This window comes from Cupressus sempervirens, chromosome 2, assembly GCF_028749045.1.
Source record: "Cupressus sempervirens isolate cs-2001-9-10 chromosome 2, ASM2874904v1, whole genome shotgun sequence".
NCBI lineage: Eukaryota > Viridiplantae > Streptophyta > Pinopsida > Cupressales > Cupressaceae > Cupressus > Cupressus sempervirens.
Window position 1 is genome coordinate 431,387,328 of NC_143119.1, and position 144,179 is coordinate 431,531,506.

The following is a 144,179-nucleotide window of genomic DNA, read 5'->3' on the forward strand; positions in this document are numbered from 1 at the left end:
AGAGTTCTCCTCTTGCAATACTATGAACTTGGAAGGATGAGGCCCTCATGAAGCACATGTTTCTTAGGTTTTTTCCTATGCTCAAACATATTATTCTTGAGGAACTTTAAATTTTTAAAAAGAAATAAGGAAAAGACATTGTATCTTTTACCAAAAATGATTAAGCAGAGCAAAATGGCAGTTGTACACCCTAGAGTATCTCATGGCAAGAATAAAATAAGCCATAATGTAGGAAATAACTTTCCTCCAAATGGGTTCAATTTGGTGAACATTATAATAATCATCCACATTACTAAGGAGATCCTCCCCCTCCTTAGTTTTAGGAAGCTTGCACACTGCAACATCCAAAAAAAAAAAATCTTTGAAAAAAGGCATACTAGTATCCAACAAGTTAGAGATCTCAAAAATAAACTCAACTCTACTTTGACCCCACACAAAGTAACAAAATCTCCATCCCATCCCTTTAAAAAATATGCACAACATCCTTTGCAAGACCATGGAGATGCTCAAGGTAAGATCCTAGATTAGTTGGCAATAATGCAGACAATTCAAAAAGATAAAGAAGGTTAGGGTTTACCAATGAATGCTCAAAACAAAACAATAATGGAAAAGAAAAGATAATTGAAGATGATACAAAAGATAAAGTGATAATAATGTCAAAAAATAGAGTACATCTACCCAAAAGCCTCTAGTAAGAAAAATGAATCCTTAAAGGTATTTATCTTCTAGTGATTGTTGTTATATATGTGAAAATTATGGTCATAATGAATTTGATTGCAAAAAGAGAAAGGAACAAAAGTTTCAATGATTTATCTATCATAAGATTACTCACAAAGAAAGTCAATGCAAGAATTAAGTTTCAAATTGGGAAAGGATGAATGCAAAAAAAATTGGACATGTCAAATAACTGAAGGGGGGGGGGGGGGGGGGGGGGTGTATCAATTATACCACACACTCTTAAACCTTTTCTAACTATTATTTTTATAAAAACATATACATCCACTAGTAAGATATTTTTGTTAATGTACACAATAACAAACCATCAAATGATAAGCATTAAGAACACATATATATTGACCACAATGAGAACCGAGTGTGCAATGGAAACCTAAACTACGAAAAAACATACAAAAACTAATTCTCATGAAATTAATAGAAAAAATTATTAGGGATTTGCTACAACAATGCTAAGTTCTATAAAGAACAAGGGGTACTTCTGGTAGGTGAACTACCTTAGTAGATACACCCCAAAATATAGAAAGGCTCATTACCAAAATAAAAGTTGACTACCATAATGAAAAGTGTAACTAAAATAGAATATAATGTCAAACCTCTGCAACTATTACTTTCAAACTATTTTGTAACTCCCCAATTAACTTGTTTGAGTGGTTTGTAGTTCCATTACAAAGAAATATGAACTGCCAACTTCACATGCTTGACAAATTTTGCATATGTGACACACACACATAATGGAATAGTATATAGCAAACTCTTAGCATAAATTTGTCAACCAAAATAGGTATAGAAAAAAAAAGATAGAAAAATCCCTTTTCAAGTTTTAGCACCTCTCATCACCTTGGGGTCCATTACCTTTCATACTTTAATGCTTGGATAGAAAAATGCCAATGCAGGTTTTAGCACTAGTAGGTTGAAGGTAAGAATTTTTGCAGGTATTTAGGGTTTATAAATGTGCAATTTTTTTGAAGTGGATAAATTTTTTAGGATTAACCATGGAAAAAAATAACAATTACATGCAAATATAACCAATATTAGAAAATAATAAATCACGCAGAAGAGGTCATAAGGCACAAGGATTTAATGTGGTTCACCCAATGCCTGGGCTACATCCACCAACATCAAGTCCAATATTATTATTATCCAATGATTATAATCTGTAATCCCTTACAACTCAATACTACAACAAGAAGCTACAATCTCATCATACATTATAAAATCCCTAACCCTAAGCCATTTTATACAAGCTTTTGCCACATACAAAATTAGGGCTAGAAGAAATCATCCACTAGAAAAATAACAATGGACGCCTTTTACAATAGTGAGTCATTTTTGGCTTTGGGGCACTACCCCCCAAAACCCCCACAAGGGTGTTGCCCCTCGATCCTACCCTATACTATGATGAGGAGCACATCTGGGGTGCTACCCCAAGATCTCGCAAGGGATGTTGCCCCCAAACTCCTGCAGAAATAATCTAGGAGGAAATCACACCAACTAAACCTTCAAGTCTAATTAGGCTCCACATCACAAAAAAAGGTCCATCACAACTAAACGAAATCACACATTTATTTTTCAAAACTAGATATAGATCACAAACAAAGTTCTTCGTCAAGCTTTGATTTTAGAATTCTAGATCCTATTATTAAAAACTCATTCACAACCAATATTGATACACAATGTAAACAAAGATAAAGTCACTTCTTTTAGGGTTTGTTTCATTTGTGGAATTGTAGAAATCAAGATTTCTACTAATCTCAATTTAGCCAAATCAATATTTTGCAAATCTTCATTCCTATTTTTGGGATTTTACTTGAACCATTTGTTTCACTTGTAAGATGAGTGTGAAGACAAATTTTTATGTGTAAGCTTGGAGTTGAAGGTAGACTCCAAAAAAAGTCCAATCTGTTATTTTTACACTCCTCATAAAACATAACTAGGTTTTGATTTTCAATTCCTACTTGCTAGTAAGAATTTAGAAAGCCTGGTTTTGAGACAAAATTGAAAGTTTGATATTCTAATTCCACTTTACCATTTTTGAAACAAACACAAAAAATTTCAAATCTAGATTTTGAAAAAGCCAATTCCTATCATCTTCCACGAACAAAACAAACCCTAAACTCTCATTTAGTTTTCATCAATCTCAAGTTGAGTTGAATACTATCAAATTAATTATTTGTATTGTTTGTTTGTTTTTTGTATGCATATATAAAGATACTTCTACGAGGGAGAAATATGAACTCATTTAAATTAAACAAAAATAATAATATTTCTTAAGATGAAAATTTCTTAAATGATATATAGGATTGAAGGGAAACAAAATGGGCTTTCAAGTATATCAAGGAGTTTTTTTGGATTTAACTAGAACTAGGATAGTAATATTAGATAAATAATGGTCATGAATTGGTAATATTAGAAATAAGATAAGAATTTGGTCAATGTGATCATAATATGTGAACAAACTAGAAATAAGAAGCTTTGAGATGTAAATGTGATAGGTTTGAATTGTGCATCTTAACATTAATACAATTTAAACTTTGTTAGATGCAATGCTATCATGGAAGACCAATACTTATGATTTGAATTTGGATTCAAAATCAAAGAGCAAAGACAACCAAATTGTTGGAATTCTTTTAGAATAACTAAGGGGGGGGGGGGGGGGGGGGGGCGTGAATCAGTTATTCAAGGTCTACATGTACAAATTAGACTTTTCACAATTCAGTGAACCCATAAAACAGTCTTAACCATGCATGCATTCATTGTGTGTTAACCAAAATTGATATGTTACTGTCAAATCAACATGCAAAAATGTAAATCATAAAACACAAAATATCCATCAGCACATTTGACACAATGATTTAATGTGGAAACCCAATTTGGGAAAAACCACCAATAACATGCTACTCCTTTTTCACTCTTCTGAAGTGATGCCCTATTAAAAGTGAGCCTTGTTAGAGGAATTTAGGCCATTCACTTGGAATGCCACCCTATTAAAGGATTTTCCAATGATTGTTAAGTCAACCTTACTCCAAAGGATTTACCCTAGGTTGATACAATTGTTAGAAAGTAACACTAGAGCTTTTATTTGATGCAACTTACAACGTTACTTGTAGATTATAGATCATTATTCAGTCCTCAACTCTACTTGGATTCCAATCTTTGCAGCTCTGACAGCTTGTTCACCTTTCAAGCATTCATCCTCTTTAAGCCTTCTTGCTTAGCACACCACTACAGACTTCTTCTCTTGGGTGACTTGATGAAGAAAACCCCCTTCCTTCTCCTTGCCAGATTTTCGCATCCAAACTCTCTAACCTCTCTGCTTAATGACCAAACATCCTTACGTATAGGAAATTAGAACACTTTTCCCGCTCATTATCCATCACAAAAATTAGGGTTTTTGATGGATTAGGTAGGATACAATGTATCTACCCCATATCTTGTCTTTTCTAGAAACTTCACTTAGAATCCATTTGAATTTGCCTCCAAAATGGTTTACATAAGAAATTGTGCCACCAACTTAACAATATTATCTTCCTCCTGATTCACAAGTTCCAAGAAAACAAACTTGTCAACTTTTATTTGGTAAATCTTCAATCTTTTCATAATGCAACAACTTGGCATTATCAATTTACTGATGCTTGACACATACTGTGTTACTCAGTATCTACTGTAAAGTCATTCAACATCAACTAGATTTTCCTGGTGCTCGGCATCAACTAAAAATCACTTGGCACTAACTAACTTGCTTGGCATCTACTAACTTACTCAGCATCCACTAGAAATTGCTTTCACTCAGCTCCAACTAACTTTTTGCTCGGCTTGCACTAACTTTACTTAGCACCTTCTATCAACTTGGTCAAGCTTGGAAAATTAACTTTGTTCAACCTTATTCTTCTAAACTTTCTAACTGTAGCTAGTCTTTTTGTAACCTAAAGTAGATCATCAATACATTATGTTATTGCTCTCTTAATTGATTCTTGCACTCCAATACATAATCATAACTCAACCTTTCCTCTAGGTACTTTTGTTACATCTTGTTGATTAAATTGTCCTCATTAGTCAACTAAGTGATAGTGCTTGAAACATATAAGCAGTTATCTTACTAGCATGTGGCAGGTTTGACATCAGTGACAAAACAATGATTGAAACACACAGCCTTCTTCAATAGTCTTCTTACTCAAATGATCTTTTCAATCATATATCAACAATCTCCCTCTTTGGCGTTGATGGCAAACCAAACTGATCAACCAGTCAAACAAATGATAAACATCTTGTTCCATCAAACTAACTAGGTTAAAACAGTAAAGTAATACCAAAAATAAATTTTTTGATTGAAACTTCTCCCTCTATCAGCAGCTCTCTCTTAGGTTAGAAAATAAAACTCCCTCTAAGTTCCTTCTTTTCTGATTCTCTTCTTACATGGATTAGAAAAATATCAAAATATCTTCCTCTTTTTGTTATGATCCTTCCTCTGATTGTTTTCTGCTTTCTCCCTCTTTCTTTCTTACCAAACTAATCAGTAATGTACTTTCTCCCTTGATCATCTCCCTTGATCAATTTAATGTACTTTCTCCCTCTTTGACAACAATGCCAAAGACATATACTCAACACTTAGCATCTTTGATATATGCAAACATAGGCTTTTGCAAGCTCTTCAATTTCCTCCCTCTGTCACCTTGCTTGTAACTGATTTTTAATTCCAGCTCTGTAATTACTTTAGGCAATTCCTAAAGTAAGATCCATTGCATCAATTTGTATGAAATGAATGTCAGCTTGCTTGATGCAAGGTACTCTGTCTTTTACATAGCCTTTGATAGGGGTATCACCCCTAGTTTACCTCTCAAATAATCATAAGCATCCTTAGGTAATGCTTTGGTGAAGATATCAACAATTTGCTCATTTATGTTGATATATTCCATATTCACCTCTTTGTCTTGAACCAATTCCCTTACATAATGATACTTTATTGCAATGTGCTTTGTATTTGTATGCATTACAAGATTCTTTGATATATTTATAGCACTTGTATTATCACAATAAAGTGTCACTAATTTTATGATTTCGTCATTTATTCTCTTAAGTAGTTATTTGATCCATACAATGTTTGTGCAGTTAATAACAACAACAGTATACTTTGCTTCAGTAGTAGATTGGGAAGTACAACTCTGCTTCTTGCTAGTCCATGTAACAAGTTTTCTGCCTAAGAAGAATGCTCCTCCATTGGAGCTCTTTCTGTCATCAATATTTCCAACCCAATCAACATCAGTGTAGGCTTTTAGTTCAAACTTTTGATTCTTCTTATAGTATAAACCATACTCTTCTATTTCGTTCAAGTATCTCATTATTATTTTCACAGCCATCAAGTGATTCTCTCTAGGGTTAGAAGAGAATCTTGCAACTGTCCCCATAGCTAATGCAATATCAGGTCTATTGTGTACTACATATTGCAATTTTCCAATCATGGATCTATATCATTTTTTATTGACCTCAGCTGAATCATCATTCTTTGATAACTTGAGTGTTGTCACCATAAGTGTACTTATTGGTTTTGAATCCTCTAGTCCAAATGTCTTCAATATCTTCTTGACATATTTTGACTGAGTGATAGATACACCATATTTTATTTGATAGACTTGTAATCCCACAAAGAATTTGATCTCACCAAACATTGACATTTCAAACTCTTGTTTCATCTGATTTGCAAAATCTTTACACATAGCATCTTGTCCTCCAAATATTATGTCATCAACAAATATTTCAGATAATAGTATACTTTTTTCTTTATTTGTTTTCATGTACAGATTATTGTTATCATTTGTCCTTTCAAATCCAATCTTAACAAGATAAGTATGAAGTCTCTCATACCATGCTCTTAGTGCTTGGTCTCAATCCATATAGGGAACTTGTGCAGTCTACATACCATGTTCTTATTATTTTTATCAACAAAGCCTTTTGGTTGTTCTATGTAGAACTCTTCTTCTAATATGTCATTTAGAAATGCAGACTTAACATCTATCTGATAAACTTTGAAACCTTTGTATGCAGCATAAGCAAGCAGAATTTTTAATCCTTCCATTCTTTCAATAGGGGCAAAATTTTCACCATAGTCTATTCCTTCTTCTTGTGCATACCTTTTGCAAAATAGTCTTGCTTTGTTTCTTGTCACTTCACCATTCTCATCTAACTTGTTTCTGAATACCCATTTTGTGCCAATCACATTTTTGTCTTCTGGTCTAGGAACTAGACTCCAAGTCTTGTTCTTTTCTATCTACTGAATTTCTTCTTCAATAGCCTTGTACCAGTCATCATCTTCCAATGCATCTCTCACTGTCTTGGGTTCCTTCATGCTTAACAAACATGATTCACTTCTCAACCTATTTCTTTTCATTGGCCTTGCATCTTTGTCTTCAATGATTTGATCTGCAGGATGGTGTCTTTTGACATATTTGGACAATTTAGGCTTAGTTCTTGTGGTTGCATTCTGTCTCTCAGCTTTAGTATCACTGTGTACATCTCTGTCAGGTGTTTCAGCATCTCTTTCATGTGTGCTAATCTCAGAGTCAGATTGTGTATTTTCCTCATTCTGCAACATGACATATGAATGCAACTTGGTATTCACAGAATGTGACTCGACACTTGTTGTTAGTTTGTTGCATGATTTGTAGCATTTTCTTCAATAGGCATTCCTTCATAGTAGTATACAAATGACTTGCATTCTTCTGGTTCTTTTGTAGGTTCAGCCTCATGTCCTTCTGTAAACTCATCAAAATTCACATTTGCACTTTCCATAATTTTGTTAGTGTTATTAATTAAACAATTGTAAGCTTTACTTCTTGTGGAGTGACCAAGGAATATACCATATTTGCTCTTTGCATCAAACTTTCCACTCCTAACAACTTTAAGAATATAGCATTTGCTTCCAAATACCTTAAAAAATTTCACATTAGGTGGATGACCATACCATAGTTCAAAAGGTGGTGAATGAGTATCTTTCTTTACTTGCACATGGTTCAAGGTGTATATAGAAATACTTACAGCTTCTCTCCAGTATTCTAGAGCAAAATTTTTCTCCATCATGACTGTTCTAACACAGTCCATTATTGACTTGTTTCTTCTTTCATCAATTCCATTCTGTGGAGGGGTCCTAGGTGTAGATGTCTATCTCTTGATTCCTTTTTCATTACAGAACATCTCAAACTCATGTGAAGTGAATTCACCTCCTCTATCTGATCTCAAGCATTTCAAACTCTTACCTATTTCTTTTTCAACTCTTGCCAAGTACCATTTAAACATTTGAAAAGAATCTAATTTTTGTTTTAGAAACATGACTATCATCATGTTGACTAAGAATCATTCAGAGTTCTGGTATAAGTTAGTCATTTTAGCCACCATAAGTGTTTACTTTCATTTATAACAAGACTAGAAAATAGGGATTTTTTCCAAAGTATTAGAGTTCCTCCTGAAGCCCCTTCCAAACTACTTACCTTTACACAATATTCCTTGAAAGAATTGATCTTTTCAGCTCTTTCCTTTGCCATCTTTGTTTCTTGAAGCAGAAAGATATCTAGTTTATGCTCCCTAACAAAGTTACGAACAATATCCAATTTATGATTATCGTTCATCCCCCTAATATTCCACATAATGATTTTCATGGTTATTTTTTAGGGGTAAAATCTAGAATAGTTGCCTATCTTCCATCAGCAATATTCTATAAGCTTTCAATTTCTCTTGTTTTCCTTGAAGATTGTCTTCCCGATTTTTCCGATGTCCCCACATTTGGTTTAACCTTAATTTGTTTTTCCACCTTAGAGTTTTGCTCCATTTTAATGCTTTGGGTCTTAATTCTCTTAGGAATTGAGGAGTTTTTCTTCTCAGTCTTTTTCTTTTGGCTTTGTTTCTGTTTTAGGTCCAGATTTTCTAGGCTTTTCTACTCTGGTTCCAATTCATTCCAAAGAGGAATTGAGTCATTACACAGAGATGTTTCAAGAGACTAGGATTTGATATTCTAAATCTCAGCAGCATGGACTTCCCCATCTTGTTGAATCTCATAAGTATGAACTTCCCCATTTTGCACTTCCTCCAACAACAAATCTTCCCCATTTTGCATTTTCTCCAAAATCAAATGTCTACTTCTCACTTCCATAATTTCTCCTTCCTCTATTTCCTCCTATTTAGCAAAATCCTCCCATTTAATAGCATTATTTTGGTATATAATAATTTGTTTTATCGAATCAGGCAAGTGGGTTTCTTGCCTAAACAAAACAAGACCAACACCTGCTTATCAGAATTCAAAGAGTTATTTTTTTCATTCTCAAAACTAGTTCCAGGATTAAGACTATTTGCTTTTTCATTCTAACCATTAGATTTTGGTCTCCATACTTTCTTCTAAGTCTTTTCCTCCTTCTTCTTGTCCTCTTTAACAACCTTAGTTTTATTTTTGCTTTTGGTAGGACAGTTCTTAACCCAATGACCCTATTTTTTTACAAGCAAAACAAGTATTTTGGAGACACTCATAGGTTACTTCTTAATTCCTTTTCCCAAGTTTTGAAAATAGTTCCACCTTATTAGGGAGGTTATTTAGGTTAGCCACTTTCACATATAACCTAGCACTATTCAATTTTGATTTTGCTATCGTAGCCTAATCAACAACAATAAGTTCCCCAAAGGATCTCACTATTCCCTTGAAAATGTCTTCATGCTAGTATTCTAGAGGAAGGCCCGACAATCTCACCCAAATTAGAGTAGTTAAGAAAAAAACATCAAATAAAAAGTTTGGAAAACTCTATCTAATATTAAGAGCAAAGAACAAAATGATAGATGGATCTTTATGGGCGATTTTAATGTTCCCCTTTATGATCAAGAGAAAAAAGGAGGAAATGTTAGTTAGCTTGATGGGAGGTTGAATTTAATGGAATTTATTAATAATGACGAGCTTATGGATATGGATCTCCATGGTATAGAGTTCACTTGGACTAATAAAAGGATCAACAATGAATGTATTCAAGCTCATCTAAATAGGGCCTTGATATTGCCAGAGTGGACCAATGATTTTGTTTGTAAACTGGAAGCTTTTCAGAAAGTGGGATCAGATCATTTTCCTTTGATTTTTACTGCTGTGAAGGCATATTCTAAGAAAAACTATTCATTCAGATTTAGAAAAATGTGGATGCAACACCCACATTTTAAAAGTAAATTGGAGGAATGGTGGAACATAGAAGTTGAAGGGACTGCTCTTTATAAAGTGGCTACTAAACTCAGAAATGTTTAAAAAGAGGCTAAAATATGGAATAAAAGATGTTTTGGGAACATCTTTGAGATCAAACCTAAAATAAAGGAAGAGTTAAAAATTATCGAGGATAAGACACAAAAGGAAGGGTATACTTCTGATCTAGTTAGAGAAGAAAATGGTAAATTGACTGAGTATAATGATATTGTCACTAAGGAAGAAATCTATTGGAAGCAAAGGTCAAGACATGTTTGGTTGAAGGAAGTGGATAAAAACACTAGGTTTTTTCACCTTTCTACAATGAAGCATAGGGCTGAAACTCGGATCTCTAATCTTATGATAGGTGATAGGAATATTACTAAGGAAAAGGATATTTTGAAAGAATTGGTTTCTTTCTTTGCTTCCCTTATGACAGCTGATCCTAATATTGATCTTCTTAACCAAGAGGAAATCCTTGGTGTCATTCCCCCCTTTGGTTACTAGAGATCAAAACAAGATGTTGGGATCCATTCCTAATGATAAGGAAATTTATTAGGTTGTTTGCTCCTTAGGTGGGGATAAATCTCCTAGCCCGGATGGATTTCCTATGTTCTTTTTTTCAAAAAAAGTGAAATCTGGTTGGGAAAGATGTTTGTTGTGCTGTCAAAGAATTCTTTAGGGCTAAAAGAATGTTGAAAGAGATTAATTCTACCTTTCTCTGCCTAATTCCTAAAAAGGTGGGTGCTGATTCCTCGGACCAATTCAGGCCTATAAGTGTATGCAATTCTTTTTATAAGATCATTTCTAAGGTCCTCACTTCTATGCTGCTCTTGGTGCTTCCAGAAATAATTGCTGAACAACATAATGGCTTCATTCTAGGTAGACAAATTTTTATCATAGCTATGCATGAGAATATCCACTCTTTATTTTTTTCTAACAATCAAGGATTCATTATGAAAGTTGATATTGCTAAAGCCTATGATAGAGCGGAGTGGGCTTTCCTTGAAAAGGTGTTATTGGCTTTTGGTTTTAATAATAATGTTGTGTGGATTTTTCTTCAACTCATCTCTACCTCTTTGATTGTTGTTTTGGTTAATGGGTGTTCATCTGCTTTCTTTAATCCCTCCAGAGGTCTGAGGTAGGGAGACCCTTTATCTGCTATTCTTTTCACCATTATGGTTGATTGCTTGGGTAGGTATATTGGGAAATTGGTTCAGGATGGTGATATTAAAGGCTTGCAACCCTCTTCTCAACTCCTTATCTGCTCCCATGGTCAGTTTGTTGATGACACTATTTTTATGGGCAAAGCTAATGTTAGGGAAGCTAGAAACCTGAAAAAAGCTCTAAGCCTCTACTCCTCGGCCTCGGGACAGTTGATTAACTGGGATAAAAGTTCTTTGTTCTTTGTAAACACCCCAGTGTCTAGACAAACCAAAATTGCTAAAATTCTAGGATGCTCCATAGGATCCTTTCATTGTACTTACCTAGGCCTCCCCTCGGGGCTTAATGCCCCTAATTCCTTTTGGGAAGATATTATCAAAAAATTTTCTAAGAAACTTGTTGGATGGAAGGGAAACCTATTGAGAAAGCTGGTAAAGTCACTCTTCTGAAAGCTTGTCTTCAAAGTATACCTACTTATGCTTTGAGCCTTTTGAAAATTCCCTCTAAATATGTTAATTCCCTTGACAAAATCCAAATGAACTTTCTTTGGTCTAGTATTGAGGAGAAGAAGAGAATGGCTCTGATTTCTTGGGACCAAATTTGTAAATCGATCAGAGATGGAGGCTTGGGATTGAGGACTACCCAAAGTATGAACAAGGCTTTACTTGCTAAGCAAGGATGGAGAGTGTACCATGATGACAAGGAGTGGAGCTCTATATGGAAACATAAATATTTGTATAATGCCTCTTCTCTTTCTAATTTCTTCTAGTATCCCAATGTTATTTCCCCTTCTACTATTTGGGGGGTTGTGCAAGGTGCAAAGAATATCTTAAGTGAAGGGTGCTCATGGAAAGCTGGAAATGGGTAGAAGATCTAGTTTTGGGAAGATTCCTGGATTTTGGACCATCTACTGATAGAAGATTTTGAGGACAGGACCTACATTGATCAATGCAAGCAGCTATATGGTATTCATGTGGAAAAATATTGGGTCAATAATTGTTGGGTTAGTCTTACTAACATTAGCCAAGACTTCAATAATATCCAGATAATGTTGAATGCTTACTGCTTATATCCCTATAAGGAGGATAGAATGTTATGGAGGAATGATGCTGATGGGAGTTTCAAAGTCTCCTCTATATTTAGATCTAAAGAAAAAGGACCTGGTCTATTATGGTCTAAAGCTTGGATTAAAAGTCTAATTCCCAAAATCAATATTTTTTATTGGATTTTACTGTAGAATAAAATTCTAACCCAGAACAACTTGCAAAAAAGAGGGATAAATGTGGTCAACTGTTATTGTCTATCAAGAAAGACTTGGACAACAGAGAATCACTTGTTTTTAAACTGCAATTATAGCCAAAATATGTGGAGCTACATCTTCATCTTCTGGAATATTGCTTGGATTCATCAGAATAAAATTGAGTACTATTTTCAAAGCTGGACTTGCTCAACTAAGGACAGTAATGTGGATTATCTATGGAAAATTACCCTTCCTCACTTATAGTGGGGAATTTGGAAAGAAAGAAATAATAGAATTTTCAGAGAGAAAGAAATGCTTGAATGGGTTCTAGATCATAACATCATCAAAGCAATAAAGGAAAAATTCAAATCTCAAAAAATTGTTCCTGATGGTTTCTTGATTGACAATCCTATGCATAATACAGGACCCAAAAAGAAGGTGGAGGATCAAAGATCAAGTTTTAAATGGAAGGCTCCTTTGAGAGGATGAATTAAGGGGAATTTTGATGGGGTTGCTGAGGGCAACTCTAGAAAAGCAAGGTGTGAAGGAATTATAAGGGATCATACAGGTAACACTATTGATGCTATTGAAATTCCTATTGGCATATCAACCAGCCATAGAGCTAAAGCCACTACAGCCCTTTATACCATGAGATTGGTTGTGGAAACTAGAAGTAGGTACCTTTGGATGGAAGGTGATTCCCTAAACATCATAAATATGCTCAATGACAAAACCTTAAGTACATGGACTATAGAGGATAGTATAATGGAAATTAAAGCCCTAATGGCTAATTTTTAAAAAGTCATCTTTTCCCATTCTTATTGGGAAGGTAACATTGTTGCCAATTGGCTTGCCAATAGGGCTGTACAAGGGGATAGAATGCTGAGGTGGCACAATGACCTCAAGAATAATGTGGATTTAAAATTGCTCATTATGTATGATAGTACATATGCGACGGAGGAAAAGATCCACCAAGATCAATAATTTAATGATAATTGAAAGAGGTCTATGGAGGGGTGTGTTGCAATCCATAAGATGTACTTCATTGCTATTATTATCTGGGCATGGCATGAAGGAAGATTAATGAAATCCTTGTTAACTTTTGAGAGTATTTTGGCTCGCTTGATTTTGTCTCTTTTTCTGGGTTTAGCTACTCTGTTCATTCTCAGAGACACACATTTTTTGAAAATGGGGGGACAATCAAGGAAACAAGAGCCCAAAAATTGCAAAAATTGGAAGGAAAAAGTCATTGTCTGGCAAATTCTTGAGAAAGGAAATGTGACTCCTTACCTGGAGCGATTGCATGGTTTCAAATTGCATGTTACTGAAGCTTTCTTTAAGAACTGGTTTGAGGATAGGGTAACTTGGCATGGTGTCATAGTTCATCTCATAGAGGACTTCATTGCTGAAGCAACTGGTCTCTTGAAGGATGGACTAAAATAAAGCAAGGAAATGACTATCTCTAACGCTGCCTTCAAGAAGTTTTCAAAAACTGAGGAGGAAGAGCAAAAGTTAGAAAAGAATGGGGACTTTTACAAGCTTAACCAAATAAAGGTAATATAGAGGGATGTGTTATCTTGTTTTCGTGAATATTTTATTTTAAATGGAAGATCCAAAAGAGTCCACAAGTTCCATTTTGTTTTTCTGAACCATTTCCAATATAAAGATAGGATTTATTTTCCTTTCTACTTGACGTTTTCGTTATTTCAAAGCCTCCAGGCCCATAGGAAGAAAGACTCTCAGCCTGTCCTTCATGAAGGCCTCATTATCTTAATTGAGAATTACTACAAGACAAAGGTGATTGTTGTTTCCCTTATTTCATAGAAGAAAAGGGGGTTGGCAAGTGAATCCTAGTATAGAAAGAGCAAAGGGGATGAAGGACAAAGCGAGAAGAAGAAATTAGTGATTAAGGATACTCCCCCAAAAAATGTTGAGGATATTACTGATTCCTTGGATAAAGATGAAAATAAAAATTTAGAGACAAAAGAAGACATGGAGATGGGGGATATTAGTTCTAATTTAGAGGATTATCTTGGTAGTAAAAATGAGACCATGAAGAATGATGTGGAGGAAAGTTTGGAAAAAAATGAAGGGTCAAATAATATTGGTAATGAAGATAACCAGGGTGGAGAAACCCAGAGATTTGGAGAGGAGAATGTAGAGGAGGAGATGGGAAGGGAGAAAGGTTTAGGTAAAGAGGATGAGAAGGGCGCGAAGATCCCTAGGGAGGAGGAGGATGACCCAAGTTTGGGGATTTCACTCTCCTTCCTTGATACTACAAATATTAAATCCAACTCCTCTCTACGTGGAGATTCCTAGACTTACAATGAGATTATGAAACTTAAGAAAAAACTAGGCAAAGTGCAGAAGGATCAGGAGAATGACCAAGCCAAACTTGTGCTACTGGAAACTCAGGTGGGAAATATACCTGAAAAAATGAAGGAATATGAACAAGGTCTTTGGCATCTGATGAAGGAAAGTGGCAATAATGTGGAATAAATGACTTCTAGTATGTGTGCAGTTGCGGCAAGTTTGGGGAAGAAGACTAATGAGGATATTATGTCTCTTGGAGGACCAAGTAAAAAGACCAAGTTGAGCTTGCGGAAAAAGGTTGTTGAAGTTACTGCTGGTACTAGGTTTTCCCCTACTGATACTACTCTTAGTACAGCTGAAGTTCAGAAGGAGGTTGCTAAGATGATCAAGGAGCTACATTAGTGGTCTGGTTTTTTCTATTTTTGGTTTTAGTTTTCTATTTGATATGCTTTGTAAAACTTATAGTTTCTAGGTCCTTGTAAAACTTGGTCACATTTTTTGGATACATTATGTGGTTTTAGGTCCCTATAAAACTTGATTTTGTGTTTGTTTTTTGGTCTTAGGACCTTATTTCCTAGTTATGTTATGTTTGAACATCTTTTTACTGTTGTTAGGGGTTTCAGGTCCATTCAAAACCTGTTTTTACCTTAATCTAAAACATGATTGTCATCATCCTAAAGTAATAATCAACAAACAACATTATATACTTATCTCCTTTGTAGCTTTGCACTTCAATAGGTCCACACAAGTCAATATGAACAATTTCAAGTATTTCCTTAGAGGTATAAGCTTTACTTTTGAAGCTTGACTTTGTCATCTTGCCTAGCTGACATTGTTTACACATTATATTTTCTGATTTCTTCAACTTAGGCAAACCTCTAACTCTTTTCATGTTACTAATACTAATTAGATTATCAAAGTTTACATGATATAATCTCTTGTGCCAAAGCCATACATCCATCAAATTTTGCAATAAGACAAGTAGCATCTTTTATATCCAAATAGAATAGATTACTCCTGGTTTGATCACCTTTTCCAATCAAGTTTCCATTTGTATCATATATCTTGCCTGATTTGTTTTCAAACTCAACTTTACACCCCAAATTATTCAATTGTGACACACTTAACAAGTTATAATTCAATCCTTCAACATAATAAGCATGGTCACATGAAATCTTCTCTATGAGCTTGATAGAGCCTTTTCCTTTTATTAAACATGGTGCATCATTACCAAATCTTACACTATTTCCATCATAGCAGGTTAAGGTAATGAACTTACTTTTGTATCCAGTCATGTGATGTGAGCATCCACTATCAATGATCCAATTGTCATTCTTGTTCACACAAGTCATAAGTGCAGTTGCCTCATCCTCATCAGATTCATCCTTCATTGCAACATATACCACTTCATCATCATTTTCATCAAAGTCATGTTCATCAACAATGTAGCATGACTTCTTGCCTTTATCTCTATAGTTTCTTCCATCATCTTCTCTTCTATTTTTGTGCTTGTTCCCTTCTTTGAAGTTCTTCTTCTAGGTACATCTTGCTACAATATGACCAACTTCATTGCAATTGAAACAAATGATAAGCAACTTACCTTTGAATTTACCTTTTCCTCTATGAAATCTTCTTGTCAGCAATGCTTCCAATTGTTCAATGTCTTCCTCATCTATACTATTGTCACTCGATGCATACTTTATTTTTCTTTTCTTCTTCTTTAGCTTTACCTCCTCAAAATCCTTTAGTAATAATTTAGCTTTGAAAGCTGATTCAATATTCTCTGGTCTATAGTTGTCAAAATTAGATAGCTCAAAAGCAATGAGTCTACCCACCAGACCTTCAAGGGTTAGATCATTTCGTGGTATACATCTTAGCTCTTGGATTTCAGACACTCTAATGGAATCACAGGTAATAATGTTCTCAAGACTTTACTTAGCACAATATCATCATCTATTTTACCAGCAACACCTTTTATTGCTTTGACAACTTCTTTTATTCTAGAAACATATTGAGCAATATTTTCACCTTCTTCCATTCTCATGTCATCAAACTTAACTTTGAGGTTCTTTGACTTGGCTCTTTGAACATTTTTGTCTCCTCCATAGATGGTGTCTAGGGAATCCTACATCTACTTTTCATTCTTAAGGCCTTTGATATCATCAAATTCATCATAGCTTAGGGCAGAGGCAATCTCCAACATCGCTTGATTGTGTTCTTTCTTTTTCTTCAAATCTTTAGCAGTTAGGGCTCCTTTTGGATCAACGTGTTCTATTGAAATGTAGGATTGTGAATAATCTCCAAGTCCTCCAAGGTGTAACTTAATCAAACTTTTCCATGTAGGAAAGTTATCTCTATTGAGCTTGGATACCTCTCTTTTTGACATCTTGATCTTTGTGCTTTTAATACCTTAAAACTATTGTCTTAAGCAACTGTACTCTAATACCAATTATTGGAATTCTTTTAGAATAATTGAGAGGGGGTGGGGTGAATCAGTTATTCAAGATCCAGATGTACAAATAAAACTTTTCACAATTCAGTGAACCCATAAAACATTCTTAACCATACATGCATTCATTGTGTGTTAATCAAAACTGATATATTACTATCAAATCAACATGCAAAAATGTAAAGCATAAAACACATTTGACACAATGATTTAACGTGGAAACCCAATTTGGGAAAAACCACCAGTAACATGCCACTCCTTTTTCACTCTTCTGAAGTGATGCCCTGTTAAAAGTGAGCCTTGTTAGAGGACTTTAGGCCATTCACTTGGAATGCCACCCTATTAAAGGATTTTCCAATGAATGTTAAGTCAAACTTACTCCAAATGATTTACCCTAGGCTGATACAATTGTTAGAAAGAAATAGTAGAGATTTGATCTAATACAACTTACAACCTTACTTGCAGATTATAGATCGCTATTAAGTCCTCAACTCTGCTTGGCTTTCAATCTTTGCAGCTCTGACAACTTGTTCACCCTTCAAGCATTCATCCTCTTTAGGCCTTCTTACTTAGTACGTCATTGCAAACTTCTCTTGGGTCACTTGATGAACCAAACCCCCTTCCTTCTCCTTGCCAGATTTTCGCATCCAAACTCTCTAACCTTTCTACTTCATGACCGGACATCCCTACTTATAGGAAATTAGAACACTTTTCCCGCTCATTATCCATCACCAAAATTAGGGTTTTCAATGGATTAGGTAGGATACAATGTATCTACCCCATAACTTGTCTTTTCTATAAACTTCACAGAATCCATTTGAATTCACCTCCAAAACAATTTACATAAGATTTTGTGCCACTAACTCATCAATCTTATCTTCCTCCCAATTCACAAGTTCCTAGAAAACAAACTTGTCAACTTTTATTTGGCGAATCTTTGATCTTTTCACAATGCAACAACTTGGAATTATCAATTTACTGATGCTCAACACATATTGTATTACTCAACATCTACTGTAAAATCACTTGGCATCAACTAGATTTTACTGGTGCTCAACATCAACTGAAAATCACTCGACACCAAGTAACTTGCTCGACATCTACTAACTTACTCACCATCCACTAGAAATTGCTTTCACTTGGCTCCAACTAACTTTTTTCTCGGCTTGGACTAACTTTGCTCGGAACCTTCTATCAACTTGGTCAAGCTTAGCAAATGAACTTTGTTCAACCTTATTCTTCTAAACTTTCTAAGTGTAGCTAGTCTTTTGGTAACCTCAAGTAGATCATCAATACATTATGTTATCACTGTCTTAACTGATTCTTGCACTTCAATACATAATCATAACTCAACCTTTCCTCTAGGTACTTTTGCTACATCTTATTGATCAAATCCTCCTCATCAATCAACTAAGTGATAGTACTTGAAACATATAAGCAATTGTCTTACCAGCATGTGGCAGGTTTGACATCTGTGACAAAACAATGATTGAAACACACAATCTTCTTCACTGGTCTTCTTACTCAAATGATCTTTTCAACCATATATCAACACAAATGCCAAGACCATAATAATAAAAATAACATATTTCAAATTTCATAATTCTATATTGAGTAATATTTGGTATTCAATGTTTGTATCACATACTCCCTATGATGCTTAAGATAAGGGAAAGTCTACAACACTAATGAATACTATGTGGCTTGTTATATACAAAATTAAGTTTAGGACTCGGTGTGTTAAATTTAAGCAATAAGATTGAGTTAGTTCAATAATATGCAGGAGGGGTAAGAGTGAAAATGAATGCTAAAATGTGGTTGAAATGGATGAAGCTAAGTTGATTGTAGGTTCTTATTGAAGCTTGATACAAACTAATTAATAACTATGTCAAAGATGTACTTGGAAAATGCTTTTGATAATTACTATATTAGTTGCTTAAAGATAGTTATTAGCACCTAATACTAATGCATGATGATCAATAATTAATCATTAAGAAGATGACAAATTCTCTATAATATTTTTGTGAGCATTAATTCATGATTATTTGATGATGTCCAAATGTTTTTATATATTTATAATTTAAAGTTTTGAACTAGTGCCAATAAACAATAGTTAAATCTCAAAATTATAAGTTTTGAGAAATTAAATATCAAAATTAAGAAATATTTATATACAACTATCCCAAAATATGACTTTAAAATTATATATTTACAATTTAATTCAAGATGAAAAATAACTAAAAACTATGTTAAAATCATTTGTACTGTTGTATGATACAAATGTTGAACTGAAACTTTGGAAACACTTCAATAATTGATGTATATGTGATTAAGTTATAGTTTTGAAGTCCAAATTGAATATTAATCTAATATTGAAGGATAATGAACACTATTTAATATGGTTATTTATTAGTTTATAGGTGGTTGAAGTTTTTGTTATGTCTTGGGATCTATATATGCAATTTTTTTTCATGAGAATGTACTTAAGAATGGATACAATGTAATGCTTTTTGTTTGATATATTGACTACATTGTATATTATATGGTTTGTTACAATTCTACTTTTTCTTTGATATCCCTTTATTTGGTATCACAACTTGATGGAGGTTAACATATACATTTAAAAAATGGAAGAAGAATTAACAAAGTACAATCCAAAAATAATATAAGCTAATAAATAGAGAAGAAAATATTGAAATATAATTAAAGAGACTCAAATTATTTGATTAAGTCAGGATAAAAAAAGATGAATTGAAAAAAATGTTAGAGACATCAAAAGAAGAAACTAATTTACACTCCAGGGAAATCATGAAATTGAAAGAAGCAAATGAAAAATTGATAACATGCAAATATAGTATGTAGTCAAAACCATTGGAATCTAATGTTTCATGTGGAACAAAAGACTGATGTTCTTCATTGGTGGATTTGATTTTGCTGAAACTTATTTTGAACAAAACGATGATTATGTATTTGCCTGCGCAAATTGTTTTGAAGATAATGTTGGTTTAAAAATCATGAAAAGAATGTGATATAAAGATTAGGGATCAAGTAGTCATGATAGAGAGAATTGAGTCAACAATAAAGCCAAATTATGTGGGCCTAAGGTATGTCTCAATTCATAAAAATAATGTTATAGATATTACTAATTCCAACAAGCTTTCAAGAAATTCAACACTCTTATTGTAAGAAGAAAAGGCATACACCAAGCAAGTATTTTGAATTAAATCACTATAACTTATGTGGATTTAAAAACCATTGTGAAAAATATGTTTGAGTAAAGCACTGTAGAATGATCTTATTTAAGATGTATTTAAATGGAGTTTTGGATCGAATTGGTACAAGATGATATGTATGATAAAACATTTATTCAAGTATAAATGATTTGTAGTGAAAAATAAACTATCATTTTGTAAGAGTGAAGTGTTGGAATTACAATAGGAAAGGTAATCTTCTGAGAGGGTGGGGTTGGTGGGGGGGTGGGGGTGCGGTGGCGGGGTGCGTGAAATCAGTGCTTTAAACTTTGACCCGTAAAATAACCACCACACATCCATCTCATACATTCAATAAGTCAACTAAAAATACCGTGTAAAGCATATACATCTAAAACATGTAAACAAGTAGGCATTCACACATATATGACACAAGATATGATTACCCAGAAACCCTCCTATGAGAGGGTAAAACTGGGGTGGGGATGAGACCCACAAATCTTCGCTACTGATGTAATAAAGTGTATTCAGTGAAGGTTACATGTTTGATCATGAACCGTGATCTACCTTGTGAAAGGTCTGCCTTGTTAAAGGCTTACAAAGACTATTAGGTCTTACCCTGTTAAAGGATTTCAACACCCTGTTAGAAGTGTGCTTGGTTAAAGGAATTTAACTCACAATTAAGTAAGCACCTTGTTAGAGGATTTCAATACAGTCTATTAGGACTATTCTATTAAGAGATTTAACTCATTCACTTATGAGAATGTCTCAACAATAATCTTATGGTTACCACTCTTATGCTTGATGATAGATCACCTCTATCCTATTATGTACTTGATCCTTCTTGATCAGATGACTCTCTGTTGTTCATTTTTTCCTTCCTTTGTTCTCCTTTAACTGATTTTGCAATATAATTTAGATCATAATACCTTCATCACCATGAATGTCCTTGTTTATGCATGCAAAGCTCTCCTTAATCATTCATTCATTCCCTCTCTCACACATATGAAGTTTAGGTTTTGTCCTCCTTAAGAAGACCTAGGTGACTTAGGGTTAGGTATGAATCAACGGTTGTGATTCACCCATATTGCTGCTTAAACCTTCCCTTTACCTGATTGGGTGCATGTAATACATTGGGATTCCAACTTAAGATTTGTCCTTATCACCAAAATGTTGTAATTCAATCTTTAAGTTAGCTCAAAAATGGTTGACATAGTATTTTGTGCCAATACAAACAACTATGTCAAAACTATGTTACTCAACATTTGAAGTCCTTGGTGCTCGACATCAACTGACTTCAATACTATCACTCAACATCTGAATAACTCAACATGCATTGCTTGCTCAACTCCTAAATCACTCAACACGTATTGTTTGCTTGGCACTTGAGTGACTCGACATATGAGTGACTCAACACTCACTGTTTACTCGACATGCCTTATCTTGTATGTTGTGCTTGACATATGTTACTTGTTCGACATGAATTAAGTAAATGACTTAAGTGTACAGACACTCACTTGTCAAAACCATTTTGAGATAAAAAATCTCCCCCTTTGACATGAGTGTCAAAAATACTTGGTCATATATTAATACTCTTATTCTTACGAGCGTAACATAAAATTCTTATTCGAATTCTATGCAAAATTTCAAAATATTAAAATTTTGCAACATGACTTATACCTCAAAATCTTATAACTCCTTGAGTTGTTTGATTTGTTTTATATTGTATTCTGTATCAAAATCTTACTCCTGCTAAGTAGGTTTGCTTCTACTGATACTCTTTCTCTATTTTTTGCTTTAGTTTTTCTTGCTTGCTCTTACTCCCCATTGTTTCTTATTTTCTCTTACTCCCAATAGCTCTTACTCCCCCTTTTTGACACTGATGTCAATAGGTTATACAAAAATAATGTATTTTTCCAAAAAGGATTTATGGACCTCAAGAATAATCTTGAGAGCTGCATCCCAATTATCACATGCTACCTCCAAAGACTTAATTTGGATGGCCAGCTCGGCAGAAGGTGTACTAGGCCATCTAATGTAGAAAGATTAGTGTCTTTCTTCATAAGAGTTTTTGCATAGCCTAACTCCTTGTGTAGAATCTCCATATGAGGAATCAATGTAGTCTAGGTGCTGATCAGTTTAGCCCTTATGTTGGCTTCATATGCTTGTAGTGTTGCTAACTAACTTTGGGTTTGCAAAAGAGTCCTGAAGTGTTTCTCACTTTGAGCTAGAGTCATGGGCAACTTAGCTCCCGATGACTACATTTGACTTTCCAAGCTCGAGATGTGATTCCTTATCTCCTAAGTGAAGAGTGTAGGATTACACAGTTTGGTGTATAGAGAGAAAATGTTCTCTAGTACCTTCTTTACACTTTCTATCTTAGTTGCCAATGCAACTTGTGCTAGTGCTACATCACTGGATATCTTCTCATTTATTTTATGTTGAAACTTCTTCTCAGACCACTCTAATAATTTAGCATTAGTATCCAGGCTTGTATCACTTACTCTTTCCACTATGTTGGTCAATTGTTCAATGATTGGCTTTGGTTCATCTAGAGTAGGCAGACTGAATGCATCTAAGAAAATGTCTTTGATATCAATGAAATCTTGCTTCACCCTATGCTCCCTTCTGAGTAGTTCTTGATGTTTCTTCCTTGCTAGGGCCTCTTGAAGTATGCTCATCTGCTCAATTGTTATTGCTACAAGATTAAACTTGGGCAATACAATTTTTTAATCTAGGCGAACATCTCCATAAGTTATTACCTCTTCTACCTTGGATGAACTAGGACTCGGCACTGGGAATTGCAAAGGTGTTGCATCTATGCTCGACCTTTGAAGAGCTTGATTGGAAGGAATTCCTGATTTTGGTAATGTTACCAGTGCTTGTATTGCTTCTAGCTCCTTCAATTTGGATGTCAAATTTCTCTCTTTTGGCTTGTCCTTTTCTACCTCATTGAGTTCAATTGCACCTTGAACTTGTGCTAGAGGTGCAAGTACATCTACTTGACCTATTTGACTTACAGTCCCATCATTGACTAGTGTTTCCACCTTATCTTCTCCATCTGTCTCATCCTTGTCTTTTTCAATTTCTTGAACATTTACTAAGACTGAAATACTGTCCATGGGTGTACTGACAATGCCACTTGTTGTCTTCTTCCTTTGATATAAAACTAATGGTTGTGATAGTTTTACACTTGTGACTTGAGGAGTGATTGTAATTATTTCTCGTGTTTTCACTTCCTCCCCATAGTCATAGATTTTGACTTCTTAATTTCATCAACAATTACCAATACAGGGTTGTCACATAATTTAGCTTGTAGTGTGGATTGGTCAAGTATATTATTCAGATCTTCCTCTCTTAGGGGATTGATGTTTTGAGTAGTAAGATCAGAAACATCCTTTAATGTAGTAGTTTTAATACTTGCACTTATTATCTATGGAGGGGTGACACTCGAAATTTGTGTATCTTGCACACTCTGGTCTAGTTGTTGCTCTTCCTCAACTGTTGTCTACTTATTAACATCCATATCAATTCCTCCCTCAATTGTGCCTTCTTCATTGTTATCCTCTTCATCATCTTTGACCTCAATAGGTTCTTGCTCATCATCTTTGGCTATCACTAGTCCATATGTGATCTTCCACATTTGTTTGGACTTGTGAACAACATCCTCTATGTTGTTCTGTAATATGCTAAATGCCCTACACTTAGGTACAAATCTGACAACATATTCCTTTATGGCTTTTGATATTTGTGCCTTGCTAAGTTTTGGCATAACTCGAGCGAGGTTTGTTTCCCTAATCTGATTTTTTGTATCTAGACAATAGTGTCATTTTTGCTGAACTCTTTCATATAAACTCTTGGGTATGGAGTTGACAATTTCTAGAGGGGCCTTCTTAAAAGTAGCCATCATGGCATATTTTTCCTCCTCTACTTAATTTTTCTCAATCTTTCCAAGGTTATCAAATTCTATGTGAGAGAAACTTGACAAATCAACATTTTTTCTTACATTCTCACATAAATTATCTAGGTCTGAGAAAGGACTATGACTCACCACTTGGAATTGGTTGTTTTCATCATATTCAATCTTCTCCTCATCAGACTCAGTTTGAGCAACATACTTTCTTCTTGGTCTTTTTTGTTGTCCACCTTCTTACTCTTTAGGTTTGGCTACCTCTTTAGCCTTTTGTGCAATGACTCATGTACTAGCCCTTGTGGTAGGTACTATTGGTTTGGGCTGACTTGGTTTTGCAACCTTCTTTGATTTTGTCATTGCAGGTGTCTTTGCCTTTCTTTTCTTCTTGTCAGTAAGAGTAGGTGCTTCCTTGACTTCTTTTTCCTTAGCACCTTTAGTAGTTTCAGTTTCTTCTTCTTGTTGATCCCCCCTTGAAATTGTGTTAGAGCTAGTGGTGCTTGAACCTATGTGTCTTCTTCTTCTTCTTCTTCCTCTTCCTCGACTCCTTCACCAATTTTTTCTTTTAGTTTCTTTACCAATTTTTTCTTTTTCTTGATTATAGAGGCAGCCTTCAACTCCATAGTAATTTTTGATTTGGCGAATTCATAGTTACCAAATGCTATGGCTTCTTTGTCCACTTCTTCTGCAAGTAATGTTGTGATTATTGCAGAGGATTCATCAACATTTATCTCATAACCTAATGGCCTTAGCCATCTCACCCTAGGAATTGTTGCTTGAACATATGTGTGATTAGTGTCAACTAGGAAGCAAACATCATCATAATGTTTTTCCATTAGTGAGATTGGTATTCTTAATCTCTTTTTCATAGATTGTTTAAAATCTTCAAAATAACTACTCATTAGTGACTCAAAGTTATTGCCTAGCTATTCAATGAATTCTCCTATTTGTATTGCAACTGATCTATTTATCTTCCATGCAACCTTGCCAAAAGTAGAGAATGTATTTTGTACATAGAAGAAAATACATACCAAAATAGATCTAAATTTGCATTGAGCACTCTTTGTTTTCCTTATTGCTCCTAAGTTTTCAATCAATTGCTACATCTGCAACTTGGCAAGATCATAAGTACGATCTTTCTTCACAATTTTGTAGCCCATGTCCACTGCAATGCAAGGTACACTATTTAATCTACTTGATTGATACAATTTATGTGCAATTACCCTCGTTGAAAAACCTATTAGGGGATCTGTGATTGTATTAATGGTCATACCCCTTTTGTTCCATAGGCACCTATGTTCTTTTCAATGACTTCCTTTAACTCACTTCTCATAGTCTTTGGTCGATCTAGGGTTGGATACCCTGATACCCTATGAAAAATTTTCTTTGTAATTCTAACTGGCCCATTATCTAACCATACTGAGCTGTCATGAATTCTGCTTAAGACAATCTTTGATCCACTCAATTTTGAAAACATTAAAAAAATCTAAGGCACGAGTTAACCCTTTCTTCTAAACAATGTTGTATTTGGCCTTCAATGCTCCATTCTCACATAGTCTTCCATATGCTTCTCTAATTTCCATGTCACCTATACTCCCAATCATGCAATTATACAATTCTTGACATCTTGTATCATTAAGACTTGTGGTGGTCTCATAGACAATGCAGCAAAGGGGTCATGTTTATATGCTATGTCTGGAATAACCTTGGAAATAAGTTGTTTAATCTCATTACTAATCAACTGAACATTGAAGACCTATTTTCCCTCTGCACCTTTCACTTTCGAAGAACTAGACACCATCACATAAATCTAGGGTTTACAAAATTTGAAACTGCATAACTTGGTACATGATAAATACCATACAAATCCTGATGAAATGGTGTCAAATAGCTGTTCAAATCTCCTACAAATGCTTAGATGAAATTCTTTAGTTTGCCTTTAAATCTTCATCTTCTTTCTCGATTTTGAATGATGTTAAATGAGCAAAAAATGATCAAATAGCTTTTAAAATACTGCAATTAGTGCTAAGTGCTTACACAACTATAAGCTTGACATTAATTGATTTCTGGTTCATTTGGCATCCACATGTCTTTCCATTCCCTTAGCAATCATCATGAGCTCGGCCTTAACCAACCAATTCCATCAGCTCAGCATCCACTAACATTTCACTCGGCAACCATAAGAAACTTTTTATACTCGGCAGCAACATGAAAAAGTTGACAAAACTTTAAAGATTTTCTTTGATTTATAATAACACTTTGCATCTTTATTTATGCATATGTAATCTTTTCAGAACTAAATCATTGGAACTGATGTATGGTATAAATTTTTAAGTATCAATCCCACATACCTCTTGATTGCTTAGTTTAATGAGGTGTGATCACCTAACCCATTAGGTGAAGCGATCCCATCTGCACTTGATGTGCTACATTTCTCCTTTCTCTTCCCTATCTTGTTCATCTCATTTTTGACATTTTCAATATCTACATTGCCTTGCCTTTATTGAACCCACAACTTGGTGCTTTTGACCTTGTTGGACAATATCGACTGATGTGAGCAGTCTTCAAACAACTAAAACATGTGATTTGACTTAACCACCTTTTGTTGTCACTTCTGAAATGTGTTCTAATACAATTCTCAAGAACATGTCCATATTCTTGACAGTAGTGACAACTATACCTTGTATTATAATCCCAATTATAAGAATTGCCATTGTTCTTTACCTTTGTTTGCTTGTTTGATGACCACATGGGTTTGGATCTATACTCGAGCTCTAGGACCATACTTTTGATAGTTATAACAATATCCTTCAAATCTTTGAGTGTGCATGATCTTGGTTCTGCATTCATTTGCCTGATGACCTTGTTTGTTGCACTTATGATAGTTACCCATGCTCTTCTGCTTAACATTCTGATTTACAGCATTGCTCCTGGACACATTGGCAGTGTGTCCTTTCTTACTACAATTATGACAACCAGATTTTGAGTTCTTACCTTTGTTACATCTTTCTTCAACACTTCTGGATGATTCTCCTTCTTTAGTACTTGTGTATCCTAGTCTAGATGTATCATTGTTAGATCTAGGAGACCTCATCAATTGTTCAAAGTACCTAATAGCTTCACTTGGTTTATTGAGACTTTTAGCAAACTCCTTTTCCCTTTCAGGTCATTGCTCAACTATTTATTTTGCAACTTCAGTGTTGTTATCTCAATGTCCTTGGCATTTAGTTCATGATTTGCAATCATCATTTGTCCCAAAGTTTCCAATTGCATGTTGGCAATCCTAGTTACCTTTGATGATTTCTCCTCCAGTCTATTGGTCAAAACTCTTTTGTCGTCTTCAAGCATGGCTTTTTCTTCCATAGCTTTCTTTTTCTGTTCAGTCACTTCACGAAGTAATATGGCTTGTAATTCTTGCTCTATCTTAAGATTTTTGATCTCTTTAGCTAGGGTTATGTTCTTTTCCATTAGATTTGCAATTTTTGCATCAAATTCATTGGAGTCTCCATTTGCAAATAGCTTAGTAGTGTCCATCTCTTGGTATTGTGTGTCATTCTCCTCAATAGCAATTTCCTTCCTTCTCTTCAATGATTTCTTTAGCTCTTCTCTTGCTTCATTCAACTAATGCAGAATGAGATGTATTTCAATCTCCTAGTTCTTAATAATCTTTTCCAACTTGTAGACTTCCATTTCCAAGATCTTTTCTCAAAGCAATTATGCTTCACTTTTAGAGAACAAAGCTCTGATGCTAATTATTGGAATTACAATAGGAAAGGTAAGCTTCTGAGAGGGGGGGGGGGGGGGGTGGTTGTGGGGTGGCGGTGAATCAGTGCTTTAAACTTTGACCCATAAAATAATCACCAAACATCCATCTCATACATTCAATAAGTAAACTGAAAATACCATGTAAAGCATATACATCTAAAACATGTAAACAAGTAGGCATTCACACATATATGACACAAGATATGATTACCCATAAACCCTCCAAGGAGAAGGTAAAACTAGGGTGGGGATGACACCCACAAATCTTCACTACTGTAGTAATAAAGTGTATCCAATAAAGGTTACAATGTTTGATCATGAACCATGATCTACCCTGTGAAAGGTCTGCCCTGTTAAAGACTCACAAAGACTGTCAGGTCTTACCCTGTTAGAAGTGTGCCTAGTTAAAGGACTTCAACTCACAATTAAGTAAGCACCTTGTTAGAGGATTTCAATACAGCATGTTAGGACTACTCTGTTAAGAGATTTAACTGATTCACTTGTTAGAATGTCTCAACAATGATCTTGCGGTTAACACTCTTATGCTTGATGACATATCCCCTCTATCATATTGTGTACTTGATCCTTCTTGATTAGATGACTCTCTGCTATTTGCCGTTTCCTTCCTCTATTCTCCTTTAACTTATTCTGCAATACAATTATGATCATAATACCTTCGTCACCATGAATGTCCTGGTTTGCGCATGCAAAGCTCTTCTTAATCATTCATTCTCTCTCTCTCTCTCTCTCTCTCTCTCTCTCTCTCTCGCACATATGAAGTTTAGGGTTTGTCCTCCTTAAGAAGACCCAAGCGACTTAGGGTTAGGTATGAATCAACGACTTGATTCACCCATATTGTTGCTTAAACCTTCCCTTTACCTAATTGGGTGCATGTAATACATAGGGATTCCAACTTAAGGTTTGTCCTTATAACCAAAAAGTCGTAATTAAATCTTTAAGTCGGCTCAAAAATGGTTTACATAGTAGTTTGTGCCAATACGAATAGCTATGTCAAAATTGTGTTACTTGGCATCTGAAGTCCCTGGTGCTCGGCATCAACTGACTTCAATACTGTCACTTGACATCTGAATGACTTGGCATGCACTGCTTGCTCGGCTCCTGAATCACTTGGCACATACTGTTTGCTCTTCACTTGAGTGACTCAGCATATGAATTACTCGACACTCATTGTTTACTTGGTATGCCCTATCTTATATGTTGTGCTCGACATATGTTACTTGTTCGACATGAACTAAGTAAATGACTCAAGTGTATAGACACTCACTTGTCAAAACCATTATGAGATCAACATGAAGTTGGAGGAAGTAGTTTCTATGATCATATTATGAGATTACTAGTTCTAGAGCATGGAGAATCACATATGGATGAAAGATAACCATGTATGGTCTTTGATTGGAGTGAATACTAGTAGAGTGACTCACGATGGTTAATCATAGATTGATCATCTTTGATTTCAGAGTGATTGCATTAATGATTCAAGAATGTAGATTTGCCAATTTTTGGGAAGATGGCAAGGGAGAGCCCCTACATCAAATTAGTGCCGCAATACACATTTCAAATAATTTCTTTACATCTTCATTATAAAGGGTAAATGATAAAACAATAACCTTTTTTATCAATATTTATTATAGAAAAAATGAAGAATAATATTTATTAATTTATAGATAGTTGAAAATTATATATAACACTTTTATAATAAGAATGTACGGAATAATGAAAACGATATAATATTTTTCAATTTGATATATTAAGTTTCAATTCTGTTTTTTATATTCTTCATTCACAAATAACATCGTCGGATGTGGGTGAGATTCCATTAAAACATGGCCACAATTTTATATCGCCTAAGTACCACAAACATATCGACCATTTCAAGTGCACTCTAACCTTTTAGTCGTCACTAACAATTTTTAATACTCGCTAACTTCAAACTAAACCCTCTTTCGAATCAAATCCGTCAGAGACCACACTCCATTTTACTTGAACAAACGAGGAGGTATCGTTTCAAATGCCTTTGTTGATGAAGCTTGCGCAAGTCAAGGTAAGGAATAATGGTGGAAAGCTGCACTATTTATCTATATTTATGTCACTGTGAATTGAAACTGCTCTGTTGGACAAGGAAATGGCCCGGTTTCTTCATTTTACCTTTCAATTTATTTCGACCATCGTACGGCTGGCTCTAAATATATGCAAACTCATGAAATCTGATATTTTTTCTTACGTTTTGACAATACGGAACAATTCAGTTATTCTTTTCCTTGTATAAAGTAGCCCATTGCATCACAAAAGATAAAAAGATACATTGAAAACGTAGGAAATATAGTACTGCATGAATCTGCCTAAATTAATCGTTTTCTCTTACTTCTTAAAGTTTGGTTCATAATATGGACTGTGTTTAGTACTAGATAGATTGCAACCATTAAAATTAGGGTAGCCATTACTATCGTCATATCTGTGTAACTCTACAACCTCACCACCTGGAGGGATTTAGTCTTCATATCACAGGGACAGGGGTATGCATTCCGTTCACGGCCTTACTATTGCCGTGCTTATATTTATGTCATAACCTCTCATATCAAAGACATAATATTCTAAGGCCTGAAAAACACCATGTTAATAATATAAGGTTTTAATCAAATCAAAACACATAGTTACCAGGAGACAAGGGGCTATAGGTATTGGAATGTGATGCCGATCAAATTAGCGCATGCGCAGGAGATGGCTAACTTTAATATAAATGGAGTCACCAGAAGTTGTGTGTACGGGGACAAGGACTCGGTCCATATTTTTGTGATGATGTATCTTGGTAATTATGTAATTACAAAACATCTTGCTTAAGCTGAAGGCACCGACTCTTTAAATTTTATACGAGTTTACAAATAAGAATCAATCATGATCAAGTGGCCGTAGAGTTATGAGTTCCTTTATCAAGCAATCCTGGTTTCCTTAAAAATGTCAAGATAGTCAAGCAATCTCGGTTACCTTAAAAATGTCAAAATCCCAGGAATGGGCATGCAAAGAAGATCCGTCAAAAAAAGTCTTTAACCGCCCTGATTAAAACATTGCAAATAAGGAAGGCCCAAAAACTGTTACTTTACACACGTGAACAAGGCTTGTGGGCAAAACACAGCAAAACCAGCAGACAAGTAAGTGGTGCCATTGATAACAACAAGGAAAAAAGTGTCATTCCTCATCATTTAGTTGTCCCTTTATGTATCTGAAGTATTCCGGAATGGTCAGAATGCCCCCCCCCGACTTTGTTTATAACCATGCCATTTAAAGCTTACGTAAAACACTAAGCTGCTGCCTCTAAACTGTCTTTAATATTTCTGTGTGTATGGTTTGGAAGGCAGACATGCCATGTGTTATACCATATGCCAGCTTGCCTGAAGTTTTGCCAATAATGGTACTGACAGTGCTGCTGACACGAACAGCAGCTTTTCTCTGCCTTTTTAAGAGGGACTCATAAGTTTTTTTAATAACCAATCCTTGATTGTAGATTGAGTTTTAGCATGATTATGGCCTTAGAATACATTTGAGTCTCACATGTTACGTAATGCGCTGTAGTGTGAGTTTTACCCATATAATCACAGCATTCATGGCTATTCTCATCTGCATTAGAGTCCATGGCTTCAATTTTTTCATTAGGAGCAAGTGAAGTTGTGGTCTCCAGCTCTAAGTAAGACATGTTTCGCATACCAGCATCAAGTGAATCAAAGCTTGTAAAATGGATAGAGCTCTAAGAACTGCTTCTGCACTTGCTAACCAAATGAAAAGAAATGAAGGAATCTACTGATAAATATAACAACTTACTTCATATCCTCGATTGTCCTCATGTGCTTGCTATTCTCCTCTACATGAGAGTCCATGGTTTCAATTTTATTATTAGTAACATGTAAAATTTGGAAGTCCAGCTCTAAGTAAGACACATTTCGCATAGTAGAGTCAAGTGAATCAAAGCTTGTCAGATGGATGGAGCACTATGGATTGCTCCTATGCTTGCTAACCGAATAAAAAGGAATGAAGGAATCTAGTGATATATGTAACAACTAACTTTCGTATCCTTGATTTTCCTCTTCATGACATGCCCCCCAAAGTTCCCTCATTGTTGATGTGATGCCCTGAAAGCTTCCTTATCCTTATCCTTGATGCCCTCAAAAGTTTCCTCATCCTTGATGTGATGCCCATGGATGATTTAGGCCTTTAATAGAATATTTAACAAGGAATTCAAAAGATCATGCTGATATGAAATGTCGCATGTGATTCTGTTCCATAGCAAAGGCAATATAAATTATTTTATTTTGTAGGTTTATAAGCACTAAACTTTCCAACTTTCTTTGTAATCCCCTACCTTATTTTGTTAGTATATGCTAGATGCCATACAAGTGGAATGCCTACATGGCAGGTCCATGCAAGCAAAGGCATTGTGCCTTTGAGTTATTAATGAAAGCACGATGTTACTTAGGGGTTGATGTGGTATTGTACATGATGATTTAGTCTTTCTCAAGCAACAACCATGGATTTGCAAGCTTCTATGCTTTCGAAGGATAGTCAGATTCTTTTGCATTCCCACCTGAACAATGGCGGGTTTATAAGACACTATTTCCTTCCCTTGACAGACCATGGCAGCTTGGCCTTTTACATAGCTCTTTAAGAAATAATAGAAGTTCTTTGAGAAATGTTTGAATTCTTGATTTTTTCCTTATTTGAATTCTCTAAATTGGAAATAAGGTAAAAGGGCATGGGGTGCTTGTTTAGACTTCCAATTATTCTTATCCAATGCTTGATCTAGATCATATTTTTCTAAGAGTATTGATCATGCTGTTGGTGTCAGTTATCTTTGTCTTGCAGCGTCATTTTGTATTTTTGTACCTTACATTGGCTTTGATCATCTGGTTGTTCGCATGGTTGAGTTACGTATCTCTTCTCAGCCCTTTGATACTTTAAGGAACTTGCTGGTATTGTTGGACCAAATAAAGAATCTGCAGAAACCCTTGATTTTTCTTTCGTAACAATCGAGTAGGAAAAAACAATAAAACACAGAACAGCGGCTCCATTGCAGCCAATGAATCTGCAGAAAATAGCAAGCTTTCAAATTGCACCATATCAGGAGCTGACATTGGAGATTGAATTTTAGTTTAATTTCTCCCGCAATTTCTAGACACGGATTACAAAAAAAAAAACCTTCAAAATTTCTTCATGATCTTGGGCCCTCCCATCAGGGAGTCATACTCAGACTTGCTCTCGCTCTGATACCATAAAACTTTTAAGAACAAAATGATTGTATTACCAATTAATGCAAATAAATAGAGTTTACAAATGCTATAAAAAGTGTTAACCAAAAAGCAAAGTTGTCAAAATAAAGACAACGCCTAAAAGTAGACCGTATTAAGATAACTAAAAATAAAGCCTAAATGACCATTAACTAAGGTTTTAGAATAACGAGCTAAATATAGCAAGAACCTAGGATGCTAAAAATATTCTAATGAGGCCTTCCAAATCTAAGTTTTTATATAAACCAACATTGGTTGTCTTCCTCTTGATTAACACTCCTTGGATGCTCATTCTCACTTTACCCATACAAATAGGTCAATTAATACACTTATTAATAAAGGGTTGAGGATGTTACTTGGTTCTCTCTTGCTAGATCTTTTAATGCAAGTTGGCTTTTTGTGGAGAATATTTCTTACATAATTTTGATGGCTTTATTGTTCGTGATCCATGTGATAGTGGAAGTTTGTTTAAATAGTTACATTCATCAACATCCAAATCTTCTAAAGGTCAGGACAAGAATTCTTTTTTGACATAAATTGATTCCAATAAAATACTGTTTGATTCCAAAAGAGTAACACATGAAGATCAGAGGATAAAATGAACAGTTCCAACTTCCAACTTCTATGACAAAACTTGTGCATTATACTAGTCCAAAAGGGTTTCTGTTCAACTTATATTTTACATTTGTTTGGTGTGATTTGTGCATATGTTTATGCAAATGTGCAAAAGTTGAGCTAGATGATACAACCTATGTCATTTTAATTCTAGTCTTTATGTTCAGGAGATGAATGGTGTCTCTCCATTCATGAACATTGGTCGTTGTCTTTCTTGTTGCTAATTGCAGCAATATAATTGTATAAATCATTTTTGAAAATCCTGCTAAAAGCAAAAACTCTCCCCCCCTGCCGCAAATTAAAGGAAAAAAAAAACTCAAGGAAAACTCAATAATTTAAAAATTTGCTTAAATTAATTAGAAATGCATTTTGTTTTGTAAAATTCAATGAGGAGATGCATCCCATGGATCAATAAATGAGTATACAAAAGAAACATGCAGAGTATCGATATATTTGATTGATTTAAAAGCAAATTGGGTACAAAATGGTATCCTCATGTGGAATGTTGTTTGTTGGTAGCCTGATATTCTGAAGCAAAATTAAAATAGCAAATTGTTTTTGTAAAATACAAGTAAATACAACGTCAAAACATTTTTTTTCTTCCTTTTCCCTATTCTACTAGAAACTAGGGGAGAGGTAGAATAGAGGGTTTAGTCATAGGGGTCCATTGTGGCTTTGCCTCCTTGGTTAGCACTATACACTGTGGCTCAATCTCCATCTTGGATGCAGATGTTGCTGGCATTGGTAATGACTCCCCATCATTCTCAACCTCGTCATCCTCCTCAATGTCATGCAATGTGAATCCAAACCCACCTCCTTTTCCATAACATGCGTCTCCAAATCATTAATGTCATCCTCAGTAAACAATGGAGGTTGGTCTTGTGCCTTCCAATCATTGTAAGAACCTATATCACCCACTTCAATTGAATCACCTGATATATCCTCTACCTTCCTTTGTGTGCAACTATGCACAAAGACAAGGTCATTGAGGGCATTTATGAGTTAATTTATTCCTCTTCCTCATGGGGATTGCCTTGAACAAGCTCTAATTACACTCACAATTGGATGAACAAATCTTCACTTGGTGCAAATCACTCCAAACGACCTTGTCGAAGGTTGGGAGGGTGTTTTTTTCACTAGAGGAGCAAAAGAAAGTAGTGCTGAGTTTTATCAAAAACAAGGCAAGTAAAGTTGGCAATTATTTGGCAAAAATACTCGCTATGCAAAAAATACTAAGGAGTTTTGCAGCTATGGTATAAAGTTTAAACAACCCAGTTGTTGAATCGAGTATTAGTAAATGGGTATGGTATTTAGAATGAAACTATAAATATAATTATATATCAATATTCTTCATCAAATTGTACTTGGTGACTATACATTTGTTAATTAAACATAAAATTAATAGTATTTATTAATAAATGTTTCTAATTGAAATATACTAAATATCAAAACATAAGAGAATAGAATGGAGGATGAGCAACACAGAAATTAGTTACAATTTTTTTGCTATCCATGACACAGACATTTAAAAATGTTGGTACTCTTTCCGTAGTTGACTAAGATTTTTTTGCCAAAAATAAATACAAAACATGAAAATCGCATCAACTACTAGAATTGCATTAGATTCTATGAAGAAACACCATGTCACCACTACAAAAGGTTGGAATCTTCTTGCAGATTGGAAAGAGTTTTGAGATTCTCAGATGCATTTTGATTTTGTAGTGTTTATTAACCATACCTGATTCTGGAACGAATTGTACATAGAATAGGCGGATGAAATGGCCAATTTGACAACTTAGGTATAAACCTTTATTGCCAGCTTGGGTTTGTGGCTTTTTGCCAATTCTTTTTCCCGGGGTTTGGTATGGCTAGGTTCAACCATACAATATATATATAATATTAATAACTACACAATTTACAATAATAAATAGAAAATTGTAAACACAACTGATAATTAGAGAGTTTGCCCCCTTGAAGTTATATCCAAGCATTGTGTCTGTGTATGCATGACATCAAATTTGTTTGATAATTTTTGTAGGCAGGTCCTATTAAGTGGGATTAGAACTTTTTCTAGGGCCATGTTTTGTAATATGAGGAGCTTGTTGCAACTACTTATGTATGTTCCCACCTTTCCCTTATTAATCTTGATAACAAAAGAAAGCTGGAAAAGAAGTAGTCTAGCAAAAGAACCACTAAGCATTTTACTATTGGAATGTCTAGGATAAAAATTTGGTGTTGCTAGCTACTGTTTTTGGTTAAGCATGTTGAATCAGTGTGTGAAATGAGCTGGAATTTGACCTCAACAATTCCTAGGTCTTAAATAATATCCATATATGTTGCAAGCTTTTGAAAATCGCATAGTTTGCACCTCAATTTTTCACAAATTGTATATTAGTTAAACTATTTATAGCTTATTTAATAGTCAATGAGTCAATAGTCTTGACTAAATACTCAAGAAAGTAACATATCAAATTTGGGTTAACTTCAAATACGGGACAACAAATGAATAACCAATTAATGATCTTTGGTCCATTGGGCTCACTTGCCCATACTAGATGATCATAAATCATGGTCATTTTAGACCAATCTTTATCCAGTGTGGGATAGGCAAGGACAAATGCCATTACAATAAAGGTTTGGTCAGTGACTTTGACTCATTGGGACCATCTAGTCTTGAGTCACTTCTTGAAAAATCACAACATGCCTGAGACACCATACTGAAGTTCTCTTAAATTCATAAAAATATCTCGTACCGTTCTTTGAGTTTTGGGCAATTAGTCAACTAGAAGAGCAATCCACTTTGGATATTCTTTTAATGAGTATAAATTTTTATTCTTATACTAATTAGATTAAGAAATTACCTTTAGGAAATTAGTCACGAAACTTCATAATTTATCATGATCCCTTTCCAAAAATAGTAAGTTGAATTGGTTAATTAATCCATTTTCATTTTGCCATGGGTAAGTAGAAATTTCGAAGGGAAAATATTGATTGCATATTATCCTGAAATTTGTTTCAGAGGACAAACAAAGTTTAAATATATTGCATCCAATTGAATGGGGGATTGGAAATCTCTGATTTACTTGGCATTTATCTGACATTCTCTAGAGCATCTTCAGGAATCAGTCTATTTACCAATTTTAATTTATGGTTGCAAAGCAAGACCGATTTTATATTTTAAATTTGTCTTTCTACCAAATCTTGGCATTGGAATTTTTGGGCACCCAATCTAGGCATACTTCATTTATTAGCTAAAGATTTCTCATTTGGATTCATTCAAGCTTTTGCAAAAAGTTTTCTTGTCTACTTGTGTTCTTCACATCTTCTGCAGTTAAAGATATTGTACTGCAAGCAAATTCATTTTACCTATGATGTGCTGCCGCGAGTCTCTCAGATACTCATCTGATATGATGGACTGTGACTATCATTCTGGGTTGCTATTCATATGGCTATTCTTCCTTGTTCCCATTTCTCTCTTTGCTTGGGAGCAGTCTTTTTTCTGCAAGTATGATGTATTCTCTTTTATTGTTTTGTTCAAGGTTCTGTATACATGTGCGATAGCAGTTGCAGTTTTGTCTCATGATTTAATTATCTCTAGCTGTTTCCTTTTGTCTTTGAACGGCTCTCAGAGTTCTCATTATCGCTCCAGTTTAATGTTTGAGCTGTATCCTTGTTGTCATCTAAGCTGTTCCATATCGTGTGTGGGCTACATGACAGTGGCCCTTAAGCACCAGTTTGACAGTGGCACTTAAGCACCAGTTTGACAGTGGCAAGGTCTGTGTCGATGAATATGCACATCAAACTTTCAGGTACATAAGTAGCATATTGAAATACTTAAAATGCACACAGCATTCATTAAGAGAAGTCAAACAATAGACAATGCCTGTTTGACAAGTTTATACCACCGCAGTCTATAAGGAGTCTATCACTAAAGGAATTTGTTTTAGGTTTATGTTTCATTATCAAGGTTCGTCCAACTTAAGGCTAATTCAACTATTCTTAATGGTCATCCTCCAATGGCTTTTAGATCATCCCTCATTAAAAATTAGAGTATCCAGAAAAAGATCAACCCTCATCATCAGTGAACCCAACACATCAATTTGAACGGAAGTGTTATTGTATATTTGGAGAAGCTTTGAATGGCAATCTATTATTTAACAAGAGCAGGAGAAAATAGCGTGCCCAACACATGTAATGTCCTCTGTTAAGTTTGGCCAGAAATATGGGATTTGGTATAATGATAAATTTTGTCAAACAGTAGTCATGTAAACAGTTCCTTAAACAAACTGACCGCTGTCATGCCACCATGCTGATGTATTCTCATAAATGATATAATACCACTACTATAAACTTATGAATTTATAACTTCAATAAGTTCTATTTGGCATTTCGGAACACAATGCTGCAGTCATAAATGATAATCAGATTAATCTACCAACAGCAGTTTTACAGTATGCAAATGTAAAGACTCCAAGTTTGGATACATTAAAAACATACAAAGAATTGGTAGTGGGCTGTATAACTAACATACAGGTCCTTAGCCGTGTGCATATCACTGACTGTCTGAGACTGCTCCAACGTCCTTGCAAAGCCTCAACGTTCAGCTACCTGGCGTTGTAAGTCGATTACTATCTGAACTAGGCCAACACTGGCTGTATGTGTTACCATGTCCTCACACTGTTGCCACCCCTGTGGATCACTTGTTCTGAGATGTGGCCCTGCGGAATGCAGATGGCGCTGTCCAACTTCCCGAGTCTGCTCCCTACTCACTGCAAATGCAAAGATGTCCCCTAACAGGTATTTCCGCCTGTGAGTTTCCCCTGTTATGACCTCAACCTGTTACTCTTGGTTGATGTGGTCACGTGAATATACTTCTGTGAAGAGAGCCAGTTAGTTCAAATTCCCCTTGGCTGCTGCTCAACAACTGTTACCACCTGACACTAGGTATTGTATCACAACTCACGGGAGAGGGAAATGTACTTACTTTTGAAGTGTTTATCTACTGCCGTGGAGCAACTGATGCCATTCTTAGCCATCCCAGCCTTAGCTGTGCAGATATCGATCTGTGTGATGCTTAATCTCAAGAACTTCAATCACCCATTCTGTCCTAGAGCTACAATCTCTGGATGTTAATGAATTGTTCCATTATTCAATTCTGAAGTATCACGTGAGTGCTAGTTTTGCGTCTAGACTCACCTTTTTCCTTAAGGGTTTTCGTCCTTAGGAAGAAACAGTCACATCAATGCAACCTTTTAGGATTTGTTTTATAACATATATTCGTGGTACCTTTCCCAAGACGGAGTTTCTTATTTATAACCTCTTAGTGAGGGAAAAGTGTTGGAATAAGAGATGTGGGATAAAACCCCAATTTCATCTTCTAGTCACTTAAGTCACTCTATAAAGTGAATGCCTTATTAAAATATAAAGTAACTTTATTAAAGTACTTTAATACATTAAATAACAAACTTAAGACAAATCTTCCCTTGTTACTGGCAGACATCCTTACTGGTAATGCCGTTAATCTATCCGGATGTGGAGATAGATTAACCAGGCGCCAAAAGAACTAGCACAAAAGAGGGGACATGACAACACATCAATTTGAGAGGAAGTTTTTGTTATTGTAGATTTAGAGAAGCTTTGAATGGCAAGCTATTATTTAACAAGAGCAGGAGAAAAAGCTACAAAAGGTGAGGGAGATGGGATATCTACGAGGTCCTGCAAACAAAGGCATCTGGTTGATATCAATTTCAGTCATATTTCTGTTTCAGAAATAAAATTTGTTTAAGTATCCATGCTGCTAGGACAATCAGAAGTTTCCTCTTAAAGACCATATTAATGGCTAGTGGACACCTCAGTTGCCATGAAGATCAATCTGACAGTTTATATCCAAAAAAGCTAACAATAAGCACTCAGCTGGATCAGTTTTTTGTCCACAAAAGTAGGATAAGTTGAGGTCAGTACTAAACCATTTAAGAGAAAGAAAATGGAGACCAAAGTATTATTTATTTTCAAACTATAAATGTTTGGTTGTGTATATATTTAGGCATACATCTTGACTTGGAAGCAGTGCTACAAGACTTTTACTCAGCTTTAAAACTTGGCCACAATTTCGTAAATTGAAAAAACCATAAAATATAATTTTTTTAAGGTTGTAAACTTCTAAAGCTTTTTTCATGGACCTTTCAATAAAAAAATATTGAAAACATAATAAACAAATCAAATAGAAGCTAATTTGATTGCATACACAAGTATGCGTGGGTCAAATCTACAAAAGATGACTTTAGCTGAAGGAAAATGCCATATTCAAATTGTGATATTTGAAAGAAACCCTAGACAAACAAGTACATTAACCTAGGTCAACCCTTGTCCCATACACATTAGAGATGTGGGTCGGTTTGACTTGCTGTCCGTAAGGAAGAGTTAGTGTTGTTACGGACTTGCACTTCTATTGATTGCTTATGTGATATGGATCGGTTGGGTTGTGCAATGAACTAGGCTAAAGAAGGCCAAATTGAGCCAAGTCTAATAGATGTAAACCATATTAAAAAAAGTACAAAAGAGAGTAATATATTTGAAAATGAGATACATAGAAGAACCTGATGCTGAAATCTAGAGGTGATTGGGCAGGTCTAATTTGCTAGGCACTAGTGACCGAAGGCTGTTTTGGCCGGAGTTGGTGTCAAGACTGGAATGAATAGGAATCTAGGTTGCCATCCTAAAAACTTGAGGAAAAAGTGTTCACACTCTAGTACCCAACTGTAGTACCTTGGTGGGCTTTCACTGATTGAAGTTTGACAATGTCCGTCTCAGTATGCTCTTCCTGTCTGTACCACTATTGTGTTCAAAATCTTTGCATCTGCTCTGCACACATAAAAGAGGGGAACGTGTTGTGTTGTATACGGGTTTCCATTAGTCAAACCCAATGTTGGCATTTCCACCTCCACAACAGGGATTAATGGTGATGATAAAAACTGGTTATGTGTTGGCGAGCAATAGAAAAATGAAACGGAACACAACGATTACCTTAGGCATGAATTGCTTGCTTGAACATCATGGAAGGTATGTAGACTTGCTCTTATGAAGTCTTGGAGGTTACTACAACTTGATAACAGCAATTGAAGCTTGATAAAAGATCTCAATATGCTTTATGATATAGTCTTCAGATTTCTCTACTTCATAGGCTTTGATTGCTTGATAGACATCAAATTGCTAGATTGATCATTTGAGTGCTTAGAGAGTGTAGATAAATTTTCAAACGGAAAAGGCCTTCATATATTTATATATAGGTGTGTGTGTGTGTGTGTTTCTTGTACCCTTTTGCAAAAAATATTTGGGAGAGTTTGACAACAAGATTACAACTGTTAAGATCTTGAAGCTTACATTTGAACTTTTAAATTTGGAGTCAAATTGGGAGGACATCAAGACCTGCTCTATTTTGCAGTTAAAGGGTCCAAATTGAGAGGACACTACTGTTGGGCATTAGTTTCCTATGCAACTTGACAGTTCAAAGGGTTAGTCATCGTAGGTTGTGAGCACATTTGTTAATGGGGGCCAATACATGCAAATTTCAGATGATCACTAACAAGTGCCAAAATGAGTGCTGGACATCTCATGAAATTGTAAGGAATAACAAATTACAATGCTCACAAATATAAATATTGTCAAGTGGTTTAAGTGTACCAAACTTGCAAATCATGATATCCATGGGTTTTGAAACAAAAGTCACAACGGAGTCATGAGCTTGTATCTCAAACGAGTCTTCAAATGCTGTTCTAGCCATAGGAGCATTGCTTGAGATAGGGATTGACTTAAGAAATGAAAAGTGCAAAAGCAATTAAATTACTTGCAATTTAATTAGGGAAAAGTCAAAAGAATAAAAAAATGTTGTTTTCTCCATCTTACATGGCCCAAAATGATCTTTGATTTTTTTCCTTTTAAAACTTGCCTTGGGGCAACAACCCTTACTAGGATCTTGGGCAAGGGCCTCTTGTGGGGGTCTCAAGATAGTGCCCTTTGCGTGGTTTGGTGTGGTACTTGGTACACATTTTCAAAATATTTAACATTTCCCCATAATATTTTAAAATTTCCCCACTTTTTATATGGTTGTCCCTTGTTCACCACAAAAATGGCTTGAAAATTTGAAGACTCAAAAATACATCCTGTCAATCTTGTCCAAAAAACTTGGTGTAACATAGCCTATCACCCATTAGCTTTCGAATGATACTCCCAAACATAGATACAAGACTCACAAGGACTTGCATAGACTTAGCAAGTTCCAAGGTAACCAAGTGAAAAACAAGGCCCACGAACTCAAGACCAAGGGACCCAATGAGCTTGGTCCAACATGTTGAAAACAGAAAATCCCATTGGGAACACATTACCAAGTGTAAAACGAAGAAAAACAAATTGAAAACGCTTACATGTAAAAAGTGTGAAAGGTAGGCATTGTTTGAAGAGTTTGGATGCTATAAAGTTTGGTTAGACACAATGAAATTGTGAAAAAATATCATACACCATGGAACTTTTTATCTCAAAGGCTTTAATTTGGGCTTAGTGGCAAAGGCTCTATCCCTGACCAAACCAAGTACCACACCAAACCACATAATATTTTGGTGTGGTACTTGGTTTGGTCAGGGATAGAGCCCTTGCCACTAAGCCCAAATTAAAGCCTTTGAGATAAAAAGTTCCATGGTGTATGATATTTTTTAATCATTTCATTGTGTCTAACCAAACTTTATAGCATCCAAACTCTTCAAACAATGCCTACCTTTCACACTTTTTACATGTAAGCGTTTTCAATTTGTTTTTCTTCGTTTTACACTTGGTAATGTGTTCCCAATGGGATTGTCTGTTTTCAACATGTTGGACCAAGCTCATTGGGTCCCTTGGTCTTGAGTTCGTGGGCCTTGTTTTTCACTTGGTTACCTTGGGACTTGCTAAGTCTATGCAAGTCCTTGTGAGTCTTGTATCTATGTTTGGGAGTATCATCCGAAAGCTAATGGGTGATAGGCTATGTTACACCAAGTTTTTTGGACAAGATTGACAGGATGTATTTTTGAGTCTTCAAATTTTCAAGCCATTTTTGTGGTGAACAAGGGACAACCATATACAAAGTGGGGAAAATTTAAAATATTATGGGGAAATGTTAAATATTCACAAGATAACATTGATAAGCATTCACATCTACATTATAGAACTTAATACACTACATTGGAGTTAAATTGAGAGTTTTTTAAAGTTGGAATTTGCTAGCACTCTGGAGTTTAATGATCTTGAAGTTGAAGAGCACTATGCATGATCACTAGCTTCTTAATTCATCTAGAGGTAAGTCAATTCCTCTTGGAGTGGATAAGACCATATGTGGACCAATTCCTCTTTGAAACAAAGGAACTGATAACTCGTAAATTGAATGTTCAAAAAAGATGAGAATCAAAATTGTATTAACAATACACAAATATATAGAGATTACATATGCTATAAAAAGCATTAACTAAAAAGCAAGTTGTCTAAATATAGATGTCTAAAAATAGACCAAATCAAGAGAACTAAAAATAAAGCCTAAATGACCATTAACTAAGATTTTAGAATAACGAGCTAAATATAGAAAGAACCTAAGATGCTAGAAAATTCTAATACCCTCCCTTAATGGTCATTTTGTTGACTACCATATGGAAGGCTATACTTAACAATACACATATTTATAGAGAATACATATGCTATAAAAATCATTAACTAAAAGGCAAGTTGTCTTAAAAAAGACATCTAAAAATAGACCAAATTAAGAGAACTAAAAATAAAGCCTAAATGACCATTAACTAAGATTTTAGAATAACGAGCTAAATATAGAAAGAACCTAAGATACTATAATATTCTAATACCCTCCCTTAATGGTCATTTATCAACTACCCTAATGAAGGTTGTACATGTCTCGCGGTCATAAACTCTTCAGAACATTCTGCTGTTGCTAAGACCCTCCCTGAATCCACAGAATGCTAATGATCAATATTAGCCAAAAAATAGAGAAGGCTATTCCCTTCTTCAGAATGATCTACAACAAGAGACAAGAGCCTACCGCTAAGATGAATCTACAAATCCTTTTGACCAGAAATGTAACGAAGGGTTTTTCATAACAAAAACAAAGACAGTTTATAAAGAGATTTTCCCAACATTCATTGAATAGATAACTTAATTCCTTTTCATATGACATTAACTGTTTTAACGATCAACGATAACTGAAATAACCATGTTCATCTGTGATATCTATATCAATGATCAACTGAAATAAAATAACTGTATAACTAGATTAACGATCAACTGAAAAATAACTGTATCAATAATTAACTGAAATAACTAGATTTTAACAATTAATTGAAAATAATCGAATCAATAATTCAATTGATTAAAATAACTGTATCAGTGATCAATTGAAATAACCAGATTACGATTAACTGAAAATAACTGTATTTAACAATATCTATAATAACGATTAACTATCTTTGTCTACATACAAGTAAAGTAAATGCTTATTATGGAAAGAAGATAAAAGAAAACATACAAGTATCATTTGGTGAGTCTTTAGCTAGTTGTACAAGCCTCGGCTTTTAGTAAGAGGAGAAGTATTGACTTAGGCCTAACCTCCCAACCTCAGACTATAATTATCCCCGCATAATCTATTGAATTAGAAAGGCCCTCCCTACCCCAGGATCAGGCTTGGGATACTCTTAGTTCAGCCACCTGAGCATACTGGTGTTTAGGATGTCCGCATAGCTATGGACAGACATGTTTGCATAACTGACACCATTGACATCAAATGATTAATAGATGGCAAACATGCCTTTAAACTACCTTGGCCAAGGTTTTCTGATGGGTTCAATGACCCAATCATCATTGCTTGACTTGACAACAGGAAACATTAGTAAAGACGAGCATGAGCTATTAAGTAAGATTATTTAATTTATTTAATCATATCTGATTCCACTTCCGTGTTTTTGCAGATTTCATCTCACCTCTTCACCTTTCCATGGCTATATAGCCGGTGAGTCCTAGGTGTTCAGTTTCTTAGAGCAATTGGTTCTGTTTTAATAATTCATGACAATTAGATGCTTCCAGCAATTTCACATTCTGTGATTTGAGAGATTATACTCTTTAAGACTTGGTGAAATAAAATCATTGGATTTTGATTTCCAATGGCAAAAATAATTTATGATTCCATGTCTTGGATACTTTGCTATGATTTATAGTAACAACTTCCTAAGGTTATTCAAATATGAATGAGTATAATCTGCTGTTTACTGCTATGAAAATTGAAATGCATTAATAGTTGTTAAAGGAATTATAACAATATTTGGAGAATGATCAACCACATGACCTAGTATAAATTCAGGAAATGCCTGAGTCTTGCTAGACGCTTGTGTATCAGGTCTTCTTCAATTTGATTATTTGGTGTAACCGCAGTATGTAAATGCAACCTCAACTTCAGCAAGGAAGAACAATATACGACAGCCTGTAACAAGAATGGCAACGCTATAATTTGGAGAGATTTTGATTGGAGTTTGCAGAGATTAGAATAGTATGTGGAAGCCGGAAATATGAGCAGAGGAAAGACGAAAATAATAAAGAAGTCGGAAATTATAAAGGGAGCCAATCTTGAGAAAGGTAGTCGGGTGCTTGAGTAGATATTTGCCTCTCACTCTTGACTTCTATTAAAAAGGAAAAACGTGACTCCTTGACTTCCATAACGTAAAGAATATCTTGTCTCTTTAAACATTAGTTAAAAATACCAAGTGTTAAATCGGTTTTTAAAAGAAAAAGAAAGGATAAAGGTTGGAAGAAGATTTGAAGATTATAATTCAAAGAAAACTATTATGGTTTATATTTATCTACATACACGTAGATATATTGGTGAGGTGACATCATTTTATTTTAAGAAAATAATATTATGGTGTCACTTCATTTTTACATCTATGTGTATGTACATAGGTATATATAATAATATGTTGAAAGAACATTTAAAATCCTTGGAGGTACATATTATATTTTAATTAAATTATTTTATGTATCTTAAATTATTTATTTAATAGCTCATGTGGGTCCTACAGATGTATCTTGAAGTTCAAGTCACTAGGTCCTTACCAAAGAAGTTTAAGGTCATACTTCTTAATCCTATTGATTGGATTAAGCTAGTATCCCATTCCGTTGATCCCGTTTAGCAATGCTTCCCCCCTTCATCTTCTCCTGCAATCACCTGTGAAATACTTCCACCATAATAACAAATTCCATAATAATTTTCATATAAACATTTAAAATAATTTAATTATTAACCATAATTCCAAAATCCAACAACTGCTAAACATCATATAACAAATAATGGTTAACGACCATCTTCATTAACAGTTAATACAACGGATATAAATAACTTCCTACTTTACATGATTATGAAAGAAAAACCCATTAAATCCAATGACTACGAGCAAATTTAAAATTAGGTCAAAATTTGGGATGTAACAAGAAATCATCACAAAACGTCCAACAAGAACCTAGGATACTGAAAATATTCTAATAGAAATGAGGAGAATATCAAACATCCTTAATTGTGGTGTATCCTCGCCATGCAATGTCAAGTACCCAAATAGGGTCAAATTCGAGCCACTGTAGCTCTATCTTCGCCTTTGCTTCATTAAATGCTGAGCCACAAAGATTTGTGAAGGCAAGCCATTGCGTGCAAAGTATTATAGATTCTCGAATGAAATACATATTTTGAAAGGTCTTCATTAGCCCTTCTTTCACGTCTTTGTCATCAGAAGGAGACAATGTAAACACTGGCATTTTAATATTTACTTTTTAAATATTTAATAAAATGCGTAATCTAATGGCAAGATTGGGTTAAGCCAGTGTCTTTGTTTCAAAGCCAATAGTGTGGACAAAGCTTGAGGTTGGGTGGTGGAAAATGAACTTTGATGGGGCTTTAAAAGGAAATCCCGACCCATCGGGTGTTGGATTCATAATTCAAGATTAGACAGGAAGCACATTAGTGATAAGGGGTAAAAGACTAGAAAATGGAACTAACAATGTTGTAGTAGTTGAAGTAGCTTTGGTGGTAGTTATGTTGGCTAGGGGGATAGGAGCAACAAGATTGCATTTGTAGAAGTATGTAGATTTAATTGGAGGGGAGTTAGCTTTGTTTAATGACTTTAAAATCTCGCACGTGAAAAAGAAGGAAACAAGGAGGCAAATCTCTTATCGAATGGGGCCTATCATTTCCAAAGAAAGGGGAAATTCAGATTGAAGAATTTAGTAATGTGGAGTTATAACATAGCCATAAAGTGATCGTGAGGTTTTTTTAAAGAGTGATAAACATAGCAAAAAGGTGGCTGCCTGTTTGGAGGTGGTGTATGGGTGAAGTAATAAATGATGGTGGATTGACTGAAACAACATGATGCTCTATTGGAGGACAATGCATTGAATGAGAGTGGTGTTCTAAAATTTTGATGAATATTTTCGTTTTGCCAATTATTATTGTAGTAGAAAGTGCATGAAAGGGTGTAGCCTAGTCTTGAGAATGGAAACATCCTTCACATTAACAACAATGAAGTTACAAAATCCGTTTCATGGGCTAATGTCGACAAGAGGATTAGATGGAATGTTCTTGTTTGAGGATGTTTGATGACAAAATGTGTAACATTGATCTTAGGGGGCATTTTTAATCAACTTAAAAACAAACACAGGATAAATACATATGTGTACTCAATGATTATGGCTTGTGGTCTTCAATTAGGAGAGCTAGTTTAAAGATGATCATGAAGGCCATTCTACTTGCAAAGTTCCTTGGACTCAATTTTAGAATGGGTTGTGCCTGGGCTGGGAATAATTTCAATGATGACCCGAAAAACATAGAGGTGGACATCAAAGTTACCCCTTTTGTGTGGCAGTTTGATGAGAAGAAGTGCAAAGATCGCTTCAAAGAAGCACATTGAGGAAGTGTGGGCATGTCTCAAATTGGTGTTAACTATATGACAACTGGACAAGGAAATTAAAGAAATGAAGAGTGGTTGGGTTGTTGGAGGTTGAGACCCCTTGTAGGAGGTGTTCGTTGAGAAAGAGAAGCATAGTCGGGGAGGTGGAAGGCGAAGAAGCACCAAGCAGTTGAAGTAACGAGTGAAATGAAGTAGAATGCAATAGAGCATAACAAAGCTTGGGTGCTTTTTGTCTGTTGTGTTTTTTTGAATGTTTAATTTTTAAATGTATTTGTAAATTCAACATTTTAACTGTAAATGTCGCGAGTTGGTTGGAAGGTTTTTAATGGGTTTGTAAATTTTGTTGTCGATAACAATGGTAGATTGTAACTATGGAGGGCATGTTATAGTTAGTTAGGGTTTTTTCCGCAAAACTAGTTTGGTAATGCTGTCAGCTGGAAGGGGTTGGATAGGTGGTTAATGATGGTGATTTTGGAGTTACTCTAAGACTTATTTTCCTATGTAATTTGCTTTTAACTTATTAATAAAAAATCAATCTGTTATTGAGAAAAAATTATTTGCAATCTAATAATAAAATCAACAATGTCTTATCTCATAGTCGACCAAAATTGTAATCAAGGATCCTTTGTTGTATGATGTTTCTTTTAGTAGAGTTTGAATTAAGCCATCTAGTCCATTCTAAATTCACCATCAATTGTAGAGGTTCATGCACCTCAAGTGTCCTCTCTAACAAAATGAAGTAATTGGTGTACCTTGTCAATGGGTTTTAGAAGCCCATTCTTTGAAAATGTTTTGATGAGAACAAGTGTGGTGTGGGAGTTGAAATGATTGAGATAATCGATACATTACAAAGGGGAGGGAAACTCCTTAAGTAGTCAATTATATAAGACCTTTCCATAATAGAAACAATTGAGAACTAAAGACATAAAGGGAAGTTTCTAAATACTAATTGGCCTAATTGACCAGTATACTAAACATAGCAATATTGTTTTGATATCCTCCCGTAATGGTCAATCTACTAACTTCACCAAGTTTGTCATGAAAATTTTCAAATTTCTCTAGACTCCAAGATTTGGTAGGAATCTTTGCAAATCGATCCTCAATTGGAACATATTGCAATAGTATTGATCCATCTTTTAGAAGTTGGCTTCCGAAATAACAATAAAGCTGCACATGTTTGGTATGCTTGTGAAAAATTGGATTATTAAAAAGCTCTAACACCCCTTGGGTGTCCCAAAACAAGGGTGAAGGCTTTGTTTGAGTTTTTGCAAGTCAGAAAGCATTTGTTTGAGCCAAATTGACTTACCTTCTTTAACGGTTCCCTAGCCCACTACTTTCAATGAGAGAGATACCACCCATTGCTTCTTGTTTGTCCATGTGATTGCACCCAAGCCAAGATGAAAAACATGTCCACAAGTATAGTTTTCGTCATCAATAGAACTTGTCCAATTTGGAACTGTAAACCAATCAGATAAGGAGCTTTGCTTCTACTATACAGAATGCCAAAGTCAAGTGTCCCTTTAACATATTTTAGTACTCATTTCATTGCAACCTAATGTTTTGGCTTTAGAGTTGTCATGAAATGAGAAATGTAACTCAACTTATATTAGGTCTAGTGGTTGTAATATAGATGAGCTTGTGAACTAGTTGCTCTAAAGTTGACTCATTGACCACTTGGTGTGTTTGATTGGATTGAAAGTTTCACCTTATCTCCATAGGTGTAGACAAGATTTTGCAAAAAATCATTTTGAGCTTGTCTAGAAAACTCTTGACATATTTAACTTGAGAAATGAAAATATTGCCACTTATTTGATAAATTTCTACATTGAAGATAATAACGGAGGAGGCCTAATTTGTTACATCGAAATCATTACACATTCAATTTGATTTGTTCGAGCAAATGTACTCTACTAGCAATAATGATAATAGTACACAAATAGATATCAAGAAGAATGATCTCACTTCCAATAATTTTGACATATAAATTGGGATCTGGAGGAATTCATTGGAATCCTTGTGCATCCAAATACTTGTCAAGTTTCCTCCTAGAAACTTTTAGGAATAAATTCTCCTTTTGCTCTTTGGCATCCTGATGATGGATCATGTAGTGTGATCCAAAATGTTGACGATAAAAATATCTTCCACAATCAAATCCACAAATTACCTTGCAAATTTAGATGGATTGTGGAAATCTGATAACTTTTTTGCCCAGTGTTTAGTTTTGTGTCCTTAGGTTGGTAATATTTATTAGAATATTTCTAGAATCCTAGGTTCTTGCTATATTTAGCTTGTTATTCTAGAACCTTAGTTAATGGCCATTTAGGCTTATTTTTAGTTTCTTAATTTGGTCTATTTTGAGATGTCTTTATTTAGACAATCTTTCTTTTGAGTTCACGCTAGTTTTAGTGTTCGTAAAACTCTAATTAAGTGTATCTATTGTTTATACAATGAATTCCATTTTTGAAAGTTTCATGGTATTAGAGTAGGTTGATGGGATTCCATAAAATTTGGCAATATTTTCACGAAAAAACTGAACCTCTTTTGATTTGGAATTTTAATTGTAGAATTTTTTTTTCAGATTTTTAAATTAAAAATCGTTGTAGATATTTTATGAAAATTGTGGTTTGCCATCGAAGATTTTTTTCATTTTCTTAGTCTCCCGAGAAATGATGAGTCAAGTTAAAATGCCTAGGTTGATATTTGGAATGAAGAAGCTTTCCAAGGATTAGACTTAGTTGCAAAATCCAAGTTTGAGGAAATAGACCTCTAGGTTGAGTTTCTTCTAAGGATTCAAGGCAAGGGTGATTTTCCTTTTAGAAATTTCTGTCCTTAAAAGTTGAGTTTCATCCACAACCCTTGAATAAACCAACTTTCCCTTTCAAAATTCACATCTAGGGGCTTATAAGGAAAACCCATCTTACACACATTCATTGAAAATTCCGTGCTTAAAAGTGGAGTTTCATTCACAGCCCTTGACTAAATCAACTTTTCCTTTCACAATCTTCATCTTATTAGAATAATATCTCTATTGATATCTTTCTATTTTTGTTTAATGGTCAGTATTGTAAATCTTGTACTAGATTATTTCTAATTCCTGCAATTGTTTCATTATGGAAACATTGTCTCTTTGTAAACTATAAATCAACGTCTTGTTCATTCATTAATTATCCAATATTTTTCCAATTATGTATAATATGGCATAAGAGCTAACCTTATTATTTTTTTTGAAAATTTTATAATTCTTTCTGAAGTTCTTATTTAATAAATTTCTTGCAAATTACTTTCTTGGTGTCTAGGGTTTTGGCTACCGTTTGGCAGGGATCCTAACCTTGAAAACAAAACACAATTTTGTCTTAGAATGCCTCTTGATCGTTTGTTTTTTTGTTGGAAGGCTAGCTTTCTTCTCTGCACATTCTGAGCTTTTTAGGGCTTGTTTTCTCTATTTTCTGGTTCAATTCTTCTTGTGATTGGAGTATCTAGAAACCGAAGGCATGGTTTTTATGACAGGATTTTCTAGAGCCTGCGGTAAATTTCATTGCATTTTGTTGTTTGCATGCAACCGCATTGCAGTTTATGTCAGCTTGTATAGTGACTTTATGTAGTGTCCCCTCTTCTAGCATAAGGAAGGAATGCTGGAACCTGCAACAATCATTAGTACATTATAGAAAATATATATTAAAATCCCAAATCATGTTAGAAATATTGAAGTAATTAAATATCAATCTAATTACTATCCCTTACTAACGCATCCTAATCCCTTGAAAGAAACTCTTCTCAAATCACCTAACCCTCTAAGAGAATTAATTCTCGATCAGGCAATTGTCAAATAAAGAGCGCCCTTGCTAAGGCCTTTGGGATCTCTGATTATAACACTACTTGGTAGAGATCCCACCTCTAACCAAGTCTCTTATCTCTTACATATGCATATGATTGACCACTACAATATATATTGTCTCTAAGAGATTCTTTACAAATCTCTCTCTGGGTTCCAAATTTGAAATCCCGACATTCAACCAAGAATGCCCTCTAACCTCTATGCTCTCTTCATGAGAATCGCAACATTCCAGTGAATGCCCTAACCCAAGTTTTTACTTGGTCTTCTTAGTTATTGTAATTGCAATAACTTAAAGAGGATAAGTCTCTGTAGTTGCATTATAAATGGTAACTATCTGATATAAGAATCAAGTTAATCTTAATTGTGTATCTCTGTTTATTCTCTGTAAGATTATATTAGTTGTAAGCATGTTACAATATACTCTTATAGCTATTAAAGTTATGTCAGTGATGATGCTGGAGATAAGATGATAATGTTGAGGCTATTTTGTTCTACTTTACTATTTTCTCTGTTTCCTCTGATACTTGCATGGAGATTCTTAGTCCCACTTTGTCTCTTGACAACTGAATGCTATTATTATTGATACTGATGTAGTGTTCATGTGAGATGTAACTCCTTGTCCGATAGTATCTTTTCCGCTCAATAACTGTGGCCTTGATATAGTTCTTCTAGTTGAGACTCTATCTTGTCTCTTTTTTACCTTATTTTTTGACACTTGTCATTATTTTGTTTGATGGGTCGATTCGGTGTTTGTATGGAGGTTGATAGTATTGGGCTATGGCCTGCACAGTATTATTTTATTCACATGATATCCCTATCTGCTCGTTGTGTGGTTATGTTTGGATTCTATGGTCTTTGTTTGATTCTTAGTCTCATCCATTTTGGCAGATTAATGTATCAGGTCTAATCTTTTGTGATATATCAGGCCCCTTGTGTTCTTGTCTTCGATGCAATAGCCTTTGTCTGTAGGAGCCTACATGGCAACTGTTATGATATTCCAAACCATCTTTTGTATTCTCTGATGTTATGGACTTTGTATTTGGTTTCTGTTGGGTGGATATTTTGCAACCGACAGTTTTGGGTAAAAATTCAGTCGCAAAATAGGATGACCAGCCACAACGTGTGAGACAGAGTCTCTCCTACCTTAAAGGGAAGGCTCCCCCTTCTCACTGTTCCTTGGATCAACTCAAGGTAAGCAAGAAATTGAGAGATTTATAAACTGGGTGTTACTATTATCCTTTTTTCTTAATTTTCAAGAAAGGATCCACTTATTCGTAAGGCGAATAATGGGCAAGGTGAATCTCTAATTACACTTCTATCACGAGCTGGAAACATTGATATATCGATAAATTTTAACTAACTCAAAGGCTAGCCAAAACGTACCAGTTTGGCTCTTAAGTCCTGTTGTACTTCTATGTGGTAAAATATTTACAATTAGGGCACAAAGACTCCTAAAAGTAACAACAATCTAACTATTTTGCAAATTAAGACGAACACCCAAACTACAGACAAAGCTAATAGCTATGGATTTTCACAATTGTTCCTGGTCAAAGCTTGGGATTCAATTGTTTCTTAACTCTTTTCTATCAATCACAAAGGATACAATATCAATAACAAAAGATAATACGAATCAAAGATAACTTGAATGAATAATAGACAAAGCTTATAATTCATACAAGTGACAATTTCACTTAATCAAAGTTAAGTCTCAAATGCGCCTTTGTATTCACTTTTTTTCAAAATAATGCTCACACAAACAAAGTTTTGCTGGCACAATTTCTCCAGAGCTCTCTTGTATAAAGATAATGATGATTTTACAATGAGGGGGGCACTCTTTATATAGGCAAAGAAGTTGAGAAAAAGGGGGAGGAAAAAGTGGGAGCAACTCAACCAACTTTGACCAAGTTTAACTACAGAAAATAAAGGGTTACATGCAACTACACGTGCAACTCGCATTACATCGTTTTACATACATGTAACTCGCATTACATGTAATTACACTTTTTCATGTAATGCATCTTCTCGAACTACAAACATGAAAGAAGAAGAAAGAAGACGGAGGAGAAAAGAACAATTTTGAAGGGCCTTGTACTTGATGATGCAATCCCAGATGATAACAGGATTGGGAGTTCCTGTACCTTGTACTGTTGCATTCACGTTGATAACCATAGTGTTGCTTCTTTTGATAACCTCTAGCTCTCTTTGATGAATTGTCCATTATCATGTGGAAACTTGATGTGATCCATCTTTTCTCGCTCAAGTTGTCGTGAATTCTTCTTTGTAGATCAGCACAAACTGGAGTCTTTGACACTTTGAAAACTTTTTTGATGATGTTCGGATGTACACTCGAAACAATTTTCCATCAGCACCTTTAACTCCTCTTTTTTTTTTTTGAAGTAAAGTGCTTAGCGCATGGGAATGCGTGTAAATGGAGATTGCCGATTTTCAAAAAGTGACTTGGGCTTTCAAGATGTCACTACACGGAAAATGGATTACATGTAAATGCAACATGTAATGGAAGGTGGAGGGTGAAATGAAATGCAAGTGTGAGTGAAAGATACGTTTTACATGCATATGCGGATGAAGGCTAAGATGGAAAGCATGGAAAGATACGAAAACATGTATTTGCTCATGGAGGTGTGAATGCATATGGAGAGGAGAAAATTACATCTTTTTGACTTTTCAAAAAGTGACTTTTAGTCAAAATTGAACCTTTAAGATGCAATTACACGTAAGACATTTCGTGTAATTGTGTCGTGCGAATGAAAGTAAAAAATGAGATGGATGAAAACGAAAGTGGAAAATGGGATTACATGCATGTGTGAATGACAAATGAGGTGAAAAACATGTAATCACATTTGTCGGATGAGATGTGAGGTGTAATTACATGGAAATGGAATGTGAAAAATGATAATGCTTTCGCATGTAATGAAGGAAAAACAAGTTTAAACTTGCGACTTCTCCAAATGGAGAAAAATTGGCAAACAAAAACACAAAACGAAAACAAAAGAAAAACAACTCAAAACATGCCAAGATGCAATGCACTCCAAAGATGAAATTCGAATTTGGAACTTGAGGAAGAACCAAAAATATCAAAATGAAGGAGAAATTCATATTTAAAGGAAAAATGCACATTCTAAGGCAAAGATTCTTACAAATGGCATCCATTCAACGATTTCATGTATAAAATCAGCAAAGATAAGCATGAATTAAAATGCATGAAAGAAGAGGTCCACTTACATGAAGATTAAGTGCCAAAAATGAAGGAGAAAGAGCTAAAATAGCAAGTTTTATAGTCTTAAGACCAATTCTCCCTTAAATCCGGATTTTCAAACAACCTTTTGACTTTTTCTGCACTTGCATGTAATGGACATTTAATGGTCGGATTTGACATGAAAGTGCCAAATAAATGGTCTCCAAAAACAATATCATGCATTTAAAACTCAAAAACAATTCCTTTTGATCAAATGTATGGGTTGAAAATGCAATTTTTTGAGTTTTTTGAACAAAAACATGACTTTTTAATTCAAAAATCTAGGCCATTTTTGCAAAAACGTGACTAAAAAGTGCATGTTTTAAAGTCATTTTTGACTTGTGAATGCAAAAACGACTTCCCCAAATGGATATACATGGATCCAAATGCAAAAAAGTTGCTTTAAAACACATAAAAGTGGATTAAAACCCCAATTTTCCGGGCATTCTAAGCAAAAACGTGTTTCTCCAAGCAAAAACGATTTGGTGTTTTAACACCAAAATAATGATCACAATGTAATGGAATCAGCAAATAAGGTCAAAACGATTTGATTCCAAACAAAAACTTGTTCTAAATTTGAAGATTTATGGAGTTTTTGTGCAAAATTTTGTCCTAGCTTGGGAGTTTTGAACACATTTTTGGGTGCAATAAACTGATTTTTTATGAGGGCAAAATGATCACCTCTCTAAAACGTTTTGAATGCAACTGATTTCATCCAAATCCATGGAGAAAATCAAAAGTTATAAGCAAAATCGGAGGTTTTTGGAGCAAGAACATGTTTTCTTCACATAATAGGACATTTTTATATTCATTACATATTTTAAAACATGTAATAAGACAAAATCGGACCTTTTAGAGTCCAATGCATGTTTTAAAATATGTCTTTGATTATAATCTCACTTTTTGAAGCGCATTACATATTTTAAAATGTGCAAGTCTCCAAAATCTCACTTTTTGGAGTCACGTATATATTTTATAAACATATCTCACCTTTTTGATGCACAAGCATAAAAACTCAACTTCTCATGTCATTGCATCAAAAAGGTCCACTTTTACAAGCATTTGATGTAATGGCATGAAAAAGGTCTTCAAAATGAGTTTTTATATGCATTAGCATGAAAAGTTTCCACTTTTCATAATTTTTCACATGCATATGCACATAAAATGTCCACTTTTAGGCTTTTAAGTTATGCATTTCACTTATTTTTATAAAAATGTCAACAATATGGGTCAAAAATAACATTTATGCATCATATTAATCAATATAATACATAAACATTATATTAAAGTGACATTTATATAAGTATTTGATTTAAAAATCAAAAATTTAAAAAATAACTATATAGTTCTATAGTTACTTTAAGTGAAAAATTAAAAAGTAACTAAACTTAAAATTATAACATAAAGTGCACTATAGTCACTTTAAGTTATAAATTTAAATGAAAAGTAATTTCAAAACATAACAAAAAGTGAGTAAAATGTTATATTTTTGAAAAAGTGAATGTCAAAATGAAAACATAACATAAAATTTTTAATTCGTGCTGTTGCACCTAAAATGTCCACTTTTGAGGCACTAAAATGATCGTATCTCTTGATTGACAACTCCGATTGACCTCTAGGTTAGACCGAATCGAAGGGGAAAACGAAAGGCATGACATGAGCAAAACCAAAGGACTAAAAACAAACAAACACAAACTCAAAAACAAAAAACGGACTTTGAAGGCTTCAAAAAACAAGCAAAGGCTCGATAAAAAGCAAAACAAAAAAGACTTGACGAAGGCCTTCAATAAAAAGATTCATTGTATCAATTGGTACCGATTGGTTGATCAATACTAACCAATTAAATAATGAAATAAACTTAGAGAAATGCGAAACTAAGCTTGAAAAAGTTTCGTATTGTTACCTACATTTTGTCGTGACAAAATGCAAGACAACAGTTTCTTCCTATATTGTTTAATGACACTTCTCATAAACTCCACGCCGTGCTTTTTTCTTTATCTCTCTTTTGATATGTTGCATCCTACATGGATTGGGCTCATTATTTGGACACAATTAATTGAGTCCCTTAAGAAATACTTCAGTTCAAACATATAGTTTCTCCTGTATCATTTTCCAATTGTACATGACTGGGCAAAGGAGGTGCATATTAATCATTAATCAATGTTGACTGTACTCGTAGTGGTTAATATTTGATGTGGTTATGGTGTTGAGTCCACTGAATTCTGCCATGCCCTCCTCTATTGACTCTCCTCTTCCCTATTTTATACAAGCTATAAAGGAAGAGACACATCTCATGTTATATTTTCAATTGGAAATACAATCACTATATATTTTATTCATAGTCAATTCCTAATTCCATATTTTAGTCAATCATAATTTCATTTGGATTTATTACTTCAATATCATTGTAGTTCATTATTTGCAGGGATGGGAATCATTGATATTTAATAGTAATAATTTGATTGTTTGTTACATTCAATAATATGTTGATTGATTAGAATCTTACTATAGTATATCATACATTAACGAGCTATAAATTCACATTTGAAAGGTATAGTGTATTCAATGGTATTGTTTATCTTTAATATTATCCCTGTTATCCTTTAGGGTTTCAAGAGGAGTCGTTTTGACTCAAATTTGTATGTCAAGACTATTGATGGTGATATCATCCTTCTAGTTATATATGTTGATCTGAAAATACTAGCAATTCAACATCTTTGATTCAAGGAATCAAAGAAAATGTATGCTTGTCTTTTGTCATGACCGACCTTGAGTTTCTCCACTGTTGCCTCAGTGTTGAGGTTTAGCAACAACCTCATGTCATTTTCATCTCTTAGTCTAAGTATGCAGGGCTCTGCTAGACAAATTTAGAATAGAGGACTGAAAACTTGCATCGATACCTATGAAGATTGGTCTGAAGTTGTCGGGCAAATGTGGTTCTCTTTTTGAGAATGAATCCACATTCAAGAAGCTAGGGGGCAGTTTAATCCATCTCACGGCCACTAAACTTGATCTCATCTTTGCAGTGAGTTAAATATATCACTTCGTGACAACTCCTACTTGAGATGATTGAGCTGGTGTGAAGTGCATCCTTTGCTATATCAAGGGCCCTCCACACTTTGGTCTTCTTGATGGACAAACTAAAGATCCTAGACCCATTGGTTACAAAGATTCAGATTGGGAGGCTCTATTGATGACAAAAAGTACACTTCCGGTTATGTCTTTAGTTTGGGCATAGGTGCTCTCACTTGGACCGTTAAGAAGCAACAAGCCTTATCTCTTTTCTCGAGGGAAGCCGAATAGTAGGGAATAGTCAGAGCATTATATGAGGCAGTTTGGGTTCAAAGGTTGCTTTCAAATATCTATATGTCTCAAGCAAGCTCTTCACCCTCTTTTTCAACAATCAAGGGGTGCTCAAAGTTGCGAAAAATCCAGTTTTCCATGAGCAAACCAAGCATATTGACCTTCAGTGTCACTTTATCCACTAGCTGGTTAAAGATGGATCTGTGAATTTGCAGTGTGTTCTTATAACGGACTACACTGCAGATATTCTCGCCAAGCGCTTGCTTCCAGATAAGTTTGTTAATGTTAGCAAGCTCCTTGGTGAATTAGATAGATTGACCATTAAGGGAGGGTATTAGAATAATATTTTTGTTGATGTCTTTCTATTTCTGTTTAATGGTCAATATTCTAAATGTTGCACATATTAGAATGTTTTTAAATTCTTATGGTTGTTCTATTATGGAAACATTGTCCCTTTGTAAATTATAAAAGAACGTCTTGTTCATTAATTGATTCATCCAATTTTTTACAAATTACTTATGTAATACATTTAGGGGCTTATAAAAAAACTGCTCTTAAGACCACAGATTCATTGAATCCTTCAGTTTATCAGAAATCCTTGAAAGGATTGAATTTTCCCAACAGAAATCTTAAGTTCAAAACTAAAAGCTGCTTGGAAAAGAATGGGAAAATCTATGGATTACTTGAAGACTTAGTAGCCTTGTGCTTTAAGGCACCTTGTATAAAAGATGAATTTGAAAATTAGAGTGAAAATCCTTGTTTGGGAAGAATTCCAATGATTGGAAATGAAAAACTTTATCAAAATGTGTAAGTTTTCAATTTTAAGAGAGAAAATCCTGAACAAAACAAAGAATTTCAAGAATAGAATGTGGAAATCCTTAAGGTGAGATTTCGATCATTTGTCCTTAAGGATGTCAATTCCTGACCCACAATTCTTTTGGACATGAAAAAATCCAATCTTGCAATTCCTTGCTTTTGTGAAATTTCTGCCTTAAAGGAAAAATTGGGTTTTGAATCCAAAATGTTGAAGGAAAAAACAAAAAATGAGAAAATTGAAAAGGAAATACAAAATTCTTTCTAAAATATGAATTTCAAAAGTTGAAATGAGGAAATCCTTAATCAAGAACTGAAAAATCAAAGCCCCAAATAGAAAATTCTTACAAGCATGGAAAATCCCACTAAAAAATCCTTAGAAGAATGAAGAATGGAGAAAGGGAGACTTCACAACATGAGGGCATTCAAGATCAAGTCACACAAGGGAGGTGGAAAATTCAAGGAAGTAGCTTCATCAACTATGCGAAGGAAGAGATCATCACATCAAGGAGGCTACCTAGAAGATTCGTAGCAAATTCAAGGAAAGTTATGACAATGCTCACACTTTGACAATGTATGTATGATGTATGGAGAAGGATAACTCTGTAAGTGAGGAAGGCCACATCAATTTTAGATTTCCCTTGGAAATCCAAGATCAACTAGGAGGGATCTTACCTATCACAAGAAGGTCAAGCTATCAAGACAAGGGAGAAGATTTCTAAAATGATAAGGACGAAGGAAATTCATGAAAATGAAGCAATTTGGAAATATGAACCACCACAATCAATGGTAGTTAATGTAAGAATCAAATAATGTTGAGTATCAAGAGTTATATTACAAAGTAATTGGTAAAAATCTTGCTTATTATTAACAAAGACCGAGAGGTCATTAAATGCAAAAGAATGGAACGATGTTTCCATAGGAAACGATCGTAAAGGATAGAAACATTATATTCTAGCTGAAAGAAAGCTAAAAAAGCTACAGCTAGCTAAAGTTAACTAAATATTAGAAACATTCTAATAGTTACAATAGATTACAAATAGATTACGTTTAACTAATAATAGACGATTATCTATTATTGTAATACCCTCCCTTAATGGTTAATCTATCTACAACACCAAGTTGTCCTCTGAATTTGACAAACTTATTAGGACCAAGAGACTTGGTGAGAATGTCTGTAGTCTGATCTATGGTAGGAACATACTGCAAATCTGTTGTCCCGTCTTCAACCAACTGTCGTATGTAGTTATAGTGAACATCCACATGCTTGGTTCGTTCATGGAAGACTGGATTTCCGGCTAACTTGATAACGCCTTCGTTATCAACAAATAGAGTAGTTGGTCTTGCTGGTGACATCTGTATATCCCCAAGCATCTGATGAAGCCAAACAGTTTCACATCTTGCGTCAACATTCCCTCTGTATTCGGCCTCTGTAAAGGATATAGAAACTGCCTGCTGCTTCTTACTGGTCCATGTGACGGCACCAGATCCCAAATTGAACACATATCCAGAAGTTGACTTTTTATTGTCAACAGAGCCTGCCTAATCTAAATTTGTGAACCCACTAACTCTAGAATTAGAACTTTGAGAGTAAAGAAGTTCATACTTTGAAGTGCCCTTGATATAACAAAGCACATGCTTTGCTGCCATCCAATGATCAGCCTTAGGAGTTGTCATAAAGCGTGAGATATAGCTGACTGCAAAGTTGATGTCAGACCTAGTAGCAGAGAGGTAGATGAGGCTGCCTACTAGTTGCCTGTATATAGTATCATCAATGGGAGGAGAATCAGATTTGGTTGATAACTTGAGACCTTTATCCATAGGTGTAAATGCAAGCTTGCAATCCTGCATACAAAATTTGTCTATCAGAGCCCTGGTATAGTTAAACTGAGAGATGACTATACCAGAAGACTGTTGCCAAACCTCAACACCTAGGCAATAATGCATGAGCCCAAGGTCAGTCATATCAAAAGATTGACATAAATTTTGTTTGATTCCCTAAATCATTGATGTCGAACTGCCAGTGATGATCAAATCATCCACATAAATAACCAAAAGGATGATGTCATTGCCAGTAGTTTTGATGTACAAATTTGAGTTTGAAGAACTCCTCTTGAAGCCTTATTAAGGTACTTATCAATTTTTTTGTACCATGCTTGAGGGGCCTGCTTCAAGCCATAGAGAGCTTTTACCAATCTGAGAACCTGATGGTCTTTACCAGCAACCTCAAAACTAGGAGGCTGCCTCATGTAGACCTCTTCATGGAGATCACCATTCAGGAAAGCACTCTTGACGTCCATCTGATGGACCTTCCAGCCAAATAGTGCTACTATGGCTAGGACTAATTTGATGGTGCTCATCTTTGTAGTAGGAGCAAAGTTCTCCTCATAATCAATGCCCTGACACTAAGAAAAGCCCTTCGCAACTAAACGAGCTTTGTACTTATCCAAAGTACCATCCGATTTGTATTTGATATTGTGAATTCATTTGCAGCCAATGGGTTTCTTCCCTGCTGGATGATCAGAAAGGACCTAGGTGTTATTCTTCAGCAGGCTCTGGTGTTAAGATGTCATGGCCTGTTCCCACTCTGGAATTCCTTTAGCCTCAGAGTATGCTTAAGGTTCAAACACACTCTGAATGTTGGCCATTAGAGAAAAGTTAATAGACTCCGTAGGTTTGCTCTTTTTCCGAGTAGTTCTCCCATCAATGAGCTCATCATCATGAAGATCAACAAGTGTCTTAGCCCACCACTTAGGCCGGCAAAGAGAATATGTTAGTATCGGGAGATGCTTGGTGTTAGGTTCCTCATCAGAAGAATCTGGATCAAACTCAGGTGAAGCATCTACAAATCAAGGTGATCCTACAGGAGAAGCTGGAGGTGTTTGCATAGGTATCACTGGTATAATTGGAGTTGCAAGAGCTACTAGAGCCCTCCCATTGGATGGACCTAATGGAAGCCTAACCCAAATCACGAGCCTTTGAAGGCTGGTTTGTTGATCAAGAATAGGAGAAACAAACATGAATGGTCCTCGTTGCTCATCAAAGACTACATCACGACTATATAGGAGATGAGATGTCTCAATGTCGATCAAGCGTTAGGCTTTGTGAAGACTACAGCATCCAACAAGCATGGGTTTCTGACTCTTGGCATCCAACTTGGTGTGTGACACATCAAGGATCCAAACAAAAGCAAGGGAGCCAATAACCTTCAAGTGACTGATCCTGGGCTTGTGACCTGACATAGCCTCTTCCATAGTATTACCTTTGACCGCTACTGTGGGTGACCGGTTCAAAAGATAAACATGTAGTTTTGACTGCTTCTACCCAAAACTTCTTCAGAACATGTCTGTGTTCGAGCATGGATCGAGCCATTTCAGTGATTGTTCTGTTTCATCGTTCAACTAAACTGTTATGTTGTGGTGTGTGGGGTGTGGTTAATTGGCGTTTGATGCCATGAGCATCTAAGAAGCTAGAGAAATCATCAGAACAAAAGTCCCCCATTGTCTGATCTAAGAGTAATAATAGATTTTCCAGACTCTTTTTCAACTAAAGGTTTAAACTTATGAAATATAGGAAATGCATTAAATTTCTTTTTAAGGAAATACACCCACATTTTTCTACTAAAATCATCAACAAACAACAGAAAATACCTGGACCCAAGAACAAAAGGAGTGGCCATAGGGCCGCAGATATCGGCATGAACAAGCTGAAGTACTTGAGAAGCTCACCATGAATTGCCACTGATGAAAGGTATATGATGTTGCTTCCTAGCCTAACATGCATCACAAACTCCAAGCTGTTGAGTTTGAATCTTTGGCAATCCAAGGAGAAGCTCATCTCGCGCAAGCTGTGAGAGATAATGCACATTTAGGTGCCCATAATGCTGATGCCAAAGTGTGCTAATAGAAGACTGTCGAGAAGCCTTAGCTAAGTTCCAAGAATCACCAGAACTATTAAGTCAGAAAAAACCATGATCCTCAAGACCCACTGGAATAGTAGATTGAGTCACCCAATCAGTGATGGTACACTGATGTGAATTGAAGGTGATAGCCAAGTGTGGAGAATGTCACAGTAACTGACTGTGAGAGTAGATTTAGTTCCATCCCTAGAATGTAGTACACATTGAGGAAAATGAGATTTCTCCCAGCAGTCTGAATTTGAATGTTGCCTTTGTCGACAGCAGTGTACTCTTCTCCGCCACCAAAAATAATAGAATTTGTGTAAGGCTGGTAGTCAATGAACCAGTCTTTACGGTGGATGAAGTGATGAGAGGCACCTAAATCAATGTACCAGGCAAACGACTTCAGATGATCTCCAGGTCTTTTAGCCATGAAGGCGTAAGAGGCAGATTCCGTCTCCTTAGTGTGGTCTGCATTGTTTGCTTTGGGCTGTGAACCTGATTACTTGGATTGTGTAGTTGAGCGTTTTTGACATTCAACCTTTATGTGCGCAAACTTGTGGCAATAGTTGCATTGAATGTTCTTCTTTCGGGAGCCATTTGATGTTGGAGCAAAATACTTTTGCTGAGACAGTTGTTGAAACTTGCCTTTATCCTTTTGAAAGGATTTAGCAGCAAAGGCTTGCTCTGTGGAGGTGGAGTTCGAACTGTTATCGATTTGTTGTTTCGACCGATCTTGCTGAAGCAGAAGTGTGGAGAGATCAGTGAACTTCAGATCTACACCAGAAGATGTGATGTTGAGAATCTCAATAAAATGCTCATAGGACTTTGGTAAACTTTGAAGAATGATAACCACAATATCCTCTTCCTCCATCTTGCGACCGATGAAAAGCAACTGATCATGGATTTCCTAGATCCTGTTTAGGTGTGCCTGGAGTGAGGTTCACTCATCCATGATAATAGAAAACAGAGTGTTTTTCAAAAAGAAACCTCTTCTTTTGTCAGAAGTCTCATGAGGACCTTTGAGACATGTCCATATCTCGGGAGTTGTCTTGTCGGATGGGATCTAAGAGAGCTGATCATCAACCACGGATAATTTGAGAAGCATCACTGCTTCTCGATCATTCATATCCCAAGTATCATGATCAGTACTAGGAGCAGTTGGACGCTTCGTAATACCCAAAACAATTTGATCGTTAGTCCGATATTCAAATATTGTTATGTTCTATTGCATCCAAGTGCCATAATTTCGACCATTGAATTTTGAGTTGTGCTCAAGCATAATATTTGTTAGAGATGCCATGGCACGTTTTTCAATAAAAAATCTTGAAAATCTGTGAAGGCACGTTCTTCAAGGCAAAAAAAGGGAAGACCCAAAAAATTTGGAGTCACCCAAAAGAGAGCTCAAATAGAAAATGTTGTGTTTTTTGGATCTGCTGGCTCAAAAATCGAGGCACCCCAAAAACAGATGACAACCCAATTGAGCTCTTGAAAAACCTACCAAGAATCTTTAAAAGGAAAAAAATTTTGGCGTCAAAAAACTAGGGATTCGAGCAAAAAACCAGGTCGGTGGCCATGGAGGTCAAATAAACAGAAAAATGGTGATTACAGGTTGAAGAACTGTTCAATTTTGTTTAAAAAAGGGGCGTTTTGACTAAGACAGTAGTGGGGATTAAAAATGTGACAAGGAGCCCCAACATATGCAACGCGAATAGAACATCTAACATGGATAGACAACCATCGAACACCAAACACGAGTAGAGAAATTGCGAGTTAGTAGAACACCGAACCTGAGCAGAGAAATCGCGAGTTTCCACAATAAATTAGACGCGATTTGTAGGTTGCAATTTGTAGGAAAAACGCCCTTGACTGGTCTCATAACCCATGCCGTACAATTTCTTTTAGATTCATCAAAATTTCATGTATTGATTCCTCAATACCTATTATCGCAGAATATTTGTTTGATATATTGTTAAATTTAGCGTGTGTGATTCAAAAACATTTTGAATGTTGGGCATAATAAGAGTTCATTGTAATTAGCTTGCTCTTGCCTTTGGATGATCTATCCTCAACAAGTTCTTTATCTTGAACATCATCAATGAGCTTTTCCCTCTACTTAGGTTGCATGGTAGTTGCATCTCCTTCCAATTTAGTACCATTATGACTTTCTTGAATGAAATCATTTGGATATTGGTACTTGGTGACAAGATTCTACAATGTTGGAAATGTGAAAATCCCCGTCAGGTGGAGCTAATGGAAGTTGAACGCCCCAAATCTGAAACTTTCAAAAGTTAATCTTCAAGATCATTGATGGAAGAAGAGAGCTGAATAGTCCCACCTTCTTCATCAATGACTACACCTTTGCTAAATGTTAGGTGATCATTGTCCCCATCAATCATTCTATATGCTTTATGATTTTCACTATTATCCAAACATATGTAGTAGAACCAAAAACCTTAAAATGGCCAATTCTTGGTTTCTTCCCATACCAAGCTTCCTATGGGGTCATCTTCTTGATGACCTGTGTGGGAGACCTGGTCTCCTGAAAAGAGGGACAGCCCAGCTGCCTGGGACATCACTCTTTTTAAAATGAAGTACAGGAGTGGGCTACTGAAACAGAGGGTTGAGTGGCATAGCAAGCAGGACGAGTCTCTGTTAGGCATTACAAAGTTGTATGCTTAAGGACTTGGAGTAATTATTATTCATGTAAATGTTGGGGTGGTGATATGATAGAGCTAATGCTTTTGCCTTCTGTAAGATGTTTTCCTGTTAGGTGTAGATGCTAGTGCCTTGTATGACCCTATTTTTTATGTGAAATCTGGGAGTGGGCTGATGCAACAGAAGATTGAATGGCACAGCTAGTGTACGGAGTCTCTGTTATACATTTTGAAACTGCAATCTTATGGAAGGAGTCTCTCTGAGGCATTTTGGAAGTGCATTATTAAGGGATTGGAGGAATTGTTACCCATGTGAATATTGGTTTCTTGATACAACAATGCTAATGCTTTTGCGGGTTTACTCTCTCTATGTTGTTTTTCTGTGAGGGTGTGAATATTTGAGGCTTTTCTGGTATATATGAGTGGACAATGCCTTAAGGATGCTGTTGGGTATGCATGAAATAAATTATAAGCTTGCAGAAAATATAGAGACCTGTAGCATGCATCTATCTAGATTAGTTGATGTTTCTTTTAATTCCAATGAAGGTAAATTTATTATAATATGCTAAAAGTAATTATTAAGATTACAAGCATTCTGTTCACAAAAATAAGGCACTCCTGAAAGCATGCGTAGAATAGAAGGAAAGAAGGAAAGAATAAATTCTTCATTAAAACATTCAGTATTGGTAGATCATTTTGTTTGAACCTTACTGTGCTACATCTGCTTAAGCGTGTGCATTATATCTACTACTTGTTTTGTTAAGTCAGGTCAGTTGAGTCTCAAAGTTGGTATCAGTATGTTCTTAAGTTTTGGGTTTGGTTTGATGTAAACAAAGGTTTGGCTCTTATGTCATGTAAATTGTTTTGTTACATAATTTGTATAATAATTGTTTTAGCTTTAAAGGGTTCTAGTTATTGAATTTGATTTCGTACATCAGATGAGCAAGACTTGAGCTAAGCGCCTACTAATTGAAATACTGTTGAAGTTAAAAATCAGTTCAAATTCTCAGAATGATTGCATTTATTTTCTTTTCTTCCCCTACTTTTGTTCCAAGATATGATTCCACCCGCACATACAAAGCAAGCTGTAATTCTTGTTCGTCTCTTTCTTACTTTGAAAAGAACTTATATTGCATGTGGCATTTCATCTTATATGAATGAAGCAACTTTTATATTAACAAGGCAAGTAAGCATTTGTGAAGAAGAAGTTTCAATACACATCAAGATGAATATCGATAATGTGTGTAAGTAGTTAAATGTCCCTATTTCTAGCATAATACTTAACGATTGTGGTCAATGACATGAATCTGTTTATTGTACTTACAGGACACAGGACTTCTGCTGGCATTTAACAATCATACTAGCCTTGGGCATATCATTGTTGACAGGATCAAATCTTTGTTTCTGATCTGATTATTTCTATGCTGGATACAATGCAGCTGGATTGGTTTTTAGAAGAAACTCTTTGCTCTCTTTTTATCATAATCTTGTAAGTATTCACTGATGGCAGACTGGGCTGCAATCCCATCTGCTGCCTATTCACAACCTCAGCCTAGTCAATTCTACAGAAATGATAGAATCTTCGGCAAAAGCTTGGTTCACAGTAAGCGACATTTAGGGCATTTTGAGGCTCACCTTTTCCTTGGGAGGAAGCATTCTTTTCAACAATACCATGGTCAATATCAAAGTCATTTTTTTGCTTTAGGGCAATCATATAGAAGCTGGACAGAAGGCTCACTATTTACACCATTCCATCATTCTCAGAAAATCTATTCTTTGGACATGCTTGCATTTGGAGACATGGAAAGGGAACATCTCCGTGAGAGAAAACATAGGTTTTTGTGGAGTAGTTCCTGTTTTGCATCATGTTTGAAGGCGTCTTGCAGTTTTAATTCTAATTGTTTTGGCTTATCAAATGATTCAGTATGGAATCATGGTGATTACAAACACTCAAGATGTTGTAAAAAGTCTTCTGGAATTCAGTGCTTTGCAGCTCTGGTAGATATTGGAAATGTCATGTCTCTGGAGTGGACATCTGCTGTGGATGAGGTGCTATTAGCTACCACTGTTGTCCTAGCATACATGGCTGGAATAGTCACGCCAAGGTCTCAAATTTCTGGAAGAAAGCAGAATGACATTGCAAATTTTGATAAAACCTCAGCAGATGATACCCTCTTCAGCAGGTGAGTGAATAATTTACTAGGTAGTAAAAGCTTGATTAGGTAGTACTATTTCCAATTGGCAAGTTGCTGACCAGGTTGTTTATTATAGAAGTAACTACAACACATTTCATTTTTATATCTCAAAGAATTCCATTCATGAATTTCTGAACTGATAGGCTTGAAAACAAAGAGAGCCAAAACAATGTAGATGATGTCTGGAACATTGTTCAAGGGAAACTTACAGCAGCTGTGAATGTGATTGAGAAAAATGATAGCTATGGAACAGTGTTCTTGGAACGTGAAAATCCTGGGAACAGTAATATGATAAGTTTGCAAGCTATTGAAAAGGGTCCAAGACTAAGACTTCTCTGGACAACATTGGACCATCTTCACAAAGAGGCAGGCATTGACTTTTTACCTAACAATTCTTTCAAGAATGCCCATGTCTTGAATTATAGCTTTTTCTTTACCTGTGCTGATGAGATGCATTCATAGTAATGATAGTAGCAATTTATGAACTTAAATGCCTTGAATAGTTGTATGTTCTGTAAGAGTTACTTCTGAATGCTTGGAGTGTTCATTTAAGCAATAAATTACATGTTTTGTACTTGAAAGATTTTCTTTTGTAATGTCTTTTGTCAGTGTGAATTATGTCTAGGTCCTCTGGATCTCCAAGAACACCTAATGAATCTGTCCCAGTTTAGTTTTAAATGCTTGGGATGATGACAAGCTTGTATCTTCTTGATCATCTTTCATTTGAGATCTCTTGATCCCCGTTAATGTGTACCGTAGGGAACAATCAGATGGTTTTTTTGCCGTGTCATTGTATGCATATAAGCTGCAATGGAAGTGTCCTTGTGTTGAATTGTAGGTTATCTGTATTAACATATCTCTAGCATCACTTTATAACATTGTAAGGTTGTACTAAAAACAATCATATGTAACTGTAAAAATGAATGGAGTGGTTCATTTTGAGAAGTGTTATTGCAAATAACTCTATGCTTCTAAAATCTAGTTTTTCTATATTATTGTTAAGATCTTTTTTCTTTCTGCAAGCACCATGGACATTATTATTCTTTGCTCAGTTTTGGTATTCTGTCAATAAATATTGTTCTTGATTGTTACATCTATTATTAAGCTAAGCATGTATGAGTACATCACATGCCATTTTTAGGTTATCTTATTTTGTAAGCGTAGCCAGAATTTCCCATCCCTCCTTGGGCGTGTCTCCCAGTATCCATATCTATATCTGCATTGGATATGGATACAATATGGCATGGATAGACATCAGATTCCCTACCTGGGCATGCCGAAAAATCCATAATTTTTCGACTATGCCAAATACTTTGTGATTTGATTTTTTAGTAGTTTGGAATATATCATCCTTGGTTAAAAACATACTTCTTTCATTCAACTTTTTTTTTTGGTATAAACAAAAAACTTCATCAAATGAGGAAGACAAATGAAATGGTTTTCTATTTCAGCTACCTATTGTTTTGGATTATCTTCTAGATTAACAAAAACAAACTTCTTTCATGCAACTTTGTTTTTGTTGGTATAAATAAAAACCTTCGCCAAATGAGGAAGACAAATGAAATGGTTTTCTATTCCAGCTACCTATTCTTTTGGATATTGTAATATTAAATCAACTTATAATTATGTGTGTAGCAATGACATGTCTAAATTGCTTTAAAAGTAATAAAAATATCCTGTAATAACTTAGAAATTTGCAAAATATGTCTAGTGTTTTTTATGAATGTCATATGCAACTGTCCATATTGGAGATCTTAAAAAATGGCCACATCCATATCCAATACCGTTCCCCTATTTGAATCTGTATCTTTATCCATGCAACTTTGTATTCTGTTGATTTTGATTATGTAGAAACTCACAATGAATAATGATTAAGGATGGATTCTGTTTTTAATATTTATCTGCTACAACATTGACTTATCATCTTTCAAAATTATAGAGCATGTCCCTGCAATTTTGGTTTTTTTCAATAATTAGCAAAGGTTCCTCTTAGGCACATGGGCATATCCTTCTATTTTAGTGTTTATCAATTAATCTTGGTTGGCCTTTCTCCTAAATATTGCACACATTTGAAGTTGTATAGTGATGTTTAAACATTTCTTATAAAATATATTTATTTAAATCTTTTATACAATTTTTGTTAAGATCTTTTATTCATTTTGCTACCACATTTAATTTGAATAAAGTACAGTTTGGAATGCCATTTTTACTTGTATCTTATCCTGTTGATTTTGACAATATACAAAGTCACGAAGCACAAGGAATAAGGATGGATTCTATTTTTCTGTCCCAAACTTTAACTTATCTCACTTTCAATGTTATAGAGCATGTCTCTGCTGTAATATTTTGTAGTTTAACATATCCTAGTAAGAGTTAGGATTTGGCACATGTGCACATCCTCATATTATCAATATAATCTTGCCTGGCCTTGCTCCTAGATACTCAGCCTAATCAAATATGTACAGTGATGTTAATATATCTTCTTTTAAATTATCTTTAACTTAGGATCATGCTACTACAGGAATATACTTAATTTTAACTTGGTCTGATGCTCGTTTAAAGCCCAAGGCATGCAATCTTCCTTTTCATGGAGAGTATTCTTCTAGAAAAAATAGCTGATTGCATAGTGTTTGCACTTGCTTAATGTACTCATTTTTCTTGAAACCTAGGTTGCAAGTTGGTGTTGCTACTTTCATTATGACCTTATCCTGCCTTTGTTGTGTAATGTTGACCATTTACATATTTGGGAAGGCTGTCAACCACCTTCTGTATGGCTGCTGACATGTTTACAATATTTTCTTGGGTTAGGTATCTGAGTTCTTGAATTGATTTGACAACCTAACTCCTTGTTACAATTGCTATTACATATTCAGTAATTTTTCCAGGGCAGGCAGGGGCATATAATAGCATGTAAAAATCGTAGTAAACATTTTGCAATTTTGGTATCCTGACATTATATATATGTGCTTCGCTTTTTCCCTAAAGCTTGAATTTTTCCGTGTTAGGCTAATATCTTTCCATGTTGATTTTTTGGCTGATTGACATTTTGTACAGTTGTGTTAGCAGATTGGCAAGGTTCCACTAAACAGGAAAAACTTAGACCAAGGTGAATGTGTAAGGCTTCTCTTAGATATTTTAAATGCTTCAATTGGACCAGTTTATGCACGATGGCTTCAGGAAGAGCATAGAAGGAATGACTGTATTCTTACCAAGGTATTCTTTAAATTAATCATGTTTTAGTAATTGATTTATGTGTTTTGAGACTGCCATGCTTACAGACTCTTTTTTTCCAAGTTAGTTTTAAAAAATGATTTAAAGAACTAAAATACTGTGGACAGCATATAATGCTGATGCAATATTCTTAGCTCAATGATCCAATCTCACCTAGGACAAACCTTGATGCTTAATTGTATCATTTGTTCTCAACTTGGAGTATTTATATCCAATTAAACATTGAACAACAAATAGATCACATAAAGCTCTTCTAAATGGTATTTGTCCATAGCTAGTTTTTCTTTCCCTTCTGCTATAAGTTGAAATAGTGAGTGCTCATGGATGATGAGTTTTCTTTACCGAAACACAATTTGAACAATTCTGTCATTTCAACATACATAAAATAATTGCAGAAGATTTTGAAATCTTTAGAAAATCAAGATTTATACCATAAGCTCCTACCTGTTCTGAAGTAAATTGGCTTATGAAAAGCAGCCAAACTGAACTTTTTTTAGTGTAAAAGTTTGTAGAGTTTGAATTCAAATAATTTGTACTTGTAATAACAAATGGTTGTCTCATATTGTTATTCAACTAATTGTCTCTCAGTGGTCCTGATTTTGTAATTACTTAAATCTTGGGTATATGAGGAATCAAACAATGAGTACTCCTTAGAGTGAAGTAAACTGGTGGATGGAATGAGACATAAGCAATTATGCGCCACCAAGTTATAGGGATGGGGATGACATGTTTCTAGGATAGGGGTACTTTTGGGCCATCTTTTAGGGGACAATAGAGGACAGCTATTAAAAATTAGGGAAATATTAAAAAATATAGAGAAATGTCAAATATTCATATCATAACATTGATAAATAATTTGCCATAGACAATAATATTAATGAGTGGGCAATGTTTAATATCGGTCCACCCATCCATGATGATGGAGCTATTACAATAATAGATAGTTTTCTATTTCTATTTGATGGTTATCTGTTCTAATCTATTGTAAATATTAGAATCGTCCTAATATTTAGTTAGCTTTTAGTTAGATGTTAGTTATTTGTTTGCTAGAATAGAATGTTTCTATTCTTGATGATTGTTTCTTAATGAAACATCTTTTATTCTTTTGTATATATTGATCTATTGATCTTTGTTAATTTTAAGCAAGTATTTTACCAATTACTTCCAGTAATATGGTATCTAAGCAAATACTTAATTTTTTTTTTTTGAATAAAAATTAATAATTTCATTTGAAATTATCAGTGCCTTATTTTGTTTGGAAATAATTTTCAGCCTTGGTTTGTTAGTTGGTTTTAGGAAAAATTGATTTTTACATAACACAGGGTTTCTCAGTGGCCTTTTCCCTCTAAAAAAGGACCATTCTTGGTCGTTTTTTAGTTTGCAACTTGTTCTTGTCACAGAGCGAACTCTTCCTCAAAACTACACATCAAATTTCGACTCTATTTGTAGGTTTTTCTAGCTCTGTTCGTAGGTTTTCAGCTCCGTTTGTGGGTCATTTTATTTCCAGTGTTTTTTTCCTCTGCATTAGTGGTGTCGTTTTCTCCAGAAATTGCCATTAGTGCTGCTATCTAGGGTTTTCAAAACCCTTAGTATTAGATCCGTACCCTGAATCCACCATTCTTCTTGCAAAATCTGCCATTTTTAAAGCTTTTTTGGAGCCTTTCATGTTTTTTTGAAACCCTAAATTTCTGTACCAGATTTAAATTATTTTATAGATCCTTGGTGGGTTTTTGGAGAGCTCAACTGGATTGTTGTCCGTTTATCTGGGTGTCTCAATTTTCGAGCCAACAGATCCAAAATCTGACAACATATTCCTTTAGGTTTTTTCAAGCTCTCTGTTGAGTATGTCTAGTTTTTCTTGGTCTTTCGACATTTTGCCTCGAAGTATGTGCCTTCATAGATTTTCACATTTTCCACTGAAAATGTGCTATGGCATCTTTGACAAATATTCTGCTTGAGGGAAATCAAATATTCAATGGTCGGAATTATTGGTTGATGCTGCTAGAACTTTAAGATGAGGATAATATTATATCCCATATAATATATATGGTGAAAAGAAATATAATAAAGAGATATCGCCAAAAGGTATTTGTCATTGGCGGTGACACACACACACACACACTATAATGAAAGGATAAAGCCACATCAATAAAGATTAAATAGAAAAATGTAGCGAATACTGATTGTAGACATGGTGTCGAGTGATAGACCAATGAAAACAATACAAATTTAAACGCTGGACCCATTAACAAATGATCCGCCAATATAGTTTGACACCATGGCAAGAATTGAAGAACATACACAGGGTGTAACCCAAGATATTATGACTGCTAGTGGAAATCAAACAATGCTCAGGGTTGTGCCAGTCAACGACCCTACCAAATTAGACTGAACATTATAAGAGCCACGCAAATGTTGGGCAATGGAATATATGAGGAAAAGGCAGATAATACTGCCACCATGGAAATTTGTAGACCCATGCCACATCAAAATGAGATTTTCATTAATATTATCGAAGGACATTTGCATTCCAATCAAAGTTGACTGAGATGGCTATCGCGACTGATCAAAGGTGATGAATCACTTCAATAAGATAATTGACACATAATAAGGGAGAAAAATGGGCACCCAAGCAATTGAAGCAATGGGGATAAAGTCATCATCAGACCCCACATGTAAACTAAGGTAATGAATATTTACATTATAATTATGGTATTAAATAACTGAGAGAATGTATTTCCTTTACATTATTATAGTTATATCTCCATTTTATATTATGATATTAAATACATGACTTGAGATGAATAACCAAAAATATGTGGTGATTATATATATGTATATAAAGTAATTAAGATATATTTTCTAAACAATTTGTTATGAATATAAGTGATACTGACCTAGATTTTTATATGTAGTAATGATAAGGAAATAATATGTTGAAATTATAGATCATAATATATATATAGAAAATGGAAGATATCCTTATATGTTCAAAGTATATTTAAATTAGACATTAATTTGTATTATATTGGGATTATCTTATATTATTTTATAGAATTATTTATTATTTTTGAGTATTATTTCTAATTTTTATGTATTATAAGAGCTATTTGCCTTGATCTTTTCCTAGAATGTTCTTGAAGGAAAAAGAGGGAGATTGAGATTTAGAGGGAGCCTAACATTTTATTACAGGCAGCCTTGAAAGAGAGGGAATAGATAGAGGATATGATTCAGTCAACCTTCGGTGATCTTCATAATATTGACTTAGAGGGAGTAAACCATGTTGAGATGGATTCTTCGGTGATAAATAAATTGTAGCAGTCAAGAGGATTGTGATTCATGAATATGCTTCGTGACTGTGATTTTAATGGGGCTACCCTCTGTGTACATCATGAGGAAGTGACGACTTCTAAATGATGTGTAAACCATGTTGAGATGGATTCTCTAGTGATAAATAAATTGTAGCAATCAAGAGGATTGTGATTCATGAATATACCTCGTCACTGTGATTTTAATGGGCCCACCCTCTGTGTACATCATGAGGAAGTGACTACTTCCAAATGATGTCCCTTGTATTTGCAAAATTTATTGAAAGGTGATGATCTTACAATAACTTAATTTTCTACTATGATGTCTATGTAGGTCATGATAGATTATACTTTGCATAGTGGATGTTTATATGGTAAGCATTATGAGAATGAGTGTGCACATACCTTATAAACAATTTTTTAAGTATATGGTGAATGTTATGCAAATTGATATTCTGGAAGGTCATTGCATAGAGTACTTGGTGAATATCATGCGACTTGATGTTCAAGAAGACCATACTCACAGTACTTGGGGAATATCTTGCATCTCAACATTTTGGAAGGCCCATTACTCAAAGAGTATTTGGTGAATATCAGTGATATTTTGGGAGACCAATATTTATAATATTTGATGTGATTTCAAACATTTTTGAGTAATTGGTGAATATCATGTATTCTGGGAGACAAATACTCATGATATTAGATGTGATATCAAAACCTTTTGAGTATTTGGTGAATATCATGTGTTGATATTCTGGGAGACCAATACTCATGATATCAGATGTGATATCAAAACCTTTTGAGTGCTTGGTGAATATCATGTGTTGATATTTTGTGAGACCAATACTCATAATATCAAATGTAAAATCAAAATGGTGGATATCTTCTGATCAAAGATATCCTTAAAATTTTGTCATTCCTAATATTACCAATGGTGTAATATTTGTCTTGTGTTTATCATCCCTAGCTTAAGAGGGAGTGTTAATGTTTGGTAGCTTCGGTTGGATGAACTCATGAGACTAAACTAAAGTCACACACACACACACACACACACATTTGTGTGTAGTGTATTAATCATTTATTATATTAATTAATTAAAATGAATAGACATGTTACTTGAAGGGACATACGTCTCTCAATGTTTCATCATCAATATAAAGAGAGAGATCCTTGCCCTTGGAAAGTACATACCGAAGTGGTAGTGCAATTACATTTGCAGTGACCCTGGAAAATCAACAAGGAAAATAAATGAAATATAAATAACAGAATAAAGAATGAAATAAAATAATAATAAAAAATGGGGGCACAACAATCATCAAGAGGAATTAGTGAACAAACAAGGTGGTGGGAGAAACAAAATTTATAAACTAACAAAAGCACAACATTAAAAAAATGAATAAAAAGGTACCCAAAAATAAAAACTTATAAATAATACCAATAGCATATGAGAAAAAAAACCATGAAAATAGATTTAAAGGAAAAACCAAAACTAAGAAATGAGAAGGACGCAAAAAAAACTTAACACACACACACACACACACACACACATATATATATATATATATATGTATGAATATATGTACATATGTATGTATGTTTATATATGTATGAATATTAAAAAAAATATAAAAGAAAACCCACTTACCTTTAACATATATATATACACACACACATACATACCTATACATGTATGAATATATGTACATATGTATGTATGTTTATATATGTGTGAATATTAAAAAATAAATTAAAAGAAAACCCACTTACCTACAAAGTAAAAAACAAACAAAATAAAATAAAGCCCCAATACAAGGATCTATATGCGTGTAGGCCTAATACAAAGATCACAAGCTCATCAACAATTTGGCCCTTACCATTTCCTTTACCCAAGAAGCTTGAGTCAGAGAACTAGTTACCCATCCTTGATGTTCTTATCATCAAGAAGCTTGATGGTATCTTTGGTCATCGCCTGTATTCTAAAGCCACACATACTGACTTGTACCTCCACTCATCCTCCCACCACCACCCCTTCCAAAAAGTTGCTATCCTTACGACTCTTTCTCTAAGAGCCTATAGAATTTGTGATGAAGACAACTATCCCCAAGAGCTTACCCATCTTCGCTAGGTTTTGATGTTTAATGGGTACTCTCATAAGCCAATCTCAAAGGCTCTTAACCAAGCTAAGTCCTCTCATCTTTCTTGCAGTAGTCCTAACCCTTCCTTAGCCCCGCCTTCGCTTATTGCCTCCCTTCCTTTTGTGGATGGCATCTCCCAAAAAATTGTGAAAATATTGACCAAAAAGGGCCTTCGTGTTGCCTGTAAACCCCTTTTAAAGTTAATAAACTGTGTCCCCTTGCTCATGGATTTGAAAAAATCTCTTCTAGACTCCAAAGTCTATAAGATTGAGTGCTCTTGTGGCATGCTCTATATAGGTGAAACTGGTTGTTCTTTTATCGCTAGGATCTGTGAGCATAGTGTTGACATCAAGCACAATAGGGTTTGAAAATCTGCCTTAGTAGAGCACTCTTCTTCTACCAAACATTATATCTATTTGGAGAATGCCAAAATCTTGTCTAAGGAGGACTATTTTAAGAGGAAACTTAAAGAGGCTTTTGTAATTAAGTTATTAACAACCATCCCATTAACCTCAACCAAGATGATGGGTGGTCCATAAACCATTCTTGGCGCCCCTTGTTAGGCATGCTTGATAGCCTCCATCATGGCACGCTCGACAACTCCCATCGTCCTTGATGCTCTCTTGGTTGCCTTCTTGTTCTTTCTTTGGGTTTTTGTGTAGTTGCGTTCTTTTTTACCGCTCCCTTGTTCTCTTGTGCTCACCCACACTTTGAATAGTGCTCTGGTTTGTTTCTTTTCTTGTCTTTGTCTTTAATTTGGATTTTGTGCAAGTGTGTTTAGCCTTTTTTTGTTGGCACTTGTTGAAGATTATAGCTGCAATAGAGGTCTTTATGTCTAATTTTATGAAATAGAAATATGTTTGTTATTACCGTTATGGTCATCTTCAGCTGAAATAGACATTTGTGATAATATTTAAGATACTATTATATAAAAGACACATGTCATTCGTCATTCAAAGAGGCATGTGTATGGAAATATGAAGTGTTGAATACTTGGATATATGAAGGGACCTTCGTGGGTAAGATGAAGAGTCTAAATGCAATCTATTTATGTGATTGCTTGGTGTATTGTAAAATAATCAAGTGAAAGCTTTGTAGTCAAACATAATATATTATCAATAAAAGAGACTTTGTTGGTGTGTGTAAAAACCCCAACTTGGTTATACTTAAACCACATCAATTTTCTTTCACAATTCAAAGGTTTGACATTTCGGCAAACATTTGGCAAGCAAGCTCGGATACCTTTGTAATAACCCTTGATGTTGTCTGAACTGGAAATGTTGATGAGCAAAGACAATGTTGTTTGTGTCGTTTGCATTCTCAGGTTACTTTCGATTGAATATCATATATACATATAAAGGATAATGACAGAGCTGAATATTAAGCAAATAACTAACACCCATTTCTGGAATGATCTCTATTGCAATTTTATTTATTCTCTCTCAAATGGACATGGAAAGAATTACAAGATCTTGAACCTGTAACTTCAGCTTCAATCGGCCTGCAACAAATATTCACCAACACTGCTCTATTTGTAATTTCCTTGCAAGCCTGGAATCCACAGAGATTGCCCTCCAACAGACATTTGTCAAACGATAATGGCAGACATTGCAGGATGCACATACACGGGCCTGATCCACACTGCAATAATTCCCCAACAGCAGGTGCTTCAATTACTGGCGTTACATAGGTAAGATAAATGCCCAAGTTTGCAGCATTAATAGACCCGATCAGGATGGGTTTGATAACACCAAGCGTCTAGGAAATTTAGATCAGTTTGGATGCCAGATTTCTGAGGAAATGGCAGCACCAATATGCACAGGTCTGGGCATTCGTATAGCAGAAATAAATTACAATCTTTCCTCCTTATATAAGTGCTGGTATGCCCAATCAGATAAATTCCCAGCAACAAGAGACTTTTTTTTTTTTTTTTTGATCAGTAAACGGCCGAAGCCTAGATTAATTATTATTATTTGGAATTAATTATTATTATATGTTAAGCGATATGTTAAGCAAAGGTAGATTCGAACCCAAGGCCTCCCACATGAGAGGCTCGCAAGTTACCATTGCGTTGTAAGCTTTTGCTTCAGCAACAAGAGACTTTGATGTGCAATGACTACCACAAATTGCTAAGTAAGCAAATGCCAAGACGCCCACCAATAATGCTCAGACTTATGAGAATCTTCAGCACTAATTCTCTGAATAATAACCCCGGTTTGCAGAGTTCAATAGCACCCTGTAACCAGGTGATTGTTGTCAATAATCTGGAACCCTCATGCTCAGAATTTCCAGTACACAAGATACACAATCGTAAACTCCCAGCCCAAAATAATAAATTAGCAGACTTAAGTTTCCAACCCTTCTAGCATTAATTAGCTTCTCAGCAAGAAACTTCTTCCAAAGCAACAGTTGTATAGAAATGGAAGACTCAATTTCAAACTAGAACAAATCTCAGAAATTAATCTACAATACCTCGGCTGTAGATGAGATGTTTCCTCAGGACCACCCTTATACTTCAGCAAGGGCCACAAAATTCCAGAACTCAGAAAAGCCATAAAGGCAACAAAACCATATAAATACTCAAGTGTGTCTTTCCCAAAGAAATGAGCTCTCATTTATACGCTTTCGTTGGCAAAAGTTTTACTCCACTTCAAAAAACATGGAAGTTTCCCTAAAGAACTCAACACTAGAAACTTTCCAACTTGCTTTTTAGAAATATCTCTTAAAGTTGTTATTATAAAAATATAAACATTGTTATAATAATGCAACTCAATGAATAATAAATAAATAAGAGCCTATGCAATTCTTAACCTGATTAACTATTGGTGACGACCAACTGTCGAGCCACCCATTGCACTGCCAAAAATAGCAACTACTGAAAATAGACTTACTAAAAATTGTAAATCCATAACTGAGACCCCCAAAATGCCTTGTCAGCTCACGAGGGTTGCTATGGTGAACTGGCTTGGCCAACTGCAAGGACCTGCTAAAGATGGGGACATTACAACGTGACTGGTTTTTCCTTTCAAGTGGAAGGGTTTCCACAGGATAAATGTATTGAGTATTTCATGTGTTGTTTATGCTCTTCTTTATTGTTGTTTGTCTCTATTTCTTGGAAAAAGCAATAACATGGTATCAAAGCCTAGTTAGATAACACAATAAAGGTGTCTTTATATCTATTTCAGATTGCTTCAAATACCTCGTTTGTAATTTTTTTTCATGGAGTCTTGTTAAGATCTCTTGTAGGCATGAAACAGGTCACGTCTAACCAATAAGTTATGGCTCTTGATGTTGCTTCTATGATGTTGTAATTTTTGGTCTCAATCATATCTATTTTCCTTTGGTGATTTTGTTTTAATATGATTAGTTGTTCATGTTTTATGGCTTGCTGTCGAGTTAGTTTCTCTTGCTAATGTGCGGTGTTATTTTTCCTTCTAGAGGCTCGATTCAAATGATAAATGCGCCCTCGGTTATATATCTTGTTGGCTTTGGCCTTGTGCTCATTAATTCTTTTAATTTAAATTTTGAAGTTTTGATTGTTGTGTTTTCTTAGAAGAGCAAAATTGCTTCCGTTGTAGCAGAGGTTTGCAAAATATTGCAAACTTGAAAAGTGTGCAGGAAAATTTCAATTAATTCGAAGGCCATATTGTGAAGATAAAAATGTACAGTAGTGGCCTTTTCTTTTAATGTTTTTTTTGTAGGGGATCTCGTGATATGACATTTGTGATCAAGAATTATATTTCACGAAAGATAAAATGGGTCTGGCTAAGATGTCGTATTAGGTTTATTCACTTGGAGAAGGCTTGCGAAGGTTATGCATTCCTTTACCTATTCTGGTTGTTTTCTTGTTCGTGGTTATTTCATTATGTTTTACATTTGGTCGTGTTGATGTGGAAGTATTAAGAGATGATTTGACAATTCATGGCAATGTCTCTTCGTTCCTTATGTTCTGTCAAAATTTCGTTTCTTTTGCCCAATTATTGTAGCGTCAAGACTTTGATCATTGTTGCAGGAATACTCGAATGGTCAATTTTTTTTTAATTCATTTTGTTAGTTCTTCCTTCATGGTGGTATCATTCTTTTTCAGTTTTTGCCGTGAATGGAGTGTGTAGGCTGCATAAATTTGAGCAATAGGTTTGGTCAAGCTCATCCATATCTATTTTTGGGGCGCTGAAGATAATTCTTAGTGTAAATCTTTATCGTGGGATAGTGCATGGTATTCTAGAATGTTTTGGTGTATTGGTTATTGCTTTCATCCCGACATCTCCTTTAAGTCGGTTACAATCTCTCTAACCTTGATTACTATTGGAAAGCCCTGCTCTGCATCTGGGCCAATAGAGGGCAAGTGGGTGTGCCAACCGGATTGGAGTTGATCTTACCAAATCTTAGGTAGTGTCGAGGCATTAAGCGCATGTTGTAATATTTAAAGCTCATATTTAATGTAATCTCCTTGACAATAGTGCCGTAACTCTTCTATATAGATATGCGTAACCCTGGGCTAGTTTCTTTTGCCTTACAAGAGGCAACCGCTCATTCCACTCGAAGATTTTATTGACGGCTATCGGCCAACGTTTAATTTTGATTGATTGTTTTCCTCGTCTTGGAGGTCTAATCTTTCCTATTTGGTAATGGCAGTGTTATTTGCTTTGTGCCAGGTTGAGTAGGCACTCGTATTTGTTTTGAGCACTTAATCCTGCATTATCACTGCTCTAAGTCTTCCTCTGTCTCTTGAGTTTACATTAGGGTTACATTTTTAAAGTTTAGTGATAGTCAAAGGTAAAGGTTTTGATCAAGGTAGCTGCTGTGTTTGAGTGACTTAAACCCAATGTAATCCTGCATTATCACTACTCTAAGTCTTCCTCTGTCTCTTGAGTTTACATTAGGGTTACATTTTTAAAGTTTAGTGATAGTCGAAGGTAAAGGTTTTGATCAAGGTAGCTGCTGTTTTTGAGTGACTTAAACCCAATGTTATTGCAATTGTGGTGAATATAGCTAACCCATATGTTCTTTTCAACAATGTAACGACCCTATGTTCTCTTGAGGAGCTTGCGTAGCTTACTCTGTAAGTGCAGAGTTCATTTAAGCGCATTAAAACTTTGGCGACATTGATTACATATGTGCTTTAATGGATGTCATTACTCTAGATAAGATCAATATCTAGGATATCACATATGCTGCCATTTATTCTCGTATGTGTAGAATGAATTGAGTGGTGATGGGTCGTGAGGAGTCATTGAGTTTGAGATTGGGTTAGGCATCATCTGCCGCTCTGTGGGGGCCTTGTCACAATTATTTTGGGAGCAAAGTTACCTCCTCTAGACATTAGCTAAATCTTTCAATGAGAATTTGTATGATAGCTAAGAAGTAATTATCTGTGTTTTTTTCCCTTTCTGTGAGGACTTGTTTTGATTGAGAAGCCATTGGTTGTGGGGTTTGTCAAAATTTTCTAAGGAGATTTTTAGCTTAGTGTAAAATCTGAGATAACTATTAGTATTGATATAAAAGTAAGGTTTGCTAATCTGTTCATGATTACTTGTTTAGGATGCTCTTAGTTTTATAAATTTTATAATTATATTCTCTTGTAGGGTAAGCTATAATGTTTAGAAATACAAGTTCTTGAATACAATTTTGGCTGGCTATATCAAATTGAAAGTTAAGAAAATTCATGGTATTGAAAAGTACACAATTTTTGAATAACTCTAATCTATCTGTGATCATGAAGCTTTGAAGATTTAACACTGATGAGATTATTATTTTTCATAAACTTAATAAATTGTGGTATTTTTGCTTTAATATATATTCCTAGATTTCACGTCAATCGTGACTTGGCATCATAGAAGTCTTTGCCAAAGAGATAAGTATTCTATGTTACATTACCAAGAATAGTGTATGTTCTTATCACTGACTCAATTATAGTTGGGTTAATGAGTTATGAATATCTCTCTTGGTTGTAGGGTGCAACAAGAAGCAATTAGATGAGATACATATTCAGAGGGATATGTTTTAACTTTGGAGGGAGGCTGCATCAGATATTATTGTGATGAATAAAATTGTCCCTGTTGAGAGGGTGTCTTTGTTGATAGATAATCTCAGTTTTTAATGCATTCTTCCCTGGGAGAAGTTTGAGGTGAAATCGCTCGTTCCACCCTCTGCAAGTAGGTATGTGGACCACCCTCTACAAGTAGGTATGGTGGAAATGCATTCTTCTTTGGAAGAAGTTTTAGGTGAAAGCACTTGTTTCACCCTTTGTGAGTAGGTATAGTGGACCACCCTGTATGAGTAGGCATGGTGGAAATCGGTGCGTGACTCCATGACTATAATTTTATGTGCTTATGAAGTAAATAAGGTAAATTATGTTATGCTAAGATAACAAATTTTATGTGATGTGAGTTTATCATTGATATCTTTGGTTGCAACTATGTGTGCTTACAATATTAAAGATCTTTCTCTTGCTAAGAGGTAGTGTTGAAGATTATAGCTGCGATATAGATCTTTGTGTCTAATTTTATGAAATAGAAATATGTTGCTTATCATCATTATTGCCATCTTTAGTTGAAAGAGATTTGTGATAATTTTTAAAATAATATTATATAAAAATACTTTTTCGTTTGTCATGTGAAGAGGCATGCATATGGAAATATGAAGTTTGAATACTTGGAAATATGAATGGACCTTCGTGTGTAAGATGAAGAGTCCATATGCAATCTATTTATATGATTGTTTGGTTTATTGTAAAGTATCAAGTGAAAGCTTTGTACTCGAACATTTTTTTTGTCAATAAAAGAGATATTTTGTTGGTGTGGCTGAGTTTTTCCCTTCAAGTGGAAGGGTTTGCCCAAGATATTTTGTGTATTGTTTATGCTCTTCTTTATTCTCTATTTCTGGGCAAAAACTTTAACAACCCTCATCGTCCTTGATGCTCTCTTGGTTCCCTTCTTGTTCTTTCGTTGGTTTTTTTGTGTACTTGTGTTCTCTTTTGCCCCTCCCTCCTCTTGTGCTCACCGACACTTTGAGTCACGCTCTAGTTTGTATTACGAAGTAATTGGAAAATATTTGCTTGTTACTAACAGTGATCAAAAGATCAATTTATACAAGAGACTAAATGATGTTTCCTTAAGAAACAATCATAAAGAATAGAAACACTCTATTCTAGAAACAAAAAACTAAATGTTAGAAACATTCTAATATTTACAGAAGATTACAATAGATAACCATTAGATACTTAACAGAGATAATAGAAACTATCTATAATCGTAATACCCTCCCTTAATGGTTAATCTACCCAGAGCATGAAGTTGTCAAAAAAACGTAAGACACATTTTGTCTACTCAAGGTGCTCTGCACTGTTCGCTGTGGGTTGCAACCAGATTGCTTAGATAGGGCAACTCAGTGCTTTTGACATTTATCCTTCATTTGACCAAACTTGTGGCAATAGTTGCATTGAATGTTCTTCTTCGAGGAGCCTTCTAGCTCTGGAGCAAAGGATGTCTGCTGAGAAGACTACTGATGGTACTTTGGATAATGCTCCAAAACTTTGCAAATGAGCATGATGTTCCAAAACAAACCACAAAAAGCCATGATTTTTGAGTTGAAAAATCAATCAAAACCCAACATGATTTTTGAGGTGAAAAAACAATCAAAACCTAATATGATTTTTGTGGTGAAAAATCAATCAAAGCCTGACATTACAAAGCTTTGTTTCTTTTAGGAAAAACGGTAAAACCCAATAGATAATTTTTGAGGAAAAAATTACAAGCCCAGAAAGGAATCCCACAAACTTTGTGAATTTTAGAATTAGAAAATTTTAAGGGAAAATTTATAGAAACCCATCAGATTTTTTTTAGGGAAAAAAATATGAAGACCCATCAGAAAGGGAAAAAAAAAATGAAAATCCACCAGAATTTTTAAGGGAGGCAAAACACGAGACTTTGAATGGTTTAGCAACACATGCAAACAACATGCAAGTACATGCAACAAACATGCAAGCACATGCAACCTTCAAAAAATAGCGACTCAAGAAATTTGAAGGGCGACCCAAAAGAGAGCTCGAAAAATTTAGAAAGAATATATTGTCGGTTTTTTGGATCGACTGGCTTAAAAATTGAGGCTCCTGAAAAAATTTAACGACAACCGGTTAAGCTCTCAAAAAACCCACCAAGAATCAGAAGTCAACAGATTCAGATCTCTCAAAACAGAAACCGTAGTTGGATTATAGAGAGAGTTGGAAGCAAATATGCATGTAAATAATTTCGGAAATAAAAGTAGATAATTTCAACCAAGAAATTATAATTATTTTCAAAAAAAATTAGAGTATTGGCTCTGATACCATATTACGAAGTAACTGGAAAATATTTGCTTATTATTAAAAGTGATCAAAAGATCAATTTATACAAGAGATTGAATGATGTTTCCTTAAGAAACAATCGTAAAGAATAGAAACATTCTATTCTAGAAACAAAAAACTAAATATTAGAAACATTTTAATATTTACAGAAGATTACAATAGATAACCATTAGATACTAAATAGAGATAATAGAAACTATCTACTATCGTAATAAGTTCTTCTCTTGTCTTCGTCTTTAATTGGGATTTTGTGTTTGTTTAGCTTTCTTTTATTGGTACTTGGTGTTTTTCTTCTTTTATTTTTGCCTCCCATCAGCTAGATCTTGAGGTTTTATCCACTTGCATTTTCTTGAGTTTTTCGCATTAGTTGCTTTGCTTTTAGGTTGTTTGTGTATTCCCTTGTTTTTGTGAGCTTTTAGTTTGTTTGCTTATACTCTCTTTCTCTCTCTCTCTCTCTCACACACACACTCTCTCTCTCACACACACACACACACACACACACACACTCACACTCACACACACACTCATAGTCACACTCACAGTCACACTTAACACAGATAGAATGTGTGTGCACGAGTGTCAAAACTTTTTCTAGTTTGATAGGAGGCTATTGCTAGTGCTTAGGTTTGCATGGGTTTGTCTTGGTTGTTTTTTGATCTCTTTTATTTTTCATTGTTAATATTTTTATTTGTTTGTAGATGTATGTGTATAGTCTTCTATTTTGATAATTATTTAGGGCTTATGTGTGTATAGGTCTACATATGCTTAGACCTATATACATTTAGATTGAATGTGGTTGCCTTTTTAGATTCCATTTGTAGATGTGTATTCTTATGTGCATATACACACTCACACTCACACACACACATCTATATCTATATACATATACACATATATACATATATATTATAATATATCATAATATATAGTTAATATAAATACTATAACAATATATATGTGTGTGTAGAATACCTTTACATTTTAATTTTAATTTTAGTTTTTGTCTGTTGTTCAATTGACATTGTCCTTTATTTTTTATTATATTAGGCCTACACGCATATAGATCTTTGTATTAGGGCTTTATTTTATTTTATTTGTCTTTTACTTTGTAGGTCTCTTTTAATTAATTAATTATTTAAAATTTTCACATATATAAATATATGTATAAACACACACACGCACACATATAGACCTAACACACACACACACACACACACACAGAGGTATATTTGTGTTATATGTATATTGTTAAGTTTTTTTGCGTGGTTCTCATTTCTTGGTTTTGGTTCTTTCTTTCAATTTATTTTCATGGGTTTGCTTTTTGATATACTATTAGTATACTTAATAATTTATTATTTTTGGGTTCCTTTTTATTCATTTTTCGAATGTTTTTCTTTTGTTAGTTTATAACTTTTGTTTCTCCCACCTCTTGGTTGTTCACTAATTCCTTTTTATGATTGTTGCACCCCCATTTTTAAATTATTATTTTGTTTTAAATTTATTGTGTTGTTTATATGTCATTTATTCTCCTCTTATTCTCTGCATAGTTTTGTGTGTTGTCCACCTTGTCTTCTTATAGCTCTTGAGCAAGACTTGGTTTGCATCTTTAAACTATTTCTAATCCTGCACTCTTTCATTCTTATAATGGATCACATAGTGTGATCTGAAATGTTGATGCTAAAAAATACACAATCGAATCCAAAAAAGAACCTGCTTTACAAATAAATTGTGGAATTCTGATAATGTTAATTTTTTGTGAGTGTCATCATCTACAAAGAGTCTTGCAAAATCTTTGTAGCACCCACTAGCAACTTCTTCATCCGTATATGGTGCTACTCTATCTGGCATACCAAGTACTTCCTCACTATAGTACCTTGGAGTTAAGGCATAAGCAAAGACGTGCAATAAGGTAGTCATCTTTTCCTAACGATGATGAAAGATTGATTCAAGTTGATTGCATAAGGCTTCACATTTTGTGGGGTCATCCTCATGTGTTTGTATAGAATGTCTTATCTTCTCTATCATTGTATCCATGCCATCATGACATCCCCAAACAGGGCTGATTTGAATCAGCAAAGCGGAGCATAGTCATGATAGGGTCCGTGAAACCTAATACAAATTGCACACGAGCCCACCAAATGTCATCCATTATCAATGCCTTGACCTTTTGTGCCCTCTCTGAATTCGAAGCCTTCCATATACCCCAATGGCTAGAAATAACCATTTGGCTTAAGTCCCCTTACATCTTGACAAGTTGTCTCATAACAATAGTGTGAGATGCAAATCGGGTTTCAGCTAGCTAAGTAAGTTAATCATAACAATATGCCAGTAGATAGTAAACAAAGTTTTATAGAATTTGATAATTGAACATGATATAAAATACATTCAAATTAAATAAATAAATGAAATTCTCTACTTACAATTTACCATCAGCAACTTCAAATTGGAGAATGCTCTAAATATCAATTGTGACATGTGCTGCTTTATCACAAACATTTGTATTTGCTCTCCGTCTTGGTATATTTGCTTCACCCAATCTATTTGGGTGCCAATTTGTTGCATGACCAAGTTTAGGGAGTGTAGGGTGCATGGTGCCCCAAAAATATGGTCATACCGGCCCTCAACCGAAGAACCTTCACCCATGTAATTTTTTGCATTGTTTGTAACCAGTTGAACTACATTCTCACTACCCACAATCTCTATGGCCTCAATGAGAATTTTGGAAATGAATTATGAATCTTTCACTTTCTCTTCATAATCAACTGCCTTAAAAAACATTGCTCCTTTGGGTGACACTACAATCACATTAATCAATGGCAGGGTTCTCATATCTTTCCATCCATCCAAAACAATAGAAAAACTCAAAGTTTTCCATGAATTTCTAATTGGTTGAATTGATCTCTCTACACAGACCTTCTCTTTTTGCAATAAAGTAGTATGCACCTTTTCATACCCGAGACTTGTGTAATCAGCCGGTGTTTTATTTATGGCTGCCACCATTTTCTTTCAATTTGGTGATGTCACCAAATTGAAAGAAAATGGTGGCAGCCATAAATAAAACACCGGCTGATTACACAAGTCTCGGGTATGAAAAGGTGCATACTACTTTATTGAAGACCATTGGCATAGAGGTACATGCAATGGCTTGATCAGCAAGCTCACTTAATTCCATGTTAAATGCGGTGTCCAATGAACCTCTTTTGCAGGCAATAGTTTCTAGTTCTTCCTCTTCCACTCCTAGTATAGGTACTTGCAAGAATTGACGTTTGGAGGATAATATAGTTTTCTCCACCATTTTTGATCTGGCAGTGTCATTGATGCAAGCTGTGGATAGTTGTTCTTTCTTGCCACACTATTGGGAAGGTTTATGTATGTAATAAAATAATTGAAGGTATATCACCAAGATAGCCTCTACATTTTGGTGAATATTGCTGTTGTTTCTCTGTTAGTTTTTGATGTCAAACTTTTCTCAAAGAGGTTTTTCCATAGCCTTTAATTCTCAAAAAATTCAATTATCAATGTTTTGTATGGTTTTATAGGATAATTTTTAGCTTGCTCAATTATGTATTGGTATGCACCTTTCGACTTTAAGTGGGTTTAATGAGTTTTGGAGTAAAACATAACAAGGGAATAGTAGAATTGTTTTTTGCAGTTTGTTTTGATAGTTTAGCAATTTAAACAGTGTGTTTATACTTTGGAGTGATGCTAAAAACTAAAGGTCTTGCAGGAAGTAGGTAATATGATTCCTGATGATTTTAAAAGGAATAATCTGATATTGCTAAGAATCAAAAACTCTGGTAAAGAGGGCCTATATACAGACTTGCTATACAACCTACACTTTGGAAAAAGGAGGTAAGAATATATCCCGCTTGTTTAAATTCAATTTGTATATTATAAGTCATTCATAGAAGATCTATTTTGAGGCCTGATTATTTTTTGTGCATTTTGGCTCTTGGGTAAAGCGCATACATTGTTAAAAAAAGGTGTTAATTGAGTAATTGTTAAATTTGAAAGGGCACAAGTAAATTATCTTCTCCTTTCACTTTTTGTTTTGTTTAAAATCATGTGATACAAGTTAAATAGTTGAATTATTTTAGATGGTTGAAAACCGCAAAAATGTAATTGGTAGAGAAATATAAGAAATTGTACTTAAAAAGTGAGGTGCGACATTTAATTAAAAAAAAAAGATTCATAAGGACAAATGGAAATGAATAACATGTACTCATTTAAATCTTATTATTTTTATTAAAATGTGGAAGCATTACTTTCTAACTGCATGTGCTTTGCAATGATAAACATTCATTTTCAAAGAGCGGATCTAAAGAAGCAGTTTCAAAAGGCTTAATGTTCTCTTGCCCTTTTCGGGGGGGGGGGGGGTGTGTGCTTTTCTCTGTGGTACCATAGGCTGCTTTGGCCTCGTGGGTGTTATTAAAATCTTTCATTCTTTCATTCATTCATTCAATGTCATGTGCAAGTGCTTCAAGTATTATTGTGCAGTCCTGTTCTCCTTCCTATGTGAGCTGTTCATATCTAGGGCTCTTTATATTCAGTTTCACTAACCAACAAATTTTTGGTTATCCTTTTAAGGCTTGGAGGTTTCTTATTGGTGCTTCTTGATCGGATTACTCCAGTTATAGTACTTCTTCACCTGCTTTTAATGAATGAACTCATTTGTGACACTTGCAACAAGGAGAGCTCCTTATCATTAGGCACTTGATTTCCCAATTACTGGTATTCTTAGTAGGGCCACATTTTCTATACCTAGAGTGCAACCCTGAGATCCTTGACATTCATCTATGGCATGAAAATGTTTTGTGAAACTTGAATTGGCAGCTTTGAAGTGCAAATATTTATTTGAATTATATCTGAAGTATTGGATTTATTCAGTTAAGTTTTTTTTTCAACCATCAAAATCTAGATTTTTTGGAAGATACCCTTTATACAGAAACAACTATAAGATACTCTTTATGTAATGTCCCCCTTTTTGGCAAGTCTATGCAGTTGATGGAGTTAGCTCATCATAGCAACCGTCATGAGCTAACAGGGTGTTTTGGGGGTACTAGTTTTGGACTTACTAGTTTTAGTAAGTCTATTTTTGGAAGTTGCTATTTTTGGCAGTGCAGTGAGTGGCTTTGGCTGTTGGTCATCACCTGGTTGCATGAGCTCTTATTTATTCATTAATTATTAAGTTGCATTATTACAATGATATTTATATTATTATAATAATGACATTAAGAGATATTTCTAAAAAGTGTGTTGGAAAGTTGCAAGTGTTGAGTTCTTTTGGGAAACTTCCACAATTTCTGAAGTGAAGTTTTTTAGGAAACTTCGGCCAAAAAAGGATTATAAATAGGAGCTCATTTCATTGGGAAAAGGCACGCTTGAAAATTGATTTGCTTTTGTTGCCTTTGTGGCTTTTTCTTGAGTTCTGATTTCTTCGCCTTTGTTGTGGTATAAGTGTCTGAAGTTGAGTGGGCAATTCACTGCTGAGGTATAGTGATTTGTGATATTTTGAATATTTATTATCTCCCTAACTGTGTTTCTTGTGGCTGAGAGTTATTGTCTTGCTGAAAGATTGAATTCTGAAGGTGGTTTAAGAATTGCATTTGCAAATAGATTTGCTCTTTTCTCCTGTTGTGACTACTGTGGCTAAGGAGATAGATTTACTGAAGGAAGTTAATTGTGTTTGCACATCCAATAATGGCAATTAAAGTCGGGGTGCGATTTGGAGAATTCTGAGGCTGCCGTTTTGACCCTAAGACCACGGGTGGACTCTCTGATATTCAGAAATTCATATCAGAGAGGGAATGCCCATATTCAAGGCTGGGCAGATTGTCTGAGAGCAGCGTTTGGTGATAGGAGGATCACGTTTGCAGGCCCAGCAGCACGAATGCTTAACTTGTGTTTTGTTTGTGTGTTTGCGTTTTGATTGGGAGGCTCGGCAATTATCTGAACTGTCTGTGGCCAGCAATTGGGAACTGAAATACAGTTGCAGACCTGTGCTATTCATTTCCTGGGGCTGGAAATTGAAATCAGAAGCGGCTAGGGCAGTGGAAGGGAGCTGCATTGACATCCCAGTCTGGCGACTTCATTATTCTAGTGGTTTCACTATCCCACAAGGCAGTGCAAAGGAATGACATTATATGATCGGGTTCTTGGCGTTAAATAAGTCATTGTTGTGCACATTGTTAGAGCAAAAGTATATTAGATGAACTTGGAAATTAAATGTCAAACGTTGCCATTCCAAAGATTATTAATTTGCAAGAATTCATAGGACAAGAATCATATATCAAGATTGGCATTCATGTAATTTCTTGTGAGCATTGATTGCATTATCTAGCTTGAATTTGAAACTTTATATTCTGTGATATCCGGGAAGCCTGCCAAGTGTTTGACGAAATGTCAAACCCATAAATTTGTAGGAAGAAGTTGTTGTTTAAGTTAGATATAACCAGACAGGATTTTTACACTTTATACAAGATCAAAGTTAATATCCTTCTTAAGTCTTCCAATTCTTCCAAGCCCACAAAATTAGCTTTTATAGAGAGAGCTAGGAGCCCAAGATAATGCACATCAGATCAATAACTAGGGAATCTTTAAAGGCTTGCATGTATGCAATAAATTTTCTTCCAGAAAGATCCATCATTTTTCTAAGCGCTGCTGTTGCTGCATTGAGCTCTTTCATCAAAATTGAAGCTTCAGATCCAAATACAACTATGGTATCTTTGAATGATGAGAGGGTATATTCACCCCCACAAGAAGCCACCGATGGAGAAATCACTGACCAAGGAAACCAAGAGCTTAAAAGACTAACTAGAGGTAAGCAAGGGAAATTGAGGACTCACCAACCCCTGGCAGAGCTCTTAATTTTGTGCAGTTCATCATTATTTTTAAATATTTAGATTTAGATCTCTATTTTAATTTATATTTAGTATTTTAATTTTATTTTTTATATAGATTCAAATGTGGAATATTTTTAATTAGTTGATTGCAGGATGTACAGGTTTGGGAGGCCTGAAATGTGTTTTTGTGCGGCTTTAAACTCAGATTTTCCATCAGATTTCTCTATCAAACTGGGTATTGTAAGTATTCCCCATAGTCAGAGAGCTAAAGGAGGTTGTAAGAAATTATCTTGAATTTTAGAAGGCAGCCATCCCTGTCCTGAAGGGACTCTCCAGCAAGGTTCAAAGTTCAAACTAATGACTAATCTCTAATTTCAGATCTTTCACCTGGGCCATTCATGAAAACCAATGGTAGTTTGTATGGCTTGGAAGAAGCGTTGAGGAGTTTCTGGATGCCAGGAAATGAAACCAGTGATGATGGCATATAATGTTTATGGACCTTGCCCCTGCACACTTGTAGCCACCTGGAGTTGCTGATTAGAAAAGTTGAACAAGTTGTTGGTCTTTTTTCTATTCAATAAAATCGTCTTTATGTGATGCTATATTGTATGCCCGTTCTTCTGTGATTTCGTGAACACTTGTGTTCCTATAAGTAAACACTTATTAGCAGACATTTATGGCTGTCCACCTTTTGACCCTGCTATGGCAAGTCTGAACAGTTATCATTTATGCAATGTTACATATATGAGGTATGTAGATGCTTTGATTGTTGGTACAGTTGTGTTGTTGTTTCATGTTGTAATGCTATGTGTGAAGTGTCAAACTTCCCAGAATGTCATAACAGAACATTGGATGATCTTTCAACAATTCCAACCAGATTTTTATCAGCAAGAAATACTTATGTTGCAATGTCAAGCTGTCCTTATGTTGCAAATTTGCAAAAAAAAAAAAAAAGTGTTGTTCAGTGGTATTAAAGCTGGTGATCTTGCTAGCTTGTTGGTCAACACCTGTTGAGTTCTTTGGTTGAATGATAAGAGTTTCAGTGGCTTCATATCTCTTTGCATGTCCATTTTAGTTTCATATTTGTTGGACGGTTGCTAGAATGATGTTGAAAAGATGTCTATAGTTGATAAGCTTATTTTTGAGTTGATGCAAAATTGTTTGATCCGATGAAGAGCCCAACCAAATATTAGGAGTATCTATAGATTGTGGAAAACCCAAACATGTGAACCTAACTATGCAAGAAGATTAGAAAAATACTCTGGATTATAATACAAATGAGTATCTTGAAAGAGCAATAAACGAAGGAAGTGTAAATGTTGAAGGAAGAGGAATTGGCATCCACTACTAAAGAGAAGGTTGAAAGGAAATTGGTATGAGAAGATTCAAGTGATGCCGCCTTCTTGTTGATGATTTTCCAAAAATAGTGATAAATAGCAATAAGAAAATCATAATAAAGATGCACAAGACGCAAGAGATAATCCTAGGAAAACTCTCCCACTTGAAGGGAAAAACCCAGCCACACCAGCAAAATATCTCTTTTATTAATAATAAATATACAAGTACAATGCTTTCCACTTGATGTATCCCACAATACACTAAACAATCAAATATATAAGTTGAAATGATTACTCTTCATATTACACCTGAAGTTCTCTTCAATTTCCATAGAAAACTCTTCACATGACACGTCTCTCCAAGTATTATTGCAACTATTGTCATAAATATAATCTCCAGCTGTTGACACAATATTTTCTCTATTTCAACATATATCAAAATTGGAGATAAAGATCCCTATCTCAGCTACAATCTTCAACATTCTCTTTTAGCAAGAGAGAGATCTTTAGTATGGTAGACACACATAGCTGCAACCAAAAGCATGTTATCTCAGCATAACATAATTCACCATATAAACACATAAAATTAAAGTCATGGAGGTTCACACACGTGGCTTTCACCATGCCTACTCGGAGAGGGTGGAATGAGGCTTTCACCTTAGATTTCTCCCAGAGAAGTATGCAGTTCCACCATGCCTACTCGCAGAGGGTTGTCCACTATACCTACTTGGAAAGGGTGGAATAAGGGCTTTCACCTCAGACTTCTCCTAGAGAAGAATGCATCTCCACCATGCCTACTCGCAGAGGGTGGAACTAGGGAATTCACTTCGGACTTCTACCTCTTAGAGAAGAACTCATTATGGTAACATGTATCAAAACGACTCCCTATCAACCATAGTAACATGACGCCCCCACCTCCCGCCTCTTTTTGCCCACATCTCAGAGATGGGGATGTACAGGAGACTTGGGAACTTCATTGCTAGCGATGCCACCAGATTTTGCCACCTCCACCGAGGATGGGGGAACGTCCTGGTGTTGACTATTTGTTGATTCGACCATTTATGTTCAATGTTCTAATTCAATGCAATGTTCAAGTATTTACTCTTTTACATCTTTATATCTTTTATTGCAATACATCTTTTCATAACTAGCATTTTAAGTACCATATGTATAGTATATACAACTTTCCTGTCCCCCTGTCATCCCCAAATTAAGGCCTCTTTGTCCTGTCCCAGAAACTTGCCCCCTTGTTCTGTCATCCCTTCGTCCCCTAGGGCAATGTAACTATGCTCTCAACAGGGACAATTTTGATCACCACAATAAGACAACTGGGTCCAGTTTTACCAAATAAACATGCATAGAATTTGGATGTCTCCCGTTGTCGCATAACCTCCGTTTGAAGTTGAATATACTTCCACTGAATATAAATTTAGTCTCATGACTGCAAGCAATTGTTCCCATTTCTATAGCCAACATATGATCTTTCATCATCTTGATGCATCTTGCAACTAAAAGAGATTAATAAAATCAACCTATCATAAATATCAATGCTAAAAACATACTATTTCCAGTTATATAACAAAAATTCATAAAAAAAATAGAATACTGGTTTCTATGTTGGTGCCAAACCAAAGTCCATTCAACAACCGTTGTAGCTGATAGAATATTTAATGTAATATTTTATTATAAAGTTATCCCTTTTAATTTAACAAAAATAAAATATTAAAGTAATAAATTTAATGTTTCAGGTTGGCAATGGAAGGATTTTAAGGACATGAACCTCCCACCTAAGGAAGCAGAAGATCTAAAAAGAAGCTTATCAAACAGGAAAGTAACTTTCAATTTTGGTAAGGACAAGTTGATGTGGGATTGAAGCAAGAGCAAGGAATACAACTCGAAGGAGGGGTATAAATTCTTCAGGTGTCTCCAAATGAGCACAAAGGACTCCCTGTTACATACAAATTGTTGGTCCAATTTTAAATGCTCCTTTATATAATGTTCATTAAAATTTCAAGTTCGTTGAGGACGATGAAACACAAGGGGAATGATATGTTACATCCCAAATTTTGACCCAATTTAAAATGTTCATATAGCCGTTGAGGTTTCACATGAAGTTAGTTGTCAGTTAAAACTTGTTACAATCATGTGAAATGGTAAGATGGTTAATCGTTATAATTTCATATGAAGATGAAATGCTAGTTAACCGTTATGATGATATTTTAAAGCTATTTTGGAAGTTGATTCTTTATCATGAATTCATGGGAATTGAAAAGGCGGTTAGCTGTTTTGATCATTTATGATTAATAACTTGTTATGATAATATGATCTAAGTGTGGAGAATTTCCTTGTAGGGAGCACGTCAAAGCAGTGGAAGCATTGTCAAAAAAGAATTGGGCACAGGGGCACCACCATCATGGGCAAATAGGTGTGAATCTTGAATCACCATGGCTAAGGGTAAACGACTAGGCAAGCAAGAGTGTACGTTGGACAATACCATGAGCTACTTGGATAACATATAAAACATTTAAATATTTAAACATAATCAAAATTCGTACCTTTGATGATTTATGTTGGTATCCTCGTCATTTCATTATATACGTATATAAATACACAAAAGGTATGATGCCACCATGCTATTAAATTACCCAAGTTTGTCTCTATTAACATACGTATACATATATATGCATATACTTTGGGAGGATATGAAGATAGAATAAATTCTCCAAATTATGCACGTATATAGATATCCGTATCCTAATAGGTATAATCTTGGACACAATAATAGTATGCTGACATCATTTGAAAATAATATATATGCAAATATATATATATATATATATATATATATATATATATATATATATACATACATACATACATAATTATAAGTTATTCTTTAAAAAAGGAGTCCATCGAAGTCTTTTTTTAAAATTATAAGTCTCTATAAGAGACGAGTACACTCGACATCTGTTTTTTTAAAAAAAAAATTAGTGAACCAAGAAGCCGATTATCTTTTTGTAACTGCCACCAAGAGCCATGGCTTCTATTTGAGCCTTCTATATTATTCCCATTTGATTTATGCTCGAGTGTATGTTGAGAGCTGTAAATTTTATTAGATCGTGTTTGGTGTAGACTTATCAAAGAGTTTGATATGTATTCTGAAAAATGATGGACTGATGTCTTCCTGTTAACAAACTTAATATACTTGCTGTAAATTATAATAACCTTCTCTCAGATCAGTATTGTCAGTTGTAATTGATATGATCTACAGAATGGAAATTATACCAATATATATATAAATTGAAACATGATGTAATAGAGTCATGACTCTATATGTACATGTCCCAACTTTACATATCGGTTCATTAAGTTAATGATAACCGGTGTCATATAAACTAATGTATTAACCCCGATATTAAACACCACCCAATATAAAATCGAAGATGGCGTTTCACTTTATTTAATGGTCTGTCGATACATATATCATTGGTAGTGAATATAATATGATCTAGTGTTAGTCGCCTGAATTATTATTGCCACGTAGTATTCATAGATAGTGGCACGTAATATTAACAGACAAACAGATTTCAATACTGCTCTATAACTGTTAGCATATATATATATATATATATATATATATATATATATATATATATATATATGTATAACTTACTGGTTTAAGTCAGATGATTCAACACTCAACAACTAACTTCCTTAATAAGAGCAAGCATCGATTCTGTAGTTCTATTTCAGTTCCCTCTTCTCTTTTCTTTCCTTATTTCTTACGGCTGATATTGGAGAGAATCCGGGCCACTGTTCTTGATATTAAATGGTCTTCAAAATCTGAGATCTGCATTTGAAAATCAGACTTTCGAGAGCCGGCCATTCGGAGTTAATTAAAGATCCATTCTTTCATTGATTAGGTTATGTGATTAGTTTTCCTAATCTTTATTTTGGTATATGTACTGCATTCGAAAGTATAGATGCAAAAGTGGTGCAGGAGCACGTCTGCGACAGGAAGACAACCTACAATATGACTAAAATGCAGGGCACAAAGCAAATATCAAAAAGTTTTGAGTTTAAAATCTAAAATTTGAAATGTTTGTGTGTGTGTGAGTTTAGAGTTTTATGTTTTAAAATAAATGTCCTTTTTTTTGTGGTGGAAATGTTTAGGTGGCATTCTTATAAGCCTACCCAACATTATTCACTTAGGACTTAGTATGAGTTTATTTTAGATTATTTTGGGTGTGTTAACGGTTTCTAATTTTTGAAAATGTTTATGGGAAAAATCAAAAGGAAGAAAATGATGAATATTCCTAAAGCACCATGTGTAGGCATTCAAAATGTAACCGCCACAAGAAAGCTATGATGGATTTTTGGGAGTTACATTAGAAGGTGAATATTCCTAAAGCACCATGTGTAGGCATTCAAAATGTAACCGCCACAAGAAAGCTATGATGGATTTTTGGGAGTTACATTAGAAGGTTTTTCAAAAGAGAAAGAGTGCATATTGTAAGAGAGATTTTTGAAGAGAGATTTTTGAAGAAAGATTTTTGGAGAGAGATTTTTTTTGGGAGAAAGTGAATAGAATGAAGTTCTTGAGATTTTCTGTAATTTTCTGAAGTTTCTAGTGTTGTACAGATGTGATTGTGTAGTATTCTACATACATTTTTCTATTTGTGTTTAGATCAACATCTTGGAAGAAATCTGAAAATCAGATCTTAATAGTTTAATATTTTCTTATTGTTCATTTCCTATCAGCCGGATCTCTCTGTTGTTTTGAGAGTGGTCTTTGCATGGGGGTTTTCTAAAGATCCTCCAATGGTCTTTGTCAGCCATTGGAGGATCCTCTGTAATTTCATGTATTTATTTATTTTTGTATTGTTGTCTCATATCAGGTTACAGGAAAACCCAGTTGTAATGCAGATTTGAATGGGCAACATCTTCATGTGTTGACCCTCATTTCATTAAATTTCTATGCATTTGCTGAAATTTGCATTCATGCATGTGAAGCCTGAAGTCATGTATTTGATTTTCTAAAGGTTTTAAAATCCCTCTGCATCAAAAAGTAGTTTCAAGGATTTTCAAATAACAATGCTTGTTTGTGAGGCAAACTAACTCAATCGAATAGTTCATTCAATCAAGCACACCAAGTTATCTCACCATGTTAAGTCTGAACCAAAGACATATGTCATTCTATGATTTCCTCTTCGAAACAACTTGTCTTTCAAATTTGAATTATAATCCTTTGAAGTTTTTCTTAAGAGAAGTCCGTAAGGACTGTTTTGTGCTAGTATTGAAATATTATTTCCATCAGCTGAGTTTCAGCAAATGAATTGATATCCTCTATGAACAGACACCTAGGACTCACCAGGCTGGTTGGCCAAGAAGGGTGAAGAGGTGGAAAGAAAGTTCTGCAAGAACAAGAAGCAGAAATCAGAATTGATATGATAATTTTATTACTTTTAAAGAACTATTCAACAGCTCATGTTTGTCCAATATGTACCCTGTTGCCAAGTCGAGTGGTGGAATTAAGAACCAGAATGCTCAGTGGCTGGATAAGGTGTTCCATGTCTATTCTGGGTAGGGAGGGCCTTTCTTAAATGAGATTTGTGAGGATATTTTGAGGGTCTGTGGTTGGGAGGTTAAGCCCTTGACAATGTTTCCCCTCTCCACAAGATGCCCAGACATGCACCAGACAAAGATGAGTTATGCATTCAAACATTTGTTGGTAATAGGTATTTTACTTTGATGATGTTTATACAAGTATAAGATATGATGGATTGATTTATATCATCGATTAGTTATTTCCTTTAATAAAAGTAACTTTTCTCGTCAATGTAATTAGTAACTAGCTAGATTGGTTGGTTTTCCAACTGAACATGGAATACATCTATATGCAAGAGATAGGTTTATCTGATGGATTGTTATTTCAGTCTTCTATTTATGTGAATAATGAGTATGAGTGTATTTTCTAATTGAATGTTATTGCCATAGTTAGCAATGGAAGGAGAAGGGATGATATAGTGGTATTTGATGCCCTAAATAATACAATGGCACTTGACACCCTAAATGATACAGTGGTATTTGATGCCCTAATCGATATGTTGGTATTTGATGCCCTAAATGATACAGTGTTATTTGATGCCCTAAATGATACGGTGGTATTTGATGCCCTAAATGATAAAATGGTATTTGATGGTAATGGTGTTTTGATAAAGTGGTATAGCTATTTATTCCTAAGCGGCATATATGTATTAACTTGGGTTTTTTAGAAGCATCCCTAGACAGATTTCGGTTTTGAATTCTACAATATGTAGATTTTTCCCTTGTTAAAATCATTGATGGTGTTTTTAAATTGTTAGTTATGAAATTTTCCATTTAACTGTTTTGTAACCATTAATCTCATTCACATGAACATAACTGTTATAACTATCATCCTATGAATATGAAGTATTCATTGTATTTCTTTGATATGATATGATGTTAGTTAAGACTTGGGAAAAGTGGATGTTACATTCCCTCCCTAAAACATTATGTTGGAATAAAGCTTGTCTGCCTAAGGTAGGATTTTTCACATTGTTAGTTTTAAATAGGAAGGTCCTTACCTTGTAAAGATTTAAGAAAATGGGATTGCAAGGCCCAAGTAGATGTCCTTTATGCGAAAATGAGGAAGAATCCATTGACAACTTTTTGTTTGCATTGCCCTTTTTCAAGTTAATGTTGGAAATGCCTTTGTTCGCAATTGGGTTGGGTATCAACATTTCCATAAACTATAACTTATATGCTTCATGCTTGACCCGCCCCTCTTTCAAAAGGATAGTATTTATAGCTCTTTATAGATATCTACACCTTCCATAGTCCTATGGGAATAATGGAAGGAATACAACCAAATAACTTTTCATGATAAGAAGATGAATGTAGAACAACTTCTAATCAAAATTGAGACTTTTGTTATTGAACTTACCAATAGTCGGATTTTGAATAAACAAAAGGAGGCTATAATGTCTCATTGGGATGAGAAAATGAGAGGCAAGTGGTAGGCCTAAAATTACCTCCATTATAGGAATTGGGGGGGGGAGACTTCAAAAAGAAAATGCGAGATGTGCCAATGGCAACCACCCAAGGAGGGTTGGTTTAAACTCAATTTTGATGGATCTTCAAGAGGGAATTTGGGAAGACCAGGCATTAATTGTAGTATCTATAACTCAGAAGGCATGAAGTTACAAATTTAGCAAGATATATTGGAATAGAAACAAATAATGATTGGAATCAATGGCTTTAGTTGAATGACTAGAACTGTGCTTTAGTTGAAGGACTAGAATTGTGTAAAACTCTTTGTTGCAAGAATGTGAAATTGAAGGGGATTTTGCAGTTATAATAAATGCGATAAGGAAATGATCCCTCATTAATTGGAAACTGGACTCAATTTTATCTAGAGCGCTCTCACTATGTTAGATCTTTGACAAGATCACAATCAATCATATGTATGGGGAGGGAAATCAAAGAGTGGACGATTTAGCTAATATAGGTATAGAAGATCATACATAAGAAGTCGAAATTTCAGTACAAGGACTCCATCTGAATTATGGATAGTTTAGATTTTTGAGATTTTTTAACCATAGTTTTCATCTCATTATCCTAGGGAAGATTTAGATGTCTTTCTTTAGCTTTCACCCACTTCCTACATCTTGCGTCCCAAGACAATATAATTAGATAGATAGATTCGTTGTGGAAGATGGTGTTGGAGCCTAGGAAAATGAGTTTGAGGTGATTTTAGAGGTTATGGAATCTTCCAATTGGGACTCAATGGACATTCAGAATGATGGGGAGCCTCTTTACCCCCATTTTATGCTAGAAGAGTAACATAGGTTTATTACTGCTGTATTTTAATGTGACTTAGCCAACAAAACACTCTTTGGTGTAACAAACTCATAATGACGCTGCATAAGATATGTTTTTCTTAGCCGAGGAACGACTACTTTGCTCTATTAGATGTATTTTTTGATGATTTAGATGTATATTTTATTTTGTTAAAGAAAATGCTTTTATCAGTTTACATTTTGCTTCCATGCCCTTTTTGTATTCATATTTCCTGACTTTTCAGAGCTTTATCCTTAACATAAGTGCAAGATGTAGTGCTTAGATTATATATAGGTGTTGATTGGAGACATAAGAAAAAGGGAAGGATGAGAAATGATCTAGAAGGAAGTGGAAAAATGTAACTTGGGACTAAAAGTTGATTATCCGGATTTATCTATGTACTTTAAGATGTATCAAGGTTTAGCCCGTTTATCTATCTGGAAAAATAAAAAAAATAACATTAATATTTCAATTTTATTCTTAGATCCATTACGAAAACCCCAAACTGTAAATTGAGTGCTGCCACTTGTCCTAAGTTAATGTCTCAATATAAGTTCCCTCCTAAAAAATAGGAACCCTTCTCAAAATTTATGAAACTTTCTCAAACCATCTGCAATGGCTCAAAATGCCTCTTGAACCATCTCCTGGTTTCCTTAACAATAGGGATTGTTCTACAAACTAGGAGACTGCCTTAGACTATCTGGAATGACTCGTAAAGCTCCTTGCTAAGCTCTGCAACCCTTGGTTGGGTCCTCTAATCACTGTGCTAACCATTAGAACCCCTGATTATAGGCCAACATATTTTTGTAGTCGAAACTGCTTAACAAACACGACATCTTGCCCTCGCACTTGAAGAATGGTTAAATATGCAAAATGGTAAGGGTATCCAGTTTGGAGAATTTTTAATAAGATTGCTCCTTTATGTAGATGATCTCATTTTGATTGCCAAATCTGCCCAGGATTTGCATGAATATTTATTTACTGTAGAGTGTGTTTGTAGTACGGTAGGAGTGCAGGTTAATATCAGCAAGACAAAAGTTATGGTTTTCTGTAATAGCAAAAAACCAAATCAGCATAAGTTTTATTTTGAATGCAATATTCTTGAGGGAGTTATGAATTACAAATATCTTGAATTGACTTCAACAAGAATCTTAAATGAGAAGGCTACAGAAAGAAAAGAACTTTGGGAGGTTGGAATTCATTTTATGTTCTTCAAAATAGGTGGAGAGAGGCAGAGGTTTGGAATTGAAAATGCTACTCAAACTCTTTTGGTCTTTTAGTTTTGCCAGTTGTTTTGTATGGGTGTGAAGCTGGGGCCAACAACATGTTAGTCTCACACAGTGGAGACAAAAGAGTGAACCCAAAAGCGTTTATCACAAGTTCGTTCAAAATCAGACGTACTACTCCACATGATATCATGTTAAGTGAAACATGAGCTTCTCCTATTGAAGAAAAAATTATGATGCGTCTCATAAGCTATCTAATAAAAACTGACCAAATGGGAGAAGGTAAATGGCCTAAGGTTGTCTTCAATGATGTATTGTGCAAAAGTAAGAAGATGTGGATGTGTCAAAACATCAAATAACATAGAAATAAAGTTTTTCGTAATGGATAAGTTCTACAAGAAAAATTGGTGTATTGGGATAGGAAGGAAGAAAAAATATTGTATCAACGAGTTTAATTCTACGTATGATCAACTTCAGTTAGCTTATATAGGGGCCTATATATCATGGAGAGGAAAAATTCTTATTGCTCAACTTAGATCTTATGCATATCTTCGTTGTAAGACCGCATGTTGGAAAAGGCCAAAAGAGGCATGGGAAGAGAGTTTCTATGTTTTGTAATTCTGGTAATACAAATGCTGAACAACATTTTATTGTTGAGTGTGCTGCTTAGAAGGACAACAAAGACAAATTTATGAATATTTTAACAACTAGCTCTTGGCATAACTTATTCAGTGAGGAGTAAATTGAGGAGTTGGGGCACTCATCATCAAGTTGCATAAGAAAAGAACTGATTTATTGGATTTGGAAGGCTGTCCCATAGGCTTTGTTTAGCCTTGTGGATGTTAAAATCATCATCTTCTTATTCTTCATAAGAAAGGTGGAGGGTGTTTCACATGAGTCCATTGACCTGGATAAAACTGATCCATATGTTTGATTGGACTATTGGTGAACAAAATGATGACGATGATGCCCTCCTTGCTGAAGAAGATCTCGCAGAATTAGAGTTACAAGCAGCAGCAGCAGAAAAAGCAGCATTGGATTCTGATGGAATGGAGGATGATGAAGACAAGGACTTTGATCTTGAAAAAGAATCAACTGCTCATTTAGATACCTCGACACCTTCTAGTTGAAGACCTGAAAAAATTGAGTTATATTAGGAGAGGGAAGAGGAAGATACAGTCTTTAGTTTGCTATTTTCCATATTTGGACAACCTTCAAGAATTAACCATTGAATTAATTAAACTAATGCATTTATTTAACTATTTGAGCTTTATTTAACTTTAGAATCTAATTAAAATGACAAGGTTAAATATAATGTCCTAAGTTCACTTAAATATTAAGTTAATATAATAAATAAATCATAACACTATACTCCACTTAATTAAAAAGTTTACTAAATTTATATAGTAACCCTTATATACGTAATCAATGAAACCCTTTTTAAAATTAAAGAGCTTTGGATTTAACCCTCTTAGCTAGACATAAAATTGTATGGAGATATTGATTTGACCAAACTGTAAATGAAACCTAACAAGTTTAGTTAATTTTCTAGTGACGGCTGAAACCTAATTAAGGCTCCAATTTAGTTAACAGTAGAGATTAAACTTACCTTTTTAAATAAGAGATTATCTCATTAGTTATGTTGACATCCTAAATCATAGAAGTTTTGATTAAGTGTTTTAAAAGGGTAGATAAGGGTAAAACTAAGTCTAGCCTTTGTAACCATAGAGGGAGGTTGACTAGGTCAATCATGATGGTGGGACAACCACACGATTAACATCAGTCATGATGCCCCTCACAATATATACTTGACTCATCATGTGTCACTCAATGCAACACTGTTGTAAACTTTGTTACACTTAAACTGTTAACTATGAAAATTTTAGTGCTTAAAAAAAGTATTATTGGTGTGTTTTTGCCACAGTTTTTAGGCATGACAACATATCATTATATGTAATTTTGCAAACATTTATAAACTTATGTTGCTGCTATACATTTTAAAGCTTGAAACTATGATGAAATTTGAAGTATTGGGTGTTTGAAGATATATGATGTGTGATGTTTCAATAATGGCTCTTATGTTCTCTAAATGCATTAGTTTCTTTTTTGTTTTTTTGTAAAGCTATGTGTTTTCTTTTGTCGAGTCCTGTCCTGAGTTCTTTCCGAGTCTGATCTCAAGCCCATTTTTTGGTCTGCTAAGTCCCAGGCAAGTTCAAGTTTTCCAAGTACGTGAGGCATGGTAAGCGTGACACCCTGTATTACAAAAAGATTATCCTAGATAAAATTACATATCTCAATGCTATTTTTTTCAATTAGTTTGAGTTTGCTTCAATATGAGAAAGCCCTAGAAAAGCGTAGGTGTACATAAAATGGTTAGTTTTGATAAAAGTTGAGGTATCGTGCATTTAATAAAGTTGTTCCAAGCATGATGTACAAGAACATTAGTAAAAAGTGTAATTATCAGTCAACATATGACAAGAATGGTACGAGTCCACTACATGTTCACTGCTCATCCACAGTTGTACTGGTGACTGCATATGTGATATAGCCACAGCCTTATTTGTTTTACTGCTCTACACTATTCAAAATACTGTCCCTATCCCCATACGTAAATTATAGACTGAATAATGAATACAATTTATCATAAAAGCTTTTCTATATTGTGTGTTAGAGTGTGGATCTTGTGTCTGTGAATTCAGTTTATTGATAAAATTTCTATTGCAGAGCTGGGAGTTGCTGTTCTTATGACCTCCTTGTAAAACACGGTGTTAATATTCTGGAAGATTTGGTTATTGAATTAGCTGATGGAATTGCAACCTTCTTCTTGGAAGTTATATCCATGGACAGGTCCACTTCAAGCGAGGATGAATTGACTAACTTAGTTAAGCCTTCTTACATGTCAACACGAGCTCTTGAAAGATTTCGAAATGAGGTGAATTCTATTATCCTTTACGTATTTGGAATTCTTTTAATGACTGTGATGCTTTGTTTAATTTCTAAAGAATTTAAGCTGAAGGAACCTCAGCTTCTAACGTGAAAAGGAAAATGGAGTTAATAATTTTCCAGAAAGAAATATAACTGTCACCAGTTGAAAGTATTTGGGATCCGTACGGTCATTTATTTTTAATGTTACCTGGCGTAAGCCTGCATGGATGTTGCTAAAATTTAGAACTTTTCCACAGAGGCATTTGAACATCTGAAATAGAACATAGGATACAACTACATATTGCATTTTTAAGAAAACGTTCTGGTACATTGCAAGGGGAATGCTTTTACTTATTTATTCTGTATTGTATTGTTAACAGTTGTTGATTGATAAATAAGGAATGATAATGGTTTGTGACTCTTATATTAGAGCTACTGATTAGATTTTTGTCCTTAATTGGATTTATTGTGTTGTACAGGTTGCTCTAAGCAAGTGGTTACAGGATAACTTCTTTTCTGTGGTAGCCATTTATGAGGATCGGTTCAATTTGTGGACTTTTGAAACAGTTCCTCTTAAAACTCCACCTGCAACAAAGAGCGCCAAGTATAGATGGTGGAAAAAAATGAAATATTTAAAAATGGTAGGAGAGGAACCATTAGAAGACATAGTAATTACTCAGGTTTTGCTGCCGATGAAAAGGACAAAGGAATTGAGGGCTCTATTGGGATGGTATGTTGCAGAATGATATCTTATTCAAATATATCATTTTATCATGCATGCTAATGCTCATTTACTATCTTTGTCATCTTCGTTTTAATTGCATCTTTCTTTGATGGCAGCTATTTGGAAATCATATTGCAATCTAACTAGTTCATTTCTGCCCCATGGTATAGATTTCTTCTCAGCTACATTATTTTTTGGTTGCAGGAGATATTACTACAGTGTATTTTTGGAAATCTCTGATATTGTGGGGCCTCTATTAAGAGATCTTTTGCAGAGAATTGGCCGAGGTATAGCTTTCCTTCTAGTAAGTTTAATTGGAAGATCGCTTGGTCTGATTTGTCAAGGTATCAGGCAATCTGTTAGCTGGAAGCCGTAATGATTTAAAGATATAAGTCAGCATCCTGACACAAGAAAAATGTATCATTATCTCATTGGATGATCACTCAGAGCGATTTTTTGAGGTTCAAAGCAGTCTGTTAGGTGGAGGCCTTGATAGGATTTGCAGGTCTAGGAAACTGCTCACATATGCCAAGTAAACCACCCGTTTGGTCCTTAAAATCGTGGATTTGTTTCTTCAATCTTTCTTATCCATTTTTCCTAAAAGTCATTTGATTCTTGGCAATATCCAAGTATTGCGTATACTGATCAACATGATTACAACAGATACATGCAATAATTTTTGTGATGTTTAGATAATGAGGGAGTGAAAATTTGGTTATGACTGTATTGTGAAGGCAATTGGAAGTATGCTGTTATGTTTTGGTGTGATTAAGCCCAACTTCTTCTTCTTCTTGGTATCGGAGATAATATTGTTCTATAAACACTCTCAGTATGCAGGTTACACATCCAAAACAAATTGAGTAAATCTATGTGGGTTGGATTATTTCTCAGAATAAGATAAACTGTACTGATTTGTAAATTCAGTAAAGCTGCGTTTGGATCCTAGCTTTTGCGGGTTTTGGTGACTATTGGTACAGCTTCAAAATCTGAAACAATGCAAAATTCCTTTTAAAATGGGTTCTTGTTTACTCCTGTTTTCATATTCAAATTTTAATTATATCTAAATGCAAGCGAATTGTTGGAAAAAACCTCAAATTTTCTTAAAATATATCCAAGCTTACACAACAATACTCTTTATGAAAGGATTCACACCAAATTGTCGTTAGCGAATTTAGACCAAATAGAATATTTAAATGTTTTTTCTTTACAATTGCTATTGCACTATACATTAATCGTAGGGCTAGAATAAATAGTCAACCGTCAAATACATTGAAATTTTAATTCTTTGCAATTACGATTTATTTCACGAGTTGTCATTTCTATCCAATGCCCCCAAAAAAACTTTGAGAACATATCGTTACTTATCAATATCATGTCACCTGCACAACTCTAGATATATTGTTGCTTTATGTCTAGTTGGGTAGGCAATTCAAGAGGATTTGACACTCTCACGTCTCTTATGTCCTTTACACAACTCGAGATATATTCTAGCTTTATCTCTAGCTTGTATTTCAATCGAGTAAAATATTTGCCTACTATTATAGTCTATACAGTCAAGTTTATAGTTTCATATTTCCCTTATTTTAGAAAAACGGAGTAACTCTATCTTTGGACTATATCATCTCTAAGAAAGGTAAGGTATTTATATGGACTTTAATAAATTATAATTTGCAATATATCAATTCAATTTATTTAAAAATTTAATTTGGTTTAATCAACATAAAATTATACAAAAGAATAAATTTATACAATTTTTTTTTTTTTTTTTGGGTCCTTTACACGCATATTTGTGATCTTTTGCATTTTCCCTTAGCCTCATTATCTTATTGCTTCTTTTAGGAGAGTTACAAAATCTAACCATTGGTGACTAGAAAAACATCATAGATTACGACCATTCACTTTACATTGCTAGAGAAAACTTGTTTCTATGAAGACTAATATTTGCGTGTGAGAAAAGGCAATGCACATCCCATTCATATATCATTCATCTCATTGACACGGGAGGGGTATAGAAAGACCGAGGGCACAATATTTCTATATGTACAATCTTATAATTAATTAAATTGGTAACATAAGTACACCATTAAATTGCTAATTTTTTTGAGACATGTTTGCCAAGTTGTTTTGAGTTTACCACTAGTGTTTACTACTCATGCGGTAATTTGAACTTGAAACCTAGGTCTTCACCTCTCTCATTTGTGTTGCAGTCATCTTTGGGGTTGGATTTGGGGATGTTGGGGGTAGCAGTGTGTGTTAGCCTTGGCTCTTCTTCCTTGTGGTTGTGGATGGCTCTCTTCTTGTTGGTGTTGGTGGGGTTCTCCCCCCCAAACCACTCCAATCATTATTGTTGGTAAAAAGAACAATGTTGGGGCTACTAAATTTGCTCCTTTGTAGGTGGAAGCTCATCCCATTGCTTGTGCCAAGACCTCTTATGGTGGTTTGTGGTCTAGAAGTGATAGAATATGAAAATCTCTACGAACAATGTGGCTTGGTTTATGAACTTCCTAGTTTTTGGCACTCCCTTTTGGATTACACTGTTGGGTCTCAGACTTTTCGAAGTCATTAGTTTTTGGTAACATCAAACTCTTTCCTTGTGCAAAAGGTTTTTTATTGTTGTTTTTACTTTTGAGACGAACACAATTTGATATTAAGAAAACTATGGATGTGGATAAATCACTCTCAGCCAAACCCTGGACAATCTACGTCAGCGCTCTTACAAAATCACTTACCTTGTGTTTGATATGGCTTCATCTCCAAATCTTCCTCTCATTATTGGGAGAATTCTTGACTTGAGGCAAAATACAACTCTATTGGTCGTTTTAAAAGGTGAATGAGGGTATTTATGATCTACTTTTGCTTGCATTTTGGTTGATCTTGACATCTCCATATCCTTTCTGGGTTATGTTCTCATGGTTATGCATAGGTCATGGAATTAATGATTAAATCTTGAAGGCATTCCCTTTAGATGTAGAAAATGCTTCTCTATTGGTCATTTGGCCACACAATGATCTCTTTTGCATCCCAAGGGTATTGCCACATGGTGGAAGGATGCAAATGGTGGTCATTTGATTGTCTTAGCTGTTGACTCTTCCTCTAATGACACTCTTTAGGCCAATGGTATCTCTCCTTGTGTGATGCTTCTTGTGTCCTAAAACATTTGTCTCATTGGATCTACCTCCACCTCTCGTTGTTGATTTAGTTCTTTGATGACATTAACTCTTCTTAAATTGCTATTGCTCTTGATGTGCTTCAACTTTTGGTTATTGAAGTTCATCATTGTTAACACTCAAGTTTTATTGATGATGTTGATTCTCTCTCTCTGAGGGTTCCTCCATCTTGTGTTGGGGTTCTTGTTGATAGTATTTCTTGGATGGTTGTTACCACTAAAAAATCACTCTATAGTCTCTCAATCTTTCCCAACGTTGTAGGTGAGTTGCCTACACATGACGTGGGTCACTAGCTATGTTACTAGTCTATAGTCAATGGTCTTCACTTGATTTGTTATAATTATCTTTTGTTTTTATGCTTAGGGTTATGTTTTCGAGGGGATAATACCCTTTTTTTCTACTTTCACAATTAAAAAATATTTAACTTGCTAAGAGTCAAAACCCTTTGTTTTGTTGTTTATCAATGTCAAAACACAATAAATTTCTAAGAATATCTCAAAAATTCATGTTTCTCACAATAACATTCTTAAAATAATAATTACTATTGATTTTCACTTTACTTCACTTCACTTCAATGACAATATTTTAAAAAGAAGAAAATATTTACACTATTATCAAGACCAAGATTTGTTGATGTATAGTTACAATCCAAGTCTATTCAATTGGTCATAAATAGTAAAGTATAATTTCCTATAAAGAAGGAAAGGCTAATTGGCTTGTACAAGTATAAATGTTTATTAAAAACTAAATTTTAACTATTTTTTCCTTTTTTAAGGCTCAAGGATAGATTTATATAAGTATGTATCTTTAAAAAGAAGAAAATATTTACACGATAATAAAGAGCAAGACTTTTTTATCTAGTTATATTCCAAGTCTATTTGATTGATCTTATAAAATAATCTTTTTTAATCAACCTTGTGTGTGTTTGCGCATGTGCATGTGCGTGCATGCGTGTGTGTCTTCCCACACTCCAAAGTGCTCATTTCCCCCTCAGGTCACCTTGAAATACCACTCCAAACTATAACATGAGGAGGGATGTCTCATACATTCTTCGCTCTTGATCTTTATCCCAAACCTATTCATTTTTTTCTATCTTGTCAACATATATATCAAAACACTTAGTTGTTTTAATGGATTTTACTCAAATTACAATTGAGTGTAGTAATGTTGTCCAAATCTTAAGTGAAACACACATGCTTTACCAAAATGACACCACATAAGGAGCACCATATTATGATTTTACGTGTTCTGTCCATATTTGACTTTTTTAATTGTTTGAATTTGGTTTTAATGGTTTAAATGATTCATGTAATAGTATCATCCCTACATCCTAGGTCGTATATTTTATTTTATTTGAATGACTTTACTTATAACAATATCTCAAGTGGTACAAAATGTAAACACATAAAATTCATCATGTCATTTAATAAGCCTTTATATTCATTCATTTTGTTAACAAAACAACTAGCAAGACAAAGAAAAGGAACCTTGATAGAAAAATGCCAAAGTTGACCAATTACCCATGCATATTAGCCTTCCCTAACAATTTTAGCCAACTAGGGGAGATGACCCACAACTTGAGCACCCTAACTTCATGCTTATCAAAATTCTATGTGAAAATTTAAAAAAATTTCCATTTTTTTTTACAGCAGCTTACTTGGCAAGTCACCTACTTATAACTATGGTTTCAAGTCCACGTCATCAATTATGATGCCACATTGTGTTTTTTGCCAAGTTGTCCAAAACAACCCAAATAAAAAATGAGACTAATGGTTGTGCAAAAAGGGTTCTCATGCTTGCACAATTGATGTGGCATCACATCATTGGTTTCTTTTTATAACTAAGGGTACATTTCATTCAATTATGAGTAGTTATTATTGTACTAACAACTTTAAAGTAACAATTATTAGTATAATATTGTCAAAAAGGTTAGGCATTAAGATAATAAATGTGGAAAATAAGTTATTAAGTGTGGATATCAAATAAACAACTCCCATCACAACCATTGGAATACACTTAAGTACTGGGTCCTCTCCCTTAGAGCACTCTCAAGATAGTTGTTCCTTAGTAGAAATATCCTTATCAATTAAATGTTCAAAATCCCATTAGCCAAACAATACCTAGAAACTTCATGAACATGTCTCTCACCGTTGTCTTGACTCATGCCTTTGTTTCAACTCCTGTTATTGTTTGGATTCTTGTTGTTGTTCCTTTTGTAGTTAGAGACTCTATTTCCCCCATTGTTTCAAGTTCTATGCTAGAGGTTGGGTTTTGGGTGTTGGGGGTGTGGCAATGAACCCCAATGGTCCTTTGATCTAAACTAGGTGATAAAGTGGTGTACTATAGACAAGGTGGTTTTCCCTTGCCTCTTGTGTTGTCTTTTTGAAGTTGAATGAGGAGTTGGAGAAGGAAATGGATATTAATGTTTCTAATTCTCTTCTCATGCTATTATTTGCAGATTTAGGGGTTTTTGATCTTTCCCCAACTGCATACTTAGAGTTCTCAACAATGGGAATTGTTCATTTTTCGTATAGGCTAGGTTTTCCCTATGGCAAGAGGTTTTTCATTGCTAAATTTGAAGATTTTGTTTTGTGTTATCTATTTTTAAATTGGGAATTAAGTTCTTGCTAATGGTTAAACAATGGCATCTTGATTTCTCCCCTTTATCTGATGCACTCAACATGATTCCAATCTTGGTGTGACTTCCTAACCTTCCTTTTCATCTTTGGTTTGATGCTTTATTAGAGAAAGTGGTAAATGTATTTCGCAATTTTATGATGTTAGATGAAAAATCTTTTATTATATTTCATTGCAGTTATGCCTAGATTATTGTGGAGATAGACATTTGTAATGGGTTCACAATTAAGATTATGATTAACTCTTCTAAGGATAGCCGAGTTTAAATTTTGGACTGTGAAGAGGTTCTTTTTAGATACAAAAGATGCATGTGATTTCCGAATACAATTTGGAGAAAAAGAAATGGTTGATAGTGGTGAAATAATGCTTTTGAACAACATTATATGTCTGAGAAGAAGTTTCTCCCAAGTGGGCATGTAGGATTCTCTTGATCTTGCAATCTTTTCCTAGGCTGATTTGGTTATGCTTGATAGGGGTGTGGAGGGTGTTGTTGTCTGTTCGAATGCTTTCATTTTAGTTGATTCTTCTACTTGCAGTGTTGATGCAATAGTTGTGTCTCAAGATTGTGTTGCCTATGATAGGGATTTTGCTAGAGATTGTGATGTGTCTTCTAAGAGACACACTACTATTGGCCTTGTCTCTCAGGTAGTTGCTAGCCCTATCTCTGGTTCTTCTATGAGTAGTGGTATTCCCAATCAAGGTTTTGGAATTCCCATGAAGGATTTATGGCTTGGCGGGAATTGGTTGCTAAGGTCGAAGAGGGTTGGATCACAATGAAGGGTAATAAATCTGAAACTTTTATGCCCTCTTTTGATATGACCCTTCGCTCCCACAAGGGCATGAATTAAAGTAAATCTTAGTTTGTGGGTGTTGGGGCTAGATCTCCTCTAGTCTTTATTAGAAATAGATAATACTGAGAGGGGGGGGGGGTGGGTGGCGTGGGGGGTGAATTAGTATTCTACAAACTTTTGACCACAATTTAAGTATTGTTAATTACTTTATAACTTGCATGTGAAAGAAAACCAATAATGTTGAACAGTAAATATAACCATACACAATGTGAACTCAAAAACCATTATTTGTTAACTAGGGAAACCTTGGCCAAGGGAAAACCCTAGTGGGGATGATATCCACAAGATGATTCACTAAACAAAAGGATCATGTTAAGGATATTGACCTCGTTAGGAGTCTATGAACTACATATAGTGTCTCGAGTCCTTGTTAGAGAAATAGGTCTTGTTAGAAGCCTCAACCCTATTAGGAGTTGGTAGATGAAATGCAATGTATGCAAGAAGGACCCACTTCCCTAACATGCATTTATACAATAAAGTTCTTCACAAGAATAGATATACATACAATACTTTTTGACTATTGTAATTCGCACTTGCTCTGATCATACATCAAATCTTGCATCACATAGTTCGCATATGTCACACACTTATTTGTGCAAGATAAGATCTTTACTTATACTTCACAAATTAGCAATTATCCTCTCAGTCGGCCTTCATGTGTTCATATGCTTGACATAATATAAAATAACTTATGAAATAATATCCACAAAGTCAGCTCATCATGACTTAGTAATTATTTTGTTACCGAAATAATTCCTTAAGTTGTACAATTCAATTCTCTTCTATGCTCTGCTCTGCTCTGTCAAATACCCATACTGATATTTCAATCATAACTCACGCCGTACTATCCATACACATCTATGCACTTAACCATGTCATCATGACATTGTTATAATTCTATCCTTAATTGCACATAAGCCGATCCAAAGTGTGTCGTCTGTACACATCACATCTGTCTCTGAGCTGCTGCAAGCTGGCTAACACTTAGACAATTTTCTAACTTTAAATACATAAATGAAATGCTGAATACATGTTGCCACAAATGAAAACTCTCAAGACATCTATTTGACCATATTGCCAACAATCTCCACCTTTGGCATTGATGGCAACATTTGAGAAAATTGTCTCAGTCCCAAAATGATGTCATACATAACAAAAACAAATGAAAGTAACTTACACTCAATTGCCTTCAAAACATAACAATTTTATTCATGTTTTGATGGATCATTACATTCCTTATCACTCCTATACATTGATACATAGGTATACTCCCCCTTACATATATAATATACAATTTCCTTACATATATTATTTCTCCTCCTTAGTACTTGCAATCATACAATTTTCCTTTACATATTACTCCCCCTTTGACATCAATGAAAAAGGTGTCAAAACTATATCCACAAAAATTGTGTTGCCTTCTATTGATTAGCATCTGCAAAATCATGTTTCAGTGTGTCAAAGTCCTTCTTCCAGTTCTCCTTGACTATATCATGAGATATACTAATGAGTGCACAAAGTGCATAAGATGCCACTTCTAGTACACTCAAGTCAGTATAGGGAAATTTATCATAGGATGTCTTAGTTGCAAGACACTCCTCCAATTTCCTCCGCAAACTGACAACTTTGGGTGATAAGTATTCTCTTAGGACAAAGGATCTCCTTAATACCTTTTCCTTATCAAACTCAATGCCTCTGATAGCATTGTGAATCTTCTCCATCTCAGTTTCAAAATATTCAATTTTGGCCTTTGGTTATTGCAATCTTATAGCGAGTATCTAAAGTTTATTCATTTGGCCTTTGATCTTATTGTCAAAATTTGACAGGTAACTTGTATGACATTGCACATTATCCATACAAATTCTTGCCTTCATCTATGCTCTTCCTTAACTCTTTCATGCACACATCTAAAGTTTTTAGATCATTTTTGACATTTGTGCAGACTGTATCAAACAATGATGCATCATGCTTGGTCTGTGCTTGTGCTGAAGCTGCCTCTGGTAGTATTGTGAATTCCTTATTGAAGGTTTTCACCAATTCCTTGGCCTTTGACTACAAGTTTGGAATAGTTACAATTGTGGTAATTGTCTTCTGAGTTCTGTCCAAAACTTCAATTAGCGTCTTCTCTAGAGACTTGATTGATTTTTTCTTTTTGAGCAATTTTCTCAAAGAACTCATTAGTCCCTTTTGATCATCATCATCATCAGATGCCATTGCTACTGTTATTGCTATTGCTACCGCAATAGGAGTTACAACTAGAGTGGATGTAATTGCAATCTTCTTTTCTCCCTTCGCCTTCATCTTTTCTTCTTCCAATTTATCAGTTGCTTCTTTGGCTTTCTTCCTTTGCTCTTCTTCTTCTTTCTTTTTCCTTTCATCTTCCTCTTTCTTCTTCTTTTCCTCTTCCTTCTTTCTCTCCTCTTCTTCTTTCTTCTTCCTTACCTCTTCCTCTTGCTTCTTCCTTTCTTCTTCCTCTTGTTTTCTTTTCTTTCCTTCTTCTTGTAACTTTTTCTTCTCCTCCTTCCTTTTTTCTTCTTCTTCTTCTCAGTCTCTTCCTTCTTTTTCTCTTCTTCATCATCATCAGAGATGGTATATGCTGTGATATTGCCAACTATGGATTGGCCAAATGCTGCAAAAAGATTCTCCTTTGCATCCATAGTTATGTGAGTACTATCCACTTGCATGGATTCGACACCCATAACAATGTGTGGTGGTGAGGGTGCCTGTTGTGTCTCCTTTACTTCTTCATTATTGGAAGGTGTGTTTTCTTCCATATAGGCTGGGCTCACATATTTGGACAACACACTCACCTCTGACACTGTGGTCATGAATTTTACAATTGCCTCCTCTGTTTCCTTTCTAACATCCTCATAGTTTCCTCCCATCAGAAGAATTTCTCTTCTTTTGTTCGTCAACAAGGGCTCAATACCATTCAAACCTTTGTTTGAGTCCTCCTTGGAATTAATTTCACACAACTTGTTGTTCATTGTTATTCTAAAATTGTTGTCTTCTTCTAACACTCTTTTCTTTCTATTTAACAACCTATTAAGTAGACCTTTGTATAATATCAAACCTCTTATTCTATAGCATCATGTTCCTTACTATAGCATTCTCTAACTGCCTTTTATCCATATTATTGTAAAAACTATAATACTTGTTCAACTGTACAAAATTATCATCATATAATAATTTGCATGTTAAGGTTTTGTACCTTTGGCTTCCATGGTTTCTTTCTAGTTGTTGTTCTACCTTCTTGCACATCTTTCTCCACTGGTCTATCTTCAGCTTCATCCAGATTCTTTAGAATCACTGACTTGTAGTGTCTTTCTTCTCTTTCTTGGTCTGTTGGTGGTATGCTTGACTCTTTTCTTGGATGATGGTATAGGTTCTTGTTTCACCTTAACCAATCTCTTTGATTTCCTTTGAGAAACAAGTGTTTCCACCTCTAGCTGCCTCTTAGGATGATCACTTCATGTCCTTACTGGTTGCACTTGCACAACTACTACATATGGTGCAATAGGGGCTTGCGCACATGGTTGTGCAATGGTTACACCTTCTAAAGGTCCTACAACAACAATAGGTGTTGCTGCTAACACCTCTGATTTCCCACTTGCTCTCATCTCTAATGCAATTCTCTTTACCTTATTGAATTCTTCATAGGTCATACATGATTCCTTAAGGATAGAATCAATTACTTTCTCCACTTTCTTCTTACTCTCTTTTCTGTGTAGTTCGAAATGAGCTATTTTCATCTTCTCCTCATAGGTTTCCCATCTAGGGCACTTAGTGTCCTTCTCAAATTGAAGTATGATCAGTGCTATGAATTTCACCTTTGGTTCTACAACTTCCATGTAGGTGTTATATGTTTCCACCATGAAGCATATTTCATCCTTATATTTCTCTACCATGGAGGGAGGTATTCCGTACCTTTGTTTCATTTTAATCTAGAAATTCTTCACCATTTTATTAATGTCATTATCTTTGACATTCTCTAGCTTTGATCTGTAGCATTGAGTCACCAATTTCATTGCACACTCATTGCTATCCCAATTTGTCATTCTTGGGAACTTCTTTATAGCATAGAAAAACAAATGAGTCAATAAGGACTCAAATATGAATATTGTGTTCTTTTTATTCTTCAATTTGGAAATGTTATCTAACAACTATAATCTAATAATTTCACATAGATTTAGTTGTCTTCCTTGAACTACCATTACATATGCAACATGTAAGAATCTAGTTGGTACTGAGTTAACCCTTGAGCCATGGTTAAACTTGTACCCTAATATCTTACTCAACAATTTTACTCTTTTGTCCTGAATTGAGTCTACCTTCATGTTCCTTCCACCAAATCTTGTGTTTAGGTTTGTCTCAACCATCTTCCTTACATTCTTCTAATTTATAGGATTGCATCCCTCGTTACTCGATCTTGTGACTTTATGAATTAGGTCATTATTAATTTCAACTTGCACATCGCCTAGCCAAAATATTTCATCATGTACCCTACTTAGAATGATTCAAGTCCAATCATTGTTGTCAAAATCCATATAAAATATATACTTTACTAAATTTAACTCGCTTAGGTGTGCATACTCAAACTTCACAGATAGGTCATTATTACACATGGTCCCTAAGTCCTTGTGTATATCTTCATCACCTATGCTCTCAATTTTACAATGTATATAGTTATGATGTTTTCATGATGAAGCACATCCTGCGAAACTTGCAAAAATGCACCCAATGTTTCATCCATAAGAGAAACAAATGAGTGTTTCTTAAATACATATCTCAACCTTTCACTCACAACCTAAATAGTCTGACTAGCCATTTTAACTGTAACTGAATGCACTGAAAGAATTCAAACTTCGTAAAATACCTTAAGAATCACATTTGGGGCTTCTGCAACTTTTGCGCTTCAAGAACTTCTTTTCACACTTTAGTTCACTATCAAATAACTCTTCAATTTTCTCAAGGCACTTTGCATGAACAAATGGTACTCACAATCTTGTTCCTAGTCCTTAAATCATTTCAAATTACACTACACATTAAATGCATAGCTACCACAAATTCAGATACTCTCTCTGTTTACTAGGTAAGCTTATTTTCTGATTTCCTGCTTACTATGATCATATCTAAGCTTGCATACTCGACCATAGCTTCCTTTCTATGTCATTTACATCCTATTAACTGCACAAAACTCGTTCTCTAACATCAATCCTGACCAACTGATGCTCTGTCTCTTTTGAAACTGCTTAATTCAGGTAGGATGAGTCACAAACAATTGTTGACTTCAATGTCTCACCAGGGGCATCGAAATAGTGTTCCTCCAAAACTGTATAAGAGCTTTCTAGATCCTTAGCTTTCACAAATGCTTCTTTGAATTCATCAACATGTTCCTTGATTGCTTCCTTTTGACAATTATCACTGCCATTTCCATTCCTTCTATCATTTTTGTCATTGTTCCTTCTATAGTTAGGATTCCTATTGAAGTTTCTTCTGTCCATTCTACAATAGCTCACTATAATGTCCCCTTTTGGGACATTTATTTATTTCCCTATTTCATCTGTATGAGTTTTATAATCTTCTATCTGATGGTCCCCTTTCAATGTTATTATTCCACATATATACATATTAATAGTAAGAGACACGTCTCTTCATAATAATAATTATACTATATTAATAATATATTTATATTAATAAGCTTAGTTAATATACTATATTAATAATTATGTTATAACATATATTAATTTAATAATATATCAACTATACAAATGTTATTATAATACATTATTAATATAGTATTGTTACATTGAAATATATCTTAATCATCATAATATCATAATATTAGATTATTATTATTTCATTGATTATATTATAATACATTATACATAATATGATTATAATATTATTTTAATATAATATTATTATATTATAATATCATTATTTTAATTATTATTATTACTTTATATATAATACCTATTTGAATTACATGTCAAAACGGGGACATCACAGTCCTCCCCTCTCAAAATTTGCTTGTCCTCAAGAAAAATCATAATAATAGATACAAACATATTTGCATATAAAGCCTAAAAGATTTATAAAATATACATTTCAATGAATGAAATCACAAAGCAAACACGATGCAGACAGATGAATACACAAAGCAAACACGATGCAGATAGATGAAGACACGGAGTAAACATGATGCAAACACACAATACACACATTATGCATCTCCTTAATTGTGAACCTGCAACCAAAAAATCATTAGTACACATTATATATAAACCAATCTCCTGACAAGGTGTTTATAGTCTCAATTTACTGAGAGCCCCCAATTTATTATCTTAAGAGATCGTAATGCTTGAGCGTATTTCCCAAATGATACAAGAGGTACTAATAGACCAATAAAATTGAAGATATGGACCCTTCGTAGGAGGCCTATCTAAACTACTCTACAAATCAACAACATAAGAATGATGCAAGATTGTTAGATGTCAAATACCTCTATAAAAGAAGTAGTAGTGCACCTAATTAGGTGTGATGCTACACATTTTAGTATTCCTTTTTTATTTTATACGCCTAAGTGTATAGGGTGCACATCAGCGCACCCCATGAGGTGCATTTTGGCACACCCAATACATAATATAAACTTTACAAAAGAAAAGGTGCACCAAGCCTTTTTTGCAAAAAAGAGTCATAAAGTTAGGTTTTTGATGTTTTTGGGCAGATTAGGTTTTGGGTTTTGCTCATGTTTGTGATAGGTTTTAAGTTTTCTGATTTTTCTTCGACTTCAAACTAATACACATTCTTTTTATGTAGATTCAATGGCTTCTTCATCGTCCTCCCTTGCAGCAAACATGGTTCCAAAGCCTATAGTATTCAAGTTTCAAGGTGTTATGACCAAGTCTCAATTTCAAGATAATTATTCAGAGATCCGAGACACTGAATTAGGTCACATAGATTTGGGTGCATTCCTAAAATTGTGTAAAAAACCAACAGAAAGGTCCCCAATGATATCCTCTTTGATTCAATCAGGACTCATTAGTGTAGCATCACACCCAGTATTAGTGCAATCTTTAGAACTAATTATGACACTTGCAAAAAACTATGTTCTTGAGGAAAGGGTTGTCAAGAGCATATCTGGAGAGATCATCTTGGATCTCCAACCTAATAACATAGAGAAGGTATTCCATCTTTTGAGGGCATATCAATTCATCAAATTGACCTATCACCAAGCAGAAAGATGGTATAGGGAACATGTAGATGAGGCTTCCGAGATCATCTAGTCTTCATACCTTATAGAGAAGACTCCTCTAGGGAAAAAAGCAAGCAAAGTGGATATGACATGAGGCTATATGAAGGAAGATATTGGATATTCAATCATACTCTTGAGTAGAGTCATGGATTTGCCCACTTCTGGATGCTTGAACATTTGGATGGTGCATTTTATTGAGACAATGAAAATAACAGAGATGCCATTGGATTGGGCTTTGATTCTTAGTGAGAACTTGCGTGAGTAGCTGGTGGTGGTTAAGAATAACTAAAAGTTTTACATGACATCATACTTGGTGTACTTATTAGCTGCTAGGGCAATAGATTATCCAAGGCTTTATAAGAAGGGTAGCATGCAAGATGTAAATGCATGGCCCTATATTGTATATCCTCAACTAATAAAGATGAAGCTTCAAGAACATAGCAAGGAATACAAGATAGTGAACGATGCTTTCATATTCACAATAATTTGGTTCATTGAAGGGGAGTATGTGAAGAGGATGTTAGAAGAGGTAGCTGCAAAGATATCAGAGGTTAGAGCCTACTATATTCAGTATCAAAAATTCACCTATTTGAGGGTAGTAGGTACAACTATCAATCCTAAGAAGCTCCCAAGATATCCAAGTGACAGGCTTATACTCTTGGAGATCACTCGATAACTCTTGTCTACATACAATAGTGTAAGGAGACAACACAAAGTAACATGGGTATGGCCCATTATGATAGGACCATTTAGTGTGGATTAGAGATAAGATATTCCATCTTTTGAGTCTAAATGGGACCAATATCCATTGGATGAGTATAATTCTCTTCAATTTTATTTTGACAACATTGAGAGGGCACAATACTTAGCTGGCAAGACATTCCATCATGAAGATGCAGTTGATGATCATTGGATGAATGTAGTAGATGACTACGATATCCACATAAGGTATTATTGTAGAATGACTCTATATCTAGCAAAGAATGCTTTAAAGATGAAGGTTCCTTTCAAGATCATGCAACAAGATATGGAGGATGTCCTTGATCCACTGCTCAATAGGGACAAGATTGGTGATAGACCTATCATAAATGCTGAGGTTGATAAGGAAGAAAATGCAGACATCAATCATAGAGCAAGGCATGTCATCAAATTGACAAAGGATTGGATCAAGAGACCTTTCAAACTTGATCCAATTGGTCAAGAAATAGTCTTTCATGCTCAAGCCTATCCAACTAAAGGTTGAGGAGATAAGGTCATAGTGCCTACATTTATAGCTCAGTCACTAGTGAGACCAGAAATAATACACCAACTTGACAGACAAGTTGGATATTATAGGGCTTAGAAAGGTAAAGGTGAAGGAAAGAGGAAGAAGACTTCTCCTAAAAAAGTCAAGCTAGAAGAGGAAGCAGCTCAAGCACCTCCATAGATAGGAGAAGAAAATGTACAAGGGTCTGATAATGTGGATGCCATGCAAGCCCAAGACAATCTACAAGTGCCACCACCTAAACAAGGCCAGGGAGAAGCTGAAACTAAAGTAGAAGAAGTACCTACATAAGAGGTTCAAACCTCCCCTTCTACTCCTAAGAAAAGAAAGATTAAGAATCTAGTTAAGAGGAGACAAAAGATGATCATGAGAGTTGTTCTCTTCCCATCAGTCCAAGGAGTTATCCCAAAAGAAGAGGAAGAAGAGGATGATGAGGATAATGAGGATAACCTACCTTTGAACCAGAGGACTCTTCTTGCTAGAGCCATGTAATTAGAAAGGAGAAGAAGCTCCATAATCATGCCACCACCCATTCCTGAGCAGGCTATTTAGACTACAACCTCTGAGGATGAAATGCAACAATGGATAGATGCGCAAGATGTTGAGGGGAATGATGTCTTTAAGATGTCATATTTTGATTTCATGCCTGTCAGTACTGAATTGGTCAAGGAAAAAATCAAAGATACTCCAACTAATCAACCTCAACAAGAGGATTAGAGTCAATTGCCACCAGAACTACAAGGACCTGAGGTAGCGAGATCATCCCCAGTGCAAGTCATATTTTGTGTAGATAATGGATTAGCTACTCCTCTTCCTCCAAAAAATGAAGAAGAACAAGTACAAGTAGGACAAGAAGAAGAGCTACAACAAGTATCTACTAATGAAGTGTTAGAAGAAGGGAAAATAAGTGAGTAACCTTAGCAAGCTTCCCAAGACACAAAGTGAGAACTATGGACTCCACAAATACAGAGACTCCCAATAGGAATCTCTTACAAAAAGAGAGGACTCTAGAAAGGGGAAATAAGGGGAAAATTATAGCAGAGAAAACTTTGTCGTAAAGGAAAATCTCCAATGGAACATATCCCAAGGTGGCTAAGGAAAGAAGTGATAAGAAACAAGAATAAAAAATTCACCATTGAGGAAGAGGATAGGATGGAATTAATTGAAGTTCTAAGGAAACCTGAGTCACCACTAAAGGATGAATTGGAAATAGCCTTCATCATGGATGATCAGAACTAGGACTTATTTGCATATGTGGCTATCCATCCTCTACATACAGATGTTGAAGAATTTCCTCCAAGGGATAATCAAATTAGGGAGGTCATGCTTGGGAAACCTACCTTGGATACTATTAAGCTGATGGTTACAACAAGAATTAAAGAAGTATTTAGGGGCTTAGAATAGGAGGGGGCAGAATTGATAACACTTTGAAGAAAAAATGAAATCCTAAAGGGATATCTAACAAAAAATTTTTGGTCCCTTAGATCCGAAAACCCCCAAGGAAACCTTGAATGTAGCACTCGAGAGAAGAGATAGGGGTACAAGCCAATTGGATCCATTTTTGAAAGCTTGTCAGCAATGGTGAGAAAGTTTTGAGGAAAAGGGTGTATAGATTATTCAAGGAAATCTAAAGTTGTTACACATTATGCAAGATAATGCAAATAGGTTGGTAGCCATTTTGAATCAAATTTTTGGTCTGATGGATGAAATACATACCTGGGGAGAAGACTTGCAAGCATTACAATCAATCAAAGGAAAAAGGTATCAAATGTTGATGGAGGTGTATACAGCTGAGGAGTTAGATAAAATTGATGATTAGATAGATAAAATTACAGATGGAAATAAAGTAATGGAAACATTACATGTAGAGATTCACAAGCTCAAGGATCAAACTCGAGAGTGAATTTTGGAGGCAAAGAGGCATTATAGTGATGGTGTTTAGACATTTTTGAGGATGATTCTAGGGAGAAGTTAATACTAGTAGAGGTAGTGGTTGAGAAATTCTGGAAAACTTTTGAGGAAGCTGCTAATGATAATGACATTAGGCAAGGATTTAGAATAGAGGAGGCACTATTAGAATTGGATGTAAAACTTGGAGATTTTGTGGAGACTTGTTTCAAGGTTGGAAACTATAGGTAGAAATTGAAAGAAAAATATGAAGCCTTAGATTTTCCAAATGCAGCTCAAGTCATTGAGGTCGTCGAGAAATTCAAAGGTAAAATACCCAGACATAGTTCTGGTATAAAGGGGAACAAAACCCAGAAGCTATAATTTCAATTTTGACACTTAGTGAAATTTTGCATTTTTTGGAACCTGCTTCGAAGGTGCACAAGTGCACCACATGTGCTTTTTCTGAGGTTTGCCAAAAAATTTGAGAACTCAGAGGTGCACCAATAGCTACCTGCTAGTTCTAAATTTAGAGCTTTCCATGCATTGAAAATGTATTCTGACAGCAGTTTAACTCCTACATATGCCTAGTGAAGATGGAGCTCCTATTTTTGGCACTTCCAAACACTTCTACGTCATCTCATGGATTTCTTCTTTTTATTTTCTCATGTTTTGTTTGTTTTAAGACATGTAAAGGCTCATGCATCCAATTAATGATATAAATATGGATGGAGTCCTACTACGCACTAGTTAGGGAGTCAATTTGTACATAGATTTGTTTTATTAGTTTGGAAGCATGTGATTGCATAAAGATATGTCTCATTCTCAACACAAATTGAGGAGAATATTTCTTATAAATTCAAGAGTCTAATATGTATTCTAGGCCGCCATTATTTTGATGCAATAGTATATGCTATTGGTACTTGCATTTGGAGTGTAGTGATTCTTGCCTAAGTGTGTTATATTTTATAGGTGTATTTTCATGAAGTGTAATTGAGCCAATAGTTTTATTGCATTGTTTGAGAAGAGATCATCATATTGTTCCTGCATAGATTTTCATCTCTCATGAGCACACTTTTTGTGGCCTTGTGATTTGATGAAAAGTGAAACATCTTATGGTTATTGAATTCCCATTGATGATTACATCAATGGAATTAAGGAAGCATTGCTCCTATTTTCATTGGTTACCTCCTGATCTCCTGATCTTTTTTAAAGCTTAATTCGTAGACGTGTTGTTTTCGTAGTTTATGTCTATTAGGATTTACTTTCATGTTATTTTCTTTAATTTTTTGTTTCCCTATCTTCATTATTTTCTTTGCTAACCCCTTGGTTAAATTAGGAATTCATATAGTTGCATTGTTAGATTGCATTCATCATAAAATAGAAAAATACAAAAAATATATTTCTTCTTGTGTGGTTATTCTTTTGAGATAGCAAGTAGATTCTACATCTTATATGAATCATTATAGAATCAACAAAGGCCTTCTCGTGATCATTTGCATTTATCTTCAACTGGGCAGATTCTAGTAGGTCGCAAGATCACCCGGAACCTTGGAGTTGATCCTCGGATTAGCTTTTCAAGAGAGGAGTTCGAAAGGAATTCTAGTGTTAAGCATCATGCAAAATGACGGTTCAATAGGTTCCACATGGTTGGGAGGTGTGGCTACTTGTACCACTATTGGGGACTAGTGTATAGAGATGATCTTTTATTCCAGTGCAATTAGCGCTTGATGTTTCACTTGGTATATTCAGTATTCTGGAGTATGCTTCCGTGTGATTTATGCTTTCAAGGAATGTTTGGATATCATATTTAGATTATGTTAGTTATTTGATACATTCTTATATTATGATGTTTAGCATATAATTAGATGATGTGATTTACTTAGTTGGAGTATCTATTGCTTATTGGTTTAGTATGTTAGATTTCCTTGTTCTTATGATGTTATTACATTTTAGTAGTGATGCCCTCATAAGATAGCTCTAACTATCTAGTTGGTAGTTTGGGATGTTATGCATGGGGAATGGATAGGACCTTTGAGGTCTCATGATGCTATTGTGGTTGGGAGGAACTGCGTAGTAGTGTAATTGTTTTTGTACATTACGATGTTGCTTTTAGTATGTTTCCTTATGCTAATATGTTTTAGATGGTTAGTTGCATGTTCCATCTTACTGCTTATTTCATCTTGCAATTATGGTGTTTGAGTTTCCAAGCCTCGATTGGTTGATCCAGTACTCCAGGGCGTGGAGGATTTTTTTCCCTATCTTTTCATCTTTTGTTTTCCTTGCTTGTTGTTTTATTTCCTCATGCAAGATTGTACTCTCTCGCGCAAGAGTTTGATGTTTTATGTGGAGGCTTGCATTTCATATGGGTTGCTTTCACTTCCTCTCACAAGCCTCGACATCAGTGTAGTGGTTTTGATGGTTGGACCAAGCATTTCTTCGCATCAAAAGGTAGTTCTTCATGTGGCCTAACACACCTCCTTACATGGGACTACTAGTTGTGTCTTCTCGCACAAAAAATAGGGGGCATCTCTGTTAATTTTTAGAGAATGCAACTTGGTATTTGAGTACCCTTTGGGATTGCTTGAATTTCTAGACTTTGACAAATCAAAGATTTTATTTTCTATTGTTGTCCATGGTTTTTGTCTTTCAGTTTGGGCATGTCAGTTGATAGTGGTGTTTGGAGATTCGTTGGTAGTTAGGATTGTTGGTTAAGTCTTCCATTGTGATCTTTATGATCCTTGTATGTTGATTTTCGTGTGCATCCATACTTGTAAAAAAAATCTTGGCTTTTATTTATCCTTTTTCCAAGGATCTCTGAGTATGGAATTATAGGATTTGTATAAAAAATTTCTAGTGAACAATTTAAACATGAACCTTTAGTTGTGACAAAAATAACTACACAATGTTTGAAAAGTTTTAACAAGAGCCATAAGATCACCCTTACCATTATAAGTCTCAAGAGGTGGAACTTCAATAGTTTTTTAGATAATGGATCAAGTAATATCAAGGAGAAAATGACTAGCAATATCACAAGTAGGAATGTTAAACTTGGATTTAGTCAAAGAAGCAAGTTGTTGTTGCAAAGAAGAGGTAGTTTGAGCTAATTTGTTGATGGTAGAATAGGTAGAATAAATGAAAGGTTTAGAAACATTTGAAATGTCAGAAAGGTATTTGTGTGAAGTGGAAGGAGTCTTGAAAGAAACATGAATAATGTTAGGAAGATTAGATGTAGGAAAATTGGAATATGAAAAAGGAAAAATATGATAAGAAAGTATAGATGAAGGAAATGATACACATTTACAACTTGTAGGAAGAGATTAAATTATAGGATTAGGACTCAAATGTGTGGGATTGGATGGTTGAATTGAAGTGGTAATGAGAGGTGGAGAATAAGTGAAATACTAGCTAGTATGTTTTATAAACTTCCAAAATTATTACCCATATAGATCATGCATCTCCTTCCACAAAAAATTCCTTTCAAAGGCTTTATAGATCCTCTAACTTCCCTCATCTAGTTCCAATTAGTGTGATTCGTTAAGAAACTCTAAATCATTATTTTTCTCATATCTGACCAATTCCCAACTAGTCATTACAATTTAAAAATTCAAATTCCTAAAACTTAACAAATGACCTCTAAACAACTCCTATCCATTACTAAACACCTCAAATGGATTCCACTATGTCATTTATCAATTTTTTTAACCCTTCTTCGATACCTTTCCTATATTTTCCTCGCAAATTACATTTATTTTTTCTAGTACATCAAGATCATCACATTGAAAAGACATGATTAAGTCCAAAGCCTTATAGTGATCCTTGAGGACCTTGTGACTCCATTTATGATCCTTGTAGCCTTCATGTCATCACCAAGTTTATGAGGTGCTTCTACACCACATTTATAGATCCTTACATTTGTGAAGGCATCCTTAATTCATCTTCTGCATTACAAAGTTAAAAAAGAAACATCCAAACAAATTTATGAATATGTGCAATCCCAATACTTATTCATGAAGGTATTGACAAGGTAGATCTAATATTTACTTTCCTTTATGCAATCGTATACCATTTCAAGCTTGATTTCTAGATAGGGGTTTGATCAAGGCAACCTTTTTCGAAGAAAAAAAATCTATATTTTTCTATTTGCAAGTATAGGTGACACAATTGTTGAATTTTTTTTAGAAATATCAAGGTTGACAATATTGGATGTCAAAATTATGAGAAAAGGGTTGTGGGAACATAATTCCCTAGGTTTCTTTTTCTTGAGAAAAAATCCCCAAATAATTTTTTTCTTGTCAAACCACCTTCAAATTTTATTGTACAAATTAGTATAGTTTCTAAGATTTTATTTTAGGTCTTTGCAACTTTCTAGTTGTTTCTGACAATATAGTTAGTCATCTTAAATATTTAGACAATTTCCCTAAATTTATTTCACTCTTATTCATACAAAAAATGATCATTGCAATCACTTAGTGATTGATTCCCACTTGAGCTTATTGGGTCATCTTCCTTACCTTTGCACATTGGGAAAAGGTGGACAAAAATCTTGTGAATCATTCCTCCCATGTTTTATGTATATTTTTGGTAAACATGATGCATGAAATTTCTATTTTGATTTTGGTGTTAGATCTCCTCTACGTGCATTGGATTCTCACTTTTGATTTCATAATTAAATAAGATAAGTCAACTAATGTTGTCTAAGTTTAATGAATGTTTGCATATCCTAGTTTCTAGCCTAGAAGAATACATTCCTTATAAATTTTTGACCTTAGTTTATATGTTTTGCTTGTATTTTTGGATTTTTTTAATTTTTTGCTTTGAGCAGAACAAAGGTGCACTACTGCACACCTTAATTTGGAGTTCTCAACATTATTTTTGTGTTTTTGGAAAAGGCGAGAAGGTGCACCTACGAAGGTGCAGTGCTGTGGACCATGGAAGCAGAGAAGAAAAAATGAGAAGTGAGGAAGAGGGTGGGGGTCCCTAGGTTATATAGACTTGGGGCCTAGGGCACTATTTGGTACTGCATAGCTGTGCAATTGCACTACTACAATCACTAAGTGATATGATTTCTAAGTGATTTGGCACACTAGCGCACCTGATGAGGTGCACTGGTGTGCCTCCTTTTGCAAAAAAATAATTGGACTCTCATAATTTTGACTTTTGGAGACTGGGTTCTTCAGTTCGAACCCCATCTTTACTAGACATACTAGATAAAACCCTAAAAAAGACCTAGACCTTAGACTAGGGATCTGGAAGGTTGAAAAATAAAGTAGGGGGTCCCCATTTCTAGGCAAAATAGGGTGTGCATTGTGAAACCACAACATAACCCATAGGTCCACTCCCACCATGCTGATGGAGATAATGATCCAACCACAAACACTCATAAAGAAAACACCCATGGCTAACACTCATGCTAGATAGTAAAGATGACTGAAACCAAGATCACGAGACAATGCAAGTACAACAGGTCCTGGTCAGGCACTCAATAGGTAACTATGTAGGGACTCGCCTGGAGGGGAAATAGCTTGGCATCATGTATCCTAAGCTAGTAATGTACGAACTCTACTTCCCAACAAAAGGCTCACACAATGTGTTCTCAGACTAACACTGGGTGCTCACATATCATTTTATTATCTTAAATTATTTACCTAGTTAATTTATTTAGTTATCACTTAATTAAAACTTCTTCACACCAACCTTCTGGGAAATAGTCACTAAGGTTGCAAGATAGAAACTCCCTCCATGCTCATTGCTACCCTACCCTATCCATACTCATCCAAAAATGAGTGCTCATTGGCATGCATATTTCCAACCCAACGTAAATGAACATAATTCAACTGAAATACAAACGAGAGACTGAGCCTCACAAGTCACTTGACAAATGCACATGTACGTGTTTGTGTGTGACACACTACCATCATGAAGATCGTAAAACAAGTGCTAGATAAGAACACAAGAAAAATAACATTCAACCAAATACAAGCTCTAGAGGACAGATTCTACATGAATCACAAAAGACAATAAAAGCATATGTCATAAACTCACTCAAATGGCCTCAACTTGGGAGTATGGATTCTACATGAAACCCAATGATGCAACCAAACCACACACTGTGAAGTCACTCAACCGACCTCAATCTAGGAGTATAAATTCTACATGAATCCTAGTGTCGATGAAAAAGCAACAAGGGTTTGATTAGAACAATAACACCAAATACAAAGTCACTCAATGAAACACAAAGTCAGGAGTACAAATGTGACAAACATCCCAATGCAAACATAAAGATGCAAGAATGATTGGATTGACAGCCTATGGATAATCCAAATCCATTACCAACATCATGCCAAGAAGACCCAAGAAAGCTGGGTGATACATAAATCGAGGCAAAAACCTAAAAACTCAAAAACTTTAAAATTTAAACCCATTTGGTCTTAGGGCACACAAGCCATGAATATCAAATAAAATTTGGGTTTGGAGTCTGTATGCAAAAATGGCTAGCATAGCAGTCCAGAACCCCAAACCCCCATCCTAGAAAATAGGGAAATGCTCATACTTGCCCAATCGGGTAGAGCTAGCATACAGAAATAGAGGGGAACACTAGTTATCAACCTCCTAACAAATGACTACCAAATACGAAAGGAAAAACAAAGCCCAACCATAAAATAGTAGAGCGCTACCTCACAACAAAAAGGGAAAATATGGAAACATGAGCAATAAAATAAAAATCCCGTAGAAGATGCCAAAAATCACAGCAAACCAAGGTCTTCTCGAGCTGAATCCAACAAGATCAATCTCAGAATGATCCCACGCCCATAGCTCCCACAAAAAACATAACAACATTTCCTCATGAAGAGGATTTTGGATTTTATTCTCGAACTTTCTAATTCAAAAGTGAGAAGTGAGGAATTCAATTCCTTTTTGGATACTTATTCACTTTTTGAGTGAATAAAAAATTAGGCTAAATAACCAGGTAACCTAGTTAAACCCTAATTCAATCCAAATAAAAATAGGTTATTCCAAGTAATTGAAATTCATCTACAAAAAAGCTATCAGGAATAAAAATAAAAATAAAATAAAGTCTGAAATTCCCTAAAACCAAAATCACAAAATTCCTTAATAACTTTTGCGACAATGTGAAGCTCTAAATTCTCAGACACGCTCACGAGTCTAATCACATAATGCAATTGAGTCCAAATTTATTAAATCACCAAAAGGTTTAATGTAAAAATTAAATAGAATACATCAACCATAGAGGGATGACATTGGTTAATTATGAATAGCTGGATCACTAAATCCATATGCCACTTCTAGGGATATAAATCCTACACACTAAATCACACAATCAAGTGCAATTACATATAATAACATAAATGAAGCAATAAATGCATTAAACAACCCAGTTTAATCATTTATTAAATTATACCTAAATAATCTATTTACATCACTCACATTCGCATAAAGCATAACCAAGCAAGAATGAAGTAAATTACCATTGCATTAAATCCAACACTTAAACATAATTAGAGATATGCCCAAATATCGGATAACCAAATATCATCATAAAATCTACTGTCATCTCAAAATGGCATCATCATGCAGATATGATCAACTGAACAACATAGTAATCTAACATGGACAATTCATTTCAAATTATTTAAGCATTTAATAATAGTTGATTAAACAACATAAGAAGGCACTTAAAACACATATGTGAACATGGTCAAATACATGACTAACTGTTGTGGTCCCACAATGCATGCCCCATTCCCTACTAGGAATGGAGGCCCCCCTACTTTTTTTTGAGTCCCCAAATTCATGATTCGAGAAAATTTTAAAAAGTCATAAAATTAGAAAAGAAAAGAAATCTGAAAATTTTGAAAAATCGAAAAAGGATATAAAATATATATATAAAGTTATAAAATATAAAAATCATAAAATTTCAAAAAAAAAAACAACACAAGGCATGGGCCCTGCACCACTCTCATGGTCCGCGCCACGCACCCCACGGGGGCAGGGTTATAAAACCTCACCGCCCCCCACATAACCCCCATCTTATTTCATTTTTGTGCTTGAAATTTTGTTGTACAAGGTGAGCAAAAAACCCTAGTCGCGTGTCCCTATTGTGCTCACACGTGTCTGCATCACACCCACTGCATGCGCAACGCAACACACTGTGCTGCGCTTCCAAAACCCTACACCATAGTCTGCACTACGCCTTCAAAATTCTATGCCGCACATTTATTTACATGTGCGATGCACCACATGATGTATGCTGCATGCCCCACAATGTGCACGCCATGTGCTTCACCCAAAATGCGGCCTGCATGCACATTGCGTTGTGCACTCGCATGCTGTGGCCTGCCAAACATCAAAAAACCTACAGCGCAGTTTGCATTTTTCCATCGCACGTGCTCCAAAGCGACACCCTGCATAATCACCACCTTCACAAGCCATGTGGTCTATGCTCCAAAACCTAGTTGCGTGCCTCCACTCCACCACATGCACCACATGGCACTGTTTGCTTGCTCATGCCTTCACTCAAAAATTAAATTTAAAAAAAAAAAGACAAAAAAATAATTACAAAAAATAAATATATATATAAAATAAATAGAAAGGCACAACTTAGTTTCATTTTTTTCTTCATTAACAATTAATTGGAAAGAATTATAAAGCTTTTGTGTTTTAATTTCTAAGTTTACTTCATTTTGAGCTAATAAACATTATCCTTGTGTCATGCAAGTTAAATGATATCCACATCAAGAGAGAAAATGGCACCAAAACCCGTTGTATTCAAGTTCCAAGGCGTACCATCAAAATCAAGGTTTCATGATGATTATGCATAAATCAAAGATATTGTTTTGGGGCATACAGACTTGGGAGAGTTCCTTAGAATCTGCAAAAAACCTACGAAGAGATCAGCTCTAGTATTTTCCTTGATATATTCCAGGTTGGTGAGTGCAGCTTCACATCTAGTATCAGTGCAATCAACAAAATTGATTATGACATTGGCACAACACTTTGTCCCAGAGGAGAGAGTGGTTAAGAGCATGAATGGAGAAGTGGTCCTTGACCTCTGACCTGAGAACATTGAAAGGGTATTCCACCTCCCAAGGGAAGACAAATTCATTAGACTCTACTATGAAGTAGCAGAGAGATGGTACAAGGAGCACCCCAAAAAAGCATTGGAAATCATTCAATCCTCCTACCTCATTGAGAAGACTCCTTTGGGCTAGGTCACGGGAAAGGTGGACATGACTAGGGGATACATGAAAGATGATATTGGCTATTCCATTATCCTTTTGAGTAGAGTCATGGGTTTACCAGTGGCTGGCCACCTTAGTGCTTTCATGGTTAACTTCATTAAGACAATCAAGACGATGAGGATGCCACTAGACTAGGCCACCACACTAACTGAGAACTTGTGTGAGCAATTGGGAGCAATTAAGGAGAAGAAGTTCTATATGACTTCTTACTTGATATATCTACTTGCAGCAAGGGTGAAAAAATACCCCGGTTTGTACAAGAGAGGTAGTATGCAAGATCCTAATGCCTGGCCCTACATCGTCTACCCTCAGTTGGTAAGGAAAAAGCTCTCAGCGCAAAGCAAGGAATAGAGAATCTTGAATGATGCATTTATCTTCACAATCATCCAATTCATCAAAGATGATTATGCAAAGAGGCTATCTGATGAGACAAAAGCATAGATAAAAGCTCTCGAGGTCTACTTCATCCAATTTAAGACATTCACATATCTGCGAGTAGCTGGTGCCATTATCAACCTAGAGAAGCTCCCCAAATATCCAAGTGACAAACTAGTTTTAGTGGAGATTGCACAACAGATTGAATCTGCATATGAGAGGGTGAAGAGACAGAGGAGACCCTGTTGGACATGGCCCCTAGTCATTGGACCATATCAGGTCAAACGAAAGCAAGATATTTCATCTTTTGAGTGGGAATGGGAGAATTATCCCCTCGAAGAGTACAATTCCCCTAGGCTCTATTTTGACAATATCAGGAGAGTGGAGAGTTTGGACAGCAAGGAGTTCCATCATGGAGATGCCATAGAAGATCATTGGATGAATGCCACAAATGACTACGATGTCCGCATAAGGGACTATTGTAGGATGACTTTGTATCTAGCAGAGAAGGATCTCAAGCTAGATATCCTAGAGGAAATAAGGCAATAGGATTCATGGGAGCTACTGCACCCCCTGTTCAACTCGGACAAAATAGGAGAGAGACCCATTATGAATGGCGAGGTTGACAGGGAGGAGGGCAATGATATTAATCATAGGGTAAGGCACATAGTTAGAATGACTAAGGATTGGATCAAGAAGCCTTTTTAGCTTGATCCAATACCTGACACTGTGATCTTTCATGCTCAAACCCGCCCTATCACAATTCCTACCTTTGTGGCCCAGTCTCCTATCAGGCCAGAAACAATGTACCAACTTGATCGCTTGGTTGAATACTATCATCCTCTAGAGAGGAAGGGAAAGAAAAAAAGGAAGAGGACCTCCCCTCAAAGGATTCAAATAGAACAAGGTGAAGCACAAGTACCTCCCCAGCAATAGGAAGAGAGTGTACAAGGGTCTGAGGATACTGGTGCTTCCCAAGTCTAGGATGACCCTCAATTGCCTCCATTTGTGCCTATCCAATCAGAAGAGGGAGAGAGTCAACAAGTTTCCATTCCTCCTTTGCAAGAAGAGCCAACATCCCCTTTTGCCTCCACAAAAAAAAAGAGGATTAAAATTCGAATGAAGAAAAGGAAAAGGATGACTAGGAGAATGGTGCCTTTTCTATCTTTTCTTGAGACCATTCCAAAAGGGGAAGAGGAGGAAGAAGAGGAGATAGATGAAGAAGAGAAACTACCCTTGCAGAAAAGAACTCGACTAGTTAGAGCCATCGAGCAAGAAAGGAGAAGAAGTACCATAGGCGTATTGCCATCCACCCTAGCAAGACCCTTGGAAGTCTCTTCTTCGGAAGATGAACTACAACAATGGGTGGATGAGAAAAGTGAAGAAGGTGATGACATTGTCAAAATTTCAAATTTTGATTTTATGCCCGTCAATACATAACTAGTTGGAGATAAGCTTAGGGATACCCCTACAGGTTGACCTCAACAAGAATACTGGACGCAGATGCCACCAGATTCATAGGGTCTTGATCTTACTCCCCCATCTTCACCACAAGTCACAGTGGTAGATAAGAGCTCAATTACTCCTTTGCCCCAAAGTTTGGAAAAGGAATAGATCTAGAAGGAACCATCACATGGGGAGGAACCTGAACAAATAAAAACTGATGAAGTGTTAAAGGAGGTACAAATGGTGGAATATTCTCAAACACCTTCCCAAGACATTTAGGTGCAAGTTGTTGGGTCCATTGAGACTGAGACAACAGAAGAAGAACCCTCATAGAGGGAAACAACTTCGAGGAGGAGCAATAAGGGGAAGGAGATAGTAGAACACACCCCTTCGTCCTCAAGAAGAAGGTCTTTAGCTAAGCACATCCCAAGATGGCTCCAAAAGGAAATAATGAGGAGTACTAGACCTTAATTCCATGCTTTGGAGGAAGACATTTTTGAGATTGTAGAGATTTTAAATAAACCCGAGTCCCCATCACATGAGGCAAGACCGTTGGTGTTTTTCAGTAGTACATGGAACCAAGAGTTGTTCATGCAAGTGGTCATTCCTCCTAAGGACACAAATGTAGAAAGCCTTGGTCCCCAAGATTATCAATTGAAAGAGACCATGCTTGGGAGACCTACACGGGATACAACTGGATTGATGGTCACCATGGGAGTCAAAGAAATCCTCAAGAACATGGAGCAGGAAGAGGTTGAACTTTGAACACTTCAAAAATAGATCGAGATCCTGAAAGGATATTTGGCCGATGTGGTTGGTCCTCTTGATCCTGAGCACCCCGAGGACACATTGAATACCATTCTTAGAGAAGGGGGAGCTATGCATATGGATCCATTTTTAAAAGTCTGTCAACAGTGGCGGAAAAGTTTTGAGGAGAAAGGTATTCTGATTATCATGGGAAATTTGAAGTCACTACATTCTACGTAGGAAAACGTGAATAAAATCATAGTGATTTTGAAGCAGGATTTCAGCATTATGGATGAAGTAAGGGCCTGGAGTAAGGATTTACAAAATCTGCAAGCTATAAAGGGGCAAAGGTATTGGATTTTGATTGATGTATATACAGGAGAAGAATTAGACATGACTGATGATTGGATAGAGAAAATAGCAGATAACAATAAAGTAATGGAAACATTACATGAGGAGATTCATCAGCTGAAGAGTGAATTTTGGATGTAGAGAGACACTACAGAGATGCTTGCTTGGATAGTTTTGAAGATGAGGAACAAGAAAAGTTGTTACCTATAGAGAAAGTGGTAGACAATTTTAGGAAGATTTTTGTGGAAGTTGCTGATGACAAAGACATCTGACAAGCCTTCAGGACTAGAGAAGCATTGGTAGAATTGGATACCAAAATTGAGGATTTTGATGACACTCGAATTGAGGTAGACAATTATAGACAAAAGGTCAAGGAAAAATACAAGGCTTTGGATTTACTGGATGCAACTAAAATTACTGAGATTATAGAGAAATTCAAGGGCAAACATCTAAACATAGCTTTGGGATGAAGAAGAACAAAACCCAGATGCTAGAAATTCAATTTTGACACTCAGTAAAATTTTGAGATTTTTGGACCATTTTGAGGTGTGCAGCTCCGTAGCTCCACAAGTGTGCATTTTTGAAAAATTTTCATCGACAGTTAACTTGCAATTTCAAAAATAGAGCTTTCCATGGATCAAAAATGCATTCTGATGGCAATTTAACTCCTACAAACGCCCTGTGAAGGATCAACTTCCATTTTTGACACTCCCAGACACTTCCACTTCAACTTGGAGCTTTCTCATTCTTTCTTCTCTCATAATTTCTTTGTTTTTGACATGTAAAGACTCATGCATCCAATTAATGAATATAAAATAGATGGAGTCCTACTAAAGCACCAATTAGGTAGTTAGTTTGTTTTATTGTTTGAAAAACATTTTATTGCATGAAGATATCTCTCACTCTCAACACAAATTGAGGAGACAATTTCTTATAAATAACCCATTGTAATATGTAATCAAGGCTGTTGTTATTTTGCAATAAAATTATGCTTTTGGTGTTCGCATTTGGAGTGTAATTATTCTTTCCTGAATGTGTCATATTTTTTGTGAATTTTGTTCATGGAATTGTGATTGAGCCAAAGGTTTATTGCTTTGTTTCTGGTTGTGCAATCTTTTAGTTCTGGTGTGTGCTACAGTTTTACAAATTCCATTGACATATCTAGCTTGAGAAGAAATCATCGAATTGTGTCAGGATAACTTTCTGTCTTGCATGAGTGCACTTTCCATGGCCTTGCAATTTGATGAAGAGTGAAATATCATACAATCATCAAAGTTTCTCCGATGATTGCATCAGTGGAATTGAGGAAGCGCTGCTCCTACTTTTATTGGTTACCTATCGATTTCTTTGAAAGCTTAACTCACAGACGTGTTGTTTTTTGTAGCTTATGTTTGTTAGGATTTCAATTTCATGTTATTTTCTTAAACTTCTTGTTATCTTATCTTTGTTATTTTCTTTATTAACCCCATTGTTAGAATAGGATTTCATATTAGTTGCATTGTTATATTGCATTAAAAAACATAAAAATACAAATACATAGTTCTTTTGTACGTTATTTTTGAAACAACAAGCAGATTGATCATTTGATCCAAAATTGGAATGAACCATCAAAGGCCTCCTCGTGAACATTCACATTTATCTTCAATTGAGTGGATTCTAGTAGGTCACAAGATCGCCCGGAACCTTGGAGTCGATTCACAAAATCATCTTTTCAAGAGAGGAGTTTGCAAGAATTCTTGCCATTTAGCATCATGTAAAATGACAACTCAACAATAACCACTGCTACATGAACCTAGTCAAGTGTAGCAAGATAATAGTACATAGTGCAATCTCTACACACATCTCAGGGTAATCACAAAACAACATCATGATACCACATCAATCCTGGTAGCCACTGGCACAAACTTCAGTGAAACCATCTCACACATCATAATCTCATAATTCAGCCTTAAGCATAATCAAAGAAATTGATATAGTAACTTAAATCCAATCACCTCAAGGGTGTAGACCACTCATGGTCCCAATCACAATTGCTTCTCAAGGAGAGATCAACAAGGTTGCATCCATCGGGATGACTTACATAAATAAAATGGGAGAGACACTACAAATCCTTGTAATGTTATTTTTATTTGCCTCCTTACTCATTTGATTATTTCCATAAGATTTCTAATGCTTTTATTCAACAATTTCAGAACAAAATTGGTCTTGAAATTTATTTCATTAATAGATGCATTGGAAACAAGGTATAAAAGAAACAATTAGTGACTTAATTGGCAGATTTAAGCTCCATGATCATACTTCTTATCCTAGCTTCTTGTTAACATAGAGCATATCTTTGTTTCTAATTTTCAGAAAGATTTCAGAGATAATTTTTTTTTTACTTTTCGCCCTTCCTTTTCATAGTTGTGTGTAGTGCTTCATCATTATTAACTTCAAGTGAGTCAATTTCAGAGAACCACTCCAATGGCTCTTGTTCTAGTTGATAAGAGTGATTTCACATCCAATTTCAATAAATATCATAAACTTAACACCTACATCAAAATAAAAAACTCATCCAATAAAGTAGATGGACAAGTGATAGTAGCATCCCAAGGTGTGGCTCCTATATCTTTTGTTTACACAACTTCTCACAATTTTACTCAACATTCTAAAGGTGTACATAATGTATTATTGAAGTGAATGAATGCAAATATGAATAAACTTCATCATATCAACCCAATCTAGCCTTCTAAACTTCCTTCTAGATTCTTTGATCCCAAATCTTTTTTCCAATACCATCATCAACTTAATCATGATACAGAGAAGTGTTATTCTTTAAATAATATCATCCAAGACCTTCATGATTCCAATGCTATATCTAATGATGGTGATATTAATCATGGAAACTATAAAAATGCACCTCCTAACCATATTTTGAGAATCTATACTAATCCCTTGCCCTCTAATTGTACCAACAATATTGACCAACCTTCTTCTATGAATATTAATAATGATGAAAAAATTGAAGGAGCTAATCATTTCACTAGGAAAAATGATCATGCCCAACCTCAATCTAAAACTAAACCTAAGTCTAAACCTTAATCTCAACTTTGCATTACCATTGATCTTGCTAAAAAAAATTAATGCACCTAATTTTACTCTTTACATTGTCACTAGGGTTAATCAAATTCCTTGTTGTGATATCCTCATTGATCCCACTTGCATGGTACCTATGATAACTAAAGAAAATATTTTTAACAAAAAAATTACATAAGGATTCTTATGATAAATCTAGTATTTTTATTTGAACTTGCAATAGTTTATGTTATCCTCCCCATGGTTCCATGTCCTTTCCCATGGAAGTTTGTGGTAGATATTTGGATATTATTTTCACCATCATTCCTATATTTGATCAATTTCAATGAAAACTTGGTCTTTCTTGGCTTACCTCTATGAAAGTTATGGTTTCTCCTATTCATACATTTCTTTAATTCTCACATAATGGAGAACTCATAATTGTTAACCATAATCTTCATTCACATTTTATACCTTAAAATTTAATCACGATTGATATCTTTTGGTCTTCTATGCCTAAATCAACTAACATTCATCTTGATTATCTCTTCCAATATTACTAGGATTTTATGATTAAAAATATTTGTGAACTTAGTATCAAAAGGAAGATCGTAGTTGTGGATTTCTTCATACACCATGTGTTCCTCCTTTGAACACTTTTGTTCTAACTCCTTTTTCTTACACACATCCTAGTCATATCTCTCAAGGTAGTGAGGATTATTCAATCCTTCATCCTAAAGAAGAAAATGACCCAATTTCAATTGATCATATTCTATCTCAAATATCTAATAAGATTAAGCATAATTGTGATGCTCATGAGTGTCATCATAAGTGTCACACTAGATCTCATGCCCATGTTTGTCAAAACATGTCTTCACTCCATATAGCTCCTCATAATGCACTTTCCTTTGACCACCTTATGATTGAGCCTACAGAGAGATTGAATATTAATAATGTTAAAATGCAAAAACATCATAATGCTATTCATAGCTTATATTCATTATAATTACTCATGATGAAGAAGATGTTCTTGGTGATTATTTATTGATACTAACAATTAATTCTAGTGTTTTGATGATATGTACGAGAATATTGTCACAATTTACTAGTTATGATTTCACATATAATTATCTACTAATCCTATTTATGAGCACAATGACATATCTTCACACCATGGTACTTGTCTGGAATGGGCCATTGTTCCATCTGTCATGATTAATGTGTTCCTCTTGTGAGTCTCCTGCTTTCCCTAAACAATACAAACCAAGATGGGGGGGGGGGGGGGGGGGGTGGGGTAGGGGGCAGGAAATGTACTTAATTATCTCCTCCTATATGGTGGATATTTGTATCTTTTCATGTTGTAATGTACTCCCTCCATGATAAGATAATTTATATATATTATATGTTATATTTTTTTAAACAACTCTTATTTCTTTGTTAGTACAAGGTGATAGAGGAATCACAAATGTCACAAACATTCATTTATATCTTATTTCCTATTTTTGTTGTAACATGTTATGTTGTATTTGTGTTATTGAATAAATGTTCTTTTTTGTCTTCTACTTAGGATAATGCAAAATAGTAGCACCTACTCTTTTTGGTCTTTAAGATGCAGCTCAAAAAAACTCTTCTTTGTAACTTTAATGTGTCTTTCTTACATTGTGTTGTAGTTATACTTCCTTTGGGGAATGCTAACATTTCATTTTGACATAATAATACACATATTGACATATGATCATACTAACTCCACAAGTTGGTGGATCCCTCTTGTGTTTTTTTTGTCATGTTATTATTTCCCTTGGCTTGTTCTTTATTAGGAATATTTCATAGTGGAAACATCTATAGTGGATGCATGTATGCTTTGTTAAAGCTATTCCTTCCATTAAGGAACTTGCAGTTTCTTTAATGTGAGGGCATACACTTTTCTCACATGTTTGCACACACACATTATTTTGATGTTACTTGACACTTGGATCCCTTATGGACATATAATCCTTAAGGACTGGTCCCTTTTTTCTCTTGATCCCTTACAGAAATACGATCCTTAAGGACAAGCCACTCTTTTCAGGTACCTCTTTAGAAATAGGATCCTTAAGGATATGAATTAGATGGACTGACTAGCATGACAAACAAATCCCACTAGACTTTCAATGTCATATTTTATGGTGCTTTCTTTGTGTGATTCGTGGTAAAGACATACAATCTTATTGGGACTAGGGAATCAAAACACACACACACACACACACACACACATCCTTGTTGGTGTTGTCTCTCTCATCTTAGTCTTGGACTCAATAAATACTTAAGTTTCTTGACATTTCCTTGTCTATTTGGCTGTGATATGATTCTCTTATGCGTTACTCTACTTTATCATGAGCATGATCTTGTATCATACTCCATTAGTAAACAAATTTTTCATCTCGAAAATACATTCACAAATGACTCTTGAATACCCAAATGAGAAAACAAACGTAACTAACTTTGCAGGAAATGTACTTAATTATCTCCTCCTATATGGTGGATCTTTGTATCTTTTCATGTTGTCATGTACTCCCCCCACGATAAGATAATTTATATATATTATATGTTATATTTTTTTAAACAACTCTTATTTCTTTATTAGTGCAAGGTGATAGAGGAATCACAAATGTCACAAACATTCTATTTATATCTTATTTCCTATTTGTATTGTAACATGCTATATTGTATTTGTGTTATTGATCATAAATGTTCTTTTTTGTTTTCTACTCAGGATAATGCAAAATAGTAGCACCTACTCTTTTTGGTCTTTAAGATGCAGCCCAAAAAAACTCTTCTTTGTAACTTTTATGTGTCTTTCTTACATTGTGTTGTAGTTATACTTGCAGGAAATGTACTTAATTATCTCCTCCTATATGGTGGATCTTTGTATCTTTTCATGTTGTAATGTACTCCCCCAATGATAAGATAATTTATATATATTATATGTTATATTTTTTTAAACAACTCTTATTTCTTTGTTAGTGCAAGGTAATAGAGGAATCACAAATGTCACAAACATTCTATTTATATCTTATTTCCTATTTGTGTTGTAACATGTTATGTTGTATTTGTGTTATTGATCATAAATGTTCTTTTTTGTCTTCTACTCAAGATAATGCTAAATAGTAGCACCTACTCTTTTTGGTCTTTAAGATGCAACCCAAAAAAAAACTCTTCTTTGTAACTTTTATGTGTCTTTCTTACATTGTGTTGTAGTTATACTTCCTTTGGGGAATGCTAACATTTCATTTTGACATAATAATACACATATTGACATATGATCATACTAACTCCACAAGTTGGTGGATCCCTCTTGTGCTTTTTTTTGTCATGTTATTATTTCCCTTGGCTTGTTCTTTATTAGGAATATTTCATAGTGGAAACATCTATAGTGGATGCATGTATGCTTTGTAAAAGCTATTTCTTCCATTAAGGAACTTGCAGTTTCTTTAATGCGAGGGCATACACTTTTCTCACATGCTTGCACACACACATTATTTTGATGTTGCTTGACACTTGGATCCCTTATGGACATATAATCCTTAAGAACTGGTCCCTCTTTTCTCTTGATCCCTTATAGAAATACGATCCTTAAGGACAAACCACTCTTTCCAGGCACCTCTTTAGAAATAGGATCCTTAAGGATATGAATTAGATGGACTGACTAGCATGACAAACAAATCCCACTAGACTTTCAATGCCATATTTTATGGTGCTTTCTTTGTGTGATTCGCGGTAAAGACATACAATCTTATTGGGACCAGGGAATCAAAACACACACACTCTCTCTCTCTCTCTCTCACACACACACAGATGGACTGACTAGCATGACAAACAAATCCCACTAGACTTTCAATACCATATTTTATGGTGCTTTCTTTGTGTGATTTGTGGTAAAGACATACAATCTTATTGGGACTAGGGAATCAAAATACACACACACACACACACACACACACTCTCTCTCTCTCTCTCTCTCACACACACACACACACACATCCTTGTTGGTGTTGTCTCTCTCATCTTAGTCTTGGACTCAATAAATACTTAAGTTTCTTGACATTTCCTTGTCTATTTGGCTGTGATATGATTCTCTTATGCATTACTCTACTTTATCATGAGCATGATCTTGTATCATACTCCGTTAGTAAACACATTTTTCATCTCGAAAATACATTCACAAATGACTCTTGAATACCCAGATGAGAAAACAAACGTAACTAACAATTGGGTCACTCGTAGTTGTACGTGCAAGTGCTCTCTGAGTTTTGTTATGAAGGCTCAACTTCCTTCTTCAAATTTGCAATGAACAAAAGAACTTGATGTCTTTAACCAGAAGACATGAAGGCATACTAACGTTCATCCATTAATGAGGAATGAATGCGATTATCGGGTTTACGATGAGATAATGAGAGAAAGATCAAAAGACGGCCCTAGGACCACTTATTGAGTCTTTCATGTTACAAAGGGAATAGAAAGAATCAAATATATCATTTTGCAAAAGGCAACAACACAGGACTGTATTTGGAATAAGATAGAAAAGACCATAAGATCTTGCTCAATTAGAAAAATAAATATTCGGACCTTAAGATCTGACATACAAATATTCCTATCCATTTCCAAAACATAACAAAAATAACCATAAGATTACTCTGTCCCTGCCATTACAATCAAGTGCAGAAAATAAAAGAAAACAACCCTATACATTCCCCTGTTACATTCAGACTGTATTCTCCTCTCTTGACAGCCTCATGACTCGCAGAAAAGAAGAACCCCATTTCTCTGTCTTCTTATAATATATAGACCTTCCAAATATGTTGCTCGATTATAATAACCGATTCTTGTAACTTAACTGTTTGACCCTTTTGTCGATGTGGCCAAGACTACCTTTGACTATCAATTAATCGAACTTCGTAGATTATGACCTCAGACTTTATTCATATATGGTGCACCCTCCCTTACATAGTTCCAATACAAACTCTTCATATTTGTTAGCTTACAGACACACAGATCCTTTCCACACGGGTCTGTCAGATTTGAAGTAAGAACTCTGCCACACTATCTATTTATGGCTCGAGCTTTTTGAAATATGTCATTCATTCATTGCTTTCATTTATCGGGTCTTTTCGAGAATCAACCTTCTTGCTTTTCGAACATGTCATCCATGGGTGTTTTTGATCTTTCACAAAGTGTTCAACTTAGTGTTCATAGATATCGTGGCCTCATTCTTCGCACTAATTTGGGATACTATGTTGATCCATGTCTATTGGCATTCTGTCAAACAGTTTGCGCACACTTCTTTTGCTTCCACATATGTGAAATGTACACATATTTCTAGTTGCCAACTCACCTTTTCTCATTTGATTAGGCTCTTAGTTCGGTGAATCATGATTAGATCAGTCATTGTGGTTACTCGGTAACACTTGTAGTCCATATTGCTCGTAACCACAAGGTTCTTTTCAATGCATTCCATGTGGATGCTCACTCCAACCATTATATCTTCTTTGAAACTGAAACTCTTCTTTTTGATGAATTAATATGTCATATGCTTTGTGGAAATTGGGTTGTATATCCAGTGATGGGTTCCGTGACAATAACTAGCATATCATCGCATCCTTGATATAAGCCATGACTTGTGTCTTTTCATTTGGATGTGTATAGCCCTCAGGGTTTTCAACTCTTTATCTGCAACTTTGATACCCCACGATATGCTCTTGGAATTAAAATGCCATGCCAACCGAATACATTCGAGGAAGTGATGCTATGAGCTAGTGCCATCTCCTTGGAAGATATCAACTTGATACTTAACAGGTTAAGCCTACTTTCTTGCCAAAGAGTCTTTAAGAACAAACCGTTCGGTGTCCTCCATTACACGATTTCTTAGGCCATGATTGTTCATCAGGAATATAGATGGCTCAAAGTTTTAAGACTTGAATTCCCATTTTACAATTTTCAATTGTGCTTCCAAATCTAGATTCTATATATTTGAATTTGTTTCTGAACCCGATCCTTGGCTATATACGATTGAACCTTGAATTATACTCTTTTGAAAGGGGTGTGCACTTGAGACCTGGGAGTATCAAATCGTACCTCTGAATTGAAC

General features: G+C 35.0%; 1 protein-coding gene across 1 annotated transcript; it reads left to right on the top strand.

Moving 5' to 3' along the window:
• Positions 1 to 29,783: 29,783 nt before the first annotated feature.
• On the top strand, positions 29,784 to 106,769 carry LOC149572936 (phosphoglycolate phosphatase). The gene is made up of 8 exons (XM_089814052.1): positions 29,784 to 30,046; positions 66,952 to 67,808; positions 67,964 to 68,186; positions 70,887 to 71,033; positions 88,566 to 88,690; positions 104,831 to 105,038; positions 105,511 to 105,761; positions 105,960 to 106,769. The coding sequence occupies exons 2-8, from the start codon at positions 67,129 to 67,131 to the stop codon at positions 106,129 to 106,131; spliced, it is 1,806 nt and encodes a 601-aa protein (XP_089670178.1). The 5' UTR covers positions 29,784 to 30,046; positions 66,952 to 67,128; the 3' UTR covers positions 106,132 to 106,769.
• Positions 106,770 to 144,179: the final 37,410 nt, after the last annotated feature.

Bases quoted from the DNA above. Each gene is read 5' to 3' on its own strand.
- LOC149572936 (XM_089814052.1), top strand. From the start codon at position 67,129: ATGGCAGACTGGGCTGCAATCCCATCTGCTGCCTATTCACAACCTCAG. The intron at 67,809-67,963 runs GTGAGTGAATAA...CTGAACTGATAG, and splicing joins GATGATACCCTCTTCAGCAG to GCTTGAAAACAAAGAGAGCC. The intron at 105,762-105,959 runs GTATGTTGCAGA...TTTTGGTTGCAG, and splicing joins TTGAGGGCTCTATTGGGATG to GAGATATTACTACAGTGTAT.